Source organism: Panthera tigris, chromosome A1 (genome assembly GCF_018350195.1).
Source record: "Panthera tigris isolate Pti1 chromosome A1, P.tigris_Pti1_mat1.1, whole genome shotgun sequence".
Classification (NCBI taxonomy): Eukaryota; Metazoa; Chordata; class Mammalia; order Carnivora; family Felidae; genus Panthera; species Panthera tigris.
Window position 1 is genome coordinate 163,111,780 of NC_056660.1, and position 144,179 is coordinate 163,255,958.

The following is a 144,179-nucleotide window of genomic DNA, read 5'->3' on the forward strand; positions in this document are numbered from 1 at the left end:
TACCTGCTGCTTATTGGCCTGCTGTATCACCACCCTCATTTATCTGGAAGTAGGTTCTTCTATTTTAGGCTATGACCTACATTTTCCACCTGCTTTAGTTTTATTTATGCATCATAGGCTTCACACATTAGGGCAACTAGTAGTTCACAAATTGTAGTGCCTGGACTACCACCATCAGTATCGCCTGGGAACTTGTTACAGATGCAGAGTCTTGGGCCCCACTCCAGATCTATGGAATCAGAAACTCTGGGAGTGGGACCAGCAATCTGTGGTTGAGCAAGCCCTCCACGGGCTTCCGATTTTTGCTCAAGTGTGAGAACTTCAGCTTGGATCTGTACCTCTGAGTTCTGCTATGTTATATTCTGTTTTAGGACTGTTCTGGTCAAATGATAAGAGGTAAGGCATGACCAGCAACTATTCATCTTCTAACAAGCAAGCCTAGTGAGTATGTGCATGTGTATGTCCAGTTTCCTTACTGCCCCAGGTCTGCATTTCTGTTCATTTCCCCAGACCATTGGACCTGGTGGTGATATTTTTGGCAAGATTCCTTAGTGATGATGGCCAGTAGCTTGATAGATTGTGAGAATAACTCTATCTCTATGACGCTACACTAGATTTGTAGTATTTTAATTTCCTTAATGATTTTTTCACTATACTGTATTTTTTGAAGTTTTCTTTAAAAAAAATTTTTTTTTTAATTTTTAAATTAAAAATATCTCGAGACAGAGCATGAGCAGAGGAGGAGCAGAGAGAGAGGGAGACACAGAACCTGAAGCAGTTTCCAGGCTCCGAGCTGTCAGCACAGAGCCTGACGCAGGGCTCAAACCCACGAACCATGAGAGATCATGACCTGAGCTGAAGTTACGTTTAACTGACTGAGTCACCTAGGCGCTCCTGAAGCTTTCTCTTTTTTTTAATGGTTGTTCTAGAGTTTACCATATGTGTCTTATCAGATCAACTTTAGATCTATACTAGCTTGGGGCGCCTGGGTGGCTCAGTCGCTTAAGCGTCCGACTTCAGCTCAGGTCACGATCTCACGGTCGGTGAGTTCGAGCCCCGCTCTGGGCTGATGGCTCAGAGCCTGGAGCCTGCTTCCGATTCTGTGTCTCCCTCTCTCTCTGCCCCTCCCCCGTTCATGCTCTGTCTCTCTCTGTCTCAAAAATAAATAAACATTAAAAAAAAAAATTAAAAAAAAAAAGATCTATACTAGCTTAATTCCAGTGACACAGAGAAATATTTCTCCTATTTGCTCCATTCCATTTCCTCTTCTTTTGTTGTATTAAGTATATTATATCTGTTATTACAGAACCGGTGATACTTCACCATCTATACTACTTTCCTAAGCCCAATACAGCTTTGGTCCTATCCACCTCATGTCTGCTGTTCCTGGCAAATATATTACACATATATTACATTTTTATATGTATAGGCTCTACATTGTCTACATATTATTTATGCAATTGCATAAATAAAATAATTAGAAATGAGAAAAATACACATAAGTATATATTTATATATACTTAATATATATATTTAATAATTATGGAATTACCTTTAATGGTGGTCTTTGTCTTTTGTGTGTGTAGATTTTTTTTTTAAATGTTTTTAATGTTTGTTTATTTTTGAGAGAGAGAGAAAGAGACAAGAGTGGGAGCAGGGGAGGGGCAGAGAGAGAGGGAGACACAGAATCTGAAGCAGGCTCCAGGCTTAGCACAGAGCCTGATGTGGGGTCAAACTCATGAACAGTGAGATCATGACCTGAGCTGAAGTTGGACACTTAACTCACTGAGCCACCCAGGTGCCCCATGTGTGCATGTATTTGAATTACTGATCTAGGTCACTAACTTTCAACCTGAAGAACTTCCTTTGGTATTTCTTATAAGGTGGGTCTGCTAGCAACAAAATCTTTCAGTTTTTGTTCTCCTAGGAAAGTATTTTGTCTTCAGTTTTGAAAAACAGCTTTGCTGGATATAGGGTTCTTGATTGACAGCTATTTTTTTTATATTCAATTTAAGCCCCTTAAATATATTGTCACACTATTTTCTGGCTTACATTGTTTCTTCTGAAGTCAGCTGTTAACCATAATTGGCTCTCCCTTATAAAGGACAGTGGTTTTCCTTTTTGCTATTTCCAATTTTTTTTCTTTGTCTTTAACTTTCAGCATTTTTACTACCACGTGTCTGTTTATGGATGTCATTGCATTTATCCTACTTGAAGTACTTAAAGTACTCCTACTTCCAAAGTGGGAGTAAATTTGGGAAATTTTAAACTATTTTTTTTTTACTATTTTTTCTGTTCCTTTCTCCTTCTAGTATTCCCATAGTGCATATATTTGTGCTTTTGATGATGTGCTGCATTTCTCTGAGGGTCTGTTCATTTTTATCCATTCTTTTTTCTTTCTTTTCTTTGACTTCCATACCCTTTATTGATCTATCTTGAGTTCACTAATTCTTTTTTCTTTAAGTTCATATCCATTTTTGACTCCCTCTAATGAATTTTTCATTTCAATTATTGTTTTTTTAATGTTTTTACTTATTTATTTTTGAGAGAGAGACAGAGAGCATGCATGCAAGCATGTGAGCAGGGGAGGGGCAGAGAAAGAGAGGGGGACAGAGGATCTGAAGGAGGCTCTGCGCTGACAGCAGAGATCCCAATGTGGGGCTCGAGCTCAAGAACTGTGAGGTCATTACCTGAGCCCAAGTCAGACACTTAACTGGACACTTAACCGACTGAGCCATCAAGGTGCCCCATTCATTTAATTTATTATATTTCCTAATTCTAGAATTTCCATTTGGTTTTTTATAATACTATCTTTATTGATATTATCTACTGATACAAATTTCCTTTAATTCTCTAACCATATTTCCCTTTAGTTCTGTGAATATATTGATCATGGCTATTTTGACATCTTTTTCTATTAAATCCATCATCTAGTTGCTCTTATAGGTGGTTCATGTTGCCTGCCTTTCCCCTGTGTATGGTCACACTTTCCTTTTTCTTTGCCTGTCTCATAAGTGGGAGGATGCCAGAAATTTTAGATAATATGTTGTAGAACTCTGGGTACAGCTCCCACCTGAAGGCTTGTTATTCTTACTTGTTTATTTTTTAGTGACTGGCTACTATTATTGTAGTAAAGTGATTTTCCTCCCCACAATTGTTAAGCCTCTGATGTTGCTTGTTTGGGAGGTGCAGCTTTGGGTGTGCCCACAGTGACCGCGAGATGACAGTGGTATTGGTAGGGATTTCCAGATAGGGAGAGTCTTTCCCTAACCTAGCTGTTGAACTCCACTAATTGCCTGATGATTGTTCTACTGTTTTCAACAAGAACCTCAGGTCTTAATTGCTCTACAAAGTAATCCAATCAAATTGTGGCTCCTTTGATGAAATAGTTCCTGAAGTCTTGGCTTGGTATTTGTTTTGACTCCAGAGGGCTCCTCCTTGCTCTCTTATTCCCTGGTTCTGTCCTATAAACTAGCTGGCCTACAGTCTAGGCTGTAGCTTCATTTAATCTACAAATTGCCTCAATTGCCTTAAACTGCAACTTCCATTGTTCTTGAGAGAGCTTTAGATTTGAATTTTCCATGCTCCATTGCAGATGAAGTCAATTCCTTTGGAAAGAGATAAGCTGTTTTACACTGCTTCTCTTTCCAGACAAAAATCTATAAAGCAGGACTCTAGAACATAGAGACGGTGTTCTGTGGTATTCTTGGCTTGCCTCTTGTGTTGTGGAGCACTGCCTCATGACCGGACGCAGGGGCAACCAGGACTGCCTTGCTCTTGGCCTACTGTACCCAAGATGGAGCCTCTACTCCCGAGAGCACTCCCAATGGTTAGGTGGAAGAAAGGAGACTCCACCTCCTGATGGTACCCACCTGATACTTAGTCTCAGCATCAGGTAGATGGGGCAGGATGAGAAATGCTGAAGTCCTGTTTTTCCAGGGAAGGAAGTCCTCTGACTGGGAGCTGGGAGAAGAGGGAGCCCTGTGCTATATATAGGCTGTGGCCATGTGGAACCCAGTCTTTGCCTCACTGAGTCGAGAGTGGGAGGGAGGGAGAGAGGGATCTTGGTCCAGTTCCACAGAGTCTCACCTTTCTACCAAATTTTCAGATTCTCTTAAATAGACATTTTATTTTCTATTTGCTCTTAGGACCATTTCCAGAAGCTTTAAATGATTTTTTTTTTAAATAATTTTCACCAGTTTCACTGGTGTGTGGGTCAGCAGACTCCTCACTCGGCTGTGCCAGAAGTCAGTCTCCCTATGCTAGATTTGAATTGATGCCAGTTGTTTTCTAATCATGCCTACAGTTAATTGTGCACTCTGGACCCCATGGAGTCTGTCTGGGTACAGCCGGGATAGTCCCCTGATTTCCAGGGCCAGATGCTTGGCCTCATGCCAGGCCTGACATGACCTGATAGTTCTGACCTCCCCACGAGTTCCATATTGCTGGGAATGTTTTCCAATGTCATGAGCCCCATGGCAGGAGCTGTGACAGGAAATGGTGCCAGGAGAAAGAAGAAGGAGCATGAAAGCCACTGCCTTTTGCAGTTTTGTCCAGCATCGGCCCAAACCTTGTCATCTAAAGTCACCACGGATGCCACCTCTCCTGTGTGTGTGCTGACTTCTTATGAGAGGGTGCACTTTTTTTCCTGTTCTTACTTTCCAGTAGCTACAAACAATTTTCTGTTCTTTTGGTTAGTTTTTTAAAAACTGCTATTTGGACATACCAGCCTAGGATTGCAGCTCTTGTAGAAAGATGTGGGTCATGAGCATCTCAGAGGTACAGCCTTCAGAACGCCTTGGCTCGTGTCATAGGCCTAAGGGAATAGTCATTTGCTCATGAAATTGGAGGTTGCCACTGTGCATTTATTCAGCCAACATAAAGTGGACACCTACAAAGGTGTCCAGACACTCTGCTAGGACTGAGGACAATGGAGAAATGGCCACAGTTTCTTCAAGGAGTCTACAGTCTAGGGGAGTAAACAAAAATAAGGTTGCAATTTTAAGGTCATAGACATTGTGACAGAAGAGGGAGAGCACAGGTTGTCTGTTCCAGCCTCTGTTCCCTGAACCTGGCATCCAGAAGGTAATGCCAAGGATCTTTTGTAGGGGATGGGAGGGAGGTGGTGTATAGATGCTTGTCTTCTCGGCTCTCTTTAAAGGTGAGAAGAGAAGTGAAAGTATATAAGAATGTGTCCAGGTCTGCTTGCCTTCTTTATGATTTTTAAATAAAGGCAGAAAAGGAGACAAAAGGTTTCTGTCATCACCAGGGCACCAGGCATCACCAGCTGAGGTGCTGGCAGTGTGACAGTCACCTCGCAAGGGAGTCTGTAGTCCAGAACGATGTTCTCCTTGGCAATGTCCAGGTGAGGAGGTAAGAACCTTTGCACAGGCTCCACCTGGCAGGATGGGGGTGACTGAAGTCTGAGAAGGGCTTGCTGTTTGAGAAGTTTGAATGCCACAACCCTTTGTGTTGTGAAGAGAGGGTGATTCCCTGCCTTGGAAGGATTGGAAGGAGACTGAACTGGCATCACAACAGGAAGACACTCTCCTCGCAGGGCTGAAATGCCTGATGTTATCTTACTGGAAGGAAGGAAACAGTATACTTCCCTCTGTAATGGACCTAGGATTTACTCTTTACCCCAGCAAGCATTATATGGCATTAAATTTGAGCAGCCACAGCATGGAGCTGGAGAGGAGGGGTCAACTCTGCAGCTTTATTTAGAAAGGGGGGAGAAATCCCAATCATCATAAAGCAGATGAGAAGCAAGTCCTCACAAGTTAACAGAGGCAGGGAGAATGCGGGTCCGTCTGGGCGTTCATGAAATAGGGTCACGAGCACACCTCGGCATCTAGGGAAGAGAAGGGCAGGGAGTAGGGCTGTGGATGGCGTTTCTCAACCTCTTCTCCCCTGACTTCCGCGTGCTTTAAGAGGACATCTAAGGTTAAGTCAGGCACACTTCACACAGTCGATTTGTCACAGCAGGCTCAAAGTTGATTGTACAATGTACACAGTTAGAGATTCCTGTGGTTTCCAGACCTGGTGGTCAGCTTTCTGAGGGGGTAAGAGACAGGCCCCCCCTCATTACTTATCTCAGCTTTCGAAATAAGCTCCTAAGTGTTCTCCCTCCCTTTAGTCTCATTGCTGAGCCCTCTCCTCCACATTATCACCAGAATAATCTTTCAGGAGTGCAAATTGCCTATGTTCTTCCCTACTCAAAGCTCAGTGCCTGTAGAATAAAGCTCCTTACAGAGGAAATAATTTTCTCCTTGACCTGGCTTCTACCTGGCTTCCTGACTACTAGCCGGGGGCCATCCCTTTCATGCTCACACATTTAATGTTCGGGCAAAGGCAAAGTATGTGCACATGGCCCCCTACTTCATGCATCTTTCCCTTTGCTTGTATTTTTCTTTTTGCTTGGAATACCTACTTTTTAATCCCCCTCCCCTCCCCTCCTTTTTTTTTCTTTTTTCTTTTTTTTTTTTTTTTTGCTAGACTCTCTTAGGAAAACTTCTCATCCATTTCAGACTACGTTAGATGTTGTTCTTCTGAGGAGACTGCACTTACCACTAATCTTTCACTCACCATATTGTATTATGTGTGTACTTCTCTCTCTCACTTATCTGTGAGCTCTTCCTGGCCATGTCTTATTTATATTTGTATCAACCAGGGTGGAGCATAATGCCTGGGACATAGTTGACACTCTAAAAATACTTTGTTACATAAATGACTCAAAGGATCCTTAACTGCCTCCTGAATAACTAATTCTAGACAGCATCTGTTTGGATTCTGACTGGAGTCTGGAAGCAATAGGTGCCTTCATTTAACCGTTGGACCTAGCAATGTAGCAACCTGCAGCCTGCCAGGATGAATGCACCTGAAAGCCTTAGGAAATCTTGTCACTGTGCATTTTATTATGTGACTACAACTTGAGCTGAATAGGGAGAAATGAATCCTGGCCAGCACTGAGCGTCATGCCAGGAATAGAATAGTGGGGCCGTGGCGGTCAGTGAAACTAAAGGTTACCATGGTGTCATCGGGAGAGTTCTCAGACAGTAGCTGCACTGTATTACCTCATTCCACCCCAGCCACTGCTCCACGCCACTGCATACAGAAGCCTTTGGTTTCTTATCCCTAGAGGAATGCAGCATATTCTTTATCTCCTAAACCAGTCCCTCCGGAAAGCTGCTTACCCTTGAGTCTCTCAGCCGCACAGTGGATGTGCTCTCAGCCCCTCCTGGGTGCTCAGAAAATGTCATCTGATACAGAGAGCGCCAGCCAGGTGACACAACAAGAGCTGAGAGCACCTCAGGTGGTTTTTACCATCACATTCCTGATGCAAAGCACACCTGGGGCATCTGACTTACCGCATTGCTTAGTGATGATTTCCTTTCCTTCCTCCAAACTGAGGTTCACCTCACAGAGTGGTAGGTCAAAGGTGTCAACAGAATAATAAGCTGTGTTTCCATACAAGTTCATGATGTTGGATATTCCACCTGAGGGGAGGCTGGGAGCCAAATGGGACTGCAATGGAGGAGAGAGAATGCCGTGTGCTCCCGAGATGTGACTGTCCCTCCTGCAGATGCAGACAGAACGTCCACCATTTCATCTCCTGCTCAGTGTGACATATTTTTTTATCTTCCTACAGATGAGGTTCTTGAATACCATGTAATTAAAAAACCCCACCAAAGGCAAACTTTCATTTTGAATGTAAACCTGTGGGAATGAAGATGATCTCACAATCTGCAATAAAAAGGTCATCCCTTGATCTTGGCTCTTGCCCAGCTAAGCACATTCAGGATGTCATTGCTGGCAGTGGAAAGCCTGGAGTGCCTGCAGCCTCCACACTGATTTAGTGAGGGGAGTGACTGAGAGTATTTTTGTCAGAGGAACTGGTTCTCTGCTTAGCCTCAATATTTCATAAAAAGCTCATTGCAGCAAAATTTTCATTTGGCAGCATCTGCTGGGCTATCATCTTGAGAACTTCACATTACGTAACAGTGACAATTCAAGGTCAAATGAAAGTCAAATCGACATGAATATTCAATTGTGAAGCTTCTGTCAGTCCTATACATTTTTTAAAAAGATACATTTTTTTTTCTGTAAAGATGCAGGCAAAGCATGTAATCAGCAATGTTTGTAGGAAAAGTTAGGAATCTTGGAATTGTAGGGCAATAAAAAAGCTTATTTTAAGATATGAAGGATATGGTAGGAAAACCACTAGAATGAATATCACAGTTGATTCTCACATAAATCATGCAAACTATAGATCTCAGTTTCCCCAAATGATAGGTTTTCTGGATGCCATTAGAAAGAATTATGAGGGGTGCCTGGGTGGCTCAGTCGGTTGAGCATCCAACTGTGGCTCAGTTCATGATCTCATGGTTTGTGAGTTCGAGCCCACATCCGGCTCTATGCTGACATTTCAGAGCCTGGAGCCTGCCTGAGATTCTGTGTCTCCCTCTCTGTCTGCCCCTCTCCCATTCACACTGTCTCTCCATCTCTCTCAAAAATAAATAAACATTAAAAAAGAAAAAAGAAAGAATTCCCAGGGGCACCTGGCTGGCTCAGTCAGTTAAGCATCTGAATTTTGATTTGAGCTCAGGTCATGATCTCAGTTTGTGAGTTCGAACCCTGCATCTGGCTCTGTGCCCATAGCGCAGAGCCTGCTTAGGATTCTCTCCCTCTCTCTCTCTGCCCCTCCCTACTTGTGCTCTCTTTCTCTCTCTCAGAAATAAATAAACATTTAAAAAAACTAGAGAGAAAAACAAAAGAATTTCCAAAATGTTGCAAAATACTGGAAACATACTAGGGGGAAAAGCATGTACGTGTGTGCGTGTGCGTGTGCGTGTGTGTGTGTGTGTGTGTGTGTGTGTGTTTGTTTGTTTTCTCTGAGCACTTAAATAATAGAATAGGCAGCAGTTTATTAAGTGAATAGACCAAGTGGAATGGAAATCACAATGAGACTTACCAGGTTGGGAAACCAGCCTGTAGTGTGGAGGGACAAGAGAAATTTGCCCTATTTGCATTTCCAGTGGAGAACACAGGATGCTGTGGCAATAAAGGGCCGTTACTAGAACTGTTTCAGAAGTTACAATATTGCATGTGGCCTGAGTAACATACTGGCCAGAAAGCAGGATGTCAAGTGCACTGTGTGCCTTAATCAGTGGCCAACCCTGAAATGACTGAGAAACATTTACTTCTAAGCAGTCTTGGAAAGTTAGGTATTCTGTTTGAGGATAATGTAAGCATTTGTTTCTGGAATTCTGCCCAGTAACCCAGAACACACAAAAAGGTCTTAGGGTAATTCGATCAGTGTTTCTGTAAAGAACACCAAAGCCACAGATTCTGTTACTGGCAAGACAGAAAATGCATTATAAGGGAAGACAGCATGTTTCATGGGATGATGGCTTGGCCTGGAGGGGCTGCAGAGAGTTAACTGACAGCAATTAGGAGCAGTGATTAATGCTAACCTAAACTTCTGGGAACCTGCCTCAGCAGGGCTGTGCCCTGTGTGTTGGTGTTTGCAACATTGTTCCTTGTTTTCCCTCTAAAAGCCTGATGCAGTTTTGGTTGAGGTTCTTATTCTTCTCTATTGCACCCCCCCTCCCCACCCCCTGCTTTTTTTGAGCACTGACTCAAAAAGATATTCTTAGAAACCCTCTTTTCCCCACTGGGTCATCTCACAGGGTATCCACAGTTGCATTTCTAGAGGTATATTCACCTGTCTGGCATTACTGTTTTGAAGTATTTACAGAATTTGTGGTGGTCATAATTCCTCTTCCGTGAACTGGTCTGTTTTTCAGCTTCTTGAATGTAATACTGGTAACCACTGTGGAAATGACTGGTCAGTGCCTATGTGGCCATGGGATTTGCCATCCTGGGGATGGGGTGGCATGTAAGGTTAAAGCTTTGTTTACGTTGGTAATATCGGGTGGCTTTCAGTGGGGGATATTGCTGGAGAAGTAGGTTGCAGTTTTCTGATTGGCAGGACCTGATACCCATTGGGCCACATTTCGTGACAGGCTTCAGGTTCAGTGAGAGAGAGACTAAGAGACTAAGAAGGACCTCTCTTAGTTCCAATATCTTAAGCTGAACTGTATTATTTAGGTTGGATGGGCAGTGAAGGCCTGGAGGAGAGAATAGGAGTCTCCTACTTGACCTCAGTCTAGGCCTTTTTCTTTGGATGCCATTGTTGCTGTAGAGAAATTGGGTCATTCTGTAGTTCAGGGGTTGGCACACTGTGACTCAAGCAAAATCTGTTCTGTTGCCTGTTGTTATAAATAAAGGTTTATTGGAACACAGTCTATTTCTATGTCATCTATGGATGCCTTTATACTGAAAGCACAAAGTTGAATATTTGCAACAGAGACTGTTGGACCTGCAGAGTCTAAAACTGTCATTATTTGGTCCTATACAAACAAACAAACAAACAAACAAACAAACAAACAAACTTTATTTAATTCTTCTGTAGTTCTTTGCAGGTAATGTGCTCTTTGGTGTTCTGAAGTGTTGCTAAACTGGGTTTAGGTGTAAGTTTTTTCAAAAGGTTTTCCTGCTCCGGATTTGTTGTTCTTTCACTGATTCTTTGCCGTAAACTCTTTAAATAATGGCTCTTCCCCATCTCTTCTCTGCTCTTGAAACTGTGGTTAGATTTATGTGTTAATCTTTCATTCTTTTCTCCATTTATCTTAACTCTGTCTCTTATTTTCCATCTCTCATGATCTCCATGCTGCATCCTGGGTAGTCCTCCAGATCTCTGAATCACTGTTTCTTCAGTTGTGTTGAATTGCATGTTAAAACCCATCATTGAAATTTTAACTTCAGTATTTTCCTTTTCATATTTGGAAGGTTCTTTTTCAAATATGGCTGGACATCTTTTTTTTTTTTTTTTTTTTGGACATCTTATTCGTATTTCAAACCTGTTTTATTTCTTTAAACACATATTAAGCATACTTACCTTAAATTCTGTACTACTAATTCTAGTGTTTGAAGCTATTGTAGATCCGTTTTGGTTGTTTTCTCCTCAGTAGCTCTCAAGATGCTTAGTTACTTGTGAGTTTTGCCATTGTTTCTAATGGTGAGCTCAGGGTTTTGCATCTTTTTTATGGAAATTCTTTGAGCATTTTAATTTGTGGTTCAGAGTACATAGCCTACCATATGGCGGGTTGGGGAAGGTTGTCCTAAACCATGTTATCCACAGCAGCTATATTAGAGATCTCCAAGTGTTAGAGATTATTGAGAATGTGCCTGACCCATTAATAAAGCTAATCCTTTTATGTAAACTGCCTACCATTTCCTAGAATCTCTTCTTGCTTTTGATTTAATTCTTGAAGAGAAGAAAGTGAATCTTTTTTTTTTTTCAGTACCAATAAGTTTTTATTTATTCATTGTATTTCCCCAGGGTAAAGAGAGAAGAGAAAAGGGTCAGCATATGTGTTACAAAATGATAGCAAGTAGGAAAGGAAGTACCCGGAGCAGCATAATCAACCATCAAATGGACACTCTCCAGAGATGGAGTCACTAAGGCCCAAAGGAGCTCAGTCTCCTGCAGTTCAGAAATGAGGGGAAAGGATCAGGGAAAGAACAGATAGGTACAAGCTTTCCTCGCCTCCCCCTCCCCATAAATTCAAGATTTCACACAAAGTTTTGGTTTTTAGCAGGAAACATGGAGTTACCTTTGCCTGTCTCCTATTAAATAATCTTGTGGCCACTTTGACATGTTTCTTGCACCTGCATAAAAGTTCCTGAGTGATTTGGGAATCTTCATCTTCCCTTTCCTAGTCTTCTAAGAAGACTTCCCCAGAAGACTTCATCTTCCTTTTCCTAGTCTCCTGACCCTACTTTCTATGTGGAAGGGCCCCCTCATTGCTCTGCTTCTCCTTACCATAAGATTAAGGATTAAAGTAGGTTTGATCCATCCAAGTACAATGTATTAGTATGAATCACCTCAAGGAATGGTCTTGACACAGGAGATTGGGAACAAGAGAAGGAATGTTCTTAGCTTCTTAAGGATTTATTTATTTTTTATTTTTTAATATTATTTATTATCAGATTGGTTTCCATATAACACCCAGTGCTCATCCCAACAGGTGCCCTCCTCAGTGCCCATCACCCACTTTCCCCTCTCCCCCACCCCCCATCAACCCTCAGTTTGTTCTCAGTATCCAAGAGTCTCTTATGGTTTGCCTCCTTCCCTCTCTGTCTTTTTTTCCCCTTCCCCTCCCCCATGGTCTTCTGTTAAGTTCCTCAAGATCCACATATGAGTGAAAACATATGGTATTTGTCTTTCTCTGCCTGACTTATTTCACTTAGCATAATACCCTCCAGTTCCATTCACGTTGCTGCAAATAGCCAGATTTAATTCTTTCTCATTGCCAAGTAGTAGTCCATTGTATATATAAACCACATCTTCTTTTTTTTTTTTTTAATTTTTTTTTTTAACGTTTTATTTATTTTTGAGACAGAGAGAGACAGAGCATGAACGGGGAAGGGGCAGAGAGAGAGGGAGACACAGAATCAGAAGCAGGCTCCAGGCTGTGAGCCATCAGCCCAGAGCCTGACGCGGGGCTCGAACTCACGGACCGCGAGATCGTGACCTGAGCCGAAGTCGGACACTTAACCGACTGAGCCACCCAGGCGCCCCTAAACCACATCTTCTTTATCCATTCATCAGTAGATGGAATTTAGGCTCTTTCCATAATTTGGCTATTGTTGAAAGTGCTGCTATAAACATTGGAGCCTGTGTGCCCCTATACATCAGCACTCCTGTATCCCTTGGGTAAATTCCTAGCAGTGCTATTACTGGGTCATAGGGTAGTTCTATTTTTAATTTTTTGAGGAACCTCCACACTGTTTTCCAGAGCAGCTACACCAGTTTGCATTCCCACCAACAGTGCAAGAGGGTTCCTCTTTCTCCACATCCTCTCCAGCATCTACAGTCTCAGCTTCTTCAGCATTAAATGTGTATGTGTGGGGGCTTTTTTGGGGAGGGATGTTAGAAGAAGGAATAGGGTAGGAGTCAAGTTTTTAAGACAGAAGATCTAGCCCAAAATAGGAAATATGGGAAGGAAAACACAAAACAAAGGATGGTTCAAGACCCTCACACTTCAAGAGGGGTCACTGTTCTATGTTCCAGATTCTTTTCCTGGTGCAGGACCTTTTGTCAAAGATGCTTTGGCTTTTTTTTTTTTTTTTCAATAGAAAAAGAAGCTTGTGAACAATAGCCCCCACATACAACATAGAGAAGACCAACACATTATATTTACACAAACCAAGCCACCTAGCAATCACCCAATCAGCTATTTGTGAAGTCCTACCTAGCCCAGACAGATATGATAACTAGAGGGGGACAGTGATTGGGGGAGACAAGAACCCAGGATCAGACACACATAACCCAGTGCCTTCTATTGTATTTGCCCCATGAGGAAAGTGAATCTTATGATCTCACTGGGATCCATACTGATATGATAAAGCTGAGAACCATTTGCTAGCTAAAAGTTCTGTTTGGTTGTTTCTCAGATCTGCTTTGTTAAAATTGTCTTCTGACATTCCTCAGAAGTGAATATAAATTTGTATCACTTTATTTTTTAAGCTATTTCAGGTGATTACTCCTTTCTCTTCATGAAATTTCCCCTGATGTCATGAGACAAATGAAATCTGGCATCCCACCTTCTCTTACCCCTTGTTCCTGAATCTACCCTTGTAATAATCATTTCCATTCACTCACTGAAGACTCTGGGTCTCATGGTCTTTTGTTCCGTTTCTAGTTCTGACCTCATCTGGGCTGACTTCAAAATCTTCTGAGAGTTTTTTACTTCTTCATGTTGAAAATAACTTTCTCATCCACTGTACTTCACAGCCTACTGCCATAGTCGTAATAAACTTCTCCATCCTGGAAATCATATACCTAGACATTCCTCTTTTTATAATTTCCTGTTTGGGTCACCCACTAAGTTGTTCCTAATGTATTAATTCTTTGACCTCACTGAGATTTCTATTCTCCTTGTCATCTGCTTTTAGTGTTTCAAACATTTCCTCTATTTTTAATTCTCTCCTTCTCTCCTCATCCAGCTCATATATTATAATTAAAATCTTTAAGCATTCTTGACTAATTCCCTAAGCTGACTTAGCACATCTTCTTTCTTTTTTTTTTTTTATGTTTATTTATTTTTGAGAGAGAGAGAGCGAGTGAGCACGTGAGAGCATGATGGGGGAGGGGCAGAGAAAGAGGACGACACAGAACCCAAAGTAGGCTCCAGGCCCAGAGCTGTCAGTACAGAGCCTGATGTGGGTCTCACAAACTGTGAGATTATGACCTGAGCCAAAGTTGGATGCTTAACCGACTGAGCCATCCAGGTGCCCCACCGCATCCTCTTTCTATTCTTACTTGGTAAGACCCCAGTCCTGGATGAAACAAAATGTCCATTTTCTCTACCTGCATACTTGGGTTGATGAGTGTTCTTGAAGAAATAATCATGACTTCCACTTTGGTAATGATTGACTAGATTACTTGGACAAATTTCTCCTGTTGAAAATGACTAAAAATGCCAGGTATAATATTAAAAACATCTCTTTCAAAACACTGCAGAATTTTAAAAGATATTAAGCAATTACCAGACCAAAACTTAAGGAAAACTGGAAATTCAAAGAGGTAAGCTGAACACTGAAGTCACTTGGCCCAGGAGGCATTGTAATGTTGGGAAAATAGCACTTTGTTTTTGGTGGCCTCATAACTAAGAGATTATTATTGAAGGCCCAAGGCCAATGCAAATGGGGAATCTAATAAGAGACTCTTCACATTAAGCCATAATCACAAAAGGCTAGAAAGGATGAATCAGAAAGAAACTGCTGGAAAGGTTGCCTTGAAACCACACATAGAAGAGAAAAAAGGAGGAGTGCTTGGGTGGCTCAGTCAGTTAACTGTCCGACTTCAGCTCAGGTCATGATCTCATGGTTTGGGAGTTCCAGCCCCGCATCCAGCTCTTTACTGTCAGTGCAGAGCCCACTATGGGTCTGTCCCCGCCTCTCTTTGCCCCTCCCATGCTCATGCTCTCTCTCAAAAATAAATAAACATTTAAAAAAAACAATAAAACAATTAAAAAAGGAAAGGAAAACAATTTTTGTAAAGTTATGGCCATAGACCACACTTTGTATAGATTTGCAGGCTAACCACATATTCTGAGGGGTTTAGGGAAACCTCAAGACAAAAATTTGTTTTAAGGTGGCTTTAGACTTGCAGTGTCCTTGGTTTCCAGGCAGAAGTAAATTCAGATCCTCTTTGGTGGTAGGTAGCTTGGTATTAAGCTTCAAAGAATCCCTGTAAATATTTTTCAAAGTGAAAAGCTTATAGTCATAAATAAAATCAAATATACAAGGCAACAGAATATTATGAGGAGGAAACATTAGGAACAACAGAAGAACAGTCTACAAAAACTCTACAAATTGGAATCAGTGGACACAAATCATAAATACTTATCCTTATTCTCTTTAACAAAATAATGGTAAACACAAGAAACTCTAAAACTTGATATAACAGAGTGAAAAAGAGTAAAACTTCTAGAAATGAAAAACAAAAGATAGCCTAAATTAAACTCAGCATCTGGATTTAACAGCAAATTATTCACAGAATTAATGGGAAGATGAATGGAAATATATATGAGAAGAAAATATACAGAATAAATCATGAAGAGAAAAATATAGAAAGGAGATATTCAAGGTCACAGGGGAAGGTATAATGTACATTTGAGAGAGAAAATGAGGACAGAGGCAATTTAAAGAAATGATGACTGTGAATTTTACAGAACTGATGAAATATACCAATCCAAAAATTCAAAAACCAATCAAGGGTGGTGGGCAAAATGCGTGAGGGGGTTCAATTGTATGGTAATGGATGATAACTAGACTTTTTGTGGTAGCGTATGTTCAACAAATGTTGAATTATAATTTTGTGCGCCTGAAACTTATGTTATTTACCACCTTTACCTGAATTTAAAAAAACAAAGGAAAATCAAATATTAAGTGGTATAAATATGAACTGCATGCTTAGATACTTTACATTAAAACTTCAGAACACCAGAGGACAAAAAAATTTTTTTTCAAAGCAGTCAGAGATAAATGAATACTTTGAAAGGAGCAGCAGTTAGGCTGATTGCTGACTTCTCAGTACTATCTATGAAAGCCAAAAGTCAGTGGAATGTATCTCCTAATTGCTGAAAGAAAATACCTGCCAAGTTAGAGTTATAAACCCTTAGAAAAACCTTCAAAAATATACGTACAATAAGATCACATTTTCAGACAAGAAAAACAGGGAGTGTTTGTACCAGTGTACTATCACTGAAGGAAATTTTAAAGGAGGATGAGCTCGAATGAAAGGCCTAAAATGGAAGAAGGAATGGAGAGTAAAGAAAGTGGTAAATACTTGGGTAAATATAAAAGAACACTTATTACATAAAATAACAATAATGTATTATGAAGTTAAAACACAGTGATGAAAATACATGTTAGTAATGACATAAGCAGAATGAGTACATTCAGTGAAAGCATTCTATGGTCTTTTGCTATCTGGTAGGAGGGTAAAAGTATTGACCAACTTCAGAAATATTTATTTAACTATAAGTAAATATTTTATATACTTTTCTGTATATATATTTTATTCCACAATAAAATGAAAAATTAATTTAGTGATTTGGTCTTCTTTTAGTTTATGGTCATCAACTTTAGTCAGCAGGATTTTCAGTTCTTCCTGGCAATCCTATCTGGTTTCCACAGTCACGTCCCTAGCATTCACCATAGGAATACTTTCAAATATTCTACAGTGTCCTACTCTTCTGCCTCCCAAACCTTTTATTCCTCCTCAGCACATAACCTTACCTCCTAATTCGTACAGCATGCAACAGCCATAAGATGAGCTCTTCCTCAAGTTACTGCCACAAACTCTAAAATTTTCTCAACATCAGAATCAATCCTTTCTTAATTTTCTCCTTTTAAAAGAACTGAGCTGTCCCTTCTCCAAAGACTAATTCCTCTGTTTCTTCTAAGGGATTTTATTCTTTCTACCCCATTGCCCATCTATAAATCTCTCTCTTTAATGGACCCTTAATCTTAGTATTTAGACATGCTCAAGTTTCAATCCCATTTATCTTAAACTATGCGTGCATGCATGAGCATACACACACACACACACACACACACACACACACACACACACACACCCCTTTAGAGCCCAACTTTCCCTTCTAAATTAAATAACATACTATCTCTTTCTTTTTCATAGCCAAACTTCCTGAAAGCATTGTTTTTACTCTCTGTCTCTGTTTCTTCACTTCCTACTCAGTCTGCTAGAATAGCAGATTTCAAACGTTTTGATCTCAGGACTTCTTTTAGACTCTTGAAAATTCACGAGGACCTCAAATAGCTCTTGTTTAGGTGGGTAGCCACAAGGTATTACCTATTCTGAGATGCTTAACTTCCCTTTCCAGATGGATAAATACTCTGTCCTCTTTATTTTTACCTAGAGTGAACATAGAGTAGAATTTTGTGTTTTTACTAATCTTGGAATCCCTGGTACCTGATTCAGAACTTGATACTTTTTGATTATTATTAACTCTATCTGCTTATTTTTCTGATCTCTCAAATTCTTTCTTAGCAAATGTGAAAGAGTATTTTTTCTGAGTTTCTTTTTAAGTTTCTTTCTTAGGTGTTTTGTGTAGATTTAAAACAAAATGAAAGAATAGTTTATGAAACAGGAGTGTAAAACCAATTCATCCCACTCTTCAGAATACATGAAAAAGACCAAAAAAAAAAAAATCCAAACAGATCCAATTTCACACTCCAGCTGAATTCTGTCCTATATCTGAGAAAATTGCCCCAGGTGTCCACAATGGAACTTCTGCTTGAGATTCTAATATGCTAAAGATGATTTCTCAGGAGATGTTATTTTTCTGAAAAGTGACAGAGAAAAAGCTTTGTCAACAGCAAATTAAAATAAAGCTGAGATACAATATTGTTATTCTGGCCACATGTAGTGGTTTTATTCCATCTCCAGGTAAAGAAAGAGATAAAAGGATCCCCAGGAATAAAGCAAGGTTGATCAGGTAAGTACCCTAACTGAAAGTTAGTTTGTGATGGTTTTGCTGTAAGACAGGCTACCCCCTGCCTCCACAGAATGGAGGGTTTTTGTTTGTAACTTTAATATCTCAAAGTCCTTAAGAATAATATCTAAGAGAAAAATGACTTGCAGTAAATTCTATTATATATGTGAATAGTGCTGTAGCCAGATTCTGGCATCAATTTACACATTACACTTGAGCTATAGCTGGGTAGGCTTTTGCGGGCCCTGAGGAGGGGTGTGTGTGTGTGTGTGTGTGTGTGTGTGTGTGTGTGTGTGTGGTCTTTGACAGGGAAGATGGGTGAAAGGCAGTTGGGGGAGTATGGAGGGGGGAGCAGGTAGGGGCAAAGCTGGGAAGGATATCTGAATGGCCCTTGCAAATTTAGTATCCAGGGCATCCTGGGAGACAATTAACCACATTGTATTTATATGGTATAAATGGGTTGGAATGTAGATGGTGGTAGTGCCTTGGTAAATAAAAATTTGGTGCTGAATACTACCCAAGAGGTTGCCTACTTTAAATAATAAAATAAAATTTAAAGAATGATTTCATTCTTCATAAGTACCCTTAGTACAAAAAAAACAAAAAATAGAATTTGCTTCCAGAGTCCAGTGTTAAATCTGAAATATGGTCTGAGGCAAAGAGAACCAGATTCCCTGCAAAGCCTTAAGTGAGCCCTTTGTGCTTGCCAGCTTTCATTGAGTACACGGGTTGCCCTAGTGATGAATGTCCTGCTTTGTGTGGTCTCAGCATTTTTTCTGGAGAGCCTGTTTTAATGAGAAGGTGAATAGAGGGGGCTTCTTTTGAAACTAGGATAAGAGGAGGGCCACTTCTGAAAATGCAAGCATTATGGTCCCATTCCTTATCACAGAGATCTGACAATCCCCAGAGACTGGCTGCCTCTCCGTGCCCCCCACCCCCCAACCGCCTTGTCTTCTCTTCTTTTGGCTAATTGCTGTTTTGGATTGGCCTATGGTCTCAATCCCTGGAATCTTCTTTTGGAAGTAAAGAGTAACCAACCAATCAGATCCCATTTTATCCCTCTGGCCTCATCTTCTTTCCTCCAAAAGGGAATATACTCATGGTGTTTCAGGGAAGGACACACCCATGCTCCTTTCTCTTACCTGTTTTAAAATGCTGCACTCTTTCAGATTTACCCACGCACTAAGAATTATGCTTCAGCCTATTTGAACACCCTTTCTCCTTCAGGATCCATTATGCGGGGCAGGAGTGGGAGGAAACCATATAATTGCTATATTTTAGGACTCGCTTGGGGCTAGCTTTGATTGAACACACACAGTAAACTCTTGATTATCCATGCTAATGGAAGGAATAGTAATTCAGACCATACACAGTGTTTCTGACTTTGAAATGTGTTATGTGAATTTTTTTCGTTTTTGAAAGCAGTAGCAGGTGGTTTACTTAGAATAATAGTTAAATTACTTTTGTGTTGCCAGTGTTTTTGGTAGGCAAAATTGTGAGAGGCACCATTCTCCTCCTTCCTGCCCCCACCCCACAAACTCACCTGGCACAGACTCCCACTGCCTTCAATTACATGGTCCTTTTTAGTTCCCCCCTTCTCTTAACAAAATAAACTCTCAGGAAATTGGTGAATGGGGAAGGTTTACTTGACAGGTAACCAAATAAAGGTACACACTGTCAGATATTTGCATTTGAACAGGAGTTAACCTCAAAGTTAAGGAAATAAAAATTATTAGTATTTCCATAATATTTAACAATTATACAAATAAGGTAAGTTTTACTATGGTAGATATTAGTGGTTATTATTATTACTGTTTTGATGGTACGTATTTTTATTTGTTTTGTTTCCCAGTGTTTATAATAGTGCTGGGAATATGATAATGCACTTGTGGATCAAATGAAAAATCTTATAATTTTTAAAATATTTTTTCATATATCTTTCTTGGTGTTCCTACAACTCTCCTAGAATACCGATCCCGTAGTTATTGTTATTATTAAAATAACTAATTCTTAGTCTGTTTCCCCTTTTGTTTGTATGTAGCCAGCTGTCTAATTCATTGTAAATTCTCAATGGGATACAGAATGATGGAAGGATTTTTTTTCATGGCTAGTCTCATCGAACTTTTGCTGCTTTGCACTTTGTTGGTTTGTCAGGCAAAGTTTTCATCATCCTTACAGAGACAGCTTTCTTTTGGAGATAAGTGGTAAAGTAGTACGCTGCTCACAGGCTGTTTCTTCCACCGGACCCAATCTGTCACAGTGTGTTTGTGCGTGATAAACCACTCACTGTAGAAACTGACCTAGCCGTGCTCACTCCAGCCTCTTTTCTTAATAAATACCATTAACCAAAAGATCGTTCAGTTTTGTGCCATGTTAGTTGAGAAGAAACCAGAAAGAAAAGGTCAGAATGGAATAGAACCCCTTTTCCTCTGGGATCCTCTCAAAAGAAGCTGAGATGACCATGGGATATTAAGGTGGATGGCCTCTAATTCCACCTGGAGGAAGTAGGACATGGTTTGGGGTTAGAACTCTCTTCATGCCTATGCTGTGCTAGGGAAGTGAGTTAATTGTTGGTTCTGGAGCCAGACCAGGGGTGAGCACTGGCTCTGCCACTGACCAGCTTTACAAATAGAGCAATTTACTTAAGCCCTCTTGGCTTCTGTTTCCTCATCTTTAAAATGGTGATAACAATAATATCCGTTTTATTGTGAGAATACATTTTTTTTAAGTTGACAAAGGGCTTAATTTGATACCTAATTATCATAATTAGGTATGAAATTATCACCTCCAATGAAGACTCCTTGAGCACCTACTGTGAGCCAGGAACTATGCCAGAAGTGTTTTGCCTGCTCTATAATTTAATTCCTCCCTTTATCAACCCACTCTTCCCATGAGAAAACGGAGGCTCATAGAAGTTCAGTAACATGCTTAGTGTTACACAGACATTGGGTGATGGGAATTTGGACCTGCATCTGTCTCTCTGTATAAACTGTGGCCTCCCTGGGGTTTGAGTGGCTAAACAAGTTGAATCCAGTCCACAGCCATGGCCCCCACTAATAGATATCCCACCTTAGGTTATAAGGGAGAAAAAATGCAAGAGCATTTACCAAAGCAGAGATTATGTAACTCTGGTCCCTTTTCCTCCTCCGTGTTCTTTAGAGGGAGGGGCTGGGCAGGGCTCAGCTGAAATGACACTTCCTGAAAGAAGCTTTCCCTTACCACCCTTCCTGGGGTTGCTATTCATCCATGCCATAGCCGCCATGAGGGTATTAGCATGACCTGAAAGCATGTGTGAATTTCTTTGGGTCCTTGACAGTTACTCCCACTGCACTGTGAGGTCTCTAAGGGAAGGGACTTTGCCTTGTTCACTGCTGTGTCTTCAGCACATGGCACAGTGCTCAGACATGGGAGGGGCGCAATGAATATCTGACCGATTTACGAATGAAGAAGTCCAACTTTTGTGGGAAGGTTGTAGTCCTGGGAGGCATGCATTGTGTGGGAGCCACCACACGGCCAGGCTTTCAATAATAGATAAAGAGAGGGTTTGGGGAGTAAAAGGTGCCTGAGTTCTCTGCCTGTGGGTCTGCTTCATGCCCTTTTGATGTCAGGAGGGAGCTGTCCTGATTCTTTCGCCAGAGAAGGAGGCCTTGAGGTACAGCCCGTGGCTAAATAGGTCCCAGCTCAGCTTCTGCTTCATCCTCATTAACTCCACTCCATAGCTGGCCATAGGGAAAGATTAATTTAGTGACCAAGCTTCATAAATAGACGCTTCTGGTCTTACATTTCATGCACTGCTCTCAGAGGCTACGAGCTCACTGAAGTGCCAGTTTCAAGATGTCAAGGGCAAGCAGCTGGGCTTGGGGGAAGTGCAGAGATATTTCTGCTGAGCCTTTGTTCCCCAGCCCAAACTGCAATCACCAAAACTGCAGCGACGACAGGAAAAGCCTTCAATATCCATTTCCTGTGCAACCTAAAAACCACATTTCTGAATCGGATTGCCTTTGTGAGGCATGACCACATGTATGGTCTCCCAAGCACATCAAGCCACACTTGCCTAAGAGGGATTGTCAGAACATTTTGATTTTATCGCCATATACACTTTTTTTTTTTTTTTGTCCCTGCATGGCATCTGACATAGAGATCTGTAATCCTTTCCCACTGGAAAGCATTGGCAGTTTCCATTTTGGAAGAAGAAGCTTGTTTCTGGGCAGGCAACTCCAGAGAAAACTGAGTGTGAGGTACTAGAAGGTAAACAACCTCGGATCCCACAGGAGCTGAGGTGACCTGAATAAGTTCCAGAGTGAGTCCACGATAGTGGCATAATCATTATGGAGTGTGTGCGTGCCCATGTCTATGTGTAATTGTAATGTATAATTAATACAGAGCTAAAATTAAACTCCTGGGTGAAACGACTGGCAAGGCCGAAGAGGCTGAGGAATATCGACCTCTAAGAGGCAGCGTGTTTACAGCAAACCTCGGCTCGCTGTGCCCTTCTTTACAATGGATGTGTGCCATGTTTTGTTCCTTTTTGTTAGTATTTTAGCCTTGAGGAATGAGGGTTTTGCAGTTTATGCACTCCCTGTACCCACTGACCCCAGGAAGAAACCTTTGTTTCATTTAATCTTGTCCTCAAACCACTTAATTAATTTCTCTCAAGTGGGGAGACTCCCAAAGCATGCAGAAACAGGACAGAAACATTCCTTTCCTGGTACCATTCCTTTGCCCTTAGTTGGCTCTGACTTTGCCACGAAGCCACGAAGGTATGTAGCCTGAGAAGACTTCTGACTCTTGCTCACAGCACCCATCACATTCCTTGTGGCCTTCAAGAGAGGTGACCCCTGGCTGTGATTGTTGCCATTGATTGTTAATGAAAATTTGATTCTTTTTTTTTTAATGTTTTATTTTTGAGAGAGAGAGGAAGGGAGTGAGCGAGCAGGGGAGGAGCAGGGAGACAGGGAGACACAGAATCTGAAGCAGGCTCCAGGCTCTGGGCTGTCAGGGCAGAGCCCAACGTGGGGCTCAAACCCATGAACTGTGAGATCATGACCTGAGCCAAAGCCGGATGCCCAACTGACTGAGCCACCCAGGTACCCTGAAAATTTGATGCTTGGAGCAGCTGTGAGCAAGAGTCAGAAGTCTTCTCAGGCTACATACCTTCATGGCTTTGTGGCAAAGTCAGCTGGCAACCGTCAGGGTAACTAAGCTTATTTTTATTTTTCAAACCCAGATTTCACTTTAGCCTCTGCATTATGATTTGTGCTAAGTGTTGATTACTGAAGAATTTAGAGAAAAGTTGTTTCACTTCTCTTCTTCCCTAATTGATTGTTTGAAACTCACTGACAGGCTTGAACTAAACAAGCATCTGGCAAGATGTGGCTTCTAACTCCCACTCTACTGGTGTCTGCACACAGACCCTCTGTTCCTGTTCTTAGCTGAATGCTCATTTTCTGCCAAAGGTTATATAAATTCTTTGTGTCACTCCTAGATCTTGCTATTCCTCGTTTGAGCAATGATCTTATTTCTTATTAGTTTGAATAACCTCTAGCTCCTGGTTTCCAGGGAAGTTTTCTGGTAAACTCCTTGAGCATTCTTCTGACAAGATGTAGTACATACTAGTCACAGCATCCCAACATCCTCCTCCTAGAATTCCCAAGCGAGAGGGAGGTGGGGGAGAGGGAGAGAGAGAGAGAGAGAGAGAGAGAGAGAGAGAGAGAGAGATATCCAATTAATGGGAGGTGGGGGAGAGGGAGAGGAGAGAGAGAGAGAGAGAGAGAGAGAGAGAGAGAGATCCAATTAATTCTCTTCTGTATCAGCAGCAGCAAGTATTAGCAAGTGATTTCCAACCTCTCTTGCCTTTGTCAATGTGATCTTGAGCAAGCTATGAAACAGCTCTGAACCCTGGGCTACTCATTTGTAAATGAGGGGACAGAAACAAAGTTTAATTCTCCCTGGGTGTTGCACTGGGAGGGCACCCAACACAGTGGAAAATCTTCAGTTTATTTTATTCTCTTTTATGTCCTTGCTGAATAGGAAAATCAGTGCTGAAGTTTCAAAAATATGCATCCTGGAATTGATTAGAGCATATTTTTGACTGATGGGAAAGTTCACTTGACAAAATTGTTTTTAATCCTACATCAAATCTGATGCTATTAAGTTGTTAATTTTGACAATAGAATTCTTTCTATATTTTAATTAAAACATGTTCTGAAAAGGTTGAAAGAACTTCTTGAAGAATTTCTTGTAATAATAATAGAAAATAAAGTACTGAATACAATATCACAAAATATATCATTGGCTGAGTAGGATTAGTATACTTTTCAGCTCACTTACGTTATTTAGAAAACAAAGTGAGAAATGATAGTGGGCCAACAGTGTCTGTAAAAGCAGACTTAAGGTAATAATCTGATTGGAAGAAAGGGCTAGAGTTGGTTTTTGAAGTTACATTTGCATGGGAAGCCCAGTGGTTTTAACGCATGCTTATCAGGGATGACTTTGATTATGATGAAGATATGTGGCTTCCCTTAAAGCTGTATTTGCATAGCAAGCCAATGTCATTAACTACTGGTATGCCTATTGGGAGCTTTGAGTGTATTGATAGAGGCAGTAGTGGGTCTGCAATTCCTTTTTGCCACCAGTGTAGATAAATTCTGCCCAAGATATATTTAGGGCTTCTGTTTTAAGTTTAATTTGTTTCAAACATAGTGTTAAGATTAGACATGTGAAGAATTCCAATGTTGCCAATTTCACTCACCACTAATTCCTAGACTTGGAATGATTTTTCTCTTTGCAGAAACAAGGTGTTTGAAAAAGTACTTGAGAATTGCAAATGTGTTATCAGAGTTGTGCACGTGCTGTGATTTCTTTCCTAAGACACGATGTGTTTTCAGGATCTGTGATGTTTGCTCACTTTAAGCTTGGATGCTTAAATAAGGATTTTCTAACTCTGTGGTGAAGAGACAGTCCAATTATAGTATTTTCCATATTTTATGAAATGTAGTGTTGGCATTTCAAAAGGGCAATAATGTTCATCAGGGAATAAGGTTAAGCCTTGCCTTTAGATGAAAAAGCTATGTGATTTGATTTGAGGTCACTCTGTCCCCAAAACCTCTTAACCTGGTTACTCACAGTGCTTGAAACCCTAAGATATTTCACATCTTTGGGTAAAATCACAAAAATGAAAACGTAATCCAGAGATGTTACAATGTCTACATTAATTTTTGCAAATTCAGCTTTATAAGTCTTGTCTATATGTGCTTATCTTGGGAACTACATCTACTTTTAACTTTATGGATCAAACAACCAAGCTTTGTATAGATAGGAATGGCCTACAGAACAGATTATCCTCTGGTACTTGTAATATGGCTCTCAATTTTATTTATTTAGTCATCCAATAATATGAATCAAGCAATATTTTCTGTAAAAGTGGAAGATCTAAATACCAACACTTGAGTATAACTTGTATTTTTACCCTAAAAATCAGCTGTTAAACTTTTGTTGATCACTACTTCTCTTGATCTCTTGATCTCTGTGTAAATATAGTTATTCACTAAGAGCCTTAGTTTTTAGGGTAAGAAACCTTCTGAGACCTTTACACCGAAGGAGGTGGGAGTAGTTTAGAGGCTGAAGTTGATGGGGTTCCCCCACAACTTACAGAGGAAGCAAGGCACAGAGAATGGGAAGTAACTAGGAAAGAGAAGAGCAGTTTACCAGGCATTTGCTGTGGCCTAGGGACTGTGTTTAGTGCTTTGTCTTTCATTATTTCGTTAATGGTGGAGCATTTGTGATATATGTTCTCCCCCATGTTCTCTGAGGCTGTCACATCTTAGATCATTTATGTCCTTGTAGATCTTTCTCAGGTTGAGAGTCAGACATTAGATTCATTATGACACTTTCTTTGGGTTTCCATGAAAGCAAAGCCCAAGTCAAGGACTTGGGTGCAGGTAGTTTATTTGGGAGGTCATCTCAGGAAACAGACAGTGAAGGAGTGAGGGGGAGAAAGCCGACATAAAGACTGAAAGCATTGCCATAGGCAACGGGGGCTTGATTCTGCTGAGACTTGATGAGACTTGTGCAGAATGCCTCTGAGACTTGTCTCCCTGAGGGTGGGAGGCTGGGGCATTCATCCACTGGTTCTCACACCTCATTGGTTGAGGACATCCCCAGGGTATTAACTCCCCTGCACTTCGGACTGGAATGTGCCTATGCTTGGGCTGGATGGGCACCTGCCATGTCAGAGAAGGCCCTGAGCAGACAGCAGAAAGACATGCAGATGATGTTGGATGTGGAATGCAGTGAGAGGGTTTAGTCTGAGGTTTTCACATACTGTCCACTGCAGCTGTCCTAAAATCAGAGGGGACTGTGATGCAGGGTACCTAAGGAGTAAGCTATAATGCTTTTTCTGGTTCATTCATCACTCTTTCGTCCATCTAGCCATCTTCAAAGCGATATCCATACATCTCTTTAACTGAATGCACTTATGTAGCACCCATTCTATCCCAGCCCATGGGCTAAGCCCTAGGTACATAATAGGAACACAAGGCACCATCCTTATGCTTAGGGAGCTTATATTTTATTGAGGAAATAAGAGTTATAAAAATTAGCAGGAGTCAATAAAAGATTCTATAAAAATGACAAGCATGGACACTTAGTCTTGGAAGATACTTCTTGCTATAAGATGCAAAATTGAAGGTGGTTCAGAAATCCTAGGGAGTAGCCAATTAGAGTTCATTCTGACTGGCTTTGTGGTGCTCAATAAAAGTTAGCTGAATTGGTCAGGATTATAACAGTTTTACCTGTTAAAATTTAGTCTTCAGAAATTTCTACCAAATTACTTAGTACATGTTAGAAGTAGTCTTCTGCCACAGTATGAATATTTGGCAGAAAAATTATTGGTTGATTAAGATAACATTTTCCATTCTTTGGCCATCTTTTCTCAACTGCCATTTTATTTTGTGGCTCTACACACACCTTTGCTGAAAAACCAAAAACAATGTAAGATTACTTGAGTATTGCCTATTGTTGAAGTTTTAGGCAACTGTGAAATAAGTAAATGCCAAAGAAAAAACCCTTCAAGGAGGCAGGGATTAATTAGGGGCTGCAAGCTGTTTGCGATTAACAAGGTTCAATAGGTTTCTTGCTGTGTGAGTGGATTTCCTAGGTTTTCCTGGGTTGGGGTTTGCACAAGAAACAATTTTGGCTGCTGATGTCATGTTCCAGAATGCTCAGGTGTGCTCTCCTACAGTGCAGTCTCAAATGGAGCCTGTTTAGCATCGCTTGCTGCTGAGAGCAGTTTAAACTTGCATCTGAGGTGTCACTTTCTGCCTACTGTGGGAAATTCTTCCCAAATGGTCCTTGGCTGGCATCTTGCCCCAGCTAAAATCAATGCAGTATAGTCCTTTGAATCTGGGCATGGGGCCAGCATAGCAGGAGCATAATCCTCATGCGGCAGAGAAAGATGGGCATGAGGGGGCTGTACAACATTATCTCTGTCTCACAAACTCTCAAATGGCAGGATTATACTAAAGAATGGACATTCATGCTAGTGATCTTCCCTCCTGTCTTCATATGGAGAGAAGATTCCCTGGATATATGGGAGAAATTCATTTATCTTTTTAGCGGGTGTGGTAGTGAACAAGACAAGAAAGGTCCCTGCTTTCATGGAGATTACATTCTTATGGGGGTAGACATGAAAGAAACAATAAAATAAAGAAGCAAGAAAATGACCAGATAGGCACTATTGAGAGAAATAGTGTAGGGTGATGTAATAGGGAGTTCCTTAGTGGGTTTTCTGAAGGTTGGCAGGTGTGGAAGGTTGGATCCAATTAGTGGAGCTATAGAACAATTGTGGGTGAAAGTCTGGGTGACAATGGATGGCCTGCATTGGTGACAATGATAGGACGATGTGATAGGAGAAAGTTGAGTAATTAGCTTACTCTGGATGGAGTTTTCAACAGGGTCTGAAGAGCAAAAGGGACAAGCAAAAGTTGCTTTAGAATTGGGAACACATGCCTCTGAGTGGCACCAAAGTCCTGTGCAACTGCAAGTAGGAGAGGCAGTCCTGCTTGCTGTTAGAGGAGGCCAGGGTGAATTTTCTTCCCACAAAGGGTACATTATTGTGTAGGCTGGGACACAAGGTGTAGATGCTGGCTCTCATGGGGAAACAGGGCAACAGAACTGAGAGGCTCTCTAATTTCAGGCGTATGAACTCCCTTTACACAGTCTGTCATCATCATCTCCTCAAGGGATCTATTCTCAGAGCACCTGCTGCATCTATGGCTTTATCCCTGAGGGAGGATTCATGAGCCAAGACATGCATGATTTTTCCATTCTATATATATACCTGCTAGGAACGGGAAACTGGTAAGCCAAGTTTCTGTCTCTTTCCATGGTAGGGCAGGATGCAAAATGTGCATGTTGTTATTAAAAAATACTTTGTTAATATCTTAAAATATTCCTTTTTGCATATTTCTTTTCAAATGGCCACTCCTTTGGCCCTTCTTACCATCCTGTCTAAAGTAAAAAACCCACCTCCATCCTACCCATTCATTCTCTTTTCTTCATTATTTTTTTTTGCTTTTATTTTTTCAGGGTTTGCCTTTTAAATTTTACACTGACTTTTTGAATTTGATACTTAACTCATTAATTTTCAATTTTCTTTTAATATTTGAATTTAAGGTTGGTTGTGAATTCCTCTCAAATGACATCAGCTGTATCCCACTAGTTCTGAAATACAGTGCTTTTTTAGAAATTGCTGTTCAATTCTAAATTATTTTCAAAATTCCATTACAATTCAATTTTTGAACCACAGATTATTTAACGTGTTAAATTCTGTAACTTTTTAAAAAATATTTTCAAATGTACAGGATTTGGGGGTGATTTTGTTGTTGATGTCTAGTTTTGTATGATTGGGGAATGAGGTCTGTGATTTATGTCAGTGCTTTGGTGTTGAGTTTTGCTCAATGATATTAAATTTGATTAATTTTTGTAAATGTTCCATGCATAGTTAAAAGAATATATTTTCCCTAACATTGCTAGATTATATATATATATATAGTGTATATATATATATATATATATATATATATATTTTAGATTACTCTTGTTAATTGTGATATTCAAATATTCTATATTCTAAATAACTTTTATTCACTTGATTTCTAAGTTTCTAAGGGAGGTATAGCAAATTATCTCATTATAATTATGTATTTCTTAATTTATTTTGGAAATTTTTTTCTCATATTTTTGTTTATGAATTTTCAAGCTGTGTTGTTAGGTGCTTAGAGGTTCAACATTATTATATTTCCAGTAAATTTCATTTATCATTATGAAATGCTTCTCCTTTTCCCTGTAACACTTCTTTGAAAAAACCTTGAAACTCTTTTTCTGATCTTAAAAGTGTGACCTCACTTTTATGAAATCTATTCTTAGAAAATCTTTCTACACAACTTTAGTTTCTATTTGAGGGGAACTTAAAGTTAGGTATTTCTCTTGTTATCATATATAGCTTGATTTTTAATAAGCTCATGCATTTTTAATTTTATCATATATATGATATATAATTTTATCATATATATCATATGTAGCTTTATTCTTAATAAGCTCATATAATAGTTTCAGTTTCAATGAATTTTATTGTGATTACTTTGCTTGGGTTTTTCCACCATCATAAATTTTGCTTTTTAGTTACCTCACTCTTCTCTTGCTTTGCTTTTTCTTCTTTTATACTTCTATTAATGATACTCCTCTCTTCTGCATTTGAAAAAATGCACTCCATTTGTAATCTAAGAGTTTGTCTCTACATTTTCAACATGCATTCTTAACACAATAAAAGTCTAACCAAACTCTTCATCTTTATACAATAAAAGAGCTATTAAATGTCCTAATGTTGATTACTTCCTCCTCTATTCAATGCTAATGTTGCTTGGTTATTTTATTCTATTTTTGTGTGAGTTTTGCTTTTCGAAGAAACAAAAGTCAAGGCAGGATTAGATATGCAAGAGATTAATTAGAGGTAATGGAAGATGAAGAGGGAGAGAGCAAAAATAGACAGGGAAAGCCATCAGATCATCATGCACAGCTGACAAATGTGAAAGGAGAGAAGGAAAGGAGGATTCTAACAACTTGGACTTGAATGTAGTTCTGGAGAGGTTTTGATGGGGGAGTTGCTGAACAGAAGTTGCCCATTAGAAGAATTTCATATTGAGTAGGAATGGACTGGCTCTTGTACCCTGGAGAATAGACCTCAAAGTGAACTAAGTGGTACAACCAGAGAGTAACTATTGAGGGGCTATTGAGCAACTATGCTCTCCTCAACAGAGTATCTTGAAGGGCAATCTGAGTGGCACACTTTCATGGGATCTGGGAACATTTGTTCAATGTTCCATTTTCTACTTTGCTAATTGTCTCTTCAGTTCTGTTTGATCTGCTGGTTAACCTAGTCATTGAATTTTACTGTCAATGATTAAAATTTTCATTTTTAGGGATTCTATTTGTGTTTTTTCTTCAAATCTGTCAGGTTTCCTTTTTTTTCAGTATTTTAGTATTTTCTTATAGTTTTTATGCCTTTTTAAGAATCTCTTGCCTGATTTTAATTATACTTACTTTATAATCTATTCTGTCTGCTTTGCACTCATCCTGGATACTGTGTCATAACTGTGATCTCATCTTCAGGTGGTATTGTTCTTTCTTGAGGGAATCTAGGGCAGACTGGTTTGCTGCTGCTTGATTCTTCAGAGATATTTTGGCTTATGACATATTTATCTGAATTATCATTTTGGAAATTCTTATACTACCTAAGTGGAACTCCAAAAGCATGTGTAGTATAATGTTGGGCATGTGGCTTCTAGTGGTATATTTCTTTCTCCTACTTACAGAACAACATCAGAGCAGGCTTCTTTGTAGTTTTCAATGACAGATGGGTTTAGTATTTCCAGTCCCTCTTCTACTGAGGGTGCAGTTCTTTAGTTTCCCAGGTTTATGCAAGGTCTTAGCTCCAATTTCTGATTCACGTGGGCCTAAGTCCTTTTCTCCTGCCCCTGTGTGCGCATTAAAATCAAAGCCCTTGGCCATCAAGTCCTAATTCCAGATCCAACTACCTCCCATACCTCATCCATGTCAGCTTACATTCTTACTGTTTTGATTTTCAGTTTCACCTTTGTTTCTTGCATTTTGGATTATGTATTACTTTCATATAAACTTAGCCATAATTTTTAAAATAGTTTTTTTATATCACCTTTCTGAATCTTTGTAGCATGACATTTTTATGATATCCCATTTCTCTGAGTTGCTATCCCAGACACTGTATCTTTAACTTGCCTTAATTTTCTTGTTAGTACTTATTACTCTATCACAGCGTGAATTCTCCAGAAACAGCTGCTAAAGTAGAGTTTGCAGTCCAAGTTGTTTATTAAAAATTAATCAATGAAAGGAAACAGGGAGCAGGATTGGACACAGGAAGAATGTGAACTGCAATGTGGGCCTTATAAAGCTTCAGCCAGCCCTGTGGGGAACTCTGGAGTGAATACTGCTTGTGAGAGTGGCCTGTGTTGAACCAAAATGCTGCTCGCCTTCCCCACTTAGTTACTTGATACAGACTTCCTTGGAAAGGGTATGGTTTTGAGAAAAGTGGCTCTCTGCAGCTCAAGTGGGTCCTGAAAGAGTTGACAGCTGGAGCTGCCTGCTGACTGCCTTTCTCCATGGCTGGACAGTCCTTTATGCAGAGGATCAGGATGGCACAACTCTGTGTATATCACACACTCTCTGAATTTATACTATTTAGTCACTTGTATATTGATATTTATTTTCTTCACCAAAGAACGTAAGCTCTGAGTACCAAGCTGAGCTTGGCCTGGCAGAAATTAAAAGCCAGTGTTTGTGAGCTGAGGGAAATTAGTTAGGATTAGTGAAGTAGTTCAGACTTTGATATGTCTTGCAGAGTAGGAAGAGAGTTTGGATTGATTAGCTAGTGTAATAGTCTTCTATTACTGCCATAACAAATGATCACACACTTAGTTGCTTTAAACAGCACAAACTTATTATCTTATGGTGCTTTAGTTCAGATGTCTGATTCCTCTGCCCTGGGTCTCATAAGAGTAAAATCAAGGTGTTTGCTGGGCTGGGCTCTTGGTGGAGGCTTTGGGCGAGAACCTGTTCCCAAACTCATTCACATTGTTGGCAGAACTCATTTTCTTATGGACATAAGACTGAGGTCTATTTCCTTGCTGGCTGTCAGCTGGTGGCCTCTCTGAGCTCCTTTAGGCCACTTACATTCCTTGTCATCTTGCCTGTCTCTCTGAGCCCATAATGATGAGTCAGGTCCTTCTCATGTTTTGAATCTCTCTGGCTTTTTCTTCTGCATTTCTTCTCTTTCCAGCCTGAGAAAGTCCTCTGTTTTTAAGATCTCATGTAATTGGATTGAGCCTACCAGGACAGTCCAGGATAAAGTTCCTATTTTCAGATATGTAGCCTTAATTACATATGTAAAGGATGTTATTTTTGTCACATAATATGACATGTCACAGATGTCTGGTGTGGACACCTTTGGGAGACATTATGCTGCCTACCACTGCTGGGGAGCAGAGATGTCAGAAGTTCCTCACATAACAAAAGTGGCATTTTGGGAAGATTTCTTAGCAGCCAAGTAGACAATGGATTTGGCTAGGGAGACCATAAGAGGGTGCTAAATAGAAAATGAAAGCATGGCAGTGTGGATGAGGGCAATGACAGTAAGAATAAGAAAGACATGGGCTTCAATTAAAGTCTTTAGGAATATCTAGCTAGATTTGCTGGCAGATATGGGGGGTGGGAGAGGGTAGTAGGTTGCATGAGATACTACGTTTGAAAGGACATGAGTTTGGTTGAGCAGGTTGGATTCAGTATTATCACCCTAGAGTGAGGCTGCCTAATCCAGACCATGAAAGACTTACCACAACTTACTCTGTGACACAGTGACAGGATTACATGGAGCAGACCGTATATACACACATGTCTTTTCATTTTGTCACTAACAGCAGTCATTCTAGAAACTCTGAAGATCCCAGTCATCTATCAAGATAGAGAGTAACACTTGTGCAGATCATCCAGAATAAATGTCTAAGTCCTAACTGACATACCTTTGACTCAAGAACACATTCTGTGATTTTAGGCAACATAACTATCTTCTGTAGTGTGTTTTACTTAGGCTGATGTTAAAATAAGTTTGTATTCTCTCAATGAGTCAACTGGTGACTGAGGAATTTCCTTTGGAAGCATGTTGAAGGGAAATCATCTTAAATACTAATTTTTCAGGAAAATAAGATGCATAGAAACAATTAAGAAATCACTGTGTTTTTTATTCTTCTAATACATATGATACAAAGATGAGTCATTGAAGGGCTTAAGGTGAGTCTACACAGGTATTACCTTAGTTGTCACCTGCTTTCACCATTGAATTCCTGGTAGGACTGGGGAAAAAAACATAAAACAAATGGTATCCTAAAACAGAAAGGTCATGTTTCCTTGTTTTCAGCACTGAATTCTCCAGAATATCTGGAGTGAGTTGCTTTTTGGCAGCTTGCATGACCAGCAATTCTTTTAACACCTGCAGGCCGTAACCTTCAGGTCTCTCAAGTTCATGTTGTGGAAAGGATAGAGAGAAGTATTTTGAAGTAAAGAATGGATAGCAAAAGGGCAGGAAACATTTGCAGGGGAGAGAATAGATCAACCAAGTTGTTTAACTGTACAGAAACGGCATGCTTTTCAATATTGGGTGGATTTGCTCGGTTTCATTCACTTTGCTTCTTTTTTCATTAGCAAATGATAATTTTTGTCATATCAACAGATTAGGCAGCATTATCCCCATCAGGCGGTACAGGACAGGTTTTATGGTTCCTAAAATGATACCACCCCACAACTTTAAAATTTGGGGCAGAATTAGCTTGTTTTGTGCCTGAGATGCAAGTGTTTGGGAAAGTGGGAAGCAAGAGAGAAGGGGGGGGGGTTGCTGGTGTTCTAGTTGAGGGGTCAAAAACAGCAGCAGGGGGGGGTATTGATTGGCACAGGCTGGGTGTAATTCAGGGACCTGAACCTGGGATCCGGGTGGATATCGAGAGATCCACCATCCTTCTGATACACCTACATATAATGTTGTAGTCATTGTGCACATGTGTGCCTTTCCTGAGAGCTTTCATTAAAATTCTAAAGGTCAAGGACCAGTGAGGTCCAGGAGAGAGATTAAAGAAGCAGAATAAATGTAAAACTAGATGAATACTTTCTGAAGTAATTCCTAAAGCAATCACTAGTAGGACAAGGCCATGGGATGACAAGGAGGAAATTTTAAAAAACATCTTCCTTTTTCTCAGAATATCAAAATAAAGAGACAGTGAGGCTTCAGGGCAGTGGGGAGAAGAAATGTTTTATACTGAACATCGTTGGAGCAAAAGGCTTTAGAAGGATATGAGCCTTATTTACATATATTCTGGAAATGTGTCAGGAAGAATGAGAGCATCTCTGTATGCCAAACTTCAACCAAAATAGATCATCTGAGTGAAGGAAATATTATTAAGGGAGCTGGCTTGCCTATTGACATTTATTTAACTCTTTTAGAAGAAAGTATACATTGGCAAGAGCTTTTGGGAAAAAATGTATCCGATTTCCAACTACAAGAAAAGGCAACAGATTCAAAGCCAAGGAGTATTCTTGGACTGAACTTTTGTAGTGCCTTAATTTAGCCAGCTGGTGAAATGTTTTTTTTTTTTTTCAAGTATAAAATTATTTAAACTTTTCAAAGGAAAGCTTTTCATTTTTGTTTTAAATCTGGACTTTATTGTAAAGTTGTTCTACTGTGAATTTGCCAAAGTAACCTCCATTTTTCAGTGATGTGAATATAGTTAAGAGGGGATTTCATGTGGATAAAGGAGATAAGCTTGTCCCTATATACTTAGCAAATAGTGCTTAGCAAGTAGTGAGGGGACTTTTGACAAAGATATGAATGACAGTGCCCTAGATCTATATAAATCATCAGGGATCTAGCTCAAAAATTTAATGTTGAGTTAAAAAGCAAGTGGCAGAAGGATATGTATAGTGTGTTATTTCTGGATAAGTATGAAAATTTTGAAAAAATTATGTATATTTTGCTACTGGTTGCCTGGTGTGGGGGAGTTGCCTGTAGGGCAGAGAATAAAGAGAAATGAAAAATGAGGTTGATGGTTGTGAAAGGGAACTTTAGTTCCTCCCTTCCTTGCCTCTCTCCCTTCTTTCCTTAAAAGAATGCAAGCACAAATTGCCTGTGCAGTTTTATCTTAAATTATCCATACTGGGAAAATATTGGAGCAATTAATTCAATATTAAAAGTTATTAATTCTGGGGGTTGATAGTAGGAATATATGTATTGTTGTTGTTGTTGTTGTTCTGTGTTTTAGGAACAAAAGATCATTTACTGAAGATATATAGGTATGTATCTATATCTGTATCTATGTTTCTCTATAATTGTTCATTATTTTTAAAACACCATTGTTAACTTTAATTTCCTGTTTCCTTACCACATACTCCTTAGAAACAAAAAGGTGAAGAAAAGAATGAGAAAAAGGAATCCAATTCATATTCCATATTCCACGATCAAGGTAAAAATAAAGAGATGGAAACACTTAGGACAGAGGATTAAAAGTGAGAAAAAAAACACATAAGGGACAAATGGTATAGAAGAAAAAAGAGGGGGGTGGAATATAAGCAAAGAGAGTAACCTGGGACAGTCAAAAGCATGTCTACATTATGAAGCAAGTTAATTACATTAAAAACCAGTCAAGCCAGTTGGTCAGTCTCTTGTAAGCCAAATCATGTGAAACCTGTGAATTAAAAATTTTTAAATAAGTGTCATAAAATCCATTAGGCTTAAATGTGGAGAAAATGAGTCTGTAGCATCAGGTCGACCTGAAGTATGTGTGTCATAATTTGATTAAAACGTTCTTCTGTGTGTCTTTGTTTTCTGTGCAATGAGGCTCTAGAGAAGATACTTCTTTGAAGAGAGTGTGAGAACATGACCTGCCCACAGACGCTTTGACCTGTGAGCATAGACTTCAGCATTGCAAGGACAGATCCTCCTTTCTGGTTAAAAGGCAGTTTTTGTTTGGAAAGTTTCCCTGTAGCAATACATAGACCCAAGCAGAACTAATAGTAGGACTAGTGTGGTCATGAAAACATGCCTCTGTAACTGATTACTACTGGTCTGTAGTCTCCCATTGTCCTAGATGTTCTAAGTGAAGGCTGTGTAAGTGAACTCACATCCAGGGATGGCAGGGAGCACACACACCTTGGATCACACTTTACTCTTTGGATTTGTATCTCCACGCTCTTCCTTTCTCTGCCAGGACTGTTCCCATCTAGTCTCAATGCTTCAGATGAAAATAGACAGGTTCATGTTTGTAAATTATCTTGGAGGCCTCTCCTATCCACTTCTTCTTCCTTTAACTGGCTTTTACCTTTGGTAATTTATGCTGGATATGGAATGGGGGAGTTTGGGATGAGAAAATACACTGCAAAGAAAGGGGAGAAACTAACAGGTTCTAGTGAGAAAATTATCTTTGGTCCTTCAGTGCTTCCTGCTGAAGACATCAATCTCAAGAGGGTTTTGCACTGGTGACCTTGAGTCCCTCCTTTGCTGTAAAAGCTGAACAGATATTCTGCTGAATAGAGCAGAAATCGAGCTTCTCATAGTGAGTAGCACCAAGCTGAATAAACCAGGCCTTCAGAACCTGACCTGATTTTTTTTTCAGTAGAATTTAGAATATAAGCGTATATATGGTTTCCTGAAAACAATTAGAGGCTCTGTAACACAGGCACCTCTAATGAAAAATAAGAATTCTATGGCAAAAACAAATAAAAGGTTTTATTGACAAGCTGATGGTTGCACAGGAACGCTAGGCCATATTGACTTTAATAAAACATTAAGCGGTTTAATTAAATCATTAATTCCACCCTCAGTTCCATTTTTCAAAAGACAGTCAATGTAAAAATAAAACGGTTTCTTTTTTTAGCTGCTTCTCTTTCCTCTATAATTTATTAAGATGAGTCTATAGATTGACTTATTGCTATTCTGCCATAAAGCACTTGCTGTCATTTCAAGAATATAGCACTTTAAGCAGGATACAAGGAGGTATTGATCTTAAGGTGACATCTTTCTTCACTCTTCATAAAAGGATTTTTTAGACAAATCTATAAAATGTGTATGAATGCAGAAGCTTAAGTCACAACGTTATTATAATACTACTAAAATAATTTTTAGCTTGTTTCTCTGATTTATGAGGAAAACTTATGAAAGGTATGTGAGCAATTTCAAATCCATATAATGGTAGTCATCACGTATTTTCTTTTAACATTAATTTTTCTTAATGAAAATAAAACACAAAGTTTTAAAAATAAGTAGTATCAGAAGGCTTATAAATAATCTTCTGTCTCACTTTCCCTAAACTGTAGTCTCACTTCCCAGAGGAAACCATTTCTTCAAGTATTTATTGCTGCATTTAAAGATAATATGCTTGGGTGCCTGGGTGACTCAGCCGGTTAAGCGTCCGACTTCGGCTCAGGTCATGATCTTGCGGTCCGTGAGTTCGGGCCCCGCATCGGGCTCTGTGCTGACCACTCAGAGCCTGGAGCCCGTTTCAGATTCTGTGTCTCCCTCTCTCTGTGGCCCTCCCCCATTCATGCTCTGTCTCTCTCTGTCTCAAAAATAAATAAACGTTAAAAAAATTTTTTAAAAAAAGATAATATGCTAAAAAAAATAAAATGAAATAAAATAAAGATAATATGCTGTCTTGGGGCACCTGGGTGGCTCAGTCTGTTAAGCGTCCGACTCCTGGTTTTGGCTCAGGTCACGACTTCCCAGTATTGTGAGTTTGAGCTGGCAGCACAGAGCCTACTTGGGATTCTCTGTCTCCCCCCCTCTCTCTCCCCCTTCCCCACTCTTGCTATCTCTCTCTCTCAAAATAAATAAATGAACTTTGAAATAAATAAATAAATAAATATAATAAACTAAAATAGTATGCCATCTTAACCTAGATTTTCTAAAAACAGGTTAACTCAGGAATTAATATCTTGACACTTTATTTGGGGAGTACAAGTCCAGAGAGGTGAAGGTGAAGCAACAGAGAAGGGAAGCAAGGAAAGTTACAAAGATTGCCATGTAATGCATTACATGGTGGATACTCAGCAAGCATGTCACCTCAGAATATGACTTCTCCACATGGGCTGTGATGAGTCACCCCACCCTCAATCTTGTGCGGATAGGAAAAGGAAGGGAGATTTATCTGTATGGCTTTCTCTTGTCTCCTTTGTCTCTTTCGTCAGAGTTTACTCCATGGGGAGTGTCATGCCATTTGGCCCCTTGGTGGCCCCTCCAGAAGCCTTATTCCACACCCTGTGGTACAAGGGTCCATTGAAGTTCGGGAGTGGAGGAGTGACTTGGCATGGGCAGGCCCTCAACAAGTGTAGTTTATGGGCCATTAAGCACTGGATTTTACATTAACTGTGGCCATTTGGGGACCTTGGCTAAAGTGGTGGAGATGGGAGTGGTGGCTCAGTCCAGGAGGCAGACAGCATCTTCAGAAAGAGTGTAAGAGTCAATGTGAGTGGTTGAATAACACACATACTGTGTTTATTCCTTGATTTACTACCTTCAGACATGAAATACTGATGTCTTGGTATGAGCTGATGAGTATGTAACTCTCTTACACCCCTTTTCTTTTCATTCCTACTCCAATAAAGTTATGTAATATTTTTTTGTATCTAGTAATAGTCAATATTTACATTATCATGACCAGATAAATTATGTTACTGCTAAGCCAAGTAGTGAATATAATTAAATTTTCTTTCTTATATAATTTGTCTTATATAACTTTTATTTCCTCCAATTATCACGTTTTTTTATTCTTTTTTTGATGTTTATTTCTTCATTTTGAGAGAGACAGAAAGGGAGAGAGAGAGAGGGCATGAGCATGAGTGGGGGAAGGGCAGAGAGAGAAGGAGAGAGAGAGTCCCAAGCAGGCTCCATGCTCAGGGTGGAGCCTGACACAGGGCTCTGTCTCACAACCATGAAGCCACAACCTGAGCTGAAGTTAAGAGTCATATACTTAACTGACTCTGAGATCAAGAGTCTCATACTCTACTGACTTAGCCAGCCAGGAACCCTCCTACATGTTTTTATTTACATTGTTTTCTAAGAACTTGATTGAATATTTTTCATTGCTGACAATGGTATTTTTTTTTTTTCCAAATCTCCACACATAGGCTATTAATTCCATTTTGTTTTTCTCCCTTCATGACCTCTTTTCCAGAGCCCTGAGTCTTCCTGCTTTAGTCTGGACTGAATGCTTTCCAGGCCTGATGATGTGGAATCCCTATTTTCTGGATCTCATGTTTTCTCTTTTCTTGGATACTCCTTTGTTTTGCTTGAGCACATCTCACAGTGGCTTCCTAAAATAAATATGGTAGACATGTCTAGTACCTCTCCATAATCTTTCTTTCCTTCCTGGATAGATAGGAGGGTGACACTCCACTGCCTCTTTGTAGCCATGTAGGTCATTAACTAGCTCCGGGCAATGGGCTAGGAGTAGGAATGATAAGCGCCAGTTTGGACAAAAACACTCTTTCTCCATGGAGGGAGATACCAGTCCTTGTATAGAGAAAGTCATAAAACCAAAAATAAGACTGGTTGATAAATTGCCATGGAAGATGGTCGACCTGGGAAATTTCTTGTACTCACACAAATTCCAAGTATGCCAGGAGAGAAACCTTTGGTTTATTAAGCATTCGAGATTTTTGGCATTGCTGGCATTCTGGCCTCTCCTGACTAATACAAAAGGGTTCACGGGAAACAGATTTCTGAGCCATTCCAATCTGAAAATATTGTTATTCCACCCTCACCTTTAATTAATAACATGACTGGATATAGAATTCTAGATTATAGAGAAGTTTGATTCTATTTTAATTCCTATTCCTTTGTATGCAACTAGCTTTTTTCTCTGGAAGATTTTAGTCTTCTTTTTATCCCTGGTGTTTCAAAATTTTACCATGACGAATCTTGCTTGATGTGAGTTGGGATTTTGTTGTTGTTGTTGTTGTTTTCTTTTGTTCTGCTTTTACCTATTGAGAGTCAACCTTGAGATTTACGCTATTCATTTATGATAAACTTTGTATTGTACTTTTGATAATTTGTCCTATTTTTATTTCTGTAATTTCTATTAGCTCAAAACTATATAGTCTAGACTGATTCTATTTTTCCTCATATTTTCTCTCTAATTTTATATTTCCTTTATTATTATTATTTTTTGTTCTACTTTGTGGAAAGAAGCCTCAATTTTAACTTTGAACTCCTCTACTGAATATCTGTTTATATAAAATTTTTTTCTTGGGGCACCTGGGTGGCTCAGACAGTTAAGTGTCTGATTCTGGATTTTGGCTCAGGTCATGATCTCATGGTTTGTGAGTTCAAGCCCCACGTCGGGCTTTGCACTCACAATGTGTAGCCTGCTTTGGATTCTCTCCCTCCCTCTCTTTGCCTCTCCCTCTCTCTCAAAATAAATAAATAAACGTTAACAAAAGAAACAAAAATATTTTTTTTCTTTATTTTCCCTCCAACTTTGAGGTATAATTGACAAATAAAACTACATAAATTTAAAGTATGCAACATGTAGGGGCGCCTGGGTGGCTCAGTCGGTTAAGCGTCCGACTTCAGCTCAGGTCACTATCTCATGGTCTGTGAGTTCGAGCCCCGCGTCGGGCTCTGGGCTGATGGCTCAGAGCCTGGAGCCTGCTTCCAATTCTGTGTCTCCCTCTCTCTCTGCCCCTCCCCTATTCATGCTCGGTCTCTCTCTGTCTCAAAAATAAATAAACGTTAAAAAAAAAAAAAAGTATGCAACATGTTGATTTGATATATGTATACTTTGTGAAATGATTATAATTGGGTTAATTAACACATCCTTAATTTTGTATAGTTACTATTTTTCCTTGAATTTTAAAATTTAATCAGTTTTATTTTAAGCCCTAAGAGCTCTTTCTTGTTGTCTGTTACAGAATCCCATTTTTCTTTTATCTTTCTGAGAATATAATGTATATTTTAAAATTTGTTTTGCTGTTCCCTAAATTGTCTATTTTTTTTCTGGGTTCTTTTGTCTTCTTTTTTTAGTGTGTTTTTAAAAAATTTTTTTAGTGTTTATTTATTTTTTGTGAGAGAGAGAGACAGAGCATGAGTGGGGGAGGGACAGAGAGAGAGGAGACACAAAATTTGAAGCAGGCTCCAGGCTCTGAGCTATCAGCACAGAGCCCGATATGGGGCTCAAACTCATGAATCAGGAGATCATGACCTGAGCCAAAGTTGGAGCCTTAACCAACTGAGCCACCCAGACACCCCATTGTATTCTTGCTTTTTAATAAAATCTTTCATTCTGGAATTTTCCTGAATAATTTGGTGATATTTTGCTTCCATTCCATCAAGTTTTACTGATGAAGACTCCAATCAGGGCTAGTGTGCCTGGGTAGTACTTACTGACTTACAAGCAGTGAAATAGCCTTTTTGTTGGGAGAGTGCCTCCAAATATCAGTATGTGTAGATCTCTTCTTTAAAAAATTTTTTTAATGTTTATTTATTTCTGAGACAGAGGGAGACAGAGCATGAGTGGGGGAGGAGCAGAGAGAGAGGGAGACACAGAAACCGAAGCAGGCTCCAGGCTCTGAGCTGTCAGCACAGAGCCTGACCCAGGGCTCGAACTCACAAACCATGAGATCATGACCTGAGCTGAAGTTGGTCGCTCAACCGACTGAGCAACCCAGGCACCCCTGTGTAGATCTCTTCTTTGAGGCTGTTCACTTTCTCCATAGAAGATTCCTCTTATCTCTTCCCCAGTTGAGTGCAAGCCTGACTGTCAGCCTTTTTGGAGAAAGGCAGAGGAGGAGACACCCATCTTCAATATGAAGACTTCTCCTTAATCCTCCAGGTGCCTGATATGCTCAAATCTGGGGACTGGTTCACTTTCTCAGAAAATAAATGCCAGGCCTTCTATGATGAGAAGAGAGAAAGTGGTTATTGGTTGCAAATGTGGGGGAAAGGTGTATCCAGGGAGAAGTGGATTGGAATGGTTGTGGGGGTGCAAGAAGGGAAAGAGAACAGGTATAGAGAAAGGCAGCCTGGTGTGAGATGCTATGAATGGGAACCTCAGTGGGGTAAGGAAACCATTTATATAGGGTGTGGCCTGGCATGAGTTCTCTGAGTCTGAGCAAGATGAGAAGGTCATTCTCTCAAGGGGCTTTTTACTAGATGATTTTGGAAGTCACCAGAGTGAGGAGAGTGGTATCAGAGTCTGAGCTGTGTGAGGAAGGCTTCTGTGTCATGATAGAAATTGGATTAGTTTCCTAAGGCTGCTGTAGCAAATCACCCAAAACTTGGTGGCTTAAAACAACAGAAATTTATTTTCTCAAAGGTTCTAGAGGCCACAAGTCCAAAATCAGTTACACTGGGCTGAACTCAAGGTGTGGGCAGGGCCCCAGTCCTCCTGGAAGCTAGGGGAGAATCTACTTTCTTTATTTTTCCAGCTTCTAAAAGCTGCCAGTATTCCTTGGCTTGTGGCTCTGTATCATCTTGGCCTCTGCTTCTATCATTGTGTCTCCTTCTCTCATTCTGATGCCTCTGTCTTTCTTGTGTAAGTACTATTGTGATTACACTGAGTCCACCTTGTTAATCCAGGATACGGTCCCCATCTCACAATTTTTAACTTGATAAAGGCTCTCCTCTTTTTTTTGTTTTTATTTTTATTTTTTTAACAGAATAAGGTAGGATTCAAGGTTCCAGGATTAGGATGTGGATAACACTTGGGAGGCTATATTTAAGTTACCACAGATATATAGAAGAATATACTTGTAAATATACTTGTGCACACAGACACAAAATCCTCTGCCCACTGAGGGTCTGGGAGCAGTAACACCCCAATATCAATGAATACAACTAGTGACTACACTTGGCTTCAGCTGCAGTTTGGGTTTTCTAGGAGGTACACTCTAACACAGACTTTGACACCTGCCTCAGTTGGGCTGCCCAGGGGTGTGACCTTGGGCAAGGGGGCTTCTGCAGTTATGGTACTCTCTGAAGTGGCTGACAGCTGACGATGCTCTTACTTTCAACCATAAGACATCCAAGGCTTCTTGGAGAAATGGCTGACTCCAGGCTGAGCATGGAAAGTACAATATAAACCTAGAACATCTTTTTGTACCAGAAAGTAAAAAAAAAAAAAAATGCTCAAGGAATGAACAACATCAACTAGACGCAGAGCCAGTTGGCAGGAACTCCCACTGACCAAACCTGAGACAGTTTGAACATCCAAGTGAGTAATGAGAATAACAGATAGAATCAGGAACCATGAATTCATACTGACATAAATAAATAAGTGGATACTTTAAAAAATTTATGAGAGAAGGGATATTCATGTATTTTAAAAGTGACTCTCCACAGGCTACGTATTACAGGGAGATAGAAACTAAGGTTGTGGTAGAGAAATTTGACAGAGAGCACCTTAATCAAGTGATCAAAGTGAACATTAGTAGTAATGGTAAAAATAGAGATTGTTTACCACTTGATAGGATGCAAGGGGAAGAAAACAACCTCACATTTGTGATATTTTTAGTCTATTCACAAGAAAATATCAGAGTAATCAAAATTACTACAAAATAACTGAAAGTACCTGGTTCTTAAAGTCAAGGAAATGTTCCAGGTGGAAGGAGACTAAAACGATGTGACAACTAAGGGCAACACATACTTCTGAAGTGGATCCTGGTAAAGGATATTACTAGAACAACTGGTGGCATTCAAGTGGGGTCTGAGGATTAGCTGGTGGTAATGTATCAGTGCTAATTTCTTAATATTGATGGCTCCGTAGTGGTTGTGAAACAGAATGTCCTTGTTTGTAGGAAATGGACATTAACTTCTTGGAGTATGATGGCACATCATGTCAGTGACTTATTCTCATATGATTCAGGAATCAATTTTTTTTGTGTGATATTTGTAACTTTTTTGCAAATTTGAGATGGTTTAAAACAATTAAAGTTGCTCCCTCAGCTTTTGCCATACAGTCATAGCATTTCTTCTAGATTGGTTGTTGGTCCTCTCTTGGGCAAAGGGTAATGTGGAAGAAGGTTGATGTCAAGTGCAAAGTGAAGGAATGAAAATTTATGGGGAATATCATGCTACTGACTCCCCCTCATCCTGGGAACTGTCTCCTAAGACAGATTAAGTTCCAGTGAAACTCGATTCCTTTCTCATTTCAGCTCTTATCAACCCTCACACTGCAACTATGGGCCACTGATTTGTTTCCTGACGTTTTATCCCCATTGCCTAGCCTAGTGCCGGTGCCTGGCACATGGAAGGCTCAATAGCTATTTATTTGTTTCTTTGTTTATTTATTTACTTATATTTAATGCTTATTTATTTTGAGAGAGAGCACACATGTGCGGGAGTGGGAGAGAGAGAATCCCAAGCTGGCTTGGCACTATTAGTGCAGAGTGGGACACGGGGCTCAATCCCACAGAACCGTGAAATGATGACCTAAGCCAGAATTAAGAGTTGGGTACTTAACCCACTGAGCCACCTAGGCACTCTGTTCAATAGCCATTTAAAGGATTAACTAATGACACCCTCTAGAAATGAAGCCAGCAATGAAGTCTTAGAAAATTAGTTCAACCGTTATTTAACATCCTCCATTAGTTTAAGAACTAAGCAGCAAAGAATTTTTTGTTTATTTTGGTTTCTGCATCATTCTTTTGAATGAGGTATTTCTATTTATGGACTCTCCAGATTCATACATCTTCCTGAACAGTCCCAGGTACTTAGCTCCCTGGAATATAATGTTATGTGGCAAGTTCCTCTAGTCTAGCTTTCTTACACTTACCTACATGAGAGAGTTATCATCTTTTAAGAATTGATGGAAGATGTTTCTCTAACTTTTCTTCAATACGTGACTCCAGATAAAGGGATTTTCTTGGTCTGTCATGAGTGGAAAACTTCATCACTTTTACTTCTGGCCAAAATCTGACTTGCTATGCAGAATTCCCCCATGATCAACCCTGAATTCAAATTCTGATAACTAATATTAAAATTCTAATAATAGTTAACAGTTATTAATTGCTTTTTAGGTACCAATCACTGTGCTAATCCTTTTTATGCATCAGTTCATTCCAACAAGCTTATAAGTACCCTTTTTGTATATGTTTTATACTTGAAGAGACAGATATTAGACTGAGCTTCTAGGAACCACTCCCAAATCTTCATGTCAAAACTGGGCTGCGGAGTTGCTGCCTTGGCCACCATGGGAAAGTTGCCTGTCCAACTGAAGCTCTGCTCCTCCAGCTCTCAGCTTGAGAACCAAGCTCGCAACACGACTGCTCTGCTCCACTCTTTCCCTGCATACTCAGTTCCAAATTCAAGTCTCATATTTGTGTATCTGATTGATAGAGCCAGAACTCCCATCTGGAACCTACGCTGTTACAGAGTCTGGGACATGTACTCTTTACCTTTCTAGCTCTGTAGTACAGGAAAGAATACAAGAAGGGCATTGCAATAGATGTAGACCAAACTAATCTCCACCTTGTTACAGCAGAACCTCACTGTTGGGATTGGTTTATCAATGCCTACAGCAAGATTACAAATGCATTGTGGAGTATGTCTCACTTTAGTTTCTACCTCTGAATTCACAAAATCCTCATATTGATTATCTTTAATACATCCATCTGAATGAGGTCGATTCCCATGATTCTTTAAGCCCCTTTTCTCTTGTTCTTTTAAAAGCTCTAGTGATTTCCAACATGGATAGTTTATTTCATAGTTCTTTTATTTAATTTTTGTAGAATCACAGATTTGCTAGTTTCTCAGTCACCTAGAAAAGTATAGCTTTCTGTGTCTCTGCTTCTTAGGGATACAAAGACTGTGTGGCCGAGCTCAGTATAGTATCCAGCCAAGACTTTTTGGAAGAAGAAACTCATGTCTCCATTACTGTTTGTTTTCTTTTTTTAAAAAAATGTTTTAAATGTTTATTTATTTGAGAGAGAGAGAGAGAGAGAGAGAGAGAGAGAGAGAGAATGAGCAGAGGAGGGGCAGAGAGAGAGGGAGACACAGAATCTGAAGCAGGCTCCAGGCTCTGAGCTATCAACACAGAGCCCAACACAGGGCTCGAACTCACGAACTGAAGTTGGGCGCTTAACCTACTGAGCCACCCAGGTGCCCCTGTTTTGTTTTCTTTTTTTTCTTTTTTTATTTTTTAATGTTTATTTATTATTGAGAGACAGAGAGACAGAGAGCGTGAGCAGGGGAGAGGTAGAGAGAGGGGGAAACACAGAATCTGAAGTAGGTTCCAGGCTCTGAGCTGTCAGCACAGAGCCCAACGCGGGGCTCAAACTCACAAACTGCGAGATCATGACCTGAGCTGAAGTTGGTCACTTAACCAACTGAGCCACCCAGGCACCCCGCTGTTTTCTTACCAGTAGCATATGAAAGGTGTATCTCTGCACTGACCAATAGAAACATATTGTGAGCCACATATATAATTTAAAATTTTCTAGTAGCTACATAAAAAAACTAAAAAGTAATAGGTAAAATTATTTTAATAATATATTTTATTTAACCCACTATTTCTGATACTCATTTTAACATGTTGCAAATATGAAGAAATATTAATGAAATGTTTTACATATCTTGATATTAAGTCTTCCAGATTTAGTATATATTTTACACTAACAACACATCACTAGCCACGTTTCAAGTGGAAAATCTATGCGTGGCTAGAGGCTACCTACTGGATAGTGCTGCTATAGCTAAAGAAAACTGCTTTGCTTTTTTACTTGGCTTGGAATGTGACAGTGTAGTGTCTTCAGGAACTTACTGTTTTGTATTACTGTAACTCAGAGGTCCATGGAAGGGGAATTAATCTGTTCAATCACTTGTGATTTAATTAATCTGTTAAATTACTTGTGATGTGGACATGTAGCAGGAGGCTGGTGGCACCACATTCATTCTGCTCTGCTCTCACCTACGTATTTTTAACCTCTTTAACTATGGATGGCCCAAACGTTGTAGCTGAAGACAACTTTGTGACTGCTATGGTTTAGTCTAGACTTTTTAGTACCCACCACCCTGGAAACCTTATTTCTTTTAATGATATCCTTAATTGGATTGGATTTTCGATGCATAAACTATAACATGGAAAGTACTTCTTTCTCATTACTCTCGTAGAGTGAAATGGTGAACTTTTAGATCCTTTTGATGCACTGGACCTTCGCCAAAATAGTAATTCACAATATTTTGCTCCTTCATGGAACAGAAAGTCAGTATTCTCTAGAACTAGACATTTACTACTTATCACATTTCTCAGCTGTGCTGCCTGAACTTGTAATAGCTCCTGTCACTCATGTCCTGTGCCAAGTACAACAAGCTTGTCATTGAGGCCAGTAAAATCTATTCTACCCTAAGTTCAGAGAGTTTTCTTCCTTTCACGTCTCATTGTCATTATGGAAGTCTCTCAGTGCAAGGTCAGTGGCTGTGAGATTTTTGGAAAAGTTAATATTTGAATTCCTTTTAGTATGAAGTAACACAGTAATTCTTATAGCAGAACTCCTGTTTTTGGTGACCAAGTCATTATGCCTTTGGGATATATCTCCTTTAGAAGGAATATCAAGAACTCACCATCTTATGACTGAGCTCCCAATTTGCCAAGGTTCATCCTATGGTGCTGTGTCAGTGAACAGATTTTAGTTCTTTAGGAGAAAATTAAAAGAAACCTAATGTATTTCTCTGAAGGTCAACATGTTTCCACCTGTCTCTACCTTTTCTACATTATTTACTAGAGTTTCTAGCTATACCATTGGGTTCTGTAAATAAATCTCTACCTCTCAGACCACTACTTCTATGTTACACAGGAGTTGGTGTCTCCAATTCCATTATTCTCAGGTAACCTCCAGACAGCTAGATTTTACAGGTTCCAGCAGACTTCAGTTTCTTTATCTTGAAAATGAGGAGTTAAAAACTCATTCTTTTCCCTCTTTTTTTTTAAAGGGGATGAAAATGTCTAATGAATTGGTTACTTGTGACTCTCTCCCTCTGTTTCAACACGTTCACCTGTAGACAGCCAGGAAGTTCTTTCTGGCTCATGTTAGTGATCATATAGTAGGGTTTATGTTTAAGATAATTTGGAGTCTCCTTATTCTTTACTGTCAGGGCTAGGTATTCAGTTCCCTTCTCATCATAGTTTTTCTTTATGATCTCACTTACCTTTTTTATGTCTCTGCTTCGGTACAAAGCAAGTATTTTACCATATGACAAAAGAATGTACTGAATATCCTTTACCTATGACACAATTGACCTGTGGTTTTAGGACTTGTGCATCGAGTTATTTTTTTATTTAGAAAACAAAAGAAAACAAAATGGTCTTTGGAGAAAACTGGCACTTTTAGAGGTACAACTTGAGGCCTTGGAAGAGAACAAAGCTACCTGGTGAATGTGTTTAATGTGTTAAAAGAGCCATTACCATTGGCAATAATCAACTGAGCCAAATAGGTGCAGAGTAAGGAAAAGATTACTTAGCACACAACACTTTGTTATCCTGAAACTCTCCTATGACGGTGTGTTTATCAGTGGTAAAAGTTCCAGGAGTGGTAGGAAAACAGCACCCAGTTCTACTTTCATTGATTATTCAGCCTAACAAGAGGTATAGGAGTTAGGTGATATCAAGAATATGTCATGCAAATTTAGCACATTTCATTTTTAAATGTTTATAATTTGCTGGAAATAATGATACAAAATTTATGTCATCATAATTTGAGTAATGGTGCTTTAACAGCTAGTTAGTTGGTTTCGGATGCCACCCCACAGAGCAAAATATTTGAGACTTCAACACTAGAGCAATGCTTACTTTTAATTAAGAGTTAATTATAATTCATTCAGTCATACCCCCTTCCCAGTTGCTCTCAGTTATGCTATGAAGGCCAAGCCCCCCAGCGATCCGTTATTACCTCATCTCCATTCTGGGCTCTGTGTATTTGCCAGTATGATGCAATCTCCTGGCTCCTTGTACTGCCAAAGCTCCTGGTCCGTGGTCAGCACACTTGAATCTATAAACTCTTGTCCGATTATTCATTTGTTTCCCTTGTTCCAGCAGAAATCCATCTCTTCCCAAAGGAGCTTCTTCTCCCTGTCTGGGTCTCAGAATCATTTTCATTCTCTCTTTGTGTAAGCTAGTTATTTTCCTCCTTGTGCTCATCATGTTTTGTACTTATTTCATCCATTGATTTATCTTATTGCCAGTTGACAGTGAGACTCCTCCCCTAGAAGGTCAGTCTGTCAGTGAGGACAGAGACCCCGTTTACCAGGCAACTCTTTTCTAGGGCCTGAAGCATATTGAGAATGAATGAGTGAATGAATGACTATAGAGCTAAATGTTTGAAAATATTTTTAAAACGAATTCTATTTTTTGACTAAGTATGTGGATGCTGCGGTCACCAGTTTTACCTGATAAATTGAGGATTTGTCATTAGATAATGGCCTATTGCTGCTAAATAAATACATTCTGTATAGGTTTGTCAGGTGGCCACATTTATTTTACTTGGTTTCTGAAGCATTTAGACTTCGCAGCAGGACATGATAGGGTAGTGATCCTATGTGACATAGCATGTTTGTTTATTCTCAGTAAAAAGTTGGAAATTTTACCTCTCTAGGAATGCACAGAATAGCACCTACAACTGCTTTAGCTGAACCGATGTGTACACAATTCTAAGCTGCTACTACATTTCAAGCCAGGTATAAACAGGTCCTGGGGTAAAAACATCACAGTTTAGGACCGAAAATGGATGCCATATGAGGAAAGAGGAACCTCCTATTTTTCTTAAAAAATTTTTCACATTTATTTATTTTTGAGAGACAGAGAGAGACAGAGCATGCTCAGGGGAAGGGCAGAGAGAGAGGGAGACACAGAATATGAAGCAGGCTCCAGGCCCTGAGCTGTCAGCACAGAGCCCAACGTGGGGCTGGAACTCACACACGGTGAGAGCATGACCTGAGCTAAAGTTGGACGCTTAACCAGCTGAGCCACTTGGATGCCCCAGAAACCTCCTATTTCTTTTCAGGACTGTAGTGGAAGGGGTAGCTCTGTTATAGCCACTACATTTTGTTCAGTTAAAACCCTGTCATGGAACTTAAAATGTCTGTATTACTTCAGGGCTTAGGAATTCCTAAGTAAGATTTTAAAGAAAGATGACGAACGCATGTACATACACACACACACAAACTCCTTTCAAAAGATCAGGAAGGTGTTCTCATGAAAAAAACAAAACAAAACATCATCATCAGTATATTTTTATGGAAGTCCCATAATTAACTAATTCACAGTAAATATAATAATGCTGAACCAACTAGGGCTATATATAACTCCATTGGTCCAATTAGTATCAGATTTCACATGTAATTAACACTCCAGAGGAAAGTGAGAGAAGCTAGAGTGAAAAGTCCATACGAAAGTAGAGCAAAACTATTGGATCACATTACCTTATGTTGTTGCAAAGAGTAGAGAAAAGATTCCCCAAAACACAATTCAGTTTATTTTACAGCATAGAAAAATACAGCATGGATCATTTAAAAATAAAGTCATAATTACAGTGACTACAATTGAACAGATTCACTGAGCAAAACATTTTATTTTTATCTACAAGTTGAGAAACTGATGAAGCATAAAGGACAAATATGTATAATCAGTTGGAAAGTTGTCTGAGAGGGGGATTTTAGCAAAATAAAAGATTCGATGTGGTTCAATGGCATTCACCCAAGAGAGTTCCTGTTTCAAACTTACATTCATAACATAACACTTCATTGCTTTGCTGCTAAATCAACACAGTAGGGGAGCTCTATAGAAGGTCAAGCTCGAATCCAGTACCTTTTAAACAGTGTCCAAAAAAAGGGGTCTCCTGTTTTATATTTACAATTTTAATTACATATTACTATACTTTCCTCATAATCTTAAGTTATATTGTAATTTATTGTGTTACGTGGTAAACTTTTTAAAGTGTGGGGTAGTTGATTACACTCTTCTCCTATGAGCTCAGGAAAAACAACAATTTCTCAAGAACTGTTACTTAAGTAAACTGTTTTGAAATCTGTTTTAGGGCTGAGTCTGCATAGTACAATAGTAAAGGTGAGGTAACTAAATATTTGAAAAGCCGAATGACTTTTTACAGGCAGTACAGGTAGTTGGTGACAGAGCTAGAACTTGTGTCACAGGCTGCAGCTTACAAGTGGTGGTCAGTGGCTGCTTCGGCTGTAAGTAATAAAGTCTTGTCTCAGACACAGGGATCTCATGGACTTCTGCAAGCATCCACGGAACCATGACAGGCAAACACACTAAACTGTATAGTCATCTTAATGGGAATTCTTTGGATTCTAGGGATCCTCTATACCATTAAACTTGTTTAAGCAGCATAAAATCTCAACCAGTGACTTCCCAAAGACTCCATTTTTCTGAAAATAAAACCCTTCTTACTCCTGCTCCACTCCAAACAAACACAGAGTTAGGGCTGCTGAGCTCTCAGAATCTGTTTTCTTGTAATGTAAACCCATTGTCTTGGTCATGAGTAACTGGTCTCTTTGAATTCGTTAGAATTGGTATTGAAAGAACAAAATTATTCTTTCATGGGGAACTGGACCTGAGAGCATATGTACTGGAAGCTGTGAGCTAAAATCATGTTCTTCCAAGTGGATGACAAAGCAGAGAATACCATTTTGTACATTATTCATAAGATGACATATGTCTTACTTTGCCTGAGACATTCCCTGCTTATATCCGTTGTCTCAGTATAATTATTCGTAGTGTCTTCTCTCAAAATGGCCTGATTTGGAAGCTAAATTATATGGTCACCCTAATCACTCATGACTCTGATGGCAAATGATAGAAGCTGGACTTGAACAGCAGCTACCTAGATATCTCCCAGGGTTCCACCATCCAAAGTAAGACACAACTTTCAAGCACTTGGAAAGAGTGGCAAGACAGCATTTTCCTCTTTGTGGGAGCAAGTGCCTCTGAAATGGGAAGTCTCCTGTATCTTATCTTTGGTCAGGGGGAGCTCTGTTTTGACTTTGGTTCTCTTATAAGTGTTTCTGTGTAGGCCCTTGCTTACATAACACTTCATTGGTGATATGCAGAGTAGCTCACCCTACCATGTTGACCCTAGATATGATTGCTACATAGGCTGTTCTACCTTATGCTCTGGCTGTTGACTTTATGAATGAGGAGGCTAGGCAATCTTCACATGTAGATACTGTCTACAAGAGGCCATGACTGTCATTGGAATTTTGACCACAATTCATGCATTCATTCTCTATAACGACTAAAGTCAACCTGCAGGGAGAAAGAAGAAGTGGATGCACAAAAGCAGTAGCACAGAGAGAGATGAAACCTCAGGTTTCTTCTTAATGCTTTGATCACCATTGAAGCTACCTCTGAGGTGCATTCTTGCCTTCATTTCCATAGATGCCACCATTTCTTCATAATTATAATACCTTTATACTTATGTCTACTCCAAAACCTTTCGGTAACTGTCAACCCTTAAAGTCCTAATGCAACTTGGAATCTAAATTCATAATTAGAAGATTTAATTTTCATCTGTGATCAGGTCAGTAGCTGGAATTCATTTATTTATGCTTTTCCACATGAATATTGAATACTTAATGTATGCTAGACAGCGTGCTAGTTTCAGGGAATACAGTTAAGACAGACATATTCCTACCTCCCTGAAGTCATCACACCTGGAATTAAAAACATGAGAACCTCCTCACTCTGCTTCAAAAGATTGATCAAATAATCCACTAGCATAATTCAGAACTTTGTTTATGCATCCTGGGTATTCATAGCCTGTGAAGAGTCACTGAAATGAAAATCTCTGCTTAAGAATGGGCTCCATTCTAAAAAGACAGGTTTGGAAACATATGAGGGATATTTTTAAACCAAAAAGATACATGCATAAATATTGTATATGTAAGCTGTGAGGAATTGTTAGTATAGAGTGGTTACTTTTTAAAAAAATATGCTTTATAGGTTCATTAGCTTTTACATCCCACTATGTACACGTCTTTGAAATGGTTTTATATGGTTGTTACATGGGTTGGAATGGAAAACAGAATTGTACTCTGGAGAAAGTATTTTTTCTCAGAAGTCAGGGTGGGTATGGAGAAATTGTTCCAAGCCCAGGAAGAAGCTTGAGAGGGATTGGGAGGCAAGGGATCATTGAGATCATTTTCTCAGGCTAAGTGGGTGAGGCAAATAAGGAAATAGACTGATTGCCTGTAGTTCCCTTCTAATTCATTGTGCTCTTTGATATTTCTTAATTTATCTTCACTAAATGTAATTCCCAAGTACAGAACAGTCCAGGGGTTTTCTTTTATAGTGTGCACATTAAGTCAACAGATGAGGCAGAACAAGAATTGGAGCGAGATCAGCACTACTTAGGCCCATCAGGGACCTCCTGAGAACAATGTGGGCTTAGTTTAGGGCTTCTAGGAATACTGATGGAAAATCTTCCAAGTTTATCAAGGAGTGGGGCTAGCAGAGTTTAGACAACTATAGGCCAGTCTTTGGGTTCTAAATAGGCAATACTATGCAGCAGATGACCCACAAAACCTGAAACTATATTTGGCTCTCTCTATTAAGCCCACTTAAGATGGAAACCCTGATGGAATGTTCCTTTATCCTCTCTACCTGTGGGTAGTGAAATGGAGACAAGATGTATTCCCTCAGGAAGAGTCCACAGAGATGTGACTATTGGCTGACAATCCTTGCTAATGATATTGATAATCATATTGAGAGTTCATCAGGGACACTCACTGTTCCAGTGCTTTTTGTACACTATTCATATAATTCTCACAAACACATGTGACAGATACTATTATCCCCATTTATAGATGAGGAAGCTAAAGCAGGGAGGGTTAAAGTTTACCTGTGTAAAGTCACAGCCAGGAAGTGACAGAGCTAAAATTTGAACTTGGGCCTTCTGGCTACAGAGAACAGACTTTAATAATTTTTTCGCCTCTCCTAATGGTAGTAGGCTGGTGGCAGTCAGTTCTTGGTCCACAGTAGGTGCTCAATGAATAAATAATTGACTAACTGACCACTGGACTCATGGCAAGCTCTCTTTGATTTGCCAAAAGGTGGGCTAATCCTAAAATGTGTGGTCAGATAGTGCATATGTAGAAGACTGGCCCTGCCCTTTCCCCTCCATATTGTATCTATTAAAGATGGAAACCTTGTGGATCTTGAGAAATGTTCTTAATCTTAGACCTAAAAAGTTCTTTTTGAGTCACATATCCCTTGAAAATCAAATAAAAGCTTAAAATTGACTCCACATAAAAATGCTCACACAAATTTTTTTGGCATAATGTATGGTACTGTTTAGAGCTCTAGAATCTTCCAGGAATAGCAACAGTAGTTTTTGAGGAGTAACTTTGAACATTGATACCTTTTACTTTCAACTGAGTTATACAACTGCTTAATTCAGGGAAAATTGTATTCACATTTTATTGAGGTAGTTGCTTTTGTTTTTCCCCTTCAGGAGAAAGCTCTGTGCCAGTGTTACAGTTGGCTGTGGTCACTAGCTGGCTGCCTGGTAACGGCACAGTTTGTGCATTCCATGGCGGAGCTCCAAAGAGGCCGAGTGCTCCACTGGGGAGCGGATGTATGAGCTCCAGGTTTCTGACATGAACATTACTGATGATGCCCCTGCTGAAAGACCTCATTATTGTCATGGCAAATACTGGGAGAACAAAGAGACCATTGTCAGAACAGAGGACTATCTGTTATTGTTAATTGAATATTTTTGATTATGGTATTAGGTTGGTTAGGGTATTACGGCATGTCTTTTGGGGGGCATGGATTCATTTGTGCAGCTTCTCTTAATACAGGAACTAAGTAGCACATGCTCACACACTCACGCATCCTTTATCTGAGTTGTGGTGAATGACAGCTGCAAACTGTTGCCATCTATTTGAAGAGTTCGCAGTCTTTGGGGGAGAGGGCAGAGGTGAGGAGTGTATGAAAAATGGCATGAATTTTGATATCTTTTTCACATTTAAGATTCTCTGTAAAATGATATAATTTGAATCAACACGAAGTTCTTCATGAGATTGTAGAGATATAAACATGATTTATTGCTGGAATCGATGTGTTTCCAATCTCAGGCAAAGACTAGAAGCATTGGACAACTTCGGAAAGTGGGTGATTACATTATCTCTGTGAAACCACACATTCTTTATAACAATGAAGAGCTGTAGGATGAGTGGAAACAACACTGGATGGAGGGATGAAGACCCGGATTCAGTTCCTGGTCTTTCATTAACAACCTTGGTGATCTTCAACAGGCAACTCCCTCCCTGAGATTTCGCCATAAACAGGGCTTGAGCTGTAAGGTCTTTGTGAGCTCTGAAATACTATTATTTTGTGAACAAACAAGACCGTAAGTTTTCATTACTGTTTTCAGTTGTTCCAGAGCACTTAAATCTGACAGTTGAACTCCCTGAAACTTGTTTTCCTTGTTCCATTAGTAAGGGCATGGGACTTCCAAGTGCATCACAACATCATGGCTCCACACTGGGATTGTTCCACTAAGAAATGAGGTCACTACTTAGAATTTACTTTTGAATTTCTCTGAATGTTACTTCCAGGGCAGGACATTCTTGACTTATTTTGTGTTTTCCCTTTGCAGTGTGACAGATATTCAGGTAATAATTCAGGTAATCATACGATGCATTTTTTGAGTTTGCTCCCCTAAATTCAGCCTACTTCCTTCCTTATTTTTATAGCAATAATTGTTATTATTTTCTTTCATCTGGGAAGTCCTGGGAGGTAGTTGGGTTAGTTGATTGTAGGATGACCTGACAGAGAGGACCTTGTTTAGCTGTATTATTTATTCACCATTTAAGCCACTTCATTTCCATGATCTTAATTTTTCCAAATATCAGCTTCCCATATCATGGCCTATAGGCATTCTGGGAAGCCTACAGTCAAAGGAAAGAATGGAAGATTTAGCAAAGAATACAAAAAAGAAATTAACTTTTATTGAATTTATGCTTTCAAAAGACATGGGTATGGAACATACTATTTTTTGATGCTAACACGAGCAGCCTGAGGGGCAGAAACGTGAGATATTAATGATGTTGATAGATATTCTATTTTCTGAATGTCACATTAGATGTTGGTGCTTTGGTTCAAAAACAAAGTGATAATATTATCACAAAATTTTAATGTTTTGGAGGAACATTCAGTTGAATGCTATGTAATAAAAAATGTTTTTGTTTCTTCCCACAACAGGCTGGTAGTGATTTTGTGGGTCCTTTCTCTTAAGATTAGGGTTTCTTTTACATTCTGGTCTCCTCTAGAGGTCGATTCATGAAGTCTTGAATAGCCTGATGCAAAGGAAGCCACTTTTTGATAGATGCTTTCAGCGCTGTAATCCAGCTGTAGAAATAACAGTACAGGCCAGTTCATTAAAAAAAAAAAATTGGACTGTAGGAAGATGAAATTTTAAAAAATCATTTAAATTTATTTTCTAATAATTTCTCTCGGTTATTTAGTTTGAAATCAATATAGTAAACCCTCATCCTTAGGTTTGGATTGAATAAAAGGTAAAACACCAAATGCAGAGTATGTAATGTTTAGCAAAGAAGTAAAACTATGTTCATATAAATACTAGGATGAGAAGAATGTTCAATGTTTGTAGACAGTGATTAATGGAGCTATAGGGCTTTTGCAATTATTAATAGTACTTTACAGTTCCTATAGAAATTTCAAATTCAGTTGATCAAATATAGAGTTATCAAATATTGCCATTAGAGCAAGATATTCCTTTATTACATTCTATTAACCACAGCAACCTCTCTAGGTTAGCTCCCCTCTCTTTTCTATTTCCTTCTTTTCATTTTATTTGGTGATGGTTTATAAAGTGTACCCATATAGAATTTATTCTAAGGGTAATTAGCACGTGTCATGTTTTTAAAAGAAAGGTTGGGTCAGATAAGCTTGGGTAGTGGGATTTATGAAGAGGTAACCAGGATTCTTTCTAGCAGGGTGTGTCAGGAACATTGATAAGTTAATATGTTTTGTGATTCTCTAAGGTGGAAATATGATATGGATCATTTCCTAAAAACTATTTTGCGGGAGTAGGGCATCTTGTGGAACCAGAATTCCATGAACCACACTTTGCAAAACTCTACTCGTATGCTTTGAAGTATTTCTCTAGTGACTCACTATTGCTTCCTATCGATAATATTGACTCATGGATTTGGCAGTGAAATCTAACTGTTCAACCTCCACTCTTAGAGAAGACAGTGGATTTTAACAGATAAGGGTTAATTTTATTTTACTGACCCTTTTTCTAATATGCCAGCTGGAGTCTTACCTTCAAGGGAACCATCTTAGTTTGCCACCCAGATTGTATAGCATAAGCCCAAGGAAAAAGATCTTGGCAAAATATCTAGCAATTCTATATTCATTAACCTCCCACTCTAGCCTATCCTTAGGAATGAGTGGTGCAGACAAGGTTTACATAATGGGAGAAGGTAGGGAGACTCCTCTCTTCCCTAAAGGTTACTGGCTAGAAATCCTGAAATTCTACTTTCAGAGTTTATTTCTTTGAGTTAAAGCAATGCATTTGGTTCTTGTAAATACCCATGGAAATTTTACCATGTCCTCTGTTTTAATAAATTACTGTGAATTTCTTTATTAGATCTTTTTAACCCAGACAGTTGGGAGAAAGCATCTGGATGAGGTGAGGGATGGTCATCAAGTAGTTGATAGTAGGAATGAGAGATGGAGGGCACAGGACATCTTGAGTACTGAAATTAGATGGAGGATGATCCTCTAGGTACCAGAGAATCCTTCTTTTGCCTCATGGTTTTGTCTCTTTTGACTCTACTGCTATTTTTTCCCCCAAATCATCATGAACCCAAGTGCCCATGTGTGCATGTCAAAGTGGATACTGAACATATTGAATTAGATAGGTAAGTTCTATATCCTTCAATGGCTTATAACAAAGCCAAACAACTGACCAAATTCGGATGGACATGTCAATAAGAGTTATATGAAAGGAGGTGAGACAGCAAATCTGAATTAATAACATAGTATTCATGGAAAACTGTGTTAGTAGATTTTTTTTTTTTTTATGTTTAAGTCTGAGCCCATTGCCTTGGGGAGAATTGTGGACTCCTTTTCCACTTAAAAAAGTACTTCTGGAGGAATCATCTTCTATGCATTGCAAGAAAAAACAATCCTGGGGAGTATTAGCTATGAAGACTATGCAAGAAAGGGAGAGAGTTAACTGAAGATGGGAACTGAAGTTGGAGAGTAAGGGTAAGGGTTTTGCTAAGAAGACTTATCAAAGCAGATGAAGAAGAAATATGCAGACCTTGACTTACCGTTGGTTTTCTGTATTATTTTCTGCACAGAAATAGAAAGTCTTGAACTCTTCAGATGGAGGTTTGAGTTCAATTACTGACTGCTTGAAGCTAAGGATCTGCTCGTTCACCCTGTATCCTTGCAGATATAGACCACCTACAGAGGGTGAAAGAAAAAAAAAATGAGAATAGGGAAAGAGTAAGATGGGGGAAAAAAAGGGAATCTGAAAAAGCATCAAGAAAACTTTGTATCTGAAGGAATCTCTAATTCTAGGTGTCTAATTTTATAGATGAAGACACTGAGACTTGGAAGAATATGTAATTTAAGGTCCTCCACTAACGATTAATGGCAAGACTGGTAATACAGGTGGATTTCCCAGTTTTCATTTTTGTGGTCTTCTCATTATGTGTTCAGTATTTAGCTTGGGTTACTGTGGGTCTAAACCAGGTACTTTACCTGGAGGACACATTTTGAAATAAACTTTTTGGTATCAAAGAGTGACACCTGCAATATCACATTAGAGGAAAATTAAATACTATTTGCTTAGGCAGAACCATTAAAACAGCTTTCCTGAATAATAATGGAGATTGCCAGCAGTTTCTAAAACCAATGTAGATTCTCACCTTCTTTGTGAATATGCAAAGCACATTTAAAATATGAACCCACAGGGTGATATGAGGGAGCCAACTTGAATTAAAATGAGAATAAATGACTGGTTTTGGAAGATAATTTTTTTTCCCCATGGTCCTTTGAGTCCAAGTTAGTGGTTATATATTTCTTGGCCTGAATTTTGTTTCCATTGTCTGGGGGTAGAGAAAGGATATTGGTCTGGGGGAAGAGGCTAAAAACTCAAAACCTTTATGTGTTTTATAGTGTCTTGATGCTCTGTGGTAACCTGAATCTCGTGTACACAATCTAGGTAACGTCATTAATATCAGTGATTAGATGTTTAAACCTGTTTCTTGCTCTTGCTAACTCTTATTCTAATCTCCCACTTCCTCCCAGGAGCCACTTTAGTGCATTGTACTAACAAAATACAAAAATACAACTTGGATGTTTGCCCTATCTGGTAGTTATTCTATACCAAAACGAAACCATGAAGGAAAAATTTCATCCCTTTGACTATGGCTGACCTTTGTTTTCCTTTTGGTTATATTTGGTACTGATGTATACTGTCCGGAAGTCAGACATTTTTTCTTTTTAAACCGAAAGAGTGGCTTTTGGACTTTAAAATTTGTCTGTTTTATAGGGGGGGGTTTACTTTTTTTTTTTTTCCTTAAAATTTGTTTATTTATTTATTTATTTATTTATTTATATGAAGTTTATTGTCAAATTGGTTTCTTTTTTTTTTTCAAATTGGTTTCCATACAACACCCAGTGCTCATCCCAAAAGGTGCCCTCCTCAATACCCATCACCCCCCCTCCCCTCCCCTCCCTCCCACCCCCCATCAACCCTCAGTTTGTTCTCAGTTTTGTTTTTTTTTTTTTTTCAACGTTTTTTATTTATTTTTGGGACAGAGAGAGACAGAGCATGAACAGGGGAGGGGCAGAGAGAGAGGGAGACACAGAATCGGAAACAGGCTCCAGGCTCCGAGCCATCAGCCCAGAGCCTGACGCGGGGCTCGAACTCACAGACTGCGAGATCGTGACCTGGCTGAAGTCGGACGCTTAACCGACTGCGCCACCCAGGCGCCCCTGTTCTCAGTTTTTAAGAGTCTCTTATGCTTTGGCTCTCTTCCACTCTAACCTCTTTTTTTTTTTTTTTCCTTCCCCTCCCCCATGGGTTTCTGTTAAGTTTCTCAGGATCCACGTAAGAGTGAAACCATATGGTATCTGTCTTTCTCAGTATGGCTTATTTCACTTAGGATAACACTCTCCAGTTCCATCCATGTTGCTACAAAGGGCCATATTTCATTCTTTCTCATTGCCACGTAGTATTCCATTGTGTATATAAACCACAATTTTTTTTATCCATACATCAGTTGATGGACATTTAGGCTCTTTCCATAATTTGGCTATTGTGGGCACCTGAATGGCTCAGTTGGTTAAGCATCTGACTATGGCTCAGGTCATGATCTTATAGGGGGGGTTTAGATGCAACACTAAATTAAATTTTTTTTTATTTAAAAAGAGTGAGTTTCAAAGCTAACTTCTAGAAATGCATTCATTTCAGAAATGGTTAGATTTTTTTCCCCTTTAGTAGGTCCCAGTAAAATGGTATTTATAAAAATCAGAGAGTGACTTGTGTCTTTGTGCTAATCTACACTACACAACATGAAATTCACACATTTGAAGTGGGCAATGATTTTTAGTTTATTTATGGAGTGGTGTGACCATCACCATAATCTAATTTTAGAACATTTTCATCACCTCAAAAAGAAACTCCATACCCATTAGCAGTCATTCCCCACTTGCTGCCCCAACCTAACACTAGGTGACTCTAACCTACTTTCTATCTCTATGGATTTGCTTTTCCTGGGACACTTAATATAAATGGAATCATACAATATGCAGTCTTTTGTGACTGGCTTCTTTTATCCGGTATGATGTTTTCAAGGTTCATCCATGTTGTGTCGTGTATCAGTACTTCATTCCTTTTTATGGATAAATGATATTCCATTGTATGGGTATACCACATTTTATTTATCTATTCATTAGTTCATGGATGGACATTTGAGTTTTCTTCATTTTCATGACTATAATGATTAAAATTATGAATACTTATATACAAATTTTTGCATAGATATATATTTTGGGGTATATCCTAGAATTAGAATAAGCAATGTGCTAGATGTGTCAGAACTATAGGCTACCCAAAGACATATCCAAGGGTTATTTTGCTGTCTTAATTCTCTGCTCCCAACAATAGCACAATGCATTTATATTACTGTACTGGTTTCTGACGTCTTCTTACTTGTGAGATTTCCCTTTCTCATATGTCTAAGCAGATATGAATACCCTCTTCTGTCCCTACACTTTTTGAGAATGGATAGAAAGTTTTGTCCAAAAATATGTCTGCTACAAACAGGAAAGTTTCTGACCCCTTTTCTAACCAGTTGCAGGGTAGAAATGATTGGCAGTAAAGACGTCTGACTATAACCCTATTACCTCATTTGAGATGACCTCATTGGTCCAGTCTCTATCTGTTATTAAGTAGCAGCAATAAATAGCAAGCTGGCGCAACATTTGGACAGAGATTTCTCAGAAGAACTATGCAAGCATTAAGTGTTCCATTTGTTGCAATAATGTAAAATATATCTGAGAAGTGCACATAGACCTTGATGTGATTTATTCAAGAACAATAGTTAAGTCACAATTTGTTACTTTCAGCTTTTGCTGGAGAGAGATAAGAGGGAAAAAAATCAAGTATATGGTGAATGACAAGGAGCCTGAGGGCCTAGGAAGAGGCATTTGACCAAAGGGCTTTTGGAAATACTTGTACAATGGCTTTTTAATATTAGCCAGCATAGGAGAGGCCGTGATGCATATTGTTAAAGTATGAGCACTTTCCTTGACAGTAAGCACAGACTTCAGGGAGCTGACCAGTGCTATTTCTACAACTCTTACAATACACATTAGAGGCATGTTTATCTAGCTGAAAGTACAATGTGAGATTCGCATCTACCCTGTTTTTTCCAGGAAATTAGGGCCATGTGGCTTTTCACGTTGCGTACTTTCCCCTTTCACTGTTATCGTTTCCCTGCCTTCTCTTTGCTGTCCCCGGGATTGTCTCAGTCCCTCAGGTGACTGTTACAGTAAATAAGTCAGGTCCCAAATACTACACATACCTTTAGAAGAAATATCATGTGAGGTGTTCGGGATCTCTTATAAAGAAGATAAATCAATGGGATAAAATTAATATAAAATAAAATGAAAATAAAGCAGTAAAGCCTCTGAGATGCTGTGGTCAGGGGACCATGTCTCTATGAAGTGGTGACCACAGAAAGTTGAGTCTTAATAACAAAGCAACTAATATCCTAGGTGGATGACAAAGATAATTAAAAGGAAAGAACCTAAGATTCTGAACACAAAACTGACCAGGAATGCAGAGACAATGTTTTTGTACATGAGTATTTTTCCAGGCTTTTTGCCTGTGATCCAAAGATGTGATAAATACAGAGCTCTATGGGTTTTCATACAGTTAGACCAAAAGTTTTGTGGAACATTGTGATGTACCATGATATTTTCTATTCAATTAAATTCTATTCTGTTGTACATTTTTTTTTAATGTTTAGTTATTTTTGAGAGAAAGAGAGAGAATGATAAAACCTGAGCGGGGGAGGGGCAGAGAGAGAGGAAGACACAGAATCCGAAGCAGGCTCTAGGCTCCAAGCTGTCAGCACAGAGCCCGACATGGGGCTCGAACCCACAAACTGTGAGATCATGACCTGAGCCAAAGTTGGATGTTTAACCAACTGAGCCAGCCAGGAGCCCTTATTCTGTTGTACTTTTAAATACTTGCCACAACCTACTACATTGACTGCATGGCTCAGTAAGGGGGTAAAAACCTGTGGTTTGGCGAATAATGCTATAAATAGTAACCAGGGCCTGTTTCACTGGGCTGGAGAATAAGGAACCAAGCAAGGGTAGGATATGCAAGAGCCAAGCAGAGCTTGGACAATACAAGTGAAGGAGGAACTATAGATCAGACCAGCACAAAGGTCATTCACTTAGCATAACCTGGAAGAACTGAGTATAAGTATTAGAACTCTGTACAATCTTTATAAATATAACGATTCACATTCCATGCATATAAAAATGATTACATTCAACTGAGTACTTTATTTTATTTTTAATTGATTCATTTTAGTGCCTGTGGTGTTCATGGCACAGCATAGGTTCAGCCCTAACTCAATAAATTTCTTCACTGTCCTTACAATTCCCAGTTGTTGTGATAAATAGTTGGACTGTGCGGATCATGGCTATGGCAGCCAATGTGCTGATTTCCAGAGACTAGATGCCAAATACTGAGTACTACTTTAAGAAGACTAATTTCTGGCAGGGAGTGCTATATATAGCATTATGGCTAAGAGTTTGGGCATAAAGATTTGGATAACATTTGCTCAAATTTTGTCCCCTAACAGCTAGGTGACCACATCAGCATGTTAGTTAATTTCTCTAAGCCTTAGTTTCTGACTTATACTGGGGCAATAACCGTGGATGTTTTGCAAATATTAGTTTTAGATGATGAGCATAAAGTACTTATTTAAGTGCTGGACACACAGGAAGCATTCAATGAGACATACTTTCTGCCACCAATACACCTGAGCAGAATGATCCAGGCCTCTCAAAAAAATGCGGCTCCCCAGGGCAGTGATTCTTAGTGGACAGTAGAGAGAAGCATTTCTCTTTTGGGGATTTTCCACAGGAGATTTCCATATGCCTCTGTCTCAGCTTGGGTCTCACTGTGCCAGATCATTGGCTACGGGCCTCAGGTCACGATGCAAGTTAAGATGTATAAGATTGAGAAGGGCTCTTAGGAAAAGAATGTAAACCTCACTGCAAAATTCCAATCTTGGGAAGGGTAAAGCACCCCAGAAGAGCTTCTGCACAGCCACCTTAATGCTAATGAAGAGTGAGCTGCTGATTAACCTTGGGAGAGCTTCCATCCGGACCCAGCAGCTGTCAGGGTGAGAGTGGGGAGGAGGGAAGTAAAGTGTATTTTCTGGCACAAGGTGCATGCTTAGGCAAATGGCACTTTTTATTCAAGAAAGAGTAGAGTCATGTAAAACCCTAAATCACAGGCCTCGATTTTAGAACATGGCCTAGACATAGCATTTTCTTTTGGAATTTCAGCAAGAAAAATGTTCTTTTAATCCATATTTGAGATAATTTAAGCTAGAAATGGAGGGCCCGTGGACATAGGAATATTTAAGATGTATGGCTGGTTAAGAATGAATGGGCTTGGATTACATATTTTTATTAGTCACAGAATGATCTTTTTTAAGAGAGGAATTAAAAATTGATAGAAATTAGGTAACTTCCTAGGGCTAGAAAGAGTATGATGTGTCAGAAAGACTAGGCTTCTGGTGGCCTGAGTTCTGGTTTTGCCTTTGAATTGATTTTCCAATCTTCTAACCATTCTCTACTATTACATGAGGGGATGACAAACTACTCACACTGCATGAGAGTAATGGCCACTTGGGGTCATTTAATCATTGATTCATTGATTCATTGATTCATTCATTAAAAATACATAGTATAGGGTCATCTTTGGAGCATATAGTCCCTTAGAAGAGATAATATGGCTCTCTGGAGGTAACATACAAGGTAGAGAGTGGTAAGTGTCACAAGATGGGTAAATGTGGAAGTTCAGAGAGGGGAGACACTTTGTCTAAGACCATCTGGGATTGCTGGACAGGAAAGATGGCTGGTGACTGAATAAAAATTTGAAGGGCAGGTGGAATCTGAACAACTTGTGTTGAGGAATCAGTAGATATACACCGGTTCAGGGGAAGGAACTAGAAAAAGCAAAGACATGGTGCCAGAAAAAGGTTTAAGACGTGTGGTGAGTTATGGAAATAGAACATGACCATGTTTGATTAGAGTGCAAGGTGCTTTAACACAAGGAGTGGAAAAGAAAACCAGAGAGAAGGGTTTTGAGACAAAGTATAAAACTCTAGAGTACTATCTATGGAGTCAACAAAGAACCATGGAAGGTTCTGGAAAGATGTGTGAAATGATAAGAGCTGAATATAAAGAAGATGTCCATTTTTGTCTATTTTTTTTCTTTTTTTGGTGTAACTTAGGCTACCTGGGTTCAAATACTTTCTTCACCATTTACTATCCAGGGGACCACAAGCAAATGATTTAACCTTGTTAAGCATTAGTTTGCAAACTGGTAGGTGGCATAATAGCCTATTTTCTGAGTGTGTTGTTGAAATTAAATAAAATGGTAAGTAAAAATACTTAACAGAGTGACCAATACAAAAGGAGGACTTACTAAATGGCAACTCTACTTTTGTTATTATTTTTAGGCCATTTATTAGTAGCCATTTTCCAGTTCTCCAAGTAGAACTTTTCTAAGTAGGACCTCCTTCTGACTTTTCAGAATAAGGGAAGCCACCTAGTGGCTGTTATTACTGTTTTAAACTTGGAGTCAGTAGCAGTCTCTGGGCCCCAGGGGTTTGGAAGCACTTTGTTAATATTTCAGTTTGGAATAATCTAAGCATCAATCCTAAACATTCCCTTTGAATCTATGGAAACAGTCTCTTAAAAATGAGCTTCATTGATTTGGAAATTAAAATGATTCAGACTTTTGTGGTGATATTTTATAATAAAAATCCCAATCCATGACTACTTTGGAGTTTTGTTTTATTTACCTTCATTCCCATCCTGGTATCAGGTGCTTAAAACTATGGACTTGGGGAGTGCCTGGGTGGCTCAGCTGGTTAAGCCTCAGACTCTTGTTTTTGGCTCAGGTCATGATTTCACAGTTTGTGAGTTCGAGCTCTGTGGTGGGCTCTGTGCTGACGGCATGGTGCCTGCTTGAGGTTCTCTCACTCCTTCTCTCTCTCTCTGCCCTTCCCCCACTCTCACTTTCTCTCTCAAAATAAATAAATAAACTTAAAAAAAAACTATGGATTTGGAGTTAAATAGCAACAGCCTGTTGTGTAAGTGCTTAGAGATGCTGGCTATCTCTTAATAGTTGAAAATATTTTGGGTCATGTTATAATATTCTCAAATGGAAATTTCAATAAGTGAAAGAGAATCATTATATCATTCATCCTGAGTGATAAGAAATGGACCACAGTGTGATATTCACCTCGTACTTCTTTTGTACTTTCCAAGAAGGCTGAAATGGTCACCAGATACTTCCTTCCCATTTGGCATGGCTGTCTAGCTTAAATAAACATAAGCATTAATGCTAAAAAAATGACTGGGATTCCAGGATGTTTACTACTGCTAACTATTTAAGGTTATTCATTTGGGGAAAAAAATCCAAGTGCAAATAAAATAGCAATAATCGCTTTTGTCAAAAACTGCAAAAGTCTAGGGGTGACTGGCTGGCTCACTCAGTGGAGCGTGTGACTCTTGATCTCAGGGTCATGAGTTCAGTCCCCACACTGGGTGTAGAGATACTTGAAAATAAAATCTTTAAAAAAGACTACAAGAAGGCAAAATATTTCTTGTCAAAATCAGACACAACTATTTTATTATTAGATTATCAAAGAGGCACCTGGGTGGCTCAGTCGGTTAAGTGTCTGACTCTTGGTTTCGGCTCAGGTCACGATCTTGCAGTTCATGAGTTCAAGTCCCACATCGGGCTCTGTGCTGACAGTGTGGAACCCTCTTGGGATTCTCTCTCTCTCTTTCTCTCTGCCCTCCCCTGCTTGCTCTCTCTGCCTCTCTCAAAATAAGTAAATAAACTTAAAATAAAAAAAACAAATTATTAAATCATATTGTTTATATGCCCATTTTGCATATATAGCTTTTAATATATATAGTTTAATAAGTATGTAAATGTGTACATTTTATAGAGTGAGAGCTTTTTATAAAGAGAGCTTTACATGTAGAGCTTAAGTCACCCTGATAACAATTACCTCGTGTGATCTTCACAACAGTCCTTCGAAATAGCTATTTGCATTTTACCAATGAGGAAAGTAAGTTTTAGGAAGTGAAGTAACTTGCCCAAGGAAAAGTGACAGTTAATGTTCCTTTTGTTATTCATTTGTCCAACATTAGGAATGTTCTGACAAAAGGGAGTTCCTAGCAGAAAGTTATTGACATTAACTCTGAATGCCATCAGTAACCAAAAGAATGAAGGAGCTCACTTTTGCTTTTCTAGGCAAAAAAAGCTTGGGTTTACATCTACAGGATCTGGAGTTCGCTTGGCTGTGTTTAGAACTCAGCTTCGTTGCTTACTATGTGTGATCTGGTAAGTTAAGTAGGCTTTCCAGCCAGTTTTCTTCTTTGTAAAAGGAGGATAATAACAGTATCTCTTCACTGGAGGATAAATGAACTAATTTAGGTAAGGCACACAGTATAAGGCTTGGTAAGAGGTCCATAAAGGTAGGATGTCACTCCTATTACTATTGTAATTACTATCATTTCAACTGAAAGTTGAGTCCATACCTGAGGCCTGGGTGGAGCGAATGCTAGCATAGAAGTACAAGCAGCCATCCTTCAGAATGCAGTAGTGCTGGACCCACATGTCTGTATTTCTGTCCAGTTGGTGCAAAAGGCCTAGGCACTCTGGGTTCTTGATAGCCAGGGGTGGGAGGTTACTGTTGTGCAGGGTAACGTCTTCCCAGACATGGTTCTGCAAGTGTAGCACAAAGGGATCTTCTGAGTGCTCATCCTGTGCCAGTGGTCATTGACTCCCAGGAGCCAATGACATCAGCACTAAGGCTGTTTGTCTTCAGAAAAGGCACTGCCCTCAGTGATTCTATTGCCAAGGCAATCTAATACTTGAGCAACTAGCCAGAAAACCTGAATTCACGTCCCTTCTCTTTGGTTTCTGTTCTAGTGTCAGGAAATCAAAAGATTATTTCACTGACCACTGGGATTGTCCTCTTAGCCCTGTTCCTGGCATGCCTACTGTGTCTAATAGCAGCCGTTGGTTCATGCTTCACTTTAGAACTCCCATTTGTGCAAAGGACCAAGTTAAAGGCCCCAGGCCAGATCTGGCCTTAAGCTCACATGGTCAGTGATGTGCCAGGTCATGATAAATCCAGATCTTCTACCCTGGAGGGCAGTCCTTGGTCCATAGGCCTGAGAGGCAGGCTTTCTCTGTAACCTGACCTGAGGCAGTAGATGCAATGCTTCATCTCGTTATCACAATGCCCTACCAGGTGCCGGCCAGTTTCTCTTCCATATTTAGTTTCCATTTTGCTCTTTAGTTTTAAAAGGGCAGTGCAGAAGATTTCAGAATGCAGAGCCGGCTGTATTCTTTGCTGTGAAGAGGGAGCCTGTGGGGAGCTTGGGTGTTCCTTTTTCATTCTGCTACAGACACTCTGAATGCATCAGCCGACTAGAGCCCTCTTACAAATATCAGCCTACTTAGGATGACACATTGGAGAGATGGATGAGTGTATTGAGCATTGTGTTCCAGGTAAAATGAAACACAAGTCTTGCTGTTTCTCATATGATGATGCCAGTGATTGTTCAGAAAGTCCACTTACAGGACACAGGGCAGTACATTTAAGCTCAAACAATCCAAATTTCCCTGAATGTGTAAGAGCCGAAACATGTAGAGAAGATAATGGATAGTAAATACCTTTTGCTTGTATGACATGTGGTGAGGAAATGAGCATATTTAAAGGAAGTGTATGACCTTATTAGAAATCTTACACATAGCATACAAAGGAAACAGTTGGGCACTAAAGCAATCCCCTCCCCACCAGCCAGGTGATAGCACTAGCTCAGAAAGTGGGGTATCAAATGTCTTAGGGGCTAAAGGAATGACTCACCTGTTGATGTTAGGAAGTTAAAGGTCAAGCCCAAATTAGAAAGTATATTGCTTCAAGACTGGGAGTTTTGAACAGGTAGGAACAGTGAAAGTTGGGCTAGTATGTGTCCAAAACAAGGGTATGGCCATTAAGCAGTGCATTTCTGAACATGCGACATGCAGTTTCTAACATGCTGCTCAGCCTACGGCTCTATCCTAGGACATTCCTGAGATCTTGTACTTGGGGATTGAAAAGAAAACAGAAGCAGTGGTTTAACCTCCTGGACTGCTCCCTGTAAAATGGAAATCCCACCCCAATTTGTGACTACCTAGCGAGTTCACTGAGAGAAATGTCACACAAACCCCTGAAAATAAAAAGAACAGCAGGAAGGCAAGTTCCCTCATGGAATATGAATAGAAATCCCTGTTAACTTAAAATCCTCTTTCCCAGCTTTTAGAGCAGATCTGAGAAGTCCCAGGGTGAACTGCATGACATTTGACTTGATCCTTTCCCCCTCTGAGGAGAAGAGCAGGATGAAGGCAGAGATGAATATCAAGGATACCTTACCTGGCGGACGGGATGGATTGCTTTGTCCATTGCCTCCAGCCACCTGAAAGACAGTAAAATGAGAGGAACTCTCCTTTGGGGACTGGGTAAGTATCATTCGGAGGGGCTTGCTCGTCTCCCTGGAAACCCATCTTCCAGACAGAATACTCCTGAGACTCAGATATATTTCACGGCTGGAAGATGATGGTCGAAAGGCAACACATTCTTACAAAATTGGTATTACTGGATGGCAAAATCCCACCTCCGCCAGGCATATTTAAAATAAATTATTATCCTTCTCCTTTACCACTGTTTAATTAGTGACTAAGATAAAATTTCTTCACTCTTTATTTTACCAAGGCATGTGAATTAATTACCACCAGCAGGGCTAGTAACGATTTGGTGTTAATAACTATAAGGCACGGGCTATTACAATATGGAAAGACTGGCAGTCACTGTCCTTAGCTCCCTCCCCAAGTGTTCCTTGGACAGAGTAGACACATTTAGTGCACCATTAGTGCTCCTACTTGAGGTCTATATTTTCTTAGTCTCGTCTACTTAGCCAGCTACCAGCCTATCCACCCCATTTGCCAATCTTTTAAATTTTCTTTTAAACCCTGTAACTTTCAATCAAACCATACTGCTTGCTCTTCTCCCCAAAGTTTGATTTATTCCCTCTGCCTTTTTCTGTTCCATTTCTTCTTTTGCACGCTTGTCTGATCCTGTGCCACACCCTTTGTAAACTCTTCCCTCATCCCCGCCTTGGGAGATCCTCACTCCCTACACTCAGTTCCTGTGCCACTTTGTCTTCTCCTGTAGCACTTCTTAATGTTTCTTTGGCATTACAAATATGCAACCAAATGCCCTATCTTCTTAGTTCTGAGCTTTTTTGAAGGCAAGAATTGGCATTTAATCATACTAATAGTCTGTGGAGAACTTAAAACACTGTCTTGGGCACATTAGCTAACCAACAAATATTGTGTTCCTGAATTGAAATACAGTCAGGTTACCATCATCATATTTCCCTCTTTGTCCTTTAAAGCAACATGCATTTGAATCAATAATGTTCTACAAGTAGGAACAGTATATTGTTTGTCTCAGAGGTTTCAGACCTAGGCTTCTCTTTAAGATTGGAACTGAGTCCAATTCCTTTTTTTTTTTTTTTTTTTGAGTCCAATTCCTTTTAAAGAAACACTCAACACCGTTGACCTCTTACCTTTTTGTCAGTCTCCCTTACTTCTACTCCTTCCTACCTTCACCCTAAATTAGCAGCACTTACACTGCACTTTTCAGTTGACTCACTGGATTGACCAGTGATCTCCATTCCCTTAGGGTGATACAGCGAAGTAATGATCATAAGCCACTAAATGCTTAGAATTTGTAGGCTACCCTCTTAGAAAGCCTGCATACCTCTACCCCTCCAGTTGGGTTGTATGCTTAAAAATGTCAACTGGATTCATTCCCCACAAAGCTACATTATTACTATTTATTTTGCTCATCTCCCTGTAGTGTGCTAAATTGCAACCCTACTACATTATTTTTATAGCTAGGACTATCAATCTGATGGGCTTAAAATATATAAACCTGGTAACTTAGGGAAGCTAGACGTGACCGTGACACTATTAAGCTTTTTTAGAAAATGTGTAGATCTAAAGTAAATGAGTTAGGAGAAGATGTTTCAGTTCTTTAGCAATTCTGATAGAAAAAAAAAAAACTGGGGGAATAATGAAGAACGCAACTTTACATACCTAGTAAAAAGATAGTTGATTGACTCACACTATAAACTTGCTGTTCCCTTCTCTACTTCCAACCCCCAAATCAATAAGACTGCTATTGAAGAAGCATTCCTCAACCCAAAGTGAGACTGGTAAGATCACAGATTAATGAATTACCTTTTCATTTCTTGGTTTGAGGTTGCACAGAGGCAAAACGTTCTATTTCCAGACTGAGGCACACAGTTAAACACAAATGGTTTTCCCAAACTGCTATCAATGCCAACTTCTGCACCTTCTAATTTTATTACTTCTAGAGGCGAACATTTTCCTTCATCCTGTAATTGATAAGGAAGAGGTTCAGCATGGGCACTGCAACTAAGCAGATAAGAGCGAACATGAGTGAAGAAAGGAGGACTGAAGTTATTTTTTTTATAATTGACTGTATGATCTGAAATGAAATTATAACCCAAATGAGTTTTTGTTGATTATGCTCCCCATGATATATTCCATGGAACTTCAGATCTCCAGCTATTATATTTTTCCACATCCCTTTTGAATACCCTGTATTAATATGCATTTTATTTATGCCAACTTGGGAAAGTATAGTTAATTATTAATGCCCATTTTTCCTATGAGAAAAAACATTAAAAGAAAATCACATTGGAATGCCTGGATGGCTCATTTGGTTAAGCATTCGACTTTGGCTCAGATCATGATCTCCCAATCCATGGGTTCAAGCCCCATGCCGGCCCTCTGCTGACATTTCCAAGCTGGAGTCTTCTTCGGATTCTGTCTCTCCCTCTCTCTCTGCCCCTCCAACTCATACTCTCTCTCTCTCAAAAATAAATAAAACATTAAAAAAATTAAATTCACATTATAGGGGCATCTGGGTGGCTCAGTGGTTAAGTGTCCATCTTCAGCTCAGGTCATGATCTCGCGGATCATGAGTTTGACCCCTGCATTGGGCTCTGCACTGACAGCGTGGGGCCTACTTGGGATTCACTCTCTCCTGCTCCCTCTGTCTCTCCCCCAGTTGTGTGTGCACACATGCACATGTGTGCACTCCATCACAAAATAAAGCTTCTTAAAAAAATAAAAGAAGTTCACATTACAAAATATATGTGGTTGGTAGTGACATGAGATCTCTAGTTAGTTTCTACAATTAACATGTACTCCATGCTTACTGAGTATGGCCCTCTTCTAAATTCTTCACATCTCTTAATTGGTTTTGCTTCACAAATGCTTGCAAGGTAGTTGCTTTTATCATCTCTATTTTACAGATCAGGAAATTGCAACACAGAGAGAATCAAGAACACTTTTCTTTAAATGACAGTATTTTAAAATACCACCTATGTATGCAAGAGTAAAATAATTTTACAAGTAAATATTTTGTTATATTTATTTTACAATTATATCTCAAAACATCCTGTCCACTATTCATGTCCTCTCTAAAAATGACTATATTGTTGTTTAATTTATGTACCATAAAGTCACTAACTATATGCGTACAACTCAGTGATTTTTTTTAAGGCAAGGTACAGAGTTGTGAAACCGTTGCCACAATCTAGTTTTAGAACTTTCCATCAACCTCCAAATTTTCTTTCAGCCCATTTGCAGTCAATTGCCACCCTTGCTCCTCCAATCATAGGTAATCACACATCTGTTTTCTATTCCTATGAATTTTCCATTTCTGGACATTTCATATAAGTAGTATCATGTACTATGTTCTTTGTGATTGGCTTCTTTTACTTAGTGTAATGTTTTCAAGTTTCATCCGCAGTGTAGCATTTATTTGTTCTTCATTCCTTTTTATTTCTGAGCTATTATTCTATTATACAGGTATACATCATTTAGTTTGTCCATTCACAAGATAATGGCGATTTTTCTTTCAAGTTTTGGTCTATTTTGAATAATGCTGCTATAAACATTTGTGTACAGGTCTTTGTGTGGACATATGTTTTCATTCTCTTTGGTACATTACTAAGAGTGAAAGTGTTGGGTCACATCGTAGGTTTAATTTTACAAGAAACTGCCAAACTATTTTCCAAAGCGGCTATACCATTTTACATTCCCACCAGTAGTCTATGAGTGTTCCAGATTCCCAACACCCTCACCAATAGTCTCTAGTGCTTGTCTTTTTTTATAATAGCTGCCGTCCTACTGGGCATGTAGTAGAATCTCCTGGTGATTTTAATTTGCATATTTCTAATGGCTGATGTTGTGGAGCATCGTCCATACCAGAGGCTCTTAACCAGTTTTAGGTAACGACTTCCTTTGAGATGCAGATGAAAACCCTCTCACCCCTCCCCTAATACATTTATATGTGCACATATACACACATGTGTGCATGTAAATACATGTGTGTGAGACATGTTACATGTATACACATGTATGGGTACATATAAACACACGTGTGTACATGCATATGCAGAAATTTTCTTGCTACTCATGGGTGGATGGAAACAAAAATACTCTTTGACCAAAAGTAATTTCTCATAGTTGTATGGCACTTTAGTTTATAAAACATTTCCATGGGCTCTGCCTTTTCATGTTTTATAACTACTCTATAAAATAGGAAGCCACTCTTGGGGCACCTGGGTGGCTCAGTCGGTTGAGCGTCCGACTTCAGCTCAGGTCACGATCTCGCGATCTCGAGGTCGGTGAGTTCGAGCCCCGCGTCGGGCTCTGGGCTGATGGCTCAGAGCCTGGAGCCTGCTTCCGATTCTGTGTCTCCCTCTCTCTCTGCTCCTCCCCCGTTCATGCTCTGTCTCTCTATCTCAAAAATAAATAAACGTTAAAAAAAAATTAAAAAAAAAATAGGAAGCCACTCTTATCCCCATTTTCTAGAGGAGGAAACTGAGTTTCAATGAGATGCCCCAATGTTACATAGAAATAGAATTTGGACACTGGTCTTCTGTCTCTGTCCTCGACACTACTTCTGCCATGTGTCTGGCTTCTTAGGCCATGGAAATTTGGGAGACTGCTGGATCTTAGATTCAGCATTTGAAGGCTATAATATTGAACATTTTAGGAGACACAGTATGTCCTGAAGCCACTAACTTTCCTGGAATAGAGACAGAGATGCAGAATTTCAGTCTGTTTTAGTAAATATAAAGAAAGTAGCACATGTTGTAATCATTGGACATGGTCAATACTATGATATTAAAAATCAGAAGAATATATTTTCATTTGCTTTAATAAGGATAAAGGCTTTACATGCCCATAATGGCTACTTATATCATTTTCACAGGAGCATTGCAAACGATAAAAAGATATGGGAAAAACAAATGAAGCCTGGAAATTTTATTCTCATGAGAAGTAACAGATGTGCTCATTTACTAAGAGCAAACACTCACTTGGTTTGCTTTCCTTTGGGCCCATTTTATAGATAAGATGATATGTCAGCCTCTCAGCATTAGCACCATTAGGTTACTCTAGAGCTACCATGTTCTCCACATCCTTTGCTGTAAGAGAATGCAAAGGACTACATTCATATGGCATGTGACACAACCCAGAATAGTGCCTTAAGTCACTTACGAGGCTCTTTTTCCTCTGCTCACATAGCAGCTATGTCAGAAGAATGAATGATTGATGAATGGATTAGATTAAAAACTGAATGCTACCGTCTCTTACATGGCCTCTAACACGGCCTGGATTCCATTTTGGCTACTCTCAGCTGCTCCTCATTGTCCATGATTATGAGCCTGCTGTGGCCCTGGGAGCAGCTGCAATAAGACCAGGCACACAGAGCCCACGTAGCGGGTGTGGTACTCTTGCAGCCTTGCTCATTCATCTTACTCTTTTCTCTCGGTTTCACCAGTCCAAGCACCTTTAAACTCCACTCTTGTGGAGATAGGGGGTTCAGAAAAGGTTCTCTTTTAGTTGAATCCGAATGCTGCTTGGTCTGTGGGTCTGTATTCTCCAATCAAATGTTTTCTAGAGATAAACAACAATGAGAACCCCAATGTGTCTTACTGCCATGCCCTTGGGGTCTTTAACTCTTCCCTTAAGCAAAACTCAGTCCCTCAGTTTAATTCTTAAATGGGTTCTGCTTGAGTCTTTCCCTCTGGCTCTGCCAAAAGTCTGACTTATGTAGGTATTGAAAACAGCAAAGAATTTTTAAAGACTGGTTTCCCTAGGGGCACCTGGGTGGCTCAGTCGGTTGAGCCCAACTTCAGCCAGGTCATGATCTTGTGGTTCACGGGTTGGACCCGCCTCGGGCTCTGTGCTGACAGCTCAGAACCTGGAGCCTGCTTTGGATTCTATGTCTCCTTCTCTCTCTGCCCCTCCCCTGCCTGTGCTCTGTCCCTCTCTCTCTCAAAAATAAATAAAAACATTAAAAAAAAAAAAGACTGGTTTCCCTACAACTTTATATTCTCCTTTCCAAGGAATGGAAAGACTCTAGCTTCATTTTTTTATTCCTGAGCCAAATGAGAGATCCAGTTGCTTCATGGATATGAGATTGAGTAAAATAGAAATGATGCTGAATAGAATAATACCAAGGAATTGTTTAGTGAGGTACAGAAGCTATCAACTGAGATAGAGGAATTTAGGCTGTTTATGCCAGGTGGCCTTGGATAATGTTGACAGTGTCTGTCATGGAAATAAGATTTCTACAGAAATGATTCCAAAGGTCAGACTGCTCAGAAAAGGGAAATAGTAAATAATAAGGACAAAAACCCAACCCAGAGTGAATCCACTTATAAATTAAATTATTTCTATAAAGAAAAATACAGACAAGGACATCTGTATCTGTCTGCAACCTGGGCTTTCTGGTAAAATAAAATTACCTACAGAGGTTTTTTTAGTTATTTGCTTCGGTCAAAATTTTGGTTTACACTTGGCAGAAATATTTTGTGGTTGCGTCTCTTTGTCTAAGGAAAGAGAAAAGGTTAGGACACTATACCGACATGTTTCACTTTATCTAAAGGCATAGCCATGAAAATCCATAAACTAAGAAGGAGGAAAAAGGCATCTTTAGCCAGAAAAAGGAACTGATAATTCTCAGTGGGGAAAACAGAGCCAAAATAAATTTAGAGGGAAAGAAAGCATGTCCTAAAGCAAAACAGCATATGAAAGGTACATAAAACACACATCTAGACTGCTATATTTAAAGCTAGCAGGTTGAAGCAAAATTGAGGGGTGAGTGCCTCTTGGAGCCTTATTAATGATGATCAGAGCCTTTTATCTGTAGGCAGCAGTTTGGAGGCTTCCCTCCTCCCTGGTGTCTGAAAACCATCACTCTGATAGCTAGGAGGCGGTGGCCTCTGTCCATGTCATAGCTGACTGGATCAGGAGGGCGGCAAAGCCTGCAAAGGTAAGGAGAGATACAGGATGCTTTCGCTGGAGTAGCCTGTGTTACCTATCTCTGTTCTTGATTAAATGGAAGTTTTGACCCTAGGGACTGCACTCCCCTCATGACCCACTCAAGATTATTACATACATGTATGTATGCATTTGTTTATTTATTTATGATGTCCTCTTTTCCCTCCAAGTAGGCAAGAAAGCATAGATGAAGAAAAGAGGACAGAGAATAAAGAGCATGCACGTCAGACTCTTGTTTGTGGCTGGTACTGGGTTCTCTGACAGAGCTTTGTGAATTTAACGTTTCTCTTTTTGCGTTTTTCAAGAAATGGAGATGATGACGATTTTATTCCCCACAGTTGCAAGAACTCTTGTCTGAATAGAAGTGCGTTTCCTGCTCTTTCCCTACTTTTATAACGCCTGGCTGCCACCAACACCAGCAGAGGTAACTGGCTGCAAACTCAGAATTTTGTGCTTTTCTTTTCAGTTTGCTTGGAGTAGGGAGCCATGTTTTAGGAATGATAAATACAGGCTGGCAGCATCATGTTGTTTCCTGGCACCGGGGAGACTCCAGGCTCCAGGAAACACAAGTGGCTTTTGGGGCTGGAGGAGTTCATGTGCACACAGACCAATGCATTATGCTGCTCCCAGACAGACAGGCTTCCTGCTAGAAAGTCAGCTAAGTGGAGGGATGATAATGAAGTTGGAGTCTGAGCTGCCCATGCTTTACAGCTTTGAAGAGACACTTCTGGCCTCAGTCACATGTCTCATTTGTCACCATTTTCCGTGGCTCCTCAACTATCCCTTAGAGTGGAACAACTACCAACCAGTGAGAACAGAAAGACTGTGGAGCAGTTAATCTGAGTCATAGTCATGACCTTTCCAAAGTTGTCAAAAAGTTACCAGGTTAACTGTAAAATCAAGATATTCTGCATCTTAAGCTCTGCAATTGAATGTTTGTCCTACAAGCTTTCTCTCTGAACTCAGCATATTCTCAGTTTGTAGGTGGATTCTGAAGCCAGACAGGCTGGGTTTGAATCCTTATGTTTGTGGCCTTGGGCAAGTTACTTCAACTCTCTGTGTCTGTTTCCTTATGACAGAGAATTTAGTTAATACATATGTAAAGTTTTCAGAACACTGCCTGGCACTTCATAAGTGATATATAAATGTTAACTTTCATTCTTACGTAGAAATTTGATGAAAATGAAGAGTAAGAACCTAGTATATTTGTTAACTGAGCGTCTTTAATATGGATGTCAAAGTAACTTTATTTAAAGTAAGTTCTTATAGCTGTCTCTTTTTTTTCTCTCCAAGAATTACAGGTTACATGAACAAGGGGAAGGGCTTAAACTCTGGGAATCTCAGTGTCCTCATTTGTAAAATAGGGGTAAAAGCACCCTCCTTTTGAGGATGAGAAGAGATCATCTGTGTAAAGTGCACATAACAATGAGGATTTTTCTTTCCTGTATCTGGGGCCCTGTATCAGTTTAAGTGCAAATGAAGTGTCCTTACACTATCGCTATGACTCAGGATGCTGTATGAGGAAAGTTCTGTTTCAGAACCAGCAGTGGTTATTACTGAGAGGAGGGCTGGGCTGGGCTGGGACATGGGTGGGGATGGGGCCGGAACAGAGGGAGAAGGTAGAAAAGGGAGGTAGTCTGGGCAATTTCACTGTTTTATTTTGGAAGGGAGTTGTGATGATTTCAGTGGTTGACTTCTGTGCCTGGATTCCTGTTAACCTGCTCCTCACTCAGGGATTCAGAGGAGTCAGTATTTGCCTCTGGTTATACTTATGCTTAGAGTCTCCCACAGTCCATAGATAGAAGCTGCCTGTTGGAAGAGCCAGATGCTTACTAATGGCTCTCCCTTCCTCTGTCCTGAGAGGCTGCTTTTTGGTCCAGTCATGCCTGGATTAACATCCTGGCTTTAATGAATTTCTCTCTCCTTACTGCTCTCTCTTGCTCCTTTCCTTTCTCCAACACCTACTGAGTGTGTCTGTACCTTCTGCCAGACTTCATGCTAAGTACTAAGACCCACCATGGGTTTTAGCCTTAGACTGATTTGCTAGTCTTCAGCCAGTCTCATTCTGGACAATGAATTCCTTAGCCCCTTTTCTGGTCATGTTCTTAGGCTCTGGGATTCCCAAACCTAATGTGCTCATTATTACTCATGGTCTTTTGCCTACCTCATTCTGCCCTATTTTGACCCTCATTAGGAAAGGAGTGACCCAGTTCTTCTGAGAGGGAGTGTTCTGATCCTCAGTGGATTCAGATGTTTATCCACACACACACACGATAGCATACTTAGCACTTCGGAGTTGAGGGAAAGTGTTTCTCTTTCTCTAATCTCTTTGCAGATCTCCCCAAGCTTTTGTAATTTGGGGTATGTTATGCACTGAGTGTTTGTGTCCAAGTCCAAAATCCATATGCTGAAATCCTAAACCCCAATGTGATGGTGCTAAGAGGTGGGGCCTTTGGGAAGTGATTAAGTCATGAGGATGGAACCCTCATTAATGATATTAGTCCAGAGAGCTCCATTGCCCCTTCTGCTATGTGAGGACACATACAAAGGACACTATCTATGAATCAGGAAGAAGATCTGCACTAGACCCAAAATCTGCCAGCGCCTTGATCTTATACTTCCCAGTCTCCAAAACTGTGAGAAATGAATGTTTGTTGTTTCAGCCACCCAATCTATGGCATTTTTGTTATAGCAGCCTGAATAGACTAAGGCAGGATGATAACCTAAAGCAAGAATTCTGTTTTTCCTTTGAAATATCTCACTCCAAACTTGTACTTCATTCCTAGTGATAGCACTTTGATCCAAGGTCTTGGCCTCTCATGCCTATGTCACTACAGCAGCCCCCTGGCTGAGCTTCTCGATGCCAGCACAATCTTGACAGTGTAATTTGAATGGCCTGACATCGCTCACCCAAGGTCTGCTTCCATGGCACTTCCCACGATACTATTTGCCAGTTTATTGCCTCTGAGCTCCAGATTTATCCTTCATTGCCTGATTTGTGAAAACAGACTTGTGACCTTCATATTTTAATATTAATATTAAACATAAAATTATAATATTTTTCCTTTGCCAGCTGGCATGAAATTAAACCTTGCTACCACATACTTCTGGAGGGACACTGCAGGAAGAAGGGTTGTTCTTCCTAGTTCCTGTAGATTGGACTACATTTTTTCTCTATTTCTCAGCCTTTGAGATTTCTTCTAGTGCTAAGTGCTTATAGGATATAGCTTCTCCAGGGTTCCACAGCTCTCAATTTGGGCACTGGTGGCATACTGGGGAGCCCCAGACACCAAGGCCTGTGTTCTAGCCCTCTCCTCAGCCCTGTGGAGCTGGCCATGTAGGAAATGGCCCCCGGGCCTCAGAGGTACCTAAAAGTACACTAGGTTATTATAGAGGGAGACTTCCTCTGCAACTCCCAGTGTCAGCAGCACCCACAGTGGCACTCCAGCATCTTCTATGTACCTAACTCACTCTGCATGGCCAAGTGTCAACCTCACCTCACCAGTGCCCTGGACGTTTGTTTCTGTGGCTGTTCTAATGCAGACACCAAGCTCTCTGGGCCTCACACCAGCAGCAGTGCTTGACACACTCAGTACTTCTGACTCACTGTACACCTGGCCAGCAGCCTTGGCTCACCTGAGCCCCAGGGGTTGTTTCTGCTAGCCCAGAGGCTAGGTACCAACTCTGGCCATGCCAGACCAGCAAAATCTTCCATCAACCAGTGACTGCAACCAACCTTCTCTGATGAGGCTTGTACCCCTGTTTCCAAGTTAATGCTTCCTTGAGTACTCTCTCTTTCTACCTTAAGATTCCTTTTAGAGTTCTCTTTTTTTGTCTTTTTAATTACTTTCCTATCATTGGTTAATTGTTCTTCATGTTAAACTTCTTCTGTTTAAATTACTGTGTGTGATGGCTAATTTTCTATGGCAAAGTGGCTAGGCTATGTATGGTGCCTAGACCTGTGGTCAAACGCTAATCTAGATATTGCTGCGATGTATTTTTTAGATGTGATTAACATTTAAATCAGTAGACTTGGAGTAAAGCAGATGACGCTCCATGTAGTTAGTGGGCTTCATCCAGTCAGTTGAAGGCCTCAAGATAAAAAGATTGAGGTCTTCCAGAAGAAAGATTTCTGAAGAGATTGAGGTCTTCCAGAAGAAAGATTTCTGCCTTCAGACTCCAGTTGCAACATCAACTCTTCCCTGGGTGTCCAGCAGGACTGCCCTATAGAATTCAGACTTGCCAGCCCTTACAATGAGCCAATTCCTTAAAATCCCCTTCTGTGTGTGTGTGTATGTGTGTATATATACATAAACATATACACACACTTCCTGTTGGTTCTGTTTCCCTGAATAATACACTGTGCTATTTCTGTCTCCTCAGATACATAGACTTATGAACAAATAAAAAATAAGTAGTCAAGTCTTTCCTGCTGATTCCCAATACCCTCCATTACCTGACCCCATCATTTCTATCAGTTTCATTAATTGTCCTCAGCGTCCGTCCCAGGAACACAGCACTCATTCCTTCCCTGCCTGTCCTCCATTTCCCTCACCATTCATGTCCTCCTGTCTCTCCTCTTCCTGTTCATATTCTAGCCAACCTTCAAGGTTGGCTCTAATTCCTCTCCCTTCATGAAGTCTTTTTACCTCTTGGAGCCATCACCATTCTCTCTCTGCCTACAAAGAATGCCTGTGCCCTATCATTGAGAGCTAAATTACATTGCTTCATTTAGTTTGTGTGGATGTGGATGAGTGTGTGTATGTGTGTACGTACGTGTGTGTATGTGCATAGATGCATATATATGTGTATATGTGTGCACTCACTAATATTTATTGAGGTTGAGTTCTTATTATGAACCAGGCACTGAGCTATATACTTTTAATCATTTAATCATCTCATCTAGGAGTTTTTTAGTTATATGCTCTTTGTATGGGCCTATTTATTCCTCTCACACTCAGTAAACAATTAAAATTTTTCTTCTTTTTTTGAAGAACCAAATGAGATTAACAAATCAGAACTATGGTCTCTTATTTTTAAGTAAGATGCCATTAAGACTAGGGTACCCCCTTTTCAGAAGAAAAGCAACAGGTATATATGAGTGAGGGGAAAGAACGTGATATTTGTCAAACTCCTGTGAGAAATCTCTCTGAGCATCTGAAAATTATAGTTGCCTGCTGGTTTAGCATTTCTAATCAATAATAGAGAGAACCCTTCTCAATGAACCTGCCTCGGTTGAGATAGCCCATCCTGGGCTCCACTCTGAAATCCCAGGGAGGTGACAGAAAGGGTCAGAACACCTCCCCCATTTTTCATTAGTTGCTGTGTCATGTCTGCAGAGTTGACTGGGAGTTTCTAGCAAACCCCTTTCTGTCCAGGTGAAGTAATCTGAATGGCTCAGATCTTTGGAAAATGGAAAATAAATTTCACCAACATACTGTTAAAAATAATACAGAAGATCTCTGAATGCTGTTTGACCTTGTCTTGAGTGAAGAATAAAATGTCAGCAGACTGGCCCTGATTCTTCACATTTAAAAGGATTGTCTTAATACTCCTTGTTGATTGTGGCAAGGTTATAAAACAATTTCACTGTGAGGGCTGCATTATCCACATTCTACAAACCACGAAATGGCGACAAGTGAGGTTAAGTAATTTGACCAAGGAAATGCAGCTAATAGATGGTAAATCTAGGAGGTGAATCAAAACTTACTGAAGCACAGCATGAGACTGTCTCCATGAAATGAGATTTATTTCATAAAGGTCAGATTTACTATGTTCCATGCTCACATTCACCTGGGGAGGTCAGGGCTTTTGTTATCCTCATAGTTCAGGAGAAAGGCTTGGAAAAACTCAGTGAATTACCTGGGTCCACCCAGGTAGCAAGTTAGCAGGACTGAGGCTGGATCCCGGTCTGTGAGACCCAGGGCTGGTACTCTTAATCTCTTGTTCAAAAGACTATTTCATGTGGGTCTTATGGACCCAGGTAAATACAGACTCCATTTGAGCAGATTATATGTTTTCCCCCAAAAGTAGCTAAGACAGGGCTGGATCCAGAGGAAGCGCTCAGTTACACACACCATGATCAAAGCAGACAACTGTTAAGGAGCCTATAGTCCTGGTATCCAGCACCAGTTTCTTTTAGGATAAGTGTGTTTTGCTGTGTTTCTTCACAGCTATGACATACTTCTCCAGAGACAAGTTTCCCTAGTTCTGTTTTCAGAAAACTTTCCCCCTTCATGGAATTGTGTGAAGACAAGCCACCACTTCTCTGATGGCTTTGGTCTTTTTCAATTCTTGAGACTCCACCAAGTTATAAGATTGGTCCTGGAGGACATGCTACACAGCACAGACAATGGCTAGAGCCAAAGGGTGGCCATGAAGATGGTCATATGCATGAAGGTGGTGCTGAGCAATCTGAACCCTAGTGCCCTGGTCGTGGCTCTGCTGCTTATGGGGTCCCTCACTCACTAGCTGTTACCCAAGAGTTGAAGGACACTATGGGCTATGTATCTCAATTCAAATGATCATGCACAGGGCTTTTGCCACTGCTAGCCTTTGATTAAGAGATTTCATTGATCATTAGTCCTTTCCCCATGGTGTGGGCAAAGAAAAACAACATAATGGAAGAGGTATTCTAAATGCTGACTAGACCACAGCTTTGGGATGATATGTTGGTTTAACGTGTTACACATTTGCACAGAAGTAGAATTGACTAGGTATTAATTTTCTCTTCAGTGGAAAAACATTAAAACCTTAATGCTAAATGGAATTTTCTTATAAAATGTTTTAGGCTCTGCACTCACACCATGGAGCCTGCTTGGGATTCTCTCTTCCCCCTCTCTGCCCCTACTCTGCTCACACTCTCTCTCTCAAATAAATAAGCTTAAAAAAAGGTATATTAAAATGTTTTAGCTCTCTAAGCTGCACTTTTATTCTCCTGCATATAAAAAAGATGAAATGTGCCCCATTTTTATAGCTTAGCGATACTATTCTTGGGATTGGAGACTGTGACTTATTGGAAATATTATTGAATATAACAGCAAAAAGAATAGGTCTCTTTAATTTCTTCCCATTTGTTCCAAAGATTGTGCTAGATACTTTTTTATATCTGTTATTTTACAACAATATCCCTGTATGATATTGTATGGTGTTATGTATAGATCCTTTATGCCGATTTGAACTGTGCAAATTTTGAGTAGTATTATGTAAACATCAAACACAAAATCAGAAATAAGGTGAATACTCCCAAACTTAAAAATTGACAGGAATTTCAAAACTTTTGGACCAAGAGAACTCTCTTGTCTTGAGGTAGTGTTCCTTTAGCTGGTAATTAGAATTCACCATTCTCTGTCAAGATTAGTCTTGGATTCTGTCCACTCTTGGGAAAACATTCCTTACATAAAATGCAGTTGTCTTGAATTGTAATGCCAGAGAGCAAAGAGCAGTGCAGTTCATTCCTTGCACATGGTGAGCAATTAGTAAATGATCATTTAGTGGATTTAAACAGGATGAATGTGGTCAGAAACAAGCTAGTTAGTCCTTTACCTTTGGAATGTGAGCCCGACCACTCTCTTTTCATCCTTTCCTAGCTCAAGGACAAGGTTTACATTTCTGGCTGAGGAAGCCTGGTAACCTTTGATGTCCAGCCAAGCACCACTAAGTGGCTTTAGGTTTATCTTGTCGATCTTGCTCTTAGACTCCTTCCTCCCTCCTCTCCTTCAGAAAAACAGCACATGTGTGAAGGCTTTCTGTACACAACTTTTTATTCTCAAACAATTGTATATCCACGGGAAATCAAGGAAATGTGTACCCTTCACTCATTCCTCCTGGCGTGCACGCACACACACATACACACACACACATGCTAAGCATCTCATAGAACGATAGTAGTACAGGTGTTTCTGAGGGGCGGTAGCTCACTGGGTTTAAGTTCTGAGGAAGAAGTCTACATTGAGATGCAGTTACCCTCTCCTCAGGACTCAGTCTGGGATGGGCATCATAGGCTTGCCACCCATGCCATCTCACAAAGCCACACACGCAGAAGGATGCAATCAGCATCTTGAAACTCTTAAATATTTTATCTTTGGATTTACGTTTGTAAGTGAAATAAGATGAACAATGGGGTATGTGCCAGGGGCTTGGAGCCTCTGCACACATGTGGTTCTACCTCCCTGCTTCTGTGAGACAGAGTGTTGGCCTCCTGATCCTGCCCAGACACCACTGCTGCCTTCCCTTGCTGCGGGTGCTGGGTGTGGATGCCACAGTGTTGGGTCGAATGGAAGGTATCTGGTGCCTGTGAGGGTCTGCACTTGCCTGGAAGTATCCTCATGTTTGAGAGAGTCATTTTATATTAAATAATACAAAACATCATGGCAAGTCAAGACAGAGATGGCTGAAGAAAGAAAAAGCTTCTAAACTGCATTTTGAACAAAGGGCCATACATTTTCATTTTGCACTGGACCCCACAAATTAGATTGCCATCCCTACTTAAAACTATTTTATAGCCCAGCCTATTTTGTAGCCCATGCCTACAAGAAATCTAGGCATGAAGATGAATTTTTATCAGCGAATAGGAAGCACAAGGAATATTTGTTTGTCCAAGGCAAAAAAAAAAAAGGTCTCCACTAACACCAGAGCAATCTTGCTAAAGCACATTCTTATCAAGTCAGAGACTGACCTAAAACCTGCAGCATTGCCTGCTCGTAGAATATCCTCCATAGCCACAGCCTGGCCCTGGGCTCTCTGTAAATAGTCTATCCTCATCTTATCTTCTGAACTTCATGTTTTGCTAGGCCTTGGTTCGAATCTGTGCTTGTTTCTGACCAAATGCAGTTCATACTTTCCTAGTTGTGTGCCTTTGCTCAAGCCATTTTATTTTCCTGAAATGTCATTTTACCCTTTCTTAGAGGCCATACTGTCACTTCTCTCCTAAAGCTCCCAGCCTGTGCCTGCCTCAGTGCCTTTGCACTTCTTTCCCCTACTCATGTGGCTCCTTTTCTAGATCTTCTACAGCTAGATCCATTGTGTCACTCAGAAGGCCATCTTTCCAGAGAGGTCTATCTTAAGACCTGCTCTAAGCTAACCTCCATTTCATCCCATTCCTGTTCCATTAGTTGTAGTTATCACTTTTTAAATTAATTTTGGATATTTAATTTTTTTACTAGTGCAATGATCATTTCTCCCAGAAGAGTAAGGGCCTCTTTTGCCTTCTTTACTTCCACAGGCCTTAAACCATGCCTGGCATGTACTTGTTGAATAAAGGGCTCTTTCCGTCCTCCTAATATTGTAGCATACTGCATGTCATATTTTCCTTACATGTTTTCCTCCTCTTTTTATGCTATGAGCTTCTCCAGGGAGGGGAAGAATGCTTTATTCTTATCCTGCACAATGCCTAGGAGGGCCTAGGCTTCAGTAAGTCTTCACTGAATGCATATATAAAAATAAATGGTGCAGAGGCAGAGCATTTCTTTTCTCTTTCAGAACAACTGGACACAGCATTAAGCCAGAGAGATCAAAACTAATTGCTGGAACGAGCAGCACATGCCATTTAGCATTCATTGCATCTGTACCAAGGGCAGCCTTGGAAAAGTGTGTAATCAACTAACAGCACATGGTATCCAGAATGACCTCTGTGCTCATTACAATGCTATTCTCTTCAGGCAATTGGTTGCCTTTGTGGCCTGTGGGATGAAAAGCTTCCCAAAATAGAGACCCGGGATGAAGTCTAGTTCTGATGAGAGGGATCAGAGCTAGAGGGCGCCTTCTTTATGAGCATCGGGCATCTGTGTTATTCTTATAGCAAAGTAGTTTGGTTTTTTTTTATTATTGATAAAAATGGAGATACTAACCCACAAATCAGTCTGGGGATCTAGGGAGTGTGAAGAAGGTAAGGTGTGGCATTAGTCGAGAGTGACAAGTTTGGGGCATAAATGGGACCATTAAATCAAAGTGGTGTACATAAAAAAACAGAAAAGCGATCTGTTCTGGCTCTCTTGGGCAAGGGGAAAATGAGGCCTGCCGGCCGGGTTGAGGTGAGGCTTCCTAAACTCTATGACAAAAGTCTGGAGCAATGGAAGACCCCCAGGCAAGGGAGAACAGAGCAATGACATGCAAGCCTGCAAGCCAGGGATTTAGAGGCCAGAGAGGGGATATGCACTGTTCTGAAACTCATTTGCACACTCCCCTCTTCCCTTACCCCTGCAGAAGGGCTTCTCACCCTAAGATGCTGAACCCCTGGGTTCCCCATGAGCACTCCACACTGCCTATGGTGTAAGCGAGGAAGTCTCGCCTCCTCCCTCAACTACTGGGTGTGGATTCAATTACTAGGGAGAGTTAAGGATTCAAAGAGGGTTTCTTAGAGGGGAGGGGCAGTGTGTGGCACACACAGAAAAACACAATGAGGCAAAATGTGGGGCAGCTGGGAATCAGTCTTAGGAGGCTGAGATTGACTGTGGGTGCTGTTGGAGAAAGGTGCGATGAGCTGGGGTGCTGGAGCTCGTGTTGGGGAGGTGATTTTAGGGAAATCCAATAAGGTCCTGGAAGCTTTGGTGGAGTGAAGTCTTATTTTAGTCTTTTCCCTGGGAAGGAAATGCCTATATTTTGACAGGGCAGGATGGCTGGTCTCCCATGGGATTTCCCCCCACCTTGGGTCTTCAGTCCTCAAGCTGGCATTCTAGACAGCTCTGGGCTTTGGTGCAAGGATGGTGAGCAGAGGCCATGGTATGAAATCTTGCCTATAGGAATGTCTCATTGGAATAGCAAGTGGAGGCCTGGCCTTCGGGTGGCCTGAAGGGGTGCAGGATGGTGCTTGGAAAGGTCTGACAAATGCTGCTCGGTTAAAAAGGTTATTACTTTCCTTCTCTTTTCTGCTACAGAGAAAATCATTCTTGTTACTCCTTCTAAGAAGGAAATTCTGCAGAGCCTGGAACTAGACCACAAGCACATTTTCACCCTCAAAGGCATTCACTTTTGTGCCAGCTGCTGTCTTGGGCCTTGCTTTTTTCATTCTTTATGACAGTATAAAACCAAAGAGTTTGCCTTTTGACTTTTTCAGTCTGGGCTCTGAGTTGTTGTTGTTCTGTTACTTTTTCCCATTGGCTAGATGTTTCCGGTTGGTGAGTAAATTATTTATTTGTCAAATCAGTTACCTAGTAAAGAAGCACTTGCTTCCTAGGACTGATGACTCTAGTGTGCCAAATAGTACCCAGGGGTTCCAGGTCCTGCCAAAACAAAGAATGGTTTAGGAGCTAGGGGAATTTGGCAAGTCCTATCAGCCCTACCTCCAAAATATATCTCCAGTGTGTCCCGTTATTGCAGCTCCGTGCAGCCACCATTACGCTTGGACAGACCTACTTTGTCTGGATCACTGTAATAGCATCTCAGCTAGCCTCCCAGTTCTACCCTCCATCCCATCTTCATGCCATTCTCCACTCAGAAGCCATAGGCATTGGATTAGTTTGCTGCTGCTGCTGTAGCAAATTTAACAGCTTAACACATGATACATTTATTTTCTAATGGTTCTGGAAGTCAGAAATCTGAAATCATCTTCACTGGGCTAATATTAGGGTGTTGGCAGGGCTGTGTCCCTTCTAGAAGCTCTGGAGGAGAATCCTTTTCTTACCTTTTCCAGCTTTAGAGGCTGCTTGCATTCTTAGGCTCATGGCCCTGCCTCACTTAAACATCTGCTTCCTTTGTCATTGAGTCTGACTTTCCCATCTCCCAGTGATGGCGATCCTTGTGATGACACTGGGCCCACCCAGAAAATCCAGGATAATCTCCCCATCTCAAGACCCTTGACTTAATCACACCACAGTGTTCCTTTTGCCAAGTAAAGTAATATAGTCACAGGTTCCAGGGATTCAGATGTGGGCATCTTTGGGTTGGGAGCACGGTGTGGGGAACGGGATACATTCTTCTGCTTACCCAGGCATCATACCATCCACCTGGTAAAGATCCATGACTTCCCATTGAGTGTAAAATAAAATCCACACTCCCAACACCTGACTTACAAGACCCTGCCCACCTCTCAAGCCATTTCTTAGCCAGCCTTTCCCTGGCTCTCTGCTCCTGTCACATGGCTTATGCCTGCTCTTCTTAAAACCCCAGACCCTCTCCTTTTGTGGATCCTAGTGGTTGTTATTCTCTGACTGGACACATAGCTGTTTGTTCTCTGACTTTGAGTCTTTGGCCAAATGTCACATTCTCTGAAGGCAAGAATATAGCAGAAGTGTTTCCAATTATGGAATCCACTTTATTGTAAGGAAGGAATATAACATTAATTGTGTGACTAGAACCTTTTATAGCTTAATCCTCAAGTGCCCCATTTGTCAAGCATTCTGGGTCCAACTTGACAGAAGAAATGACTGAGGCTTAAGTAAATTACCTAATTTACAAGGCTAGTGAGTATTAGAGTGGAATCTGAATACAGCCTGTCTGACACCAAATCCAGTACAATTACTATTGTACATACCTGTATATTACAGATAGTGTAACCAACAGGAGAAAGCCTGGGCTGTGAACTTATACTTAAATTCTGGCAACACCACTTAGTAATCGTGTGACTCTAAGTAAGTGCCTAGTCTTGGTGAAATTCAGTTTCCACATCTCATATCTTTGTTAGGAAGAGTAAATGAAATGAGATATCCCAAGTATGTAGCACAATGCCTGGTAGTAAAGTAAATGCTAGCAAATAATAGGTGTAAAATATTATTAATAGAAACCTGCTACTCAAGAAGAGGCATTTTTTGCTTTTTTGCTTCCCTCTACTTTAAAAGAAACTTGAGTGAAAAAATAAATAATCTAATTTAAAAATGGGCAAAAGACATGAACAGACATTTCTCCAAAGAAGACATTCAGATGGCTAACAGACACATGGAAAGATGCTCAACATCAGTCATCCTCAGGGAAATGCAAATCAAAACTACAGTGAGATATCTACCACCTCAGACCTGTCAGAATGGCTAAAACCAACAACACAAAAACAACAAGTGTTGGCAAGGAGGTGGAAAAAAAAAGGAATTCTCCTGCACTGTTGGTGGGAATGCAAACTGGTGCAGCCACTGTGGGAAACAGTATGAAGGTTTCTCAAAAAATTAAAAATAGAATTGCCATATGATCCAGTAATTCTACTACTGGGCATTTACCCAAAGAATATAAAAACACTAATTCAAAAATATATATGCACCCCTATGTTTATTGCAGCACTATTTAAATAGCCAAATTATGGAAGCAGCCCAAATGTCCATCCATAGATGAATGGATAAAGAAGGGTGGTATATAATATATATACATATATGCAAACATATAACACACATACATACATACACATATTTACTGGAATATTACTCAGCCATAAAAAATGAAATCTTGCCATTTGCAACAACATGGAAGGATCTAGAATGTACGATGCTAAGGGAAATAAGCAGTCAGAGAAAATTACCATGTGATTTCACTCGTATGTGGAATTAAAAAAAATGAACAAAGAAAAAAGAGACAAATAAATAGACTTTTAAATATAAAGAACACACTAATCGTTACCAGAGGGGAAGTGGGTGAAATAGGTGAAGGAGATTAAGAGTACACTTATTATGCTATGAAACTATAGAACACTTACGAAGGAAATTGAAGAGGATGCAAAGAAATGGAAAAACATTCCATACTCATGGACTGGAAGAACAAATATTGTTAAAATGTCTATACTACCCAAAGCAATCTACACATTCAATGCAACCCCCATCAAAATAACACCAGTATTTTTCACACAGCTACAACAAACAATTCTAAAATTTGTATGGAACCAGAAAAGACCTTGAACAGCCAAAGTAATGTTGAGAAAGCAAAACAAAGCTGGAGACATCACAATTCTGGACTTCAAACTGTATTACAAAACTGTAGTCATCAAGACAGTATAGTACTGGCACAAAAACAGAGACATAAATCAATGGAAGAGAATAGAGGACCCAGAAATGGACCCATAACTATATGGTCAACTCGTCTTCAACAAAGCAGGAAAGAATATCCAATGGAAAAAAGACAGTTTCTTCAACAAATGGTGTTGGGAAAACTGGACAGCAACATACAGAAGAATGAAACTGGACCACTTTCTTACACTGTACACAAAAATAAATTCAAAATGGATGAAAGACATGAATGTGAAACACGAAACTATCAAAAAATCCTAGAGGAGAACACAGGCAGCAATCTCTTTGACCTTGGCCATAGCACCTTCTTACTAGACATGTTGCTGGAGGCAAGGGAAACAAAGGCAAAAATGAACTCTTGGGACTTCATCAAGATATAAAACTTTGCAGAGCAAAGGAAACAATCAACAAACTAAAAGGCAGCCTACAGAATTGGAGGAAATATTTGCAACTGACATATCAGATAAAGGGCTAGTTGCCAAAATCTATACAGAACTTATCAAACTAAACACCCAAAAAATAAATAATCCAGTTAAGAAGTGGGCAGAAGACATGAATAGACATTTTTCCAAAGAAGACACCCAGATGGCTAACAGAAATACGAAAAGATGCATAACATCACTTATCCTCAGGGAAATACAAATCATAACCACACTGAGATACCACCTCAGACCTATAAGAATGGCTAAAATTAACAACTAAGGAAACAACAGATGTTGGCGAAGATGTGGATAAAGGGGAACCCTCTTACACTCTTGTTGGGAATGCAAACTGGTGCAGCCACTGTGGAAAACAGTGTGAAGTTTCCTCAGGAAGTTAAAGATAGAGCTACCCTAAGACCCAGCAATTATACTACTAGGTATTTATCTAAAAGATATGAAAATACTGACTCAAAGGGGCACATGCACCCCAATGTCTATAGCAGCATTTTCAGAGCCAGATTATGGAAGGAGCCCAAAAGTCCATTGACTGATGAATGGGTAAAGAAGATGTGGTATGTGTGTGTGTGTGTGTGTGTGTGTGTGTGTGTGTGTATATGAATATATAATGGAATATTACCCTACCATCAAAAAATGAAATACTGCCATTTGTAATGATGTGGATGGCACTAGAGTATATTATGCTGAGCAAAATAAGATAGAGAAAAACAAATACCATATGATTTCACTCATGTGGAATTTAAGAAACAAAACAGATGAACATAGGGGAAGGGAAGGAAAAATAAAAAAAGATAAAAACAGAGAGGGAAGCAAACTGTAAGAGACTTAACTCTAGAGAACAAATTGAAGGTTGCTGGAAGGGAGGTGGGTGGGGGATGGGTTAAATGGGTGGTGGGCATTAAAAAAGGCACTTGTTGTGATGAGCTCTGGGTATTGTATGTAAGTGATGAAACACTAAATTCTACTCCTGAAACCAGTGCTACACTATATGTTAAGTAACTTGAATTTAAATAAAATCTTAGAGGCGTGCCTGGGTGGCTTAGTGATTTAAGTGGTTAAACATTCTAGTTTGGCTCAGGTCATGATCTCACAGTTCGTGGGTTTAATCCCCATGTCTGGCTCTGTGCTAACAGCTCAGAGCCTGGAGCCTGCTTTAGATTCTGTGTCTCCTTTTCTCTCTGTCCCTCTCTTGCTGGTACTCTGTCTCTCTCTGTCTCTTAAAAATAAATAAAATGTTAAAAAAATAAAATGAAATCTTAGAAGAAAAAAATAGAGTACACTCATTATGATGAACACTGACTAATGTATAGAATTGTTGAATCACTGTATTGTACACCTGAAACTAATATACCACTGTATGTTAATCATACTGGAATTAAAATTTTAAAAATAAAAGAAGCTTGAGTGAGAAAACTTGAAAGAAATGCCCCAGGTTAATAGTGTCCCATATTTTTTTCTTAAATGTTTTTAAATGTTTTATTTATTCTTGAGAGAGAGACAGAACATGAATGAGGGAGGGGCACAGAGAAAGAGGGAGACACAGAATCCGAAGCAGACTCCAGGCTCTGAGCTGTCAGCACAGAGCCCGACATGGGGTTTGAACTCACGAGCTGTGAGATCATGACCTGAGCCGAAGTCGGACGCTCAACCGACTGAGCCACCCAGACACCCCTAGTATCCCATATTTTTATCATTACTTCTTCCTGTCACAAATGTTCTCAAGCTGAAACTCACTGAAGCAGGTTCCCCCATCAGTAATGAACATTTTGTAAGTCACTCAAAATCTACAGGAAAGAGTCAATTTATCAGTGCTGAAATTATGTTCTTTTGGGACACGAGAAATCTTCCAAGTGGGTGAGAGAAGATGTCTTGAGACCCAGCAACTCTTGTTTCCTCATGAGATTGTCTCCCTAGTGATTTCCAGAAAGCTACATTTTTCCTATCCCACCAGGAGGGTAAATAAAGCATTTATCCTAAACTCCCCTGCTAACAATTTCCTTTCTAGCTAATGCTTTATGCTGCCATGCTTAAAAGACAGATCTGTAAAAAAAAAAAAGAATGTTACTCTGAATATGTCATATCCTTGCTTAAAGCCTCCAATGAGCCCTCATAACTTATAGAATAAAGCCCAAACACCATTCATTGTTTAATAAGGCTCTCTATCATCTCATTCTGATCTACTTTTCAGCGCTCTATTTCTTGGCACTCTTCCCCATTCCATCACTACTTCCTCAACACACCCTCCACTTCATAAACAAGGTGCTGTTAGTTGCTCTTCATTCTCACACTGGGAATTAACTGCAAGGATGTAGACATGTTTATGTTCACAAGAGCACCATGAATGAAATTTATCCCCACATCTTCTACAGATCAGAAGAGAGTTCCTAACGTGGTCTAAGATCTCACCAGACCAAGATTTGGATTCACGAAATCCGTGGGTAGTAAATACCTTTATAGGCAGTTAAGATGGTATAGAAAATGCCAGCAAAAACAAAAAGCTTTAAAACTTGTACAAAGTGTCAATTCATTGGGGCACCTAGGTGGCTCAGTTGGTTAAGTGTCGAACTTCAGCTCAGGTCATGATCTTGCCATTCAAGACTTCAAGCCCCATGTCAGGCTCTGTGCTGACAGCTCAGAGCCCGGAGCCTGCTTCTGATTTTGTGTCTCCCTCTCTCTCTGCCCCTCCCCTGCTCATGTTCTGTCTCTTTCTCTCTCAAAAATAAACATTAAAAAAGTTAAAAATAAAATAAAGTGTCGATTTATTGATTGATAACCAAATAGCTAGTCTGTCCTCACGGAAAATTTTCAACAAGAGTCAGAAATTATATCTCTGCTTTCTTGTGTAGAAGGTGTCCTAAGAGATAATGCTTAAGTTTCAGATATTCATGACTCTTTTCTTTCATTTCAATTTAACTAACATTTGTTGAACACCTACGATGTGTAGGCACTTTCTTAAAGACACAGACACAGAAGTATGGAGGTGGAATAAGTTAATTATAATCTGCAGATACTGACACGGTCTTATGAAGGAGGCCATATTTTGGCATCTATAGATGTTGGAGGGTAAGAGAGCCAAGGAACGATGTGAGAAATGGCACAGAATTGCAGCGAAAGAGTATTCTGGGGTAGCAGCAACTAGAAGAGGCTAGATGGAGCAGAGTTAAGCACTAAGGAAAGCTACATGGGTTAAGTCTGGAAGTTGGACTCATGTTACGGAGACTCTAAATGCCAGGCTGACGAGTTTGACTTTGTTTATGAATAGTAAAGAATGACTGGAACTTTGAACAGAGAAGTGACACAATCTCCAATTACTCGTAACAAAATATAGAGAAGAGTTAGCTTCATGTTTCAGATGCAAGGAGTGATTTACTTTAGGGGTTTCTGAAAGAACACGTTTCCTAATTTCTCTCTGATCAAGTATAAGTTCAAAAGAGTGTGTTCCTGAACAAAATACAAGAAAAAAAGAATTATGCTATCTGAAAGTCTACATTTACTTTTTTATGTTCCACAGAATTTACAAGAATGTCAACAGAATATTTATGCATGGTTAAGATGAACAATATTTAGATGCAAAGTTTATAAGAACCTGAAAAAAGGAAAAAATGTTTTAAAAACTGCCACTGGGTTATGGATGAAAAGGGCCATTGTAGTAAATTTATCAGTCAATTTCAAAATAAGAGCCTACAATTACATTTAGGAAAGTCGTATTTCATGGAAATGCAGGAGCACTCTGACCTTTGAATCTACACTGAGTTCTAGCTAAACCAATTATTAGCTGCATGAATGTGGGGAATATGTTTTCCCTCCTAAGCCTCAGTTTTCTCATCTGTAAATGTGACTAATAATGTCAACTATATAAGTGAGTTACTGAAATTAAAACTTTGTTAAGAGCTTAACAGAGTCCTATTTGCTCATAAGAAACCCTTAATAAATATTTGCGATTTTTACTTTAATACCTGTCTTCCGTTTTTTAGTAAAACTTGACAATGAAAAAACAATCATCTTTCGTATTTCACTTCCCTATTTTTCTGTTAATTTGGGTTTTATAAGGAACAGAACAGTTGGTTCTCATTATTCACGAATTCCATATTTGTGAATGTGCATACTTACTAAAATTTACTTGTAACCCCCAAATTAATACTCATAGCACTTTCATGGTCATTCACGGTCATGTGTAAAGTTGCAAAATATTGAGTTGTCTTGTGTGCCCAGCTGAGGCTGAACAAAGTAATGCTCTCTGTCTTCTCGTTTCAGGTCTTATTTTGTAAACTAGTGTCCTTTTCCTGGTATATTTAGGCCATGTATTTTGTGTTTTTACATTTTTTCATTTTTGTTTTTGTTACTTTGTGTGTGGGTAATTTTGTTCTCGTTGAATTGTTGGCAAGAGTTCCTAAGTGCAAGAAGGCTATGACATGCCTCATGGAGAGCTTGTCAGAGCTTGTCATCTGCATTAGATTAGCTTCATTCAAGCCTAAGTTACAGTGCTGTAAGACTGCAAATTCAATGTTAACAAATTAACAGTAGATATTAAAGTATATTTAAACAGAAACACACATAAAACAAGGTTGTATATTGATAGGTTCAAGAAAAGTGTTGTGACCAGAGGCATGTGGGAACCTAACCTTGTTTCCCTTAGGAAGAATGGTTCAGTATTCACTAATTCAATGTTTGCAGTTGTCACAGAACATAACTCCTGAGAATAATGAGAGTTGACTGTATTTTTGAAATTCATCCTTTTAACAATGAGTACAGTAATCAATAAACGCAAGAATATGTACCTTTGCAAATATAAAAATATTATTTAAAATTTCTGGCAACTTGTTATTTCTTGGCTATTTTATATGGCACAATTATACTAATTTCATTAGCTTATGCTTTTATAGCTCTTTGTTATAGTCTCCTAATTTTATACTATCAATTTCATGAAAAATCAATTAAAACAATATATAAAGGCTAGTGTTTTCATTATTTTACTGCTTGGATGTTTGTTTCAGGCTATTTATGTCTTAGTAACCTTCAATTAAATTTCTGTTTGTATCTAACTTCAATGGTTGAGCTTTTTGAGTAACAATCACAAAATCCTGATAATAGTGGTATTAATAGAAACCAAATACATCTTTTAATAGTGAGAATGTCATTCTTAGTGAACCAGCAGGAAAGGCTGTGTCTAGATTCTTCTTGTGAAAACTCAGACACAGAAGCCCAAGGGCTATGTGCTCATAGATCAGCAGGAGAGTCTGGCTCCAATACCACGTTGTAATATAGATTTCTTTCGTCTCAGGCAGTTTAATATTTTAGAAAAGATCCATAGAGAAAGATCGTTTTCAGAAATTTGTTTTTGTTTCAACAAAGTTCCTTAAGAAAAATTCATTATTTTAATTTATCTATAGTTATTTTCTAGGCTTTAAATTCTTTAATTTGTCTAAGAACAAAGTTCTTTAAGTTCTTTAGTTTGTTCTTAGACAAATTAAAGAATTGTGGACACTATGCTCTATACAATAGCCCAATGTGTTCATAAAGAGAATTGAAAATGTTAATTAATAAACTTTGCCATTTAAACAAATTGGCCTTTGGCAGTCAATTAAAAAATTTGAAAAGCACATTATCCAAATTGATTAAGACCTTGCTATCCATGGTATGTACACCTCAGTGACTGAGATGCAAGAAGAAAATAATAGAATTTCTATTTTTAGAACTTTATCTACAAATATAATTTTAATTGAGCTTTATTAATATTTAATATATAGCTTCTCCCTGCTATATATTGTCATGTAGCCTGTAGTTCAGGCAGTTACTAGCTAGGAACATGCACCCACGTTTCCACCTCCCAAGGGCAGCATGTGCGTTCCATACTGGGAGGCATTAACTGCATACCCACGGCTGTGTGTTCACTCTCAGCATATTGCAATGTTAAATTAGGATGTGGGTAAGGGAATTAAGAAATTAGATTACGTTATATTTAAAAACACTTTATAATAATTTATAATGATATGGGGCAGTGATCTTGAAAATTTTGCACAATACAGAGGTTTCCTGGTTATGTTACGGGAAGATAACATGTCAAATTTAAGATTCATCATATATTGTATTCTTTACTAAACAAACAAACAGACAAACCAACCAACCAAAAAAAAAAAAAAAAACCCTCACTTGCAGCTTTGTTGACCTTTTGTGATGACAAGTAGCTATCAGTAGTGTGTTACCTAGCAGATATTTGAAAAAATAAGCAGACTTGATTTGCCCCTTCAAGGTAAAGGTCACATTTTAATAATGGATGAGAAAGGAGCTGCTTTTGAAAGAAACTCATGTTATGAAGAAAGTATTTGGGGGATATTTCTCTCATTAATGTTTTAGTTGCCATACAGAGTGGGTTTCATCTATAAAAACTCATATTTCTACATTTTAGGGACTTAGAATTTAAAAATCTTCCAAGTAAGATGTTCTAAATCCATTTGTTAAAAATAGATAGTTTGCATGGATGAGTGACTGACATCAGGGAAGAAGGAAATTTACTAGCCAAATGTAAATGAAAAACCTTTGCACAATTGGTGAATGGGATTGAAAATGAGTACCATGATTTAAGAAGTGTAGCCAATAAGGCACTTCTTCTGTTTGGATCCCTATCTTTGTAAAGTGTGTATATTAGTTATGACAGCCACTAAAACTATGTATGAAAATAAACTGAATTCTTAGCTAGGCCTTTGAATTCGGGTCTCATAAAGTGCCAAGATTTTTTTTTAAATAAGGTATATTAAATAAGTTGGTCCCAACAATACTTTTAAGATGAGAGAGAACATACGGGTTCTTTAGAATCTTTTTTTTAATTAAAAAAATTTTCTTTAATGTTTATTTTTCAGAGAGACAGCATGAGTGGGGGAGGGGCAGAGAGAGAAGGAGACACAGAATCTGAAGCAGGCCCCAGGCTCTGAGCTGTCAGCACAGAGCTCCACGTGGGGCTCAAACTCACAAACTGTTAGATCATGACCTGAGCTGAAGTCAGACGCTGAAACCTAATAAGCCACCCAGGTGACCTAGAATCTTTAATAACTAAAAAGTTTTAATGTTTACTTTTCATTTCATCCTTTTAAATTTATATTTTTATGTGTGTAAGTTTAATAATATCAGTATATATTATCAGGGCAATATATGAATATAATTTATAAGTCCCATATACTGAGAATATGTGCTTAAATTTTTCTGAAAGGTTTATGTAATGAACAAGTTCAGGTATTCACTAGTCCGGACTAGCCATGCTAAGAGTAGAGAATGAAAAGGAGTTGGGGAGATTGGATGTACTTCTCAATTTTCTTTAAAAAAAAAAATTTCCCCAAAAGGAGGGTTTAAGGAAAAGCTACTATCATTTGTAATTTAAAAAGAAAAGGCAATTTAACACCAGAAAATTAGGAAGGACATAATCGCAGAGGAAAGGATAAACCCTTAAACTGAAAATAATTTACGTATGAACAACTCAGCACATTGTCCTGTGGCCTCTTTGAATACCACTATGGAGCAATACTGGCCTGTTCATCTTAATTCCCACGACCTTCTTTTTTTTCAAATGTCATATCCTTGCACTTTTGGGTTTTTTTTTTTTAGTAATTACTTTCTTTCTTTTTTTAAATTATTTTGGGGGCAGAGAGAGAGGGAGAAACAGAACTTGAAGTGGGCTCCAGGCTCCACGCTGTCAACACAGAGCCTGACGAGGGGCTCCAACCCACTAACGACTAGACCATGAGATCATGACCTGAGCCAAAGTCAGATGCTGAACCGACTGAGCCACCCAGGCACCCCTAGTAATTCCTTTCTTAGTACCCTATGGATGTTGACCTCTCCTGTGACAGTTGCCCTCCTCCTTCTTGTCTCCACAGACATTGCAGTCAGAAAAAGCACTCCCGGTCCTAGAGAAACAGTGGCTTCACAGTAGCCAGAGAGTGAACATTTTTGTATTTTCAAGGTAGGTTTTGCTTTCTGGATGCTTATGGCCCACACTAACCCCTTCACAGTTTTGGTCTCACACAAATATGCATTTGACTCCCCTTCCCTTAGTATATATCCGTCCCCATCCATTAATTCCTTCAAATTATGAAAGTCATTTGAATTCTAAGCCTACCTTTTGTGACACTAGAAATCTTTGCATCCACAGCTCCAATCTCAAAGATCAAACTTCACATTCCCATTTTCTTGATTATTGCTGAAAGTGTCAAGTTACAGATTTTCAGAAACAACCCCTGAAACCTCATTATTTACTTGCAATATGGGAGAGAATATTGATGAAAATGTCTTGTACAATTTGCCAGCTAATTATTTTTTTTCATTAGTCATTGAATGTATATGTTAAAAGAAAAAAAGACCTAACAACACAAAAGCACAGTGGAATCCCCACAAAGTTCTATAGTATGCATATTCTCTTCTTTCCCATCGCCATTGCCATCTCTTGGTTATAGAAAATGAGGTAAATTGGAAGGCACTTTCATGAAAACAAAATCTGCTGTTAAACATTATTCTAGTTTCATCACAATGTCAACAAAGAAAATATTCCTTGTGCTTTCATTTTCAGTGTGTGGCCTAAGCCTGTGCCCTTTCAAAAGTTATGTAACAGAGGTTATCAATTTATGCACATGTGCCAAGATTCGCAGTGCGCAAGAATTCAGTGGGAGCAGTCAGGGTCAGTCCTAGATGAAATTTAAGTTTGGTGCACATCTTGTCCCCTAAAAATACCTTTTATCCATTGTTCAGTCAATAATATCCTTCCTGCCTTTTCTCCCCACATTACTGGATAGTCAACAGTCCTGTCAAGGTGCCTCCTGCAGCATTAATTTCCCAGCAGGAAATTCCTCTCTCACCTCCTGCTCCCACTTACAAGGAAGTGAATTAATACAGACTGGCGTTCACCTTTAAACGTTGTTGGCTTCCGGTATGCAGCAAGGACAAACTGACTAGATCCAGGAATAGTATGGTATTTATCTCACATAGAAAGAATTCTCCAGGAAAAAAAAAAAAAAGGACAAAATGGAGATGGAGATTATGCTTGGTTACAGAAGCATTGACATTCTGAGTGTATACGAAAGAAAGTTCATAAAATACAAGAAGTTTTAATAGAGGTGAGGGTAGGAAGGAAGAGGTGAAACTAGCAATAAAGTGGCAAATGAGGGGATATTTTTCCCTCCCTGGTCTACAGGTGATGGACAAAAACAAAGCTGCCTTTAGGAGGGACAGATGGAATATTTTCTCTCAAGCATAGAGAGCTAGACCTTGAAGATGGTGATGAAATTGTGTCAGGACATGACCTCAAATGATGATCCAGATCTCTACAAGGCTTCTTGATATTTGGCAGTCTGGAGAAGCTTGGGTATCTTTTTTAAGACTAACATTTTAAAATGTGTTCACCAAAATCACATAGGATTACAAAGGAAATCAATTATACTGAAATACCATTATCAAAATATTAAAGACAAATTTGAGATACGGTAGCATTTGCCTCTTTAGTCACACATTAGACAATAGGATGTGGTAATGGGCCTAACTGCTGTCTTACTTTTAAAATAGTGATGAATACAAACTATATATTAATATATGGACAATAACTGTAATATGACATATCTATAATTTCTGTTACTAAAAAGCTGACAGAACAGCTAATTTTATAGTGATTTGTTTCCTATTTTATAATGGAGGAAAATCTTAAGTTTCAGTTAGAGGTGACTGAATATAAAGATGTAATTTTTCCCCCATCCAGGTCCAAGGAGCTTTTAATATTATACTCTCAGGGGTCTTTGGACTCCAGGTTAAGGACTTCCTTATCTATGGGCTGGAGAAGTTGGTCACTGCACTGTAAAGTGGGTGTCTATAGTGGGATAGAGTATATAAGAGTGGTGGAAAGCAAGGTAGGATAGCAAGAAAAAGTTTGGAATAGCAGATACATAACTAAGATATTTCTGAGATCGATTTTCTCTCCTTGATTCTCTCCTTGATTGGTGCCATCACCCAAATTTAGCCCCTTATCTCTTGCCTGAATTAATGCAACGCTTTCTAATTCACCCTACAACCCAACCTCCCAGCACTGCCCCACAATCTAAAGAATAACTTAATTTATCTTTCATTTATGCTTTGGGGGTTCAAAACTACTCAGTGATTCTTCATTGCCACCCACACAAGGTAGAGCTCTCTATTGTGAATTTAAGGTTTGTTAGTATTTGGCTTTGGTCTATCTTTACAATCTGTCTCTATTAGTCTTCCCTATATACCTCACGATGCAATCAAATTGGTCCACTTAGAGTTCCTTGGTTGGGTCCAACTACATTCTTATCAAGCCTTTCCCCAGGCTATTACTTCCATCTGGAATTTATTCCCCCATTATGTGTGCAGAAATACGACCCAAGGTACAAGTTTAAGTTCAGTTACCACCCATTATGAGAGTAGGAGCTTGGTACTATTCAACTTGGTTTTTAGACTAATGATCAGCTGTGTCCCTTGCACACAAAAGGTGGTCAATAAGCATTTTAAACTAATGAACAAGACGATTATACATGGGATCTAGAGGAAGTCCCAAGATGATAAATTTCTAAATTTTAAAAAGGATTCAAGGTAGTTGCTTCAGCAGCAGGTTTGAAAGAGTAGGAGAGGAAAACCTGGCTGGCTCAGTTGGTAGAGCATGTGACTTGCAATCTCGGGGTCATGGGTTCAAGCCCCACCTTGGGCATAGAGTTTACTTAAAAAGAAAAGAGTGGGAGAGAGAATTCTAATATTTGAATAGAAGAATAAGCAGCTAATCAGCAATGAATTGGAGGTCTTTTCTCGCTTTGTTCAGGTTAAACTGTTTTCATTTTATTTGGCTATATTACTTTATCTTGTTGTTTCTATTATTATCACCTCCCCACCTAATGAAAAGGAGAAGAGGGTGGTGATATTATGAGACAAGGCCCTGCATATTGTCTGAGAACTATGGTACAGTGAATATCAGCATTGGGGTAGGAGGTCTAGAGAATATCCTTTATACTGAGGCTGTTTTTTTTTTTTTTTTAAGGTTCCTTTTTACATAGTTTTGACTCAGACTTTCCATTTCTTAAATGTTGCCTCCCTTTAACCTGTATGAGATTCTGGTTAGAAATTATGCTAACCAACTCCAGCTTCCCAGTTCCCATAGCACCCATTACAGAACAAGGCAATCTCATGGCTGCTGATGATATGAGATCTGATGAATTCTCTGTTCCCTATAAATTATTCAAAGGCAATTTCAACTTGCCAGAAATGAATTTCCCTTTCTATGAAAAAGGTAAGTTTTGGTCATTTTCACCTTAAAATAACCTAATGATACTCAAGACTGAATAGACAGATACAGAATATTTCTCAAGGAATTTGTCCTATGAAGGCTAAACTGACCTAAATTTATATCTCTTTACCAGATTCAAATGCAACTTGATATCTGTTAGATGAAAGAGCTGGGTGGGAATTAATATTAAACTGACCTTGAGTTCTCTCAATTTCTGATGAAAAGTTTCAAGTTGCAAATGTTCCCTCTGTGCTTTCAGAACACATTTTTCATAGCTAGAGCAGGTACTCCATTTGCAAGCCTTTTATTTTAAAATGTCTTGGGCAGGAAAAAAAATTTTCTTGGGTAGGATTTTATGCAACTAATTCAATATTATAATTCCTTGCAATATACAAACACATCTGACCACCACACAAAATGGCACACAACAAGAGATTTGGGGACCGTAGCCTTGTTTGCCTCATCATTGTGTTTGGCCCAAGGAAACAGCAGATGTCAGTCTGTGCCACTATGCAATATTTAGGACAAGGATGACTCAGTTGAAATGGAAACATTATCCTAGTTCTGAGGCAAAAGGGCAGATCTGCAAGCAAATACCTTCCATGTAAATGACGATGACAAATGCATCCCAAAGGGAAAAATGCAAATGGCATATATACCTCATGAATAATTTGCCTTAATTGTCCATTCTTAAACTTGTATCCTAAGAATTCTTTGTGAAGAACAAATACACAAACTTTAATTGACTGATTCTCCTTTTGCTGGTTTAGCAGATATTTTACTGAGGTAAGGAGATAAGGCAATTCCAGGGAAATTAGTGTGTTATGAAACCATAAAATAATTTTCATCCTGATGAAGCCTCTGACATTTTGCTTAAAGCATTTGGAATGTGAACAGTGGTTGAAGAGTCTTTAAGCAAAGGTTGTAGGCTTTTGAAACATCTTTCCAAAGCCCCACTGCTACAACCGTGGCTACTGCGAGGCACTATGGCCTACCAGAAAAATCTATGGGAGAAAGAAGTTCTATGCTTTCTCTTCAAATTTTTGATACTAAAAAGTAAGAAAGAAATCAAGCATTAAATGTATCAGGCTGTATCAGGCAATCAGATATAATCCTATTCTTTTTGTTTGTTTATTGGGGTTGGGTAAGTGGAAGTGTTAGTAAAAAACAAAACAAAAAAACAAAACACCTCAGTACCTAATTACAGATGGGAGGTGGGTGGGTAAGAAGTCCAAATTTACTCTTGCTTTTTTGGTGATAGTTTTCTAAATCAAATACAAAGATACCAGTGGATTGAGGAACATACTAATTTTCTTCACCATTCCAAAAGCATTTGCCATGTTGTCATGGTTGTCTACTGTGGGAGTTGAAGTCACAACCTCCCAACCCACAATTTCATGTATGGAACTTTCTCTCTTATGCATCCCCAAGAGCTGGATGAGGTGAGAACTCAGTGCTCTTGAGATGTAGGGAGAGAACATGTTGCCCACAAAATTACAATATCCATAGGAAAAATAATACTGTACCCTCGAGGAAAGCCTAAGGTCCTTTGTTTATTCAAATCTAGAAAGAAAAGGGCTCCTTTATATATTATAGATAAAAAACCCCACACATTACCAAAGACCTATGTGTTTTTTATAAAGGGAACTATTAAAGAAAGATCTCTTTAAAAGTTCCTAATGTTTTGCAGGTTTTGTTTTTTTATCATGCATTAATCTTCCCTTTTTTCCTCAGAGGTGTTTTAGCCTTTTCCTACTTTGAACAACAGAGCCTGTGCTAGCAGAAATAGAAGGCCATACTCTTTGAGGAGCTGCATCTCTGGTAAAATGCAAATTTTACAGAGCATCAGTTCTCAACTTTAGTGTGTGTGACATTCACAGTGTGTCTGTGTCTATTTATTGTAATACATATTCTACTTATAATAAATCTATAGTTTATTATAATTTCTGATTATAATAAACCTATTATTTATTATAATTCCCATCCCATAAATTGAGATTTGAAAAACCTGATATGATACCCAGAGGTCTCTGACAAATGCCTGGGTGATTCAAATTTGTAGCTTTTTAAAAAAAATTTTAATGTTTTATTTATTTTTGAGAGAGAGAGAGACAGAGCTTGAGTGAGAGAGGGGCAGAGAGAGAGAGAGAGAGAGAGAGAGAGAGAGAGAGAGAGAGGGAATCCAGGCAGTCTCCAGGCTCTGAGCTGTCAGCATAGAGCCTGACTCGGGGTCAAACTCACAAACCGGGAGATCATGACCTGAGCTGAAGTCGGATGCTTAACCAACTGAGCCACCTAGGCGCCCCGTGGTTTTTTTTTGTTTTTGTTTTTTAAATTTTTAGTGTTCTATTTATTTGTGAGAGAGAGACAGAGCACGGGGGGGGGGGGGGGGGGGGGGGGAGGGGCAGAGAGAGAGGGTGACACAGGATCCAAAGCAGGCTCCAGGCTCTGAGCTGCCAGCACAGAGCCCAATGTGAGGCTTGAATTCACAAGCTGTGAGATCAAGACCTGAGCCAAAGTCGGAGGCTCCTCCTGAGCCACTTAGGACCCCTCTAATTTGTGACTTTTAGACTACATTTTAAGAACCACTGAGATGGAAATAAGCAGGCTATTTTAAAAGCTCTTTTAAGAGCTACTTTTAAGTACCTCTTAAGTACCAAATACAGTTTGTATTTGGTGAACTTAGTTTGTCCCTTTGGTAAATCTTTTCTGCTTTCTTGTGATGTCTCCTCTCTGGAACCCCCCGCCCCAGCCCAGTGTCCACTGCTGGCCTCCCTTCTCCCCAACATCTACGCTTTAAGGCAAAGAGACACACCTGACTCGTTCCAGCTTCCCCTTTCTCTGATTTAAACTTTAGTTCCTTCAATATCTTTCTTTTCATCAGGTGACAGGTTTGAAGATGCAATCTGATGAACTACCTAATGCTTTTTAAGGATATAATGATTGAAAACAGCTTAATACTCCCTCTTCAGGTCTTTGCACTAATTGTTTCTTCTGCTGAAATCATTCCTCCGAATCTTTGTTATATCTGAAATATCATCTTCTCGGACAAACTTTCTTGACTATTCCTCAGAAATAACCTCCTAATCCCATCCCTCCCTGTAGCCACTCTCAAATCCAAATACTTAACAGTGTCTGAAATTATCTTGTTTCTTTTCTGTCTCTTCCTACAGTAAGGTAAAATTTCATGACAATAGTTGGTGTTGACTACTATTTTTACATTTCTATCCCTGGCATATAATAAGTTTTCAATAATCATTTTTCCAGTAATGGAATGGATGTGAACTTCTCCCAGGAATGTCTTTTAGAAGTGGACATGACATGATGACCTTGCCTTTATCTCTGGGAATTCTGGGTTCTGAGGTAGGCTGGGAAGTAAGCCATTTTTGGAAACTGGCTTTCTTCTAATTTACAGCCTGAATGGGGAACACTTAGAAGGTGGGATTTTGTTGTAGGGGAAAAAGCAGGAGGTGGTGGGAGAAAGTCAGAAAGGTGAAGGAGTGCATTTCTTCGCATTTTAAATGTCCCTTTTTATTGAGACTTCTTATACTGTATAAATAGCTCCAATACAGTTCCATCCTAAGAATGTGGTCATCCCACGGCAGAAAACTTTTCTTGTGTATACTTACACACTCCTAACCCAGTCTTAGCTGCTTAGTGATTGCATGGTTTTCCTAGGGGAAGTTACCCGAAGTTGGAGGCTAGCATCTAGTATAAATAGGAGAGTTTCAGGTTACTATCAGCCACCTGGTTTAAGTGCTGGATCTTCTGTTGTAAATTATATACTTTTTAATCCCCATTTTCCTATTTTGGAAAAGGGGGAAGATGGTCTAAATTATTTTTCCAAACTCTTCCTGCATTAATAAGAATTTTATGATTCAAACTATACTATCTGTGGTTGGCTTTGAAAAACCATCTGTGAGTAAGCCACACCACCTACTGGGCATCTCTTAAATTACAAATTAAGGTTTGCATAAGGTATTGAAACTTAAGAAATGAACTTATTGGAAATCTTACTGCAAATTTGCAGAGCCCCTATTATATTGATCACATGCATATATTGACTCATTCCCTGATCTGAATGCCACAAGCATTCTTCCATTCATTGGGTATTTATTTGCTTCATTCCTGTGAACTTGGCAAATAATGCTCACACATCTTACTTAATAGTTCTTACCTTAACCTCCCTTTTATCCTGCAACTTTCTCTGGGGGCTGACACAGTCAGGGTGTCGGGACAAGTGGGGTGGCAGCCAATGAAGGCTGATATCTGGGGTAGAAGCAGATTAGCAGGGTGAGGTCCAGTGTGGAGGTGTGAACCTGGGAACTGGGACAGGGACTGTGGTTTCCAGGAGCAGGTAGTTTGCAGGCAGGCAGCCTTTTCAGCCAAGCAGACCTCAGTTTGAATCTGCAATCACTTATGAACTATGTGACCACAGGTAGTTAGAAGAGGATACAATGGATCAAGGAGATGGAATCTAGTATTTGAAACTATGTGTAAGACCCTGTAATTATTAGTTTACTTAATTTAATCCACATAAGAGCCTTATCAGGTAGACATCATGCCCCATGAAATGTCAGTGGCCCATTGCTTTTCCCATCCTACACTCTTTTCCTGGATAATCTAGACGTTATTATAATTTCAACAATCACATGAGAGCAGAAACAGATACCTGATTGCAGTGGGTTAAGAAAAAAAGTAAAAGATGTTAATAGATCACTCTGAGAGTTTGCCTTAAAAGGGGAAGAAGAGAGAATATTACAAGAAATATGCATTTAAGGGAGTTTCCCCTCAGGATGACAGAGACAAATTACCTTAGATCAGGAAAAAGTAAGATCAAAGATGTAGGCAGACATGGCCAGCCATAGCAAGGGAGGTCCATTCTCCCACTAAGAGGTATGTATCCAGAAGGAAATTACTTCATAGCAGCATTTGACTCCATTGACTGCTCCTACCTTTTAGAAACACATTTGCCTCTGGCATTTGGGATCATAAGACTTCTCTTGTATCATTGTCTATTCCTGTTCAACCTCTAATACTGGATCTTCATTCCTGAGCCAGACTTCTGACTGGCTCTGTCCTCATCCCAATAGCTTTGACCTAAGCTCCTTCTGTTGTAATCTCCATTCTTCCTAGGTTATCTCACGGCATATGGTGCCAATTCTATATTCAAATGACTAACACCACTGAATCCCTCACCAGATTTCTCCCCAGACCTCCAATATCCTGTTTCCTCATATGGTTACCTGGGCATCTAAAAGTATGGAAACATTCTGGTAACAAGCAAAACCATAAGGTGCCATTGGAAATCATCTCTATTGCTTCCTTCTACTGTTCAATCAAACCGATTCTGTGAGCCTGGTTTCCTCTGCTTCTTGGATCAGTTCTGGGGCAAATACCAAGACTTAACCATTTCCTGGTAACCCTTAGTTTACTAAAAGTCATAATAAAAAACTATTCTAAGATTGGGGGCTATAGAGCTAGATTCACCTTCAAATCCTGCACTCTATCCTATGTCGCCCTGTCTCCATTTACTTTTAGAGCTTTACAGCTTTTGCAAGTGAATTGTTAGCATTTTGGCAACATTGGAAGGGAATATCATTCACTTTCCTTTCATAAAAGGAAATCGAAGATTAGCAAGTTTCACTTACAAAAGAGATTCAAAACATATAACAAAATAATTAATCTTATTTCATGCTCCAAATTTTACTTTTTGTTCAAAATGAAGTCTCTCACACTATTGTGTGTTATTCAGTCCCTTGGGCTCCTCCTCCAACATAGCAAAGTAAATATGCTGTGACGATCAGAACTCCCGAAATAGAGACAAATATTTAAAGCATAACACTGTACAGCCCAGTGTGAGAAGTGTCTCCAGTCCCCACTAGCCCCCACACCCCACACCCACATTTGGGTTCTTGCATGCACAGATTTACAGAACAGACAAAAGCTGCCTTGTTTTCTATAATGGGCAGAAAATGCTTCCTTTTGTTTTTAATCTGGCTGAACATTCAGTCTTAACCTTCATAAAGTTCAATTTCTCTTCTGGTACCTCTGAGCTAGATACACCCAAATTTTAAGATAGATGGCTTATAAGGTAAACATATCCATCAGTTATTTCTTTTTACCTATATCTTCAACTTTTTTCTTTCTGTTTGACTTTACCCTCAGCAACATTCACACTTAAACTGGTACCTTGTACCTTAAAAACAGAAACAAGACAACTTTTCCCTCATACTTCCTTTTCTGCTGTCATTAGAATTGTTTTGGTAATGGCAGACTAATTAATTAATACCAACTCTATTACTGAGAAAAATAGAAAATTCAAGGTATATTTATAAATGCCTCTTCAAATACTTCAGAGAGCTTGTAAGACAGCAAAGAATAATGGGGTTAAAATCCAGCAGGAGATGAGCCCAACATTGGGGTCACTTCATCGGAAAAGGCTGAGAAGCTAAGAATTTTCAATAGCCTTAATAGAGTTCAGACCCCATCAGGGAGGTGGTCCAGATAAATCAGGCTCTGAGTTAGTACCCCAAACAATGGCCCTGGGAGTCAGGGTGAATGGCAAAAAGGCCAACCCTCACAAGGACTGAAAGCTGTCTTACAATTATTTTAGCACTGATTAGATTAAGATGATCTGGGACTAGTTAGTACCTTTATCATTCTAACGGAAACTAGTGCCTTATCATTCTAAGCAGATGACAGAAACAGACCTATAAGGGATCCTAATAAAGGGTGGACATTAGAATGACTATGATTAATATGTTAAAAAATAAGGGCACCTGGGTGGCTTAGTCGGTGGAACATCCATCTTCGGCTCAGGTCATGATCTCACAGTTCTTGAGTTTGAGCCCTGTGTCAGGCTCTGTGCTGACAGTTGAGAGCCTGGAGCCTGCTTCAGATTCTGTCTCCTTTTCTCTCTGCCCCTCCCCCGCTCACCCTCTGTCTCTTTCTCTCTCTGTCTCAAAAATAAATAAAAACAACAAAAAAGTTTTTTAAATACGTTCAAAAATAAAGAACAAGTTGAAGCATTTCAGCATATGCAGGAAACTACAGAAAACAAATCAAATGGGAACTAGTACTGACAATATAATTATTAAAATTAAGATCTTTGGGGGTTAATTTGCTATTAAACTATACAGTTGCAAGTATGTCCAAAGAATATATACAGAATAAAGCACAATGAGACAAGGAGAGTGTTCTTTTGGCTTTCTCTTGACAAGTTCAGGAAAATGTTGCCAGGTTAAATGCTTGAAGATGCAGAAACAGATGAATACCAATAGAACAAGATACATATGTGGGTAAATATAAAAAAATATTGGGTCACCTGGGTGGCTCAGTCAGTTCAGTGTCCAACTCTTGATTTCAGTTCAGGTCATGATCCCAGGGTTGTGGGATCAAGCCCTGTGTTGGGGTTCTCGCTGAGCATGGAGCCTGCTTAGGAAACTCTCTCATTCTCTCTCTCTCTCTCTCTCTCCCTCCCTCCCTCCCTCCCTCCCTCCCTCTCTCTCCCCTTCCCTCCTCATGCTTCCTCTCTCTCATTCTCTCTCTCTCTATATATATATACATATATGTATATACACATATATATGTATATATATTTGAATATTGGTTGTTTAAAAGAATAATATCTTAGAGGATTTGCAATCTGTATAGAATTAAAATACATGGTAACACAAACATATTATTTGTGCCCATAAAATAGTATGTGTACAAATTTATATTCAATTCTAATAAGTTTAAACACATGTTGTAATATTTTTGATAATCACAAAAGAGTAATAAAAGACTTAATAACTACCAAGTTAAGTGGAATTTTACAACTAATTAATTGAAAGGAGGCAAGAAAGGTAAGGAAAAGAAACAGAATAGAGAGACAAATGGAAAGTAAAAATAACAAAAGTAGATGTAAACCCAATTATATAAGTAATTAAATTCACGCTAAATGAACTAAATACTTTTCAGTTATCACACTACTTCTCTAGTCTCTGTTATAGGCAAGCTTTTCAAAAGACTGGTCTACAAATGCTGTTTACATTTTTTCAATGCACATTAATTATTTCACACTGTGTAAGCTAGATTTCTCTTACTAAAACTTCCAAGTACTTGCATGATGCCAAATTCAATGATACTTCCTAATACTCATCATGGCATGGCCTTTCAGCAGCACTGGGAGACACTGGTAACCCTCCTTTTTGAAACTTTTTAAAAAATCGTGGTTTCATGACACACTTTTTGTTTATATCTCTCTGGCTACCCCTGTCAACCCCCCTCCATATTTCCCTCTCCTTTTTAAGTTCACTTATTTTGAGAGAGAGAGAGAGAGAGAGAGAGAGAGAGAGAGAGAGAGGAGGTGGGAGGAGTAGGGCAGAGAGAGAGAGAGAGAGAGGGAGAGAATCCCAAGCACAGAGACTCCGACACAAGGCTCCGTTCCACGAACTGTGGGATGATGACCTGAGCTGAAACCAAGAGTTGGATGCTTAACTGACTGAGCCACCCAGATGCTGTATTCCTATTTTCTGCTACTCTGTCCACCCTTGGGATTTAAGCTGAGGGCTCTCTTTTCATCTCACTTTATATTGTCTCCTTTGGCAATCTCATCAATTTATGTGGCTTTAAGTACTATATATATGCTATACTATAACATATGCAGTGTATACAATGTTATAAATTCTCTCTTTATATATACCATAGTAGTTCAAGTTGAACTACTAATCTCATTTTGACCTGTACTCTTGTAACCTATTCCCTCTTCAGTAAATGGTTCCTTATCCAGCCAGTTACTTTTGCCAAAACTTTGAAGTCATCCTTGATTGTCCCTTATATCCCCTTTCCCTGACACATTTAATTCATTGCCAAATCCTGTTGATTTTAGCTTTTAAATATGTGTGGAGATCTGTCCACTTAGTTTTATTATTCCCACCCTGGTCAAGGCCACTATCTCTTCTTGCTTAGACTATGGGACTAGCTAACTAACTGGTATTTTCATTCCACTCTTATCCTCTTCCAATTTATTCTCCATGTAACAGTCGGAATAAACTTTAGAGAATTCCTTTGCCTAACATATATTGGTGGCTTTCCATTGTAGTTAGGAGAACATCCAAAGATCCCTGTCATTGACTCAGACCTCTCATATCACCAACCTCCTACCTAACTCTTTAACCTGACCCCCCACCTTCCCCACCCTCCTCTGTGCACTCTGTTTTAACCACACTGGGCTTTCTTGGAGATATCTAAACTTGGCAAGCTTTTTTACAGCTCAGGGACTTCCCACGTGTTGTTTCTTCTGCCTGGAGAATGCTCATTCCAACTTCCTGTCTGGCTAACTTGTATTCAACCTTCAGGCCTCAGCTAAAATGTTATATCCTCAAGAAGGAATTTATTACCTATTCCCCCTTTTCTTAATTTATCCTAGACCCTCCATTTTACTTTCGTGCCAGTTGTGAACTTACTGATTCTCAGCTCCGAATTTACTTCTCAGTACAGGCTCCGCAATAATGGATGGAATGCCTTTCTACAGTTCTCTTACAGTAAGTGTGGTGTTAAGCTTTTTCAGTAGAGGGCGCTGGAGGCACATTGCTGGAGGAAGCATGGGCGCTCCTGCCTTTGCCAGTGGCTCAGGATGGGTCCTGCAGTGTGGGTATGTGGACACCTGGGGGTGTTCTGTCCCAACATGCTGTCCTTGCAGCTCCAGTGTGGCCTAGTGGTCACCTTCCTGTGACCCTCTCCATATGGACATCTTATGCTGCAGGTCTCCTGGCCATGCTGGCACCCTGATTCCATGTGCTCACTTCTCCTCTTCCCTACATTTGTCTCCTGCAGTTTTCCCCATACCACCACCCTCTAGAAATAGTCTTTCCTACAAGGACACCTTGTGCTCCAGGCCTCCTGCCACACTGGCATCCCCACTCTTGTTACCTAGCCATGCACAGGCTACCTGTTTCTGTACATCTGCCCCATCTGTGATCCAAAGTGTTGCTTCCTGTTTGCCCTGTGACTGCACACTTAATCTGCAGGCCCCTGGATGGCCCAGCAAATCAGTGAGCTTCCCTGCGATTCCATGGATTCAACTACATTTCCCAAGGAGATCTGAATCCCCAGCCTTGGAGAGGGGTCCTACTTCTAACTACTTCTAAGTTTGTCCTTGCTTGGGGACCCCCTCCCCCACCCCATACCATATAGTTTTCTTATAGCCTATAGTTATTATTTTATCATAGTTTAGTAACTTTGTATTAAACTTCACTTATTTAAATCACTGTGTGATTATATCTCTTGGTTGGATCCAGACTGCTACTTTCTCTTCTCTCACCTTGTAATTTTACTTATAGCACTATTCAGAATTGCAATTTTTTTTGTGAATGTATTATTTTTTTAAAAAATTTTTAATGTTTATTCATTTTTGAGAGGCAGAGAGAGACAGAGTGTGAGCAGAGGAGGGGCAGAGAAAGAAGCAGACCCAGAATCTGGAGCAGGCTCCAGGCTCTGAGCTGTCAGTACACAGCCTGACGCAGGGCTCGAACCCACAAACCGCCAGATCATGACCTGAGTTGAAGTCAGATGCTTAATTGACTGAGTCACCCAAGTGCCCCATGAATGTATTCCTTAATATCAGTCTCCTCTATGTAACCATTAGCACAAATAGGGCAGGTACCAGCTCTTTTTCATATATGTTTCCACAGTTTAGCATAATGCCTGGCTCATAAAAGCAGTTGATAAATATTTATTGCTTGAGTGAATACTGTATGGCTGAGTTCATTTTCTGCTAATTTATCCTGGCATGTTCTTATTATGCCCCCTTAGTTCTTCTCAGTCCTTGCTGTCTATTCTAAAGATCATACATAATGTATTCTGGAATTTGTAGCTCCATAGGAGATCTGATTTTGGTCCTTCATCAAAAAAAAAAAAAATAATAAAGCCTTATTTTTATATTCTATCTCCACATTAAAACCTATTGTGCCAATGATGTTCTGTATCCAAACTGACTATAAGATCCACATTTCTTTCCCAAAGAGGACTAGAAACAGTTTAAAAAAAAACTATTTTAATTTTAACCACAATGCCACTACACTTTTAATTTTTCCACATAAATTCTACCCCAGGATTCATACACTCAAAATCTTAGAGGGCCTACTGGGTAATTTAAATGACTGGACTCAGTGTAAGGAAATGAGGAGTACTAGGGATTATGGCAAATTGGACAGCACATGCTTCACCTGAATGCATTTAATTAAAAAATTTATAAAAACATCGTGCAAGCCAAACATAACATCTGCAGGCAGCAGCAGTCCCGAGATTGCCACCTGGCAAATCCAGCCCTAAAACACTGGATCCCATGAACCATTCTGAATTTCAAGAATGGGGAACCTAAAAATTTTTTTACTATAAATGCCATTATGCATGCTGGTCAAAGGAAAATATTGGATCAGGTGGTTAAGAATGGTTGGGCTCAGTGCTGTATAATGAGAATGTTCAGGGACCAGGGTACTTGACATAGGTTGCTTTATGTATTTGTTTTGCTAAGGAAGACCATTAAAGAAAAGTTAAGGTTGTCTTGTCACTATGTCACATAGTGACAAGGAAACAAAAATTATCAGCAAAGCGTAGAAAGGATACAATCTCAAGATAAAGAACTCTCTATCCCATTAAAGAAAAACTGGTAAACTTGCATTATTGTTTTTGTTTTTGTCTTCTGACTGTAGATGGGAATGCACTTTGCCTTGGGACTCACCCAGGTTACAAATCAGTTCTATGAGAATTACCTTGAAAGAGCTTAGAAAAGAACATACGGTTATCAGGATCCCATTCAAGAGGTTTGGAGGAAGGAGATGGTTTTGGCATGTACTTTGGAAAACTCTGCAGGGCCTTCTGAAGCATACCCACATTGGAAACCTCTGGCCTATTTCACTTTAATAATCAGAATATATAGAGAACAAGGCTGGCTCATCATTTCTCATCTTGATTACAGAGAATCCTATTTTCCTGCACTGGAGGGAGACAAAGTTTTTTCAAAGTGGCAATGGCTCACATTCCTGCAAAAGTCAGACACCTCTTTGTGTATGTCATGAATAAGTGACTCACAAGCTAGGAAAAGGGATTCTTCACGATGATTCAATGTGCAAAATCATTCCTCATTTTACAAAGGGTATTGATTTCTTAATTGATATATATTTCTTTCCTTGTTTCAGAAAGTAAGATTGTGTCACATACAAGGGAAACAACCCAAACTCCTGTTTTTCACACTTATTAGAGGTAGCTCACACATGTGGTTCTGAATGAAGCCAACAGGGTAGAAGTCAGTAGGACACAGTGAGCTCGTCTTTGAACTGGACAGCCCATGTGCTCCTAGAAGAGGCAGCTGCTAGTCAGCTCCCACCAACTGTTGCTAGGGAATTTTTTTCTTTTATGAAATTTATTGTCAAACTGGTTTCCATACGACACCCAGTGCTCATCCCAAAAGGTGCCCTCCTCAATACCCATCACCCACCCTCCCATCCCTCCCACCCCCCATCAACCCTCAGTTTGTTCTCAGTTTTTAAGAGTCTCTTATGCTTTGGCTCTCTTCCACTCTAACCTCTCTTTTTTTTTTTCCTTCCCCTCCCCCATGGGTTCCTGTTAAGTTTCTCAGGATCCACATAAGAGTGAAAACATGTGTGTCTGTCTTTCTCTGTATGGCTTATTTCACTTAGCATAACACTCTCCAGTTCCATCCACATTGCTACAAAGGGCCATATTTCATTCTTTCTCATTGCCACGTAGTACTCCATTGTGTATATAAACCACAATTTCTTTATCCATTCATCAGTTGATGGACATTTAGGCTCTTTCCATACTTTGGCTGTTGTTGAAAGTGCTGCTATAAACATTGGGGTACAAGTGCACTAGGGAATTTTTCAAGAGAAGTTGGAAATCAGGATTTCTGTGAGAAATCTCTGAATTTTATGATGTTTGCATCTGATTAAACAAATTAGAGGCGCCTTGGTGGCTCAGTCAGTTAAGTGTCCGACTTCACCTCAGGTCATGATCTTGTGGTTTGTGGGATTGAGCCCCGCATTGGGCTCTGTGCTACAGCTCAGAGCTTGAAGCCTGCTTTGAATTCTGTGTCTCCCTCTCTCTCTGCCCCTCCCCCACTCATTCTCTCTCTCTCTCTCTCTCTCTCTCTCAAAAATAAGTAAAAAATAAACAAATTAAACACCATATTGCATAGGGGCTAAGAAAACACTTGCGCTGACAGGACATGGCCTGCAGATTGGTAGTTCACGTGAAGTGCCTTCCCCAGATCCCCGGGCACAGGCCCCATCCCACACCTGCAGAATGAGAAAAGTCTGGGAGAAGGACTGCATCTGCCTATTTGGAGAACATTCCCCCCAAAGAATCCAACCTCCACTTACAGTCAGAAATCGCAGGTCTATTGAAATCTGGGAAATCAAACAAGGTATTCCAGGCAGCTTCTCGGAGGCTTCAGAAGCCTTGCTAACGTCAATCCCTGTAACCTAGGGAACAGTGTGCAGGCTCTGTGGTCCAGCGAGATGTTACTGCACTTTGCCTTAGTCCACTTTGATTTCTCTAGGGTACTAGGTATGCAGTTTTGTTCTTATTTTCTGGGCTTTGATAAGGAAATTTTCACAGAGGATGTGAAAATAGGAATAAACGAGATAGAAATTTATGCCAGCCTTGATTTATGCAGCAGCAGAGAAAATAAATTACAATTCTCTGTACCTCTGAGGAAGGAAAACTCTAAAAGCCACAGGAGAGAACACTGTTTCCAGAATCCTACAACGTGGTACCTTACAAGACACTACTTTGGTAATGGACTGACTGCACTTCCCAGGGTTTCTTGTTCCTACCCACTCCAACCTTACCTCTCCCCGCAAATTTACCTTCTTATGTCTGTAATAGTGGAGGCAGCCATCATGCTTCAGCACAAACCACCTCTTCCTCCAACCCTTCACAAAACCGGAGTGAGTCCTTTTATGTAAGTAGCCGCGGCAGGTGGGCCAAGGCGTATTGGGACAGCGACTGATGTCAGATCCCACCACCAGAGTCAAGATGTCTGGACCTAGAGAAACGAATTTGGGATACTGCAGTGGCTGAAAATGTTAAACCAACAGAAAAGACTGTCACTTTTCAGAAGGAATGGATGAAAAGGGGGTTACAGTTTGCATACATAGGATAAATGAAATAGAATCCTACGATTGGAATGGATGAGAGAGTTCCTTAGTGATTCAGTCCCTCATGGCGAGGACGAAAATGAAACCAGGGGAGGTAAAGTGACTTCTTTGAGGGCCATAACTGGGTCATAAGGGGTTCAGTCAGATGTGGGACCCGGAATTGCCAGCTCTTAGTACAGAGCACTTTGTATTCAACCATGTGGTCTTGTCAGGTCTCATCATGGATGACTCAAGTCTGTTCATTCTCACTGTCTATAATAATGTCAAGCTAAATCTTTAACATATTTTGATTTATATCTGAAAAAGGAATATAGGTGATGTTTGGCTTTTCTATCTTACTTTTATTCAAGATAACTAGGTTCCTTGACCTGGGTTAGCTAAACGGAGGATCTAAACCGCTAATACATCTGTCACCTATTCCTGATCAAAATCAATGATAAACCTTTGAACTTGGAAGTAGACAGAAATTCTAGGAAAGCTGAGGCACACATGCTTTTATCCCTTTTTCTTTCTGTCCAACTTAGTGCTGAGGGATTGACTCTGAGCTTCCGTGTACGTCTTTCTCAGGGTGACCTCCTTGGGGCCTGTACCTCAGTGGTGCCCCCTTTCCTATATGATCAGTACAGTGCATAGCTTGGGGGAATTTGTCCCTGTACCTAATAATATAAGGTCACCATTTACCAATTGTGCTTTGATGTTGCCAGCATGGAAACAGACTTTCATCATATGCCTACCTCTTGATGCCTCAAGAAATTCTCTGAATGTCACTCCAACAGACAGCAACCCTGACACGCTTTGAAGACTGCAAATGGGGTATGACTTCATTTACAATTCCTCAGAGAGGGAGGCCACATCCCTGAAGGGGGACATTTGGCCTTAGCAGCGCTGACTTCATCGTGATGTCTGACATTGAGATTACCGATCTGTTTAGAGCTGTCTATGGAAATGGGGGTCAGTGAGGAGACTCCTCTTATATAAATGACAAGCTCCAACCCAGGGGATCATTCCTGGCTGAGCCACATGGCCCTGAAAATAAAGATTTGTCCCAGAAAGGCTGACATGGTCTTAACTTTAGCAGCACGCAAAGCACCTTGGTAATTAAATAACTCTGTGTGTCAAGCTAATTCTTCATTGCCATGTAAATGCATTTTAATTTATTGAACTGCCCTTAAGCTCCTGTCAAAAACACATCCAGAAAAATTAGAAGCAATGCTCCAGATTGACCGGCAACCCACAAATGTCTTTGTCTTTGGACTTTAGTCCCCGAAGGACTGCACTCTGGACTAATATGCATGGCTGACACGTCTGCCAATCTATTTATGTGGTGCTGCAGTCGCCTGCCCCTTGAGGTCATTTTCCTCTTGCTTACACACACTGCGTATGGGGTTCTCTGACACTGAGCAGGCTGAGCTTGAGATTCAGCTGGCCATAAACATAACTTGGTTCACCAAAAAATTCTCTCTGGGGCAGGGACACAGATGGTCCTGCTGCCACGTGGTGTCATCATACTAAAGGAAAGTTTTTTACATTCGGAGTGAGGACATGATCCTGACACACAGGGAGTTGCCGAGTTCCAAACAGCTGTTGTGTGATGGTGGTTTTACAGTCTTTGCAGGTTCTATCAGGGGCCAGGGGGTCTGATGCTCAGAGAGACTTTAGATTTTTTATGTTATCTCCAAATAGATTATTTATATAGTCATTGGCAGTGTGTGTGTGTGTGTGTGTGTGTGTGTGCGCGTGTGTGTGTGTGTGCATGAATGTGTGCTAAAGGAATTAATTGTGAAGTACTAACAGTGACACCCTCCTGGTTTTGTTATTATTTATCTGTTAATTTACTGGGAGCTAAAAATATGGAGATGCCCTAGTTTAGTGCTTCTCAACGTACATGCAGATGCAAATCACCAGGTGGGTTTGTTAAATTGCCGTCTTCCTTCACTAGGTCTGGGATGAGGCCTGAGATCCTGTGTTTGTAACAAGTTCTCAGCTGATGTCAGACCACAATTTCAGTAGCAAGTAGCCAGGCAACTCTCTGTTGCTGAGAGGTCCTGCTCAGGAGCAGTCTTTGTCGCCACCCACTATGCTTCTTCCTTTCCTTGACTATGATTTAGTTCCCCTTGTATACTTTCATTTTCAATCCCAATATTTTGCAACAACAAAATTGTTAGTTTTTCCCCTTCCTTATATGTCTTTCTCTAAGTGTCTCCCCACCCTAGAGAAAGGAATCACACAGCCATTGCCTTCCTCTACTGGACAGCCCAGAAATCTTGCTTGTTTGGGGGACATGGGAAGACAAATGGCCTGAAGTGAAAGAGTCAAGTGCAGATGAACGAGGTTGAAAATCCATGTCTTTAGCAAATACAGCTCTTTGGTGATGACGCCCTTTCAAAGAGAAGCTCTCTGGCAAAACTCTTCTTCCCTAGCACTTGGGCCTAGAGTTTGGGAAGTAAGGTGTTGTGGGTGAGGTTATTTACAGCTACAGGAGAGAGAAAAATGATTTCTTTTTCTAATTCACACTTTCTCTTTGGATCACTGTCTTCTTATTATGCCACCAATCTTCAGCTGTGTCGGAGTCGCACCTCGGCTGTCAGACAAACTCCACCACCCTTGCAGGTGCCGAAGAGAAATGTGCAAGACGTGCGCTGTCCCCGGGGCTGCGTGGTGGGCTGGCACTGTGTTCATCTGCCCAGGTTCCACATCCCAATGCACTTCTGTACTTATTTTTAGCAAAGCTGTTCTTGGTGAGACAAAGGAACGGAACGGCCCCAAAGGACTTCCAGGTTGATTAAAGCTTCATTGTTTTCCTCTCCTCTTTCTTTTCCGTGTTTTTCCTTGATGATTAAATCTCCCATGTTAGTCTGCAAGCACTTAGCCCTACAAAAGCCCCAACCAGAAGGATGGGGGACCTAATGAAATAAACATTCACATGGAGCTATTGTTATTCCCATTGGGATCCCAAACATTTTTTAAAAATCTGCTTTAGTCTTCCCATTGGCAAAATTAAGGTAATTTGTACAGGTGTGTGTGTTTAGTATTTCTGAATAGGATTATTTTTGATAATTTTAATTTTATATTATATAATTCTATATTATACAATGTAATATATACTAATATATTATTTAGTATTATTGAATGGGACTATTATTTCAGTAGAATTGTTGAAAACTTGATCTTGTTACATATGGTAGATCCCTTTTCTATGCTAGTCTGGGGAGACATGATAAAGCCTGTACTGGAAGGTAACAAAATAGATTTTTAATCTTATGGTTGCAAACTTTTGGCCGGCCATGCCTCCAAGATGCTGAGCTCTGTGCTATGCTGGGCTTGCTGTGAGGGAATCATCAGGGAGAGCTGATTAAAATTACAAACATGCAGGCCACCACCAGGAATTCTGTTTTTAAAAGAGGTTCTTGCGTGAGTCTGACATACAGTTAGATTTCAGATTCAAGGTTTTGAGGAAAGTGATTTGATGTTTCGATAATCTAAATCGACAAAGTAGCAACCTGTAATAAAATAAGATTTTACAAAAGTTTAAAATACATAGGAATGAAACTGTACAGAAATATAGAGAGGTAAAAAAAAGATATCAGACTTTTAAGAAGTTTATGCAAACAGGTACAAGAGGCAAGAGGAAACATTTAGATTTTTAAACAACCTCATGTTTGTTTGTTATTTTGTTGGACACTATGTAAATATACTTTTCAAGACCTCTATATATTATATAAATTTAACAAAAGGTCCATTTGTTATTTCATGATTATTGCTTTCTTCAACAAGTTGGTGACTTTTCTGTCCTAAAGAGAACCCCCTAAGAGCTTGCTTTAAATTCTATACATTCCAGAAACACCCTGCCCAATTAACAGCCTCGCTAAAATTGAATGTGTAAAGCACTACATAAAAATTAAATTATTCCCATTATTTCTTTCCTTTTCTCTTCCCTTTTTTTTTAGTTTCATGGTCATGTATATTCTTCTCATAGCCCCACTGCCTCTCTGTAATCCTGTTTTGTTTTTCGTTTTTGCCTTCCCTCATCATTACCACCTATAAATTTTAGAACATGGATGGAACTAAAAGTGTGTGTGGGTGCGTGCCATTTAGGAGGCCTTCATCTGTTGCTCACGAACTTGGGTGCAGACTGCTGAGCCCATCATAGCACTCAGGTTGTTGCACACAATAGTCTTTGGAGTGCAGACCCCTTTTGTTTTGTTTCACTTTATTTTCTGCCTCCATTCCCAATTCTTCTCACACATTCTGCTCCTCACAATAGGTACTCACAGAACATGTTTGATATAGGACTGTGGATACACTCCTTTGTGTGTGTCTTTTTATTTCACACAAACGGTGTTATGCTAAGATCTCATTCTATTTCTCTCTTTTTTCCCCCCACTCTAAACCACGTTTTTTAGCATCTACCAATGTTGCTGGCCAAATGCACATCTTGTATATTGTTTCAAAGTGAGGCACAGAGGTGCAGAGTATGCATCTGTTGTTGGTTTCTTTATCCATTGCCCTAGTGATGGTCACTCAGACTGCCTCTAACTGTTCTCTATCACACAGAACGCTGCAATGAACGTCCTTGTATATGTCCTCTCAGCAGTTTCTTTGGGCTTATAGCCACAGAAGTGCAATTGCTAGGACAAAGGATTTATAGGCACTTCACTAGATGTTGCCAGACTGCTCTCTGAGATGCCAGTAGCTCAGCAAGAGTACACGAAGATTCTCATTTCCTCATTTCCTTACCAAAGCTGGCTATAATCTGATTTCTATTTATTCCCCTAATCTGGTGGATGTAAAGTGTCACCTTGCTGTTAATTTGCATTTCTCTGATCACAAATAAAGTTATTATCCTAGTTTTTTATTGACATTATGCTTATAACTTAAAAATCAAGGTCTTTAATACATCTGAAGTCCACCTTTATATATGGTATAAAATATAAAGCATAATATATGAAGGTATGAATCCATCCAATTTATGGTTCTCTGTAAAAATGATGTAGTAAAAATTTTATCCTCTCCTCATTGTGCTGCTACTTTTATCATATATCAAGTTTTAATAAGTACTTGAGTGTGTTTCTGAGCTTTCTAATCCATTCCATTCCACTGGTATATTTCTGTGAATGCCACCCTTTTTATTACTTATTATTATGGTTTTGCAATATACCTTAATATTTGGTATGAAAGGTTCTTTTGTCCTTGCTAGCCCTATTCATAAATGATCTAGCTATTTGTAGACTTTTATTTTTCTACATATATTTAAGGATAAGTTTGAAAAGCTACTCAAACATTTTTAATAAAATTTTATTGAAAATTTATTGAATATTTAGATTAATTTTGGGAGAATTAAGATCTTTACAAAGTTTTTCCATCCATGAGGATACTATATATCTCCGGTTATTTAAGTCTCCTTTTATGTACTTTGGTCAAGTTGTAAATATTTTTTCATGAAGCTCTTGCATGTTCTTTGTTGGATTAATTCTTTCCTACCTTGTAGTGTTGCTGCTGTTATTAAACATATATTATATTCCTTTTCTTTTCTTTTCAGTTATTAGTGGTGTAGAAGAACACTACTGATTTTTATAAGGAGACCTTGGTTTGGTCAATCTTTCTCTAATTAGTTCTAAGCATTGGTCTATTGATTTTGTTATAATCATATAATCTGTAAATAATAATAGTGTTATCTCTTTCCTTCCAGGCCATATACCTTTATTTCTCCTTGTGTTATTGAACACGTCAGAACCTTAGATATCATGGTGAACAGAGGCTGTTAAAATTGGCATTATTCTTCTCAATCTCAAAAGAAATATGTTTAAAGTTTCTCTATTAAGTGTTGTGTTGTTTTATATATACTTTTATACTTTTCTCTTTTCACGATTAGGTTTTTGGTAGATAATCTTTATCAAGTTGTAAAAAGAAACTTCTCTTCCTACTATGCAGGGAATTTAAAATATATATACATTTGTTGAACTTTATTACATGATTTTTTGTTCTGTTGAGATAGTCATGCAATTTTTTTCTTTGGTCCATTAATGGGACGAATTGTACTAAAATATTGTAAAGCCATCCTTATTTACAGATAAACCCTACTTTGTTATGATGTATTATATGCAATTTTAATAAACACTTTTATTCAGGTATCTATTATTTTTTCTTAGAATTTGTGCATCTATATACTCATAAGTAAAATGGACATATTCTTTCATTTTTTATACTACACTTACCCTGTTCTGGAATCAAGGTTAGAGTAGCCTAATAAGATGAACTGAGAAGCCTTCACTCTTTCCTAGTCTCTGGAAAACTCTATAGAATAGGAATCATTTGTTCTTTGAAAGTTGGATAAATTTCATCTATAAAAGTGACTGGTATCTTGTGCTTATAAATGGGGGATGAATTGGGGGTGGAAATGGGGGAGAAGTGAGATGGTCTCTTTCTTTACTCTATAAATACCTTTATTAGAGTCTAGACAAATTTTCTATTTATTCTTTTACTGATTTTGGCACTTTAAATACTTTTGGAAAATGTTCTTATTTATCTAGTTTTCACATTGTTATATAGTTGTTCAAAGTAGTATTTAATTATTTAGAAGTTTTACCTTTCTCTTTTTTTATTCTCTATTTTGTTTATTTGCATCTTTTTTTATTATTTCCCAATTAAGAGCTGTGTTATAATCAATTAGTCTTAGAGATTCAGCCTGAGGAAGAAGCAATCAAGTCCGTAATACAGCTGGGCTCAAGGACCACCTACATGTTTCCCACCGACCATGAGGAACAGGTGCTACCGTTTGTCTGGCTCTCGGTAGGGTGGTTAAGTTGGGTTTTGGCTGCTGAGCACCAAGCTGGGGAGAAAAGCTCTAAGAATATGTCCCTCAGCATTCTTCTGCGTGAGACACTTGGTTCTCTTCTACTATTGGCCACACTTCCCATCTCCCAGAACATACACAGGTATGCAATGGACTTGTTTCCCTATAAGTCTCTTACTGTCCTTACTGTAGCGTCTCAGATCTATAACTCACTTTCCTGCTTGTGAGGTATCTCCACTGTTGTGTTTGAGAAGGTTTAGCAAAGATACAAGGAGCTTCTGAGGGTCAAGGTCTTCTTGGGGTAGGGAGGCCAAGCGGGTAGAACCCAGATTGTAACAGCAGATAAAGGCATGCTACAAATAACTGCCAGGAGCAGCACAAACTAGGGTGTTGAGTGTAGCTCTTTTCCAGTATCAATGTTAATTCATCATCTTTCGGAAACAGAAGAGAAAATTCTCTATTTAAGTTTTAGAGATGTTTTCTGCCTTCCACTAACTGATAGAGTGTGGCTGAATGGTTCAGTGTTACCAAGAATGTTAAGCTCCTTGGGGAAAAATAAAAAGTCCTAAGAGTGGAAATATTACTAACATCAGGTTTTCTGTAACTAAAAAATTGGAAAAGTAATTATTTGTGAGAAAGAACCTAGGAACAGCTAAATCCCATTCTTATGGGGGATACCACCAATTCATTAGTATAATTGTTACCATATTACCTTCATTTCTTATCTCTGCTGCACATAGAATAAATATTTAGGTAGGACTTACAAGTAGGTAGTGTACATGTTAACTGACAGTGTCCTTGGATTTCTGGTGCACCCAGTACATGACAAGTTCTACACAAAAGCCACATATTCAGCTAAATTCTGCACCAAAAAAGTCTACAATAGCTACTCAGGATACAAAATTTGTTAGTGATTTTCTCATCCTGGTCTACACTAAGTCTCTCTCTCTCTTGCTAACCCTCAAGCATGATAGCATCACGAGAAAGGACAAACAATATTTATTGTTTAGCAAGTAATACTTACGGCACATGTGGCCTAAACAAAATGTACAAATTTTTATAGCTCAGTGCCTGAGGATATATTTCAGGAGCACAGAGATATGTATGCAGCCTTTGGGAGGCCAGGAATAGGACACTTCACCAAATAATCCCTTGATGGAACACAGCATTTACCAGTTATATATTTTTAGGTCTATGGGGAGATAAGGATTTGTAACATGGTGTCAAGAAAGTAACTTGTTTTGCAGAGTGGAAGATGGTATTAACCTTTCCACAAAATGTGCGTGGATACAAGGGTAGGCAGGGGCGTGTATTATTATTATTATTCTCTCCGTGGTTCCATCTGTGTCAGAATTGGTTTAAAGGCCCTCCTTAAGTGGCCCTAGGAGAATCTGTGAAAGCTTTAGATTTGTGACTTCTTTATTTCTTCCTCTCTCTTTTTTAAGCATGAAACCCCTGAGGTTCTTACCACTAAAAACTGATGGAAAGAAAGGAAAAGAGAGAGAGAGAGAGAGAAAGAGGAAGGAAGGAACACAGAGGCAAGGGAGGGAGAGAGGACAGGAGGAAGGGAAGAGAAATTGTAAATGAGAGTATTATTACGATGACATTTTTTGTGGCAAAGAGTTTCAGGAAATATTTTTGTAATAAATAGAGTACATTCTGCTGCCATTTTCTGGTTTCACTTTACAATACAGAAGGAACGTGGTGCTGAAAAATGATTTAATTGCTATGAAGCACCATGTTGATGCCAAGGTATTAAAGGAGCTTGGCGGGAGAAGTGCGGTTACACCTGTTGTGTAGTGTCCTCATCGTGTTTGAACTCCCTGGTGCGCCGAAGCCCTCTGCTTCTTCAGAATGACGCTGAACTCTGTAGCTGGCCCACCTACCTTTCCTTGCCAGGTGCACGGCTTCTGCATGCTCCACACTGGTGACCTCCGTGCCGTTGACAGCCAGCACCACATCTCCAATCTGGAGCCCGGCTTCCTCAGCGGCGCTGTCTGCAAGTAGACAGACAACAAGGGTCTCATGGAGGAGGGGTCCCAAATTGAGTGCCCTGCTGTTTGTCCTCTTTTTAAAAGCCTCTCTCTAAAAGGCCTTTCTTTCCAACTTTAGACAATTGCCTATGTCATTAATAAGAAGGAAAATGCTATCCTCCCAGCCTCCCTTTCATTTCCTGGACGCGGTTTCTTTGCGCATTCAGCCAGGCGTCCGCATGGCCTCTTTGCAATATAATAGCAAGGCTGCTCAGAGACTCAATCTATTCATCCACCAGAAGGTTGAACTGCTAGTTCTCATTCCTTCATTGCTGCTAGGTCTCTTTGTAACCCTGAGAAAATCACTTAACCTCAATATCTTCATCCATAAAAAGGGGGGTGGGGGCAGTGTTTCTCTGCAGGATTGTTGAAGGAACAAGTAATTGAAATACTTACGAAGTTGTGGCAAAAACAGATCTTGGAGTGGTCAGAAAAAAAAAAAAAGAGCTGCTTTTACTTTGTAGAGACTCCTTTCTGAGCTTTCTCAGAAAGGAAGCCAAAAATAGTCTAAGCCTTAGGATTTAGGCTTTGGAGGTGGGGAGGACCTCTCTGGAGGCTATTTATTTTATCTCCTGGTTTTTTAGCATCTGTATTTACTGTTATATACCTAATATTCTCTAGGGGTAAAAACAAAAAGGGGCATAATAAGCCATTTCAAGGTTAATTCATTTTTAATAAGGTCTCCCATATATTGGACCAAGATTCTTTGTGTAGCAGTTTGAACTTTTTTCTTTTTTACATCAGCTGAAGCCCATTTCCTCTTTTTTAAAATAGTTTTTAATGACTCTTATTTACAATTTAAGTTTGTCTTAATATTTTTAATATTTAAGATTCTATATATTTCAATATATTGAATATGCGACATACTAAACATTCAATATTTAAAGTTGGTATTTTAATACCAATATTGCTAATATACAGTGTTATATTAGTTTCAGGTGTACCAATTAAAATGAGCAAACACTTCTATACATCCCCCGGTGTTCATCACAAGTGGCCTCCTTAATCCCCATCACCTATTCCCCTATTTCCCCACTCACCTCCCTGCTGGTAACCATCACTTCTTTGTAGTTAAACATCTGTTTCTTAGTTTTTCTCTTTCCTTTGCTCATTTGTTTTGTTTCTTAATTCCACACATGAATTAAATCATACTGTATTTGTCTCTCTTTGGCTACCTTATTCCATTTAACATTATACTCCCCAGCTGCATTCATGTTGTTGCAAATGTCAAGATTTCATTCTTTTTTTGTGGTTGAATAATATGCCATTGTATATATATACTACTCTTCTTTCTCCATTCATATGTTAATGGACACTTGGGTTGCTTCCATATCTTGGCTATTGTAAATAATACTGCAGTAAACATAGGGGTGCTTCTATCTCTTTGAATTAGAGTTTTTGTATTTTGGGGGTAAATACCCAATAGTGCAATTGCTGGATAATAGGGTATTCTATTTTTAACTTTTTTGAAGGACCTGCGTACTGTTTTCCACAGTGGCTGCACCAGTTTGCATTCCCACCAACAGTACAAGAAGGTTCTTTTTTCTCCACATCTTTGCCAACACTTGTTGTTTCTTGCGTTTTTGACGTTAGCCATTCTGACAGGTGTGAGGTGGTATCTCATCATGGTTTTGATTTGCATTTCTCTGATGATGAATTATGTTGAACGTCTTTTCATGTGTCTGGCCATTTGTATATCTTGTTTGGAGAAATGTCTGTTCATGTCTTCTGCCTATTTTTAACTAGATTATTTGTTTTTTTGGTGTTGAGTTGAATCCGTTCTCTATAGATTTTAGATACTAACCTTTTATCGGATATGTCATTTGCAAATATCTTCTTCCATAAGTAGGTTAACTTTTAGCTTTGTTGATTGTTACCTTTGCTGTGCAGAAAATAGTTTATTTTTGCTTTTATTTCCCTTGCCGCAGGAGAGATATCTAGAAAATGTTGCTCTGGCTGATGTTAGAGAAATTACTGACTATGCTTGCTTCTAGGATTTTTTTGGTTTCAGGTCTCACATTTAGGTCCTTAATCCATTTTGAGTTTATTTTTGTGTATGGTGTGAGAAAGTGGTCCAGTTTTACTCTTCTGCATGTAGCTGTCTAGTTTTCCAACACCATTTGTTGACGAGATTATCTTTTTCCCATTGTATCATTTTGCCACAAGAAAAAGGAATAAAAGGCATCCAAATTCATAAGAAGTAAAACTTTCACTATTTGTAGATGACATAATACTTCATATAGAAAATCCTAAAGACTCCACCAAAAAACTACTAGAACTGGTAAATGAATTTAGTAAAGTAGTGGGATACAAAATCATTGTACAGAAATCTGTTGCATTTCTATACACTAATAATGATGCAGCAGAAAGTGAAATTAAGAAAGCAATCCCATTTACAATTGCACCAAAAATAGTAAAATACCTAGGAATAAACCTAACCAAAGGGTAAAAGATCCATATTCTGAAAACTAAAAAAAAACTGATTAAAGATATTGAAGAGGACACAAAGTAATGGAAAGGCATTCCATGTTCATGGATTGGAAGAACAAATATTGTTGAAATGTCTATACTACCCAAAGGAATCTATATATTTAATGAAACCCATATCAAAATACCAATAGCATTTCTTCACAGAGTTAGAACAAACAATCCTAAACTGTATGGAACCAAATAGGACCACAAATAGCCAAAGCAATCTTAAAAAGGAAAAGAAAAGCTGGAGGTATCATAATTCCAGACTTCAAATTATATTACAAAACTATACTTATCAAAACAGTGTGGTACTGGCACAGAGGTAGACACATAGATCAAAAGAACAGAAGACCCAGAAATTAGAAACCCACAATTATATGTGCAATTGATTTCAATAGAGGAGGAAAGAATATGCAATGGGAAAAAGTCTCTTCACCAACTGGTGTAGGGAACTGGACAGCTGGACACCAACTGGACAGCTATGTGCAAAAGAGTAAAACTGCACCACTTTCTTAGACTACACACAAAAATAAAATCAAAATGGAATAAGGACCTAAATGTGAGACCTGAAATCATAAAAATCCTAGAAGAAAACATAGGTAGCAATTTCTCTGACAGTAGCCATAGCAACATTTTCCCTTCCCCTCTCTTTGATCTGAGTGCTGGGTGCAAGCTCATAGACTTGCAGAGCATCATGCAGCAATATTAGGCTGTCATAAACCTCCTTGAAGACTTTTAATCTTAAAGCATGACTCAATTGGTGAGGTAACATGACTTTGAATATTTTGAGCAATGACTATAGCTTGTCTAAGTCTATTTATGATAGTGGGGGGAGGTATTCTGTGCTTGGATAAGCAATAGTCAATCAATGTAGGAAAGTTAAGTCAAAAGTAATAATTGATATATCCTTAATTTACATAACATCATCCTTATAATAAAGTCTCATGGTATGGTTGACCATTTGAATTAAATTTCCTCCATAGTCTTAAAGGACTCAAAGGACTTGTTTATGGCAATGCCTTCTGAACTGAATTCCAAAAGGACAATATATGTTCAGAAATATCTTCTTGCCAATTTTTGTACTCCCTGTGGTAACCATATATGATGTCTCCTATATACCTATATATCTTCTGATAAATACATAGTGAATGAATGAGTGGATGACCTAAAACTTGTATCTTTGAGAAAGTTAGAATTACATTGCAGAAGTTAAGACATGTATAATCAAAAAGAAAAGTAACTTTGCAATACAGTAAGTGGCAAGTGTAAAATAAGTAACAAAGATAATAGGTATTGGGAAATTTCAGAAAAGGGAATTCTCACTTCCATCAGACTGGTTAAGAGATGCTTTCCAAAGGAAGTGGAATTTTGTCTTGACCTTAATGAATAAATAGGTTATCCTTAAGGGGGAATAATAAAGAGAACATGGTGGCAAAGGCTGCTGGGTATTCACAAACCTAATTCCTCTTCTATCTGGGATCACAGTTGGACAACTTTTCTCAGGATCTCTTGTAGCTGGGTGGGGAAAATGATGGGGTTTTAGCCACTAAAATGTGAATAGAAGCGGTGGGTGCCACTTAGGAGCCTGGCTCATAAAAACGTCCCATGGACCACCTTTCATATTCTTTTCCTATCTTCCTGCGAGATGCAGATGCCTCAGTGCCCTAGGTTAGGCTACAATCAAGAACAAATAAGCTTGTATATGAAAACATTACAGGGGACAAAGTCGCCCTCCAACCAAGAACATCCACATTGGACATTAGTCCACATTAGTGAGTGACTAATGAGCCTTTATTATCTTAAGCCGTTAATATTTTTTTGTCGCTAAAACTAGCATAACCTCAAACAGTTGGCACTCCATGAAGGCAAAGTTTTCTGAGCAAAGGTGCATGAGAAGGTTTTATGACATGCCAAGAAGTTAATGACTCGGAGCAACTAGAGCAGAAGTGTGGGTGGGTAGGGTGAGTGTGGAAGATTGGAAAGATGGCCAGTTTGTAAAGGGTCTTGGATGTGAAGATCAATTTGTACTTGATATTTCAACAATAGAGATCCATCAAAAGTTTGTGAGCAGAAAATATGTATGCAGTGGTTTTTAGAAGATTGATTTAGAATGGGAAAGGATGAAGATAAGCGTATCAGCAAGGATATTATCAGAATTGATACAGGTATGCAATATGACTCTGGACACAGGAACTGGAAATGAATGGAAGGTGTAACATGCTGTTGTGGGACCTAAAACTCTTTATTGCACTTATTTGCATATCTGCCTTTCTACCCCTAATGGAGTATAAGCACCTCAGAGACAAGTGAAATTGTTTGTTTGTTTCTTTGTTCATATATATATATATATATATATATATATATATATATGAATATATATATGTATATATATATGTGTGTATATATATATATATATATATATATATATATATATATTCATATTCAGATAGGTACCTCCTGGGGTGCCTGGGTGGCTGAGTCAGTTGGGTGTCAATCTTTGGCTCGGGTCATGATCTCACAGTTGATGGGTTCCAGCCCCAGTCGGGCTCTGTGCTGACAGCTCAGAGCCTGGAGCCTGCTTCAGATCCTGTGTCTGTCTGTCTGTCTCTCTCTCTCTCTCTCTCTCTCTCTCTCTGCCCCTCCCCTGCTCGTGCTGTCTCTCTCTCTCTCTCTCAAAAATAAATAAACATTAAAAAATTAAAATTAATTAGGTACTTTCCATACCTAATAATCTCTGGCACATGGCAGGGGCTTTAAAAAAGTTGGCTGAATTTATGTGTTTGCTTTTAGATGTACTGAGATAGTCATGGAAGAAAAAATTGAAAATGTTCATTGAGCTGGTAGGAAAATATCTTTGATACCTAGGATATGAGAAAGGCCTGAGAAATTGATTTAGAATTTATAACCAAAGGGACACATGTAAGGAGAAGAATAAAGAACATTGAGGATAAAATCTTGAAGAATAAAGAAGAGCCAGAGAGGAATACAAAGAAGGTGCAGGTGGATCCTAGGAGCATGGAAGCAAGAGTGTAAGGTAAGTAGGAGCAGGAGAAGAATTTCAAGATGGAGAGAATGGTCATTCATAGTGACAGCACAGAAATAACCGCCATGATAGCACTGTAAATTCTAGGCTGTCTGAGAAGCCAAGAACAAGGATAGAGGAAAAGTGATTGAATCTGAATATGGGAATGTTAAGTGATAATTAGAGAATTTTAAGGAATGTGATAGAAGTGGAAGATACATGTTTGAGCTGTTGGTGCTGATCAGTGCATGCTAACTGATAGATAATCACAGGTGTGTTTGGTAACAAGTCTTCTATCCCAAGTAAACAATTTTTTTTTTTAATTTAAATTGTCCATCAGGGTGGAAACAAATCATGTTTTTAATCAGTTTTATAATATTTATTTTTGATAGAAACACAGAGACAGAGTGCGAGCGGGGGAGGGGCAGAGAGAGAGGGAGACACAGAATCCAAAGCAGGTTCCAGGCTCTGAGCTGTCAGCACAGAGCCCGATGTGGGGCTCTAACCCACAAACCCCATGAGATCATGACCTGAGCTGAAGTCGGACGCTTAACAGACTGAGCCACCTGGGCATCCCAACGATTCATTTTCTGACAACTTTATTAAGTTATAATTCACAGACCTTATATTTCACCCATTTAAAGTGTAAAATTAAATGGTTTTTAGTGTATTCATGGAGTTGTGCATCCATCACCACAGTCTAATTTTAGATCATTTGTTACCTTAGAAACTCCCATTACCATAGCTGTTACTCTGTTTCCCCCAACCTCTCAGCTCCAGGCAACCATTAATCGATTTTGTGTCTCTATAGTCTTGCCTGTTGTGGACATTTCATATAAATGAAACTATACAATATTCTTTTGTGTTTGGCATCATTCACATGGCAATCACTTATTTTCAAGATCCATCCATGTACCATGTACTATATTTCTTTGAATCAATGAATAAACATTTTATTGTAAGGGCACAGTACCTTTTGTTTACCCATTCATCAGTGGATGGGAATTTGTGTTTTCACTTTCTGGATAAATAATGCTGCCATGAAAATTTGTACACGAGTTTTTTTTTTGTTTGTTTTTTTTTTGTTTTTTTTTGTTTTTTTTTGTGGACACATGTTTTCATTTGTCTCACATATATACCTAGGAGTGGAATTGCTGGGTCAAATGGTAACTCTGTGTTTAACCTTTTGAGGAATGGACAGACTGTTTTCCAAAGTATCTATATCATTTACATTCCCATCAGCATTGTATGAGTGCTATGGATTTCTCCACATTTTTGCCAATACTTGGTATTTTTGACTTTTTACTATAGCCATCTTAGTAGGTATGGAGTGGTATTTCACTATGGTTTTCCTTTTCATTTCACTGATGACTACTGATACTGAACATTTTTTTGTGAGTGTGCTTATTGACTATCCTCTTTAGAGAATCTCTACTGAAATCCTTTGTACCTTGTGTTATTTATCTTTGTATTATTTAGTTTTGGGAATAAAAATGATCCTTGTTGGTAGAAAATTATTTCTGCAGTGTTATTCTACTGACGGCTCATTTGAATGCTTTGAGCTTCAGTTACACATTGCATTAACTATGATCCTGTATTTTGCAGTGCAGCCTGCAAATTTTCCCATTATTAATATGGTGAGAGGTTGAGGCTGTGGGACTTCTTGGAGGAGGAAGATATGTCAAAGTAGGTAACTCTACCTCAGGCTGTTCTTTGGAGCAGATGGAAGTATATATATCCTACCTTGTATAGGAAGGATTGAGGTGGTAGGAAAGCAAGACCATGATTTTCTACGTATTTTTCCTTAACTGTATACTTGACTGCATGGTTTTGTGTTTGTTGGAAAGAGTTAAATGCTGAGCTACTCCATCCTTAGATGCATATTTACATATAATGCAGAATCTGAAAAACTTATAATTAAAAGGGGGCTTGTCCTTTAATTAAAAAAAATTGCACTATAACAGTAGCATTTTAAATTCTAGAACTTCCAGAAAGATGGGCCTATCCATAATTTCCTCTATGGTTTTCCCATCCCTAAATGTATAGTTTTCTTTTCAAGTTTGCTTGGTATCAAAGTTGGAACATCTGTTTCTTTTGTTTATGCCAACAGATCTCATAAGCATTTAAGCTTTCATAGAAAATGTTCATGCAAATGCCAGCCGGGTGTTGGCAATTAGTTATGTAAGCTACCAGCAAACTCCCTCTCTGTATAGTTATGGATAATCATTTCCATCCCACCTACAGGTCTCCCTGCTTTATCTTTTTATCTTCAGTGTGTAATTAAGCCTCTCTAGTGCATCCAGAACAATGTTTTGTGGTGTGAATGAGATTTTCAGAAGTGCTGAAAATACGTGTAATTTTAAAGTCCTTCAACCCCTCATTTAGCAGATTTGACTAGACAATGGATTTCAGAGGTTGCTCTTCAGCATTGAGGAATAGATTTTAAAAAAAGAGAAGTAGACTCAGCAGCTACATGAATCCCTGCCAGGGCAGCACTTTGTGATGTTGAATAAAATCCTAGGTTAACTATGTATTGTACCATTTATGCTACAGTAGAGATCCTTCAGCTTTTCCTATTATAAAACTTCAGGACCTCCTAAATACAAAGTCACACGCAATGCAAACATTTTGATTTGTTTCACATTTGAATGGATGAGATACACTTAACTATGTATCACTTTAACAGTTACAAAGGTATCAGTAAGTAAAGAAATCATAACATTTTGTTAAACTGCATTTAGTTATTTTATCTAGAAACACAGGCATGAAGAGTTTTGGGTATTTGGCAAAAATCTAACTAAACTTACCAAGTTGGACCTGTTTGATTTTTAAAGGGTAGTCATTTTTATTTTCCTTATGAATTTTACGTCTGTACCACTAACCTTGTGAAGTCGGAGGTAGAAAGAGGAGATGAGGGAAGGGGAAAGAGAAGATGGAGAGAAAGAAGGAGAGAGGGAAAATGTGAAACATTCTTGAATACATTCCCTATGAATAAACATTTATTTCCTCTAAGCCAGATGTCTTTTAAAAATATAGTAAAAGCTCAGAAGCCACTTGATGGTAAAAAGTTGCCTGTCTTCGTGTCTGTACAGAAATTATTAAGCCCACAATCGTTTTTGGTTCTTGTCACTTTGAAGGGCTCTAAGGGGCCAAGCGAGGTTGACCTGGCAACATTTGCAGTTTTTATCTTTGGCCACCTGGGTTCTATTGACTCCATTCTCGTCTGCTCTTTCCCCACTTGTTTGGGGTCTACCCTTCTGTCCCCAAATTCCACCAACATTTGGGTAAAACCCCTTCTCTCCCCAATCATTAGGGAATTATTTGCTAAATAATAATTTATATATTTGATTAACTGATTGAACTTTAATTGAAAAATAAGTAAACTCCAATGGAAATTCATTCACATCAAAGTAGAAAAGTAAAAATATATCCATGCATTTGCATTTTAATATCTAATTACAGAATAAAAAGGCTTTTCCCTGAATGAAAGAATGTTCAGCTAATAACTTGGCCCTTTGCTTTTCTATAAATATTTTAGAATCTCATTGAAAAAATTTTTACCAATAAAACAAAAGCAGGTACTCTGCTAGAATTTACTTCGGATTCCGTCTCTAGATCAATTTAAGGAAGAATTGACCTCTTTAAATATCAAGACTTACAAATGATACATATGTTTTTCCTGCCACTAATTTAGGTGTTCTTTAATTTCTTTCTATATTATTTTTGAAAATAGTATTCATTATACCTTTATTAGAATTATTCCTATTGATTTGCCTTTTTTTCTTTCTATGGGCTTTTTACTCCCTAACCTGTATGGAGGTCTTAGGTCTACACTGCCCACATATACATACCTTTAAGAGAATCTGCGGTGAGGATTGTAATTGAAACCCTTCACTTGCCACACTTTCTGATAGCCTCGCCTCACACAGAGGTTACATTCTCACCAGAAAGTCCCTGATTACAGCCAGTGACTGAATTTGGAGTGGGTACTAGAGCCAGGCTGCTTCTGGCCACCTCCTGACTTCTCCAATGAACACTCTTTGCTCTGGGTCTTCTTATCAGCCTGCCTCAGAATTTCTCAGAGCTGCACTGCCATTGGAGGATCTAACTACGTAATCCTGATTCCTTCTCCATGTCCTCTCTCAGGTGCCAGACCACCATTGTGGAGCCTTAAGAAGGCTTTTCTGCTTACTTATGCTCCCTTTCTTTTGTCTATCATAGTGATTTCCTCCAGTCTTTTGCACCTGTATTTTGGTACTGGTGTCTATTTCTCAGATTATAGGATCTGAGAAAAAGGAACTCCTTTTATTACCTTAAAGAAATTTGCATCAACTCCCAATTTGCTGATGTTTTTGAAAACCATGAAAAGGTGGAAAAATTGACCTTAAGGTGGAAAAGCAGGACAGGAGGAATAGGTAAAAGATTTGAGTACATTTGGAAGTGTAAAGGTGATATTTCTGATGAATAGAAAAAAGAGATGAGAAATAGTGAAGAAGATCATCTATGCTTGTAAGCCTGAGGCAGGCTCAGGCAATTTATTCTAAATTGGTAAAAAATGCAAGAATTTTGATTACTAGACTAACCTGTAGTTCTATGATTATTATATGGACTTAGAATGACAAAACAACAGTGCTTTTATTGTCTAAGACTATAAAAAATTAAGATCAATCCCAGAACTCACCCAGAGCAGCGAAGAATGGGTCTATAAGGTAAGCTTAGTGGAGAATATTGAGAAAAAGTTATTTTATGTAATACACTGAATGAATCCTACTCAGCCATAAACAGGTGTTGGAGATAATGTCAGTGTCGCTAAGAAGAGTTGATGTGATTTTTAAGGTATTGAATACCTTTTTCAACAGTTGGGAATGAAGTAGGTCAAATCAAGTCATGAAATATTCTTTGATAAGAATAACAGGGTTTTTAAAGAATGTGATTAGAAAGAAATAATACATCAAGAAGAGACAAAACATCAGCTTTGTGTGCAGTAGTTAAGGTTTCCTTGGTTTGTGTGACTTGTTTATCACTCACTGGGGGCAGACTGTCACTGTGTCAGTAGGACTTGAGGCCGAGTGGTTGTAGACTTCATTGAGGTCCTCTAACATCTTCTCCATTATGGGTGGCTTGGGGTAGGTAAGGAAGCATTATTCCACTCTCAAGTCCAGGGTGGGCCCTGGTTTCCTAGCAACTCAGTCAGGCAAAGCCAATTGCCTTGCCTTTGGCTTAAGTGAAACAGCTCATAGCATTCCCTAGGGAACACAGAAAACTGAGGACATTTAGGGTTGAAGCCCATCCCCTCTATCTTTATGACTCTGATGTGCCATGAAAAAGTTAGAACCGCTGAGATCATTTTGAATCCAAATGGGAAGCTTGTAACACCAAGGAAATTGGGGTCAAAGAATTCATACCTTTGATGAAATTGAGCTACGGAAACAAATCAAATACCCACGCTATCTCAGAACTTTCAACTTTTGTGAGTCAATCAACCCCTTCATTGCTTAAACCATTTGCAGTCAGATTTCTTTATTAGTTGCAACAGAGGGTCTGAACAGATATCTGTCATAGGGGAAGAACTTTGTTTCCAGGGGTAGAAATTCTGAGATCTGAATCCTGGAGTTGTCATGATACAGACGTGTACCTTTAGGCAAGTTGCTTAACCAGTTTGAGCCTTAATATATTCATGTGCTAAATGCAAGTGATCATATCAAGTTTCAACTTCTGTTGTATAGATTGCATGGGAGGACATATATAAAATACCCTGCTCATAATAGGAATCCAATGAATATGATGGCTTTTATATTTAAAGTAAATTTTGTTTCTACCTTGATATTGTAAATAAGCAAGTAAATTTACTTCTTTAAAAACATCAGTGAATGTGTAATAGATATCCAAGTTGCTTACTACTAAGTTGGTCCCTTCTTGCTTAAAGGATACTAATCCTCTGCATTGTACAAAATCTATGCCATTGATCACCTGGCATAAGTGATAACTCATACAAAGAAATTTCTTTGGGAAGGGTTTAAAACTATAAAACTTCCTTGTTTTTTCACTAGGAATTATCTCACATTATACATAAATACTCAATATTTCTTGAGAACTGACTGGAAAATCTTGTTCATATGAAAAATATATGGCTGTCTGGGCACACTGTTTCCTACCCACTGGTGTTGCCCAGGACTGTGGAATGCTGGACTAAGAGGCAACTATTTCATCCTCTCAGATGTCAGTCCTCTGGCCTTTACCAGAGCTGAGTAGTCATCCACTTCTTTGCAGATAGGAGAGCACATTCCTAGTGGAATGAGAGTATACAATGAAGGAACACCTGAATGTTGACAAGAACAGGAAAACAAAATGTGACCTTGGGTGATAATGGCATCACAGAAGGGATTATGGCACCAGGGCAAAGCAGGAAGGGTTATAGTCCTGCTGGATGGTTCTCCTCCCTTCTTCTCTGCCCCATGCTGCCCCAGCCTTTATCCCTAAGGTTCTTGGAGTCAATCGATAAACATTTTTGGAGCATCTACTCTGTTACCTTTAAGACACTCTGCACAAAGTAATGAGAATAAAATGATGGAAAAAATAGTTTCTGACCTTGGTGAATTCATAGACCAGATGGGGACTGTAATGTAATTCAGAAACCCTCTAGTGGCCCTGGACCTCCCTCTGTGAGAACTTTATTATGCCTCCCCTAATACAACAAGCTGGGTGTAGATATCTTTATCTTCTGTTCCTGCCAATCTTAGTCTTCTGGCTCTAATTTTTTCAAAGCATTGATCTCAGATTATTCTCATGTTACATAGATCAGGGAGCAAAGGATCTAACTTTCATCAGGCATCTACAAATTTCTAATTTGCTTGTTAGGAAATAAGGAAAGCTGAGAAGTTGTAACGGAAATAATGTAGGGGGAATGGAACTCCTCCTAGAAACTATTAAATACGGGATGACTACTCATAAGATCCTTGTCTCCAGAGCCTAAACCCTATTTCCACAGGTACGGATAGGGCTCTTCTTTGTGGGGAGACCGATGCCATATGTCTACCAGAGGAGCATGTTCCATCAGGAAAGCATGGTCTTTTAAAAAGTATTTGATCATGATGTGAGCACTTTCAATCATGAGTTTTTGATAGACTGAGACTTAGAAATTGCTTCTATTGCATGTGTGTGCTTTATGGGACTATGATATCGAAGGCTATTTATTGTGTGAGGTCTGAGATAGTTGTTCTGATCTGAATTAAAGCTGCTATAGTGAGACAACTTACTAGCATCCACTTCAGTTACCACGATTGGTTTGGAGAATTGAATTCGGAATCCCCAGGGATAATCACCAGTCCCTTTGAACAGCCTCACGGTTCGCTCTCGAACTAAAGAGGAAACAAAGAAGGCATTCTTTTGAGTTACTCTTTAGATACCACAAATATGATTACGAAAGTAGCTAGGATTTATTGCTTGTTTATTATATATCAGGCCAAATAAAAATGTTCTAAGCACTTACTAGTATTATCTAATTTAATATTTATATCAGGTTTTTTTATATAGAGGAGGAAACTGAGGTACAGAGAAGTTAAACAACTTATCTGAGTCACATGGTGAGTGAGGGGCAATGCTCACCACCCCAAGGCAGCATGACTCCCAAAAGGCAGCTGAGCCTTACAGGTCTGAGTCACTCAGATCCATAAACAATAAGACATTTGTTACAAGGTTATACATGAAAATAGGAAAACTGAATCCTTAGATGTACATTTAAGTCTTACAGGAGCCCAGGAAAGCCTGAACAATTGAGTTTCTCAGAAAAAAATGGGAACAGCTGGGTGGGCTTTGCAGATATTGTAACTGTAAGGTTGTGCTGTATTGATGGTGGAAAGTTCCAGAGACTTCACAGTAAGAGTTCATGGACTTTTACATGAGTCTAATGATCATTTATTAATGTGGCCCTGTTACTTCTCAGTCTTCTTTTCCACGTATCTTCTCTCTTTTCTTCCTGCTACCTTCACAGTGTCTTTTCTGTATAGAGATCTGTGTGTACATGCTCGTGTGTGTGTGTGTGTGTGTGTGTGTGTGTGTGTGTGTGTGTGTGTGTGTGTGTGTTTCATAGCTTCTGTGTACTAATGAGTTTGGCTTATTCATATCTTCAGCTCACTCATGGGCCCTCTTGACTTCTCTCTACCTCAAGACATTTTAACTTCTGTGCTTAGTATAGTAAGGGCATCTTCCCAGTTCAAATTCCTGAAAGTGAGAATCTCACAGGTTGAAAATATCTCTGCTCATAACTCTTTGGGCTGTTACTCTTCAGAGGTGACAAAGGGCAGGATTATCAGGCAGAAAATGTCTCTGTGGGACTGTCCCTTTTGTGGAAGGTCAATCTACATAATGGGATATGTGGACACACAGAATTTTGTCTTTTATGGTATATTTACATCTTGTTTTTACTTAGAAAAAAAATACCCCTGAATCATGCTCGAATACAAAACTGAAAACATCTGAAGGACATAAGTGATTTCAGAAGGTCCATTTTTTAAGTGCTGACAAATTTACCAAAGAAGAATGATAAACAAAAGCCTTCAGAATATTGAGTGGTTGTATTTATGGTCAGGTTTACCAGAAAGAACTAGTAACATAATACTGGGATTATTAATCTGTCCCCAGAAATTATACTTGTGGTATACTTTATTGGATGAATTTTTTTCTATACATGTTAATATCTAAAAATGATAAAGAGCAAATCCTAATAAAGTATAATGATAACCTCTCTGAGCTCCATAAGTAAGTTATTAATAATAGGCCCATTGTTAAGTCTCTGGAGAAGAAGTCAGGTAATTAATTATAAAATAAAAATACTCATCTATTAATAAGGAAGGCAAATTCATACCTTAAAGCTATAATTTGATAGAATCCCTTTTTATTAAAAAAATAGGAATACATTAGAATTTATGGGTAATACATTTTGCTGCTTCTTTCCAATCCTTCATTTGGTATTTTTGTATTTCACTTCTCATGTCTCAGGTAGTTTTAGATCTTCGTCTGGATTGGAGATCAAGGACATTTCTCTGCAGAGTTGCATCCTTTTTAGATACATATTCAAAGGCTATTACAGAATGCCTAAATGGCAATTTATGGATAGCATTTTAAGCAATAGAGAGGTCAAAGGAATGCTTAAGAATTTCAAATGACTGATTTAACAATTATATTTTGAGTGGGAAAAGACCTTACTCCAGCTTTCCACTTGGTGAGGAATCTCTTCCTCACCATCTGACAGACAATTGGGGTAGGTGAGTCCCTGATCTTTGGAGATACTATTATTATAAACTTAAATTACAGTTTAAAGATTTCTGATTACAGAGTCTGTAAGAGATTTGCCATTACTGTATTAAATTTTCTCTCATATTATGAGGTAAATCATTGGGTTGTTTTTTTTTTTCAAATTTCCTATGAGAATTTGACAAATACAGTAAAAAGCTAGCATTCTGTCCAGATGCTTTTGCATGTGACCTTCCCCTAGGTCAGCTAGGGAACAAAAATATCTGCTAAAAACAAGGAAACAAACATCTCTGTCTTTAATGATCCATTGTAGCCCAGTAGTAGAAGTTATTCATTCACAAACATTTACTGAATATCTATTATTTGTCCAGGTGTTTTCCTTTGTGTTAGGAATGTAATGTTAAAGACAGACAAGAGGCTTTTTCTCCTAGACTTTCCATGCTAGACACTGGCTGCCAAAATTGGCAAACATTTAAAGAGAGGAAGGATAAAGTCTCTTTGTATGAATTCCTGAAGGAATGTTTATTTTTCCAAAATGTCTGAAGAAAATACACTGTTCTTCTGCTGTTGAGAACAGTATCAGGAAAAGCATGCCAAAATTGCTGGGAAAGTACTAGTGTATCCCAGCCCTAAAACTGTCCCCTGCTCTAGTCTATGCTCCTGGGAGGCTCTCCATCACTTAGTTAATTTCCTTTTGGCAGTCATTGCATATCACTGTTTCTATTTGCCATTTACAGGATCTCAGTATAATTTAAGGGACAGAAATGAGAAATTCAAGGACACAGAGATGAATATTTTCACAATCTGCAACAGGCTGGTAGCCAATCAGGGCAGAAAGAAAATCAGAAATACTATTTCTGACCTCTGTAGAAATCATTTCTAACATCCCCTCTTGTTGAATCATCTTGCTCCCTCTAGGTTACCCTTTTGATACTGTCTTCTGCTTTTGACAGATTATCCAACAGATATTTGCTTAATGGAATATTTTTATTGTGTTGGTTCAAATCAAATCACACTTGTTGTTTTGTTTTTGTATTACATGAGACTGTTAAGATGGGTACAGCTTTCAAGGCTGTGGTGATAGGGCTTTTTTTTTTTTTCTTCAGTCAAGCAAATTGAATGTCAATAATGTATGTGAAAGTATAAACAATTCATTGAAGTTTTTAAATGGTGAACTCAACTGTTGCATTCTCCTGTGGGAGACTTGAGACAATCAAAATGTTTTGCAGTATGTTCCCCTCCCATTCTGAAGATAATTTTCTCACATTTTAAGATTTACAGTCTGGGTTTCCCCTGCCACTGTCTGGTGGATAATCTGAGTGCTACATAGTTGCTGAAAAGCCACAAATGAATGTCATTGTCTTTTCAGAGACTTTGTGGGCACATCTTCAAGTATGTTATCCCTTCAAATCACACACTTCCTTGGAATCATCTTGTTAGATGTCAAACTTCAAATGAAGGGTAAATATTTCCATAAACATAACACCCCTTATATATTAAAAAATACTCTAAAATTTTCTTGTTGTTCCCTCAATATACTTTATAGTGATGCAAACCTTTATCTGTATCTCCAACTTACAGAAGAGCTTTTTTTAGGGGATAAAGATGGATTTTTTTTTAAGTGTAAAATTTATTCCCAAAAATACATGCTGGTAGATATAAATTAGTATTGCAGTATCTTAAAATGCCATTAGGTTAATAAAGATATTTTTCAGTTAAAAATTATTCATTTGCATTCAGCTCACTTTTCCTTCGAATCTCCATTGTCTTATATAGATCTCTAAATATCATATAGTTGAAAACGTAAGCATCTGATAACATACCAAGTCTTAGTCACAATAAGAAGGAACAATTGCCACATTCGTGAACTGAGATTCAGTCCAACTAATGGTACCATGACACTCACAACATTTAAACATTTTGTTTTCCTTATGTGATATGTATATATTATATAGGCATACATATAAATGAACATGCACACATATATACACAGTTTTTGACAAAATTGAACAAATATGTATGTGCATATAGATATGCACATATATATAAGCCTATGTATGCACGTGTGTCTGTGAACTTTGTTGGCAAAACTGAACAAATTTTTTTAACCAAAGCAAATAATAGTGAGTCAATCAAATGCTTGTTGTTTGATGACCATAAGCATTTTGTAGAAATGGTGATAATTGTACTTTTTTACAGATACCATATATCAGGTATTAGCCAAGGTATTGTGAGGGACTAGTTGTATTTTATTCACTGTAAGTTTTCATACCTGCCTGCCATAAATAAATAGACAATAAATATTTGTAATTTTAATAAGTATCTTAATAGTATTTGTTTAGAATTTATATAAAATATATATGTATATATATATATACTTATATGTGAATATGTAATATTCATCCAAAATTCTCACAAAAATTAAGAAAAACAAGGGTGAGAGATAGAAATAGTCAAGATGTATAGAAATAGCCAGTTATAATTTCTGCATATATAACTTCATTTCATTTTTTATAACACTGTAAGATAGGCAGAGAGATACTAACAATAAATAAGTAACTATTCTAAGGACACATAGCTGGTAAATTTCTGAATAGTACTGAAATCCAGGACTTTTTATTCATTCATTCAACAAATACATATTGGCTTCCTATGATGAGGCACACGCTGTCCTAAGTTCTTGGACTACATCGATGGACAAAGAGACAGAAATCTTAACCTCCCAAATTTTACTTTCAGCCTGGTGTCCTTTCTCTGTACTATTCTATTACTCAAATAAAAGTTAAATACAGAAATTTTTTAAAAAGTTTATTCCTAGATCCTCATCATCTACTTTTATTTTCAAAGATTCCATTCTGAATTCTTTTAATTTTGGGATTTAAAGTCTCAAACTTCGTTTCCAATGAATGGCTAAGCTTATTACTATATGAGTATAAATAAATATTCTAAATGCACAAAATATAAAACTTGTATTATTTTATGCATGTACATAGGAACTCATTTAGATTTACAACTTATCCTCATTAATAGCATCCAATGTTGAATTTCATGCTTATGAGAAAAAATTAAGAAAGTCTCTATTTCTCTCCACAGATAAAATAAATGACGATCTTACATATAACGATCTTGTCTGTGTAAATGGGATTCAGATAAAAATAAGCACATTTTGATGCTTGTACTGAAAACAAGTACATCTTTGTAAAATCTGTCACTTCTCTCTGTGTATCTTTAGAAACTTCCACCAGTGCCTAGGCTATAGTGGGCACAATATTTGTTAAATGCGTGATTGCATAATTAATTTAAAACATTATTTTCAACTTGAACCTTTGCTTGCTTGAGTTAAGTTGTTGACTATTCATCAAGGTCATTTATTTATACCAATAAAGCACAAGTTTACAAAAGCTCTACACCTTAAATTTTACAGCAAAGACTGGGCAAAATAGTAACATCACATGCTGAAACTTATAATTCAGGTATAGGGGTTTTTTAAATTATTAAGCTATTATTGCATTAGGGAAATATACATAGTTTCAGTTAACTAAAAATAATCCCATAAAAATCATTAAATTATTAGAATATTAGTAAAATCCATAAAAACACATTTATATTATTAAAGGAAGATAGAATTACTAAATAACTACAATAAACATAAAAAGCAGGCTATAAGATCTTATGTATCACACTATATACATGCTAATATCAAATGTATATTTAATGTATGTTTAAAAACAAAACTAGACCTATGTATAACAAATAAGTAAGAATTTAAAAATGCAGAATCAATAAAATGCTTATATTTTGGTGTGGAAAAATAGATGTTACTTGTTACTTGTTCATACTCTAGAATACATTTTTTTAAAATAGTATTTTTACCCCTAGAACGGAAAATACTCAACTCTTCTACATTCATCTTTATGCCAAGTTTGGAATTACAACTCTTAGTTTGAATGAGCTCTTAAGACAGTTTTTATTTTAACAACTTCAGATTTTTTCACAATATTAAGAGATAGAGTGTGCTTCCCTCCATTTTGCCAACTTCCGAGGCTTGCCTGGAACTTGATTACATGTTCTCTAAGGTGTTTATTTTATACCATAACTGTAGAGTCCTTACCAGCTACTGGTCGGGGTTTTTTACTAAGACATCTGGGACTGTCCTCAGGATTCCCATCATCCCCTCGGAAAACCCATGCTGCTGAATGGAAATTCTCTGTGTAGAATCCTTTCTCTTCAAGGTCAACTCGAAAGCCAAGATCCACAGAACAGCCATCTTCTGAGGTGACTGAGGAGCAGAAAGGGCGATAACGTGAATTACCCTCTG

The 144,179-nt window shown here is 39.0% G+C and overlaps 1 protein-coding gene, 2 long non-coding RNA genes and 1 other non-coding gene across 5 annotated transcripts; 3 read left to right on the forward strand and 1 right to left on the reverse strand.

Annotated features, from left to right (window-relative positions):
• Positions 1-28,301: 28,301 nt before the first annotated feature.
• On the forward strand, positions 28,302-35,705 carry LOC122231517. The gene is made up of 3 exons (XR_006208754.1): positions 28,302-28,451; positions 35,489-35,519; positions 35,623-35,705. It is a non-coding gene; the product is annotated as an uncharacterized LOC122231517 (long non-coding RNA).
• Positions 35,706-56,159: 20,454 nt separating this feature from the next.
• On the reverse strand, positions 56,160-108,937 carry LOC122231508. Its single transcript, XM_042959630.1, has 7 exons — positions 108,904-108,937; positions 98,963-99,043; positions 71,346-71,503; positions 69,475-69,517; positions 67,592-67,778; positions 58,537-58,672; positions 56,160-56,581 (listed from the first exon to the last, which is right to left on the reverse strand). The coding sequence occupies exons 2-7, from the start codon at positions 98,987-98,989 to the stop codon at positions 56,482-56,484; spliced, it is 651 nt and encodes a 216-aa protein (XP_042815564.1). The 5' UTR covers positions 98,990-99,043; positions 108,904-108,937; the 3' UTR covers positions 56,160-56,481.
• On the forward strand, positions 67,307-76,918 carry LOC122231512. 2 transcript variants are annotated; one of them, XR_006208753.1, is made up of 3 exons: positions 67,307-67,394; positions 69,429-69,560; positions 76,832-76,918. It is a non-coding gene; the product is annotated as an uncharacterized LOC122231512 (long non-coding RNA). The 2 variants fall into 2 exon arrangements; XR_006208752.1 differs by having other exon boundaries at positions 67,308-67,394; positions 69,358-69,560.
• Positions 101,479-101,551, forward strand: TRNAA-UGC. The gene has a single exon. It is a non-coding gene; the product is annotated as a tRNA-Ala (tRNA).
• Positions 108,938-144,179: the final 35,242 nt, after the last annotated feature.

Excerpts from the sequence above, each read along its gene's own strand:
- LOC122231508 (XM_042959630.1), bottom strand. The coding sequence starts at position 98,989 with ATGCAAAGATTTCTAGTGTCACAAAAG. Across the intron at positions 71,504-98,962 it reads GATTTCTAGTGTCACAAAAG|GATGAAGGAAAATGTTCGCC; the intron begins GTAGGCTTAGAA and ends TATCAATTACAG. Across the intron at positions 56,582-58,536 it reads AATAATACAGAAAACCAACG|CTGGATTACAGCGCTGAAAG; the intron begins GTAAGTCAAGGT and ends TTATTTCTACAG.